Genomic DNA, 144,179 nt, shown 5'->3' on the forward strand with positions numbered 1-144,179 from the left:
AGGAAGAGAATTTAATTAACACTATTTTAGCTTTCAAAATTACTAAAATGGCCTGTAAAAAGCAGGAAAACAATACTTAAAAAAAGACAAATATTCTGAAATTAAAACTTTATTTTTCATTTGTATGACTTCAACTTTGTAACACCAAAATGGAAATGGCATGTGTATGTGTAAGTATGAGCCACTTACATCTACACTACCCACCCCAAAAGAACAGAGAAGTACAACGATGTTATAAAACAAGGTTTATTCTGCAATATTTTATCATAATGAATTGCATCTCTTTGGTAAAAATAAACTCTATAAACATTTTAATAATCAGAGATTAGATACAAAAACTAAATATCTGTTAGGTTGCTTTTAATATGAGCAAAGACTGGCAACTGAGAAGTGGTTCACTTGTGACTGGTCATCTACTGGCAGTTATAACTCAAACTCAGGGCAATTTTTATGCTACATTAGAAAAAAGGATAAGGAAACCAGTTTAATAACTCAAATTTCTTGAATCAGAAAGCATTACACTTTCATTTAAAAATAAATAATAGTTACAGTGAATTGGCAATTATACATTTTTATACACTATATGATGGCAACATCATACTTTAAGCACTTCGTTTAATAAGAAATGTACAACAATGGGGAAAACCGGCTTTGACAATGGCACTGGCAGTTCGATGCAACACAAAATGTGCTTTAAGAAAAAATGGCAGGTATAATGTTAAAATACTCTACTTTGTCTTTCAATAAATATTTTGAGTACATCATTAACACAGTGAAGTGAGCTTTGTTTAAATCAAAGCTTACACATTTCAAACTAACAACAACAACAAAAAACCTGTAAATTATATGTAAACCAGAAAGCCTTTAATTAAATGCTATGGTCTTCACAAATGGCTGTTAAGTTACTGTAGTAGTTAAGACAAAAGTCTTTACAGCTTTGTGAAGTATTCACATCTGTTGGTTAAATTGCTAGGAAAGGCCTCTTGGTCTATGAAGACACACACATTCCCTCAACACTTTCTCTACCTTTGAATTCGTGCTTACATATATTTAACTGACCACCTAGTATGAACCCTTTACATAATGCCTCAGAAAGTAGCAAAAGAAAAAATATGTATATTCTAAACCTTATTATATACAGGGGAATCTACGTTAAGACAAGTCATGCTGGCTCTAGGGAGAAAAGGAAAGGCTCAAAGGTGGAAAAAAACGAGGCAATCCACCAATAATTAGCTTTTCCATGAATACAAGTAATGTTTTCTTTCTCTGAATTTGAAAGGTAAAATATCAATTTAGTAATAATATTGCACAAATAAATTTCAAAAATCTATATTCATGAAACACTGATTCTATTTGGGATATGAAAGATGAAGATTAATTATGCTGACTCAAAACTTTCACTAGAGATCTGTTATAAACTGGAATTGGCTGTAACAATTTGTATTGATGTAAGGCAAATTATGTTATCTTAAATCACAGTCTTAAAATATGCTGGAACATATATAACCTCTCTGGGACTGCCAAACTGTTTCTATTACAGTATAATTTCTTGTTACTATATTATTAGAAAAACAATTTCCAGTCCATAGGACTTGAAATGACTTTCCTTAATTGGGTGGTTATTAGCCATGTTTTTATTTCAACACACCTGAGGAATGGGATCATAATACCTATGGAAGTAATAATGGGGGAATCATAATTAAAAGGGTACTTCCCCTTGAAAATAACTGCCTTGATATATCAGCAAATGGAAAGTGATGCACTGAATTCTGTATAAGAATTGTGTAAAATACCATGAGACTTCTTCCCACTGGCTTTCAGTATGAAAATGTTCAATCTTTGCTAGTGATGCATATAAACTTTCAAATCTGTGGGAAGAGTACCCAAAGAGGGAAAGAATATTAAGTTTAAAGAATTATTGTTATTTATATTAAATGAAAATAATTTGAAGATCCCTCTTAAAGAGGGAACAACTCTCCCCCTCCTTATCTTAGAACATTTTCCTCTGCTTATGAAGCGTAATTATCTAATGGACAGGAACCAGAGAGAACTCATCTGTGGTACAGAATTTCAGTAGAACAAAATACACTGGAACCAGATCACTGAAACACACTTTTACTAAGGTCTATCCAAAGGGCCACTGTGAACAGCTTTAAGATACTGTTATTAAAATGATTTTTATAATCTGTGTGCTGTTTATACTGTGGTATAAGCATTTTTTGGTGTATGTTACAGTCACTGTCTACAGCAAATGGTACTAACTTGGATTAGCCATTTTCTGTAGTAGAGTGACATGTATGAAGAAGGAAAAAAAAAACCCAAATACCTCATCCTGCATACTTAAGAACTATTTTTCATTATCAACAAATTTAAAAATTACTGTATTTCAAGTGGCTATCCAAGTTCAATTATAATTAACATGGAAACAGGAAAGGTAATATTAATGTCGTTATCCCTGGCTTAAAGTTTTGCCAATTGAAAAAGAAGTTTTCCATTATGCTTCTCATTCAACAGTTTTGCCCAAATAAAATTTACAAGTTAAAATAAAAGTATCTCTTAAAAAAAAATTCAAGAAAATGTTTTAGTCATAGAAACAGCTGAAGTAACCAACCCAAATCATGAGCCTATGTATCTATGTGTGTACGTATATATGAAATTATCAGAAAAATGAAAACAAGGTCATTGTTAAAAAACAGAATGTATCATGAGATAAGACTGAACTTTTGGAAAGTTGCTTCCACCACTGTAAAAATATATACATAATGAGTAAGTTTAGTTTTATTAGTATCCTGTGTTCTTTCTAAATAATAAAGTCAAACTATAAAAATGATATGAAAAAATGTCTCACAGAAGCGGAAGTGTTCAAATACTTAAAAGCCTTAGTCAGTGCACCTTTGGAACAGCAATATAAAATCTTTTAGCATGGAATAAATGGCACATATATTATACTGCCTCCCCCAAAGGGTGTACTGTATAAGATTTAATTGTATATGAATTCTGAAACTCATGAAGTTATTTTTGTCTCTATAGTTTTGTTAAATCCTTTTAAATTTAACTAGGAATACATACAGACTTAATTCATACAAACCTTGGACAGAAGTTTTTTCCTAAATGATCTATCTTTATTTAAAAGGACATAAGTAGTAACTATTCAAAATATTTCCATTAGATTACACTCCATTCCTACTACAAAATTCCCAGAATGCAGTCCATTTAACAACACATGAAAGATTCTCTTATTGCAAAAAGTGTGTCAAAATGGGTGTTAACCCCGTAACACACTTTATGGCTATATCCTCTCAATGGATTGTTTCTACTCAACAAAGACAGCTAATGGCTAAAATTCAAACAATGGTTGCAAAGCACTTTGGGAACAAACAAAAGGCCCCAATAAATGTTATGCAACATCTGGGAAGAAAAAAAAAAGATAATATTGTAATGGGAATCGGAGTGTTCTTAGATGAAATTTTACCACAAAACTGCCTTTTCTAAATTTGAGAACTCTTTGCTGTACTTTCTGCCTATGTAACCAAAAGGAGCTTTCTAGACATCTAGGATCTTTTCCAATTTATATTCAAGTTTGTCCATGCTTCAACAAAAAATAATTAAAAACAAAAATTAAGACAAAATAAAAAATCCAAATCTCATTCTACTGGGTTGCATGTGTCCAGAGAGAAGTATGTGAGAAAGACATCAGCAACATTTTTGGCTGGATCAGCAACTATAGCTAACTACAAATGACTGGAAAAGAAGATGAGAAAAAGTTACAGAGTTGCCAATTCTTACACTTTAACATATTAACAGAATAAAAGATATTTCCTACAAGTTTTAAGACACAGGCTGTGGATTTTCCTATAAAAAATTTCTAAATTTTAAAGACACTTATCACAAAAATTATGCTTTTAGGACTTGGCATTGTATCTATGGTTGGGTGTGGTCCTAAGAGCAATTATTTAATAAAGATTAAAACAAATGTTTCAAAATAAACAGGTAATTAGCACCCCTCCCCCACCCTAAACCAAAAGAAGTCCATTATGGCTTTGATATCCCTTGTAAAGAATTAAGTAGAAGAGTATTGCCACACTTGAAAATAATTTCACACTAATAAGTATTTCTATTTTTTCCGCTGCTTTTGATTTTGTGTCTTTGCAGTACTTATTAGGGAACCCAGACATGTACGGATTCCAGCAAGGTGGAGCAGAGATCCAGCTGCCTCTTTGAGCTCCTCATCAATTTCTTGACATAACTGTTTGCGCATCTTTTTGCCTGGCTGCCCTTTTTCAGAGGTATCTGGACAAGCCTGTGATGCATAGCCACTGTCTCCAAGAGGATCATCTTCATAATCAACATCTGTATCTTCTTCACTGTGAAATCCTTCACTGCCATCACTTCCCACATGGCTACTCTTCCGGATAAAATCGTACGCCTCATCCACAGAGGACAGAGAAGACACGCTAGACCTGGATGCACAGCGCTGTGCTGCCATGCTACTTGCACTGTAATTGTGGTCTTCTTTTGGGTCAATGCTCGTGGCCAACGAATCACTCTCCTGCAATCGCACGGTACTGGGATGATTAAATGCATTGCTGTAACTCCTCTTTTTTTGCATTGCTGTTTTAAGAGGAAGAGGCTTCTCACCTGTGGAAAAGAACACTTCCATCAATAGGTCAAATGCACTTGATTGCCAAGAATAGGCCATTTAAACGAGCAGTGTGTGTTTTAGGGTTAGTAAAGTTCTGTAGGTCTTGGTTCACATGTTTCTTTTTTTACTTAGACCATATATCATCCTTTGGTATTAACTTGAACATTTTAAAATCACTTAATGGTATGTCTTGACCTTTCCAGGAAAATTATAATTATTCTGAGCTGTTTGTAGAGAATGCCTCAATAAGAATGTACCACTGTTGAGCTAACCATTTTCTTATTGATATTTAGGTTTTCCCAATTTTTCACTATGAATAATATTGCAATGTGAATCTTTCTAGATGCCTCTTCTTACACATATGCAAATATTCTTCTAGAACAGCAGGAAACAGAATTATTAAGTAAAAGAATATATACATTTTAAATTGTAATCGGTATTTTTTTTTAACAGAAGTATAGTTGACATACAATCTTACATTAGTTTCAGGAGTACAATATAGGGATTTGACAATTCTAAACATTATGTAAGTAAAGTCACCATACAAAGTTTTACAATATTATTGACTCTATTCCCTATGCTTTACTTTTCATCCCCCTGTGATTTATAACTGGAATTTTGTAACCTCTTAATTGCCCTCACTTATTTCACTTGTCCCTCCACCTTCCTTGTCCGTGGCAAACACCAGTTTGTTCTCTCGTAAGTCTGTTTCTGTTCTTTCTTTCTTTCTTCTTCCTTTCTTTCTTTCCTTCTTTCTTGATTTTACTAATTTGACAGAGCACACACACACACACAAGTGTACAAACAGGAGTGGCAGGCTCCCCACTGTGCAAAGAGCATGACATGGAGCTCAATCCCAGGACTCTGGGATCATGCCCTGAGCCAAAGGCAGATGCTTAACTAACTGAACACCCAGGTGCCCGTTTTTTTTGTTTTTAGGATTTTTATTAATTTGAGAGGCAGAGAGAAGGAGTGAGGGGAGGGGTGGAGGGGGAGGGAGAGGGACAAGAACACTCCACATGAGCATGGAGCCTACTCGGGGCTCAATCTAGGACCCCAAGATCATGACATGAGCTGAAACAAAGAGTCAGGCGCTTAATGGACTGAGCCACCCAGGTATCTGCTTCTGTTTTTTGTTTGTTCATTTGTTTTGTTTTTTAGATTCCATATATGAGTGAAATCATATGCAGTTTGTCTTTCTCTGGCTTTCTTTCACTTGGCATAAAACTCTCTAGGTCCATTTATGTTGTCAAGAATGGCATTTCATTCTTTTTTTATGGTGGAATAATATTCCATTGTGTATATATATATCACATTTTATCCATTCATCTACTGATGATGGACAGAGGTTGTTTGCTTCCATACCTTTGCTATGCAAATAACGCTGCAATAAACACAGGGGTGCACGTATCCTTTCAAATTAAGTGTTTGTTTTTTCAGGTAAATACCCAGATGTGGAATTACAGGATGGTATGGTACTTCTATTTTCAGTTTTTTGAGGAATCTCCATACTGTTTTTCATAGTGGCTGCACCTATTTGCATTCCCAATAGCAGGTTCCCCTTTTCTCTACATTTTCATCAACACTTGTTAATTCTTATCTTTTTGATACTAGACATTCTAATTAGTAGGAGATTTCACTGTGGTTTGATTTGTATTTGTAGCTGGTATTTTCAAATTGTGCTTCAAAATGGTTGTACTAATTTACATCCTACATGTGTTCGACAATATCCAGTTCTCACAATTAAAACCTCATGTTATCATTTTAATTTTTCATAATCTCATGGACAAAAAAAGTAGTATCTCAATATTGTTTCATTTTGCATTGCCCTGTCTTCTAGAGAAGTTGCATATCTTTTCAAATGTGTGTTGTCCACTTTATTTCCTTCCCTGAGACCCACCTAATTCATATATTGGCTTTTCCGAACATTTTTCTTATTTCTTACTTGTAGAGTCCTTTTACATATACTCAATATTAACCCTTTGTTTATTATATACATAGTAAAAAAATGTTTTCTCAAGTGTTTTCCTTGTGTGACTTTTCTTACAAATACCTTTTGTTGTCAGAACTACAGAATTTTGATGTTTAAATTTACCTATGTTTTCTTTTATGGATTTTGCACTTAGTATCTAAAGGGTTTTCCAATTCCAAGGTTATAAATATACTTTCTTATATTTTCTTATTTATGACTTTCATTTTTACTTTTAAATTCTCAACTTTAATTTCTACACATGTTATTTATTTCTTTGTTTCCTGGTCCATGTAAAAATATCACAGTATTAACTTCCATCTCATAACTGCTCACATATATTAATGAACATACAGTAAAATGGAAACTAAGTAATTCAAATGAAAACACAATTTAGTTAGAAAAAACAATTCTGCCTACAACATTTAAATATTTTGTATTCTAAATTACATTTGAAAAAGCACTCACAAAAATGTATTTTAGGAAGAATGGCATGATTGCTTACATTCTAAAATTCCTTGTTCTATAGAAGTATTTAAAAGCATCATTGCAGTGGCAGCATCAATATCAGATTCTGAAAAAGGAAGAGAGTAACAATATTAACGTTCTTTATAAAAGAGAGGCTATTATAAGTATTTGTAAAGGTAACCAGTGTTAAGATTTGGTGTATATTCTTTTACTTAAATACACACACACGCACACACACGCACACACAAAACAAAATGAGACATATTATTCTGCAATCTGTTTTTGTTCACTTAAAATTACGAACAATTTATGGGGCGCTGGGTGGCTCAGTGCATTAAGCCTCTGCCTTCGGCTCAGGTCATGATCTCAGGGTCCTGGGATCGAGCCCCACATTGGGCTCTCTGCTCTGCAGGGAGACTGCTTCCCCCCACCCCCGCCCCTGCCCGTCTCTCTGCCTACTTGTGATCTCTCTCTCTGTCAAATAAATAAATAAAAATCTTTAATAAAAAAAATTATGAACAGTTTTGTGGATAGTATCGAATAAAGGAGAATTGAGAAGTACCAGATAATAAAATTTCTTATGATTTTCTTAGTAATATTTTTTTCTCTAGCCTACTTTAGTGTAAGAAAACAGTATGTTATTCATAAAACATACAAAATATGTGTCCACAACTGTGTATGGCATCACTAAGGCTTCCAGTCAACAGTAGACTATTAGTAGTTAAGTTTTTCGGGAATCAAGTTATACATGGATTTTGAACTCTATAGGGGAAGGAGACAGGGGTCAGCACTCCTAACCCCTGCATTGTTCAGGGGTCAACTATACTTGACTAAAAATGTACACTAAGGCATTATTACTTTTTAGAATTTTTACCTTTTAAGAAAAAGACTACTTGAGAGAGAATGAGACAGAAAAAAGAGAGGGAAGGAGGGTGAGAGCGCAAGCAGGTAGAGGGCCAGAGGGAGAGAATATCGAAGCAGACTCCCACTGGCAGGGCTCAATCCCACGGCCCATGAGATCAGGGCCAGGATTCGGCCAGGACCAGAGCTGAAACCAAAGGTCAGACATCCAACCAACTGAGCCACTGAGGTTCCCCTACCCTTTTTAGCATGTAAAAATATCGTTACCTGTGCATATCTGCAGTTATGAAGTACTGCATTAATTACATTCTAATTACAGGAGTTAGAAATATGTATATTTGGTCAGTCTAGATCATGTGAATTTACAAATGCTAAATAAATAATTACTGCTGGCACAAAAGTATGTCATGTTTTTAATCATAATTATCTATGAGCCCACAAGTACTACAGACTTCGTAAGAGGTCAAACATAATTATGGATATTCCATAAGGAAAATGAACTTTAAAAGGCTGGTAAAATCAGCAGGTTCTACTCCAGATAAAGTTATTATGCTCTCATATCACTTTTCTGCTAGAAGTTCCTCTCCATCTTGGTGATCTATTATTCTGAATAATTGTAATTAAATAAAAGTAATATGGTATAACCTAACATGAAGGAAAAGTTAGAAAATATTGAGAAATCTTAGATCACAAAGGATGTTTAAAATAAGATTCAGATTATGAAACCTCCCATTTCTATCTGAAAGCTAGAAAATTTTTATTACCCTAATGTTTTCCATTTTATTTGTAATACCTAATTATATAGTTATTTTAGACAGTAAAGCCATAAAAATATTGACTTTTCTTCTCCCCAACTTGACCATAAACTCTGTGAAGACAGAAAAAGTTACTGTTACTGACTTTACCAAATAGACTTAAGTAAATCAGAAGATGGTTGTTATGAAGAAGTACATAATACTAATACTCTTTCCCCTTCAATAAACTGTGACCTCATGAGACAAGAATCTCTATGAAAGAAACAGACATGGACAGGTCTTTAGAGGAGGTGGGACTTGAACCTCTCTATAGCCTACTTCTAGAACCTAGGCCTTCAATTTGTACTCTATCAATTATCAATCATTAATACTTGTATCCATGTATCCATGACTAGAGTAGGAAATTCTGCGGGATTTACAGAATATACTGGAAATTATGTATTCTGTTATTCACTCAATAAAATGAATACCCTGTTATGAGCTAGACATCATTCCAGGCTGTGGGAATACAGCAAAAAACAAAACAGGAAAACCCCTAACCTCTCAGAATACAAAGGAATAATTAAAACACCCTATGTTACAAGGTGACAAATACAAGGGAGAGAAACTAAGCAGAAAGGGGGATAGAGAGTGTTGGGAAGGGTGACTGCACTTTAAATACAGAGGTTAGAGAAGGCTTCAAGAAGCAAGTGTTGAGCACAGATTCAGGGAGATGAGAAAAAGAAGCCAGGTAGCTATCTGAAGGAAAAGTATTTCAAGGCAGGAAGAACGGTAAGTAAAAAAAATATGAATCACTGTTTCTCATGTCATGGCCAAGAAAAAGGTCTCTTTTAGAGATCTTTTCTTTTAGAATGAGACCTAACTATAATTCGATAGAGTTCAGTATTCCAACACGTCTTTGAAGAAGAAAAGGTGCAGACTCCAGCCCATATTGTAGCTCTGTGTGAACTGGAAAAAAGCAAGTCTGCCTCCAGGTGAATGCTTCCCTGTGTGAAGGCACGCAGCTTGAAGACTGGAGCGTGGGCTGAATTTCAGACCCCACTCATTGCCTCAGCCAAGTGGCCTTGCACAGGGGACATCTTACATGGCGTTCATTATGTAAAAGCCCTGACAGAGAGTTTCCTGTTCCAGGAAATAATTTGTCTTTTAATAAAAAAAAAAGAAAAGGACTACCTTGTTACCAATTTCAGTAAGGGAAAAAAAAGGAAGTGATGCTGAGGAAGAATCTAACTCTGAAACGCATTATAATGAGGAAACAATTTCAGAAAATTTATAATCTTACAAATGAAGTACCTATAAAATCTTAACAAAAACATTAGTGTATCTCTAGCTTAACTTCCTATAGAAACTTCCATTAGAATTCAAGGATTCATGTTTCTTAAAAACAACATCTAGGGGCACCCGGGTGGCTCAGTGGGTTAAAGCCTCTGCCTTCAGCTCAGGTCATGATCCCAAGGTCCTGGGATCGAGCCCCTCATTGGACTCTCTGCTCAGCAAACAGCCTGCTTCCTCCGCTCTTTCTGCCTGCACCTCTGCTTACTTGTGATCTCTGCCTGTCGAATAAATAAAATCTTAAAAAACAAAAAAACAACAAAAAAACCCCAGTATCTAAAACTAAAGAAAACTGGTGAGCCTTATCTGGACAACATAAAAAAGCTGCATGAACACCACTTCTCTTCTTAGTTTCCAAATATTTAATATGATAACACAATTAGATACTATTTTTGTAACAGTAGAAGGACAGGAAAAGTGTACCTTAAATGCATTTATTTCTTGTAATAGATTTATTATAATCAAATTAATTTGAACTCTCCCACATGAAATTAACTTTATGAAACCAAAAACTTCCCTGCAAAACGATTTTATCTATGTGTAATTTGTTTGGTTTTCAAGCATTTTAAGGATGCTTCCCATAATGACTTGCCAATTAACTCTAGAAAAATGTCTTAACTGCAAGAAAAATGACCCCAAACACTCAGTAATCAAGAATACCTGATTACCAATTATTTGTCCAAGGTACGATCTTGAACTTTTTAGAACAAAAAACCCAAAAACACTCTCTGTATAGGCTTTACAATTTTTATTTAGAGTACTCAATCTGTTTTGGTATTAAACTGAAGACTTAGTTGTTTATTGTCACGATTGAAAATACTTCATGCTATTTTTTCACGGATAATACTTTAAGCTACTTAAAATGTAGCTCTGTGTTTTTAAAGACATACTATTACCTAGAATATCCAGTTCATAAAGAATAAAAATTTGGTTCTTTTATAAAGTCTTTTATAAACATTTTCTCTGACACTATTTAGGTTAAACAAATAATTCACTTCTAGTTGAAAGTCAATTGTTACTAAGATTCATGAGAGCCATCTAAATAGTGATTAAAAAAGCCAACTTAGTTCAAAGTCGTATTATTTCTCTTTTTTCCTTCATAGTTCTGACTGGAGTTGAAAACATGCTACCGATTTAATATCTGATTCCAACAAATTTCTGTCACAAGTGTTAATTTGTATGTCCTGGTTTATAGTTTCTTAGTCTTGATGCTGGGAAATTACTAACAATAACTGAGAAAAAAATTCCAAGACACTAGGTTCACCTATGTGAAACTAAGGTTTATGACACAAACTGACAAGTCTCTGTTACCTGATTCTCAATCCATTTGCTTAAGGAATGGTATGAGAACCATAGAGGCAGAATTTAAATGGTTATAAGTTCAGTAATAACTATAAGGACTTCCTAGCTCTACCAAAGCTAACATATACATTTATAGAGCATCCAAACAGAGAAGCTGTCTCTTGTGATTCTTTAATAGAGGAGAGCAATTTTGATAAACTGCCAATACTGTAAGCTGCTTGGACCACTGGTTTAGTTTCCTTTCTATTAAGATAACAATTATGTTGGGGTGCCTGGGTGGCTCAAAGGGTTAAGTATCTGCCTTCAGCTCAGGTCATGGTCTCAGGGTCCTGGGATTGAGCCTGCATCGGGCTCTCTGCTCAGCCAGGAGCCTGCTTCCCCCTCTATCTGCCTGCCTCTCTGTTACTTGTCTTCTCTCTCTATCAAATAAATAAATAAAAATAAAAACAGGTTAAAATTATGCTAATTTAGAATCTTAAAATTTGAATCTAGATTTGCACTTAGCCCCTAACATCATCATTAACCATCTAAAGTTTATATATATAGGGGCGCCTGGGTGGCTCAGTGGGTTAAAGCCTCTGCCTTTGGCTCAGGTCCTGATCTCAGGGTCCAGGGATCGAGCCCCACATCGGGCTTTCTGCTCCGCAGGGAGCCAGCTTCCTCCTCTCTCTCTGTCTGCCTCTCTGCCTAGTTGTGATTTCTCTCTGTTAAATAAATAAAATATTTTTTAAAAGTTTATATAATAAAAATATGTATATTTATATAAATATATAATTATATATTTAATATAATTTATATTTTATTTAATATATACATTTTATTTATTTACTATAAATATATATTTAATAATATATTTTAATATAATTTATATTTTATATATTTATAATAAATATATATTTAATATATAAAATATATATTTAATATATAAAATATATAATATATACTATATGTACACAACATATAATACATTATATATAACATATATTACATGTATAATTATATATTTATATATGCAATATGTAAATTGTACATATTTATATATAAATATATATATTTATATTTGCAGTATACCATGACTTCAGTATAAATACTACAATTCAGTAAAGTTCCACTTTTATCATCTTTGTTAATAGATGTATCCTTGTGCCTAGCCCACAGGTATGCTCAGTAAATATTTCTTAAGCAGATGAATTTATTCTAAATCCACACCAAACCAAAATATTGACAAAAAAAGATTCTGTTTGGCTATCTCAGTAAGAGATCCCTGTGCCTCCTGCCCTCTGTTATAAACTACTGTAACATATACATTGGCACATAAAATTTGTCATTGTAAGGTGAGCAAGAGAGACAACTAGACTTTAAACAAACTGCTATACCTACTTTGGGTGATAGTAACTATTTCTGGAGTTTCTACATCTAAGTAAGTTCTCCTGTTGCTCTCATGTGTTTAAACGTAGCTTTATTATAAAGATTAGAAAAGACGAGTCTGAAGTGACAGAAATCTAATACTGGATACTAATACTGGAACTCAATGAAACCTAAGTGACCTTTATAAAATGCAAAACCGACAATGTTGCCTCCTTCTTTAATGTGCTTCAGTAGCTCCCCCAATGCTTCATACCTAGTAGGAGTACAGGTTCTCATATCAGAGTTTCTGCATTCCTTGTATGCCTTTTACTAGTGATGTGGTCGTGGGAAAGTTACTTAATCACTCCAATCTTCTCCAAACTTTATTTGTAAAAGTAGGTAACAATACCTCAAAGAATTATAAGGATTAAATGAGATAATGCATTCAAAGCACCATAGGAAGGAACTCAATGCTAACTAATGTTATAATTATATAGGAGTTCAACTCATAATGCTAAATAAATTCTCCTTGACTTGACTAATGCTCGCTTAAACTTCTTCATTTGGCTTGCACGTGCTAAATGATCACATCTACAGTCAGTGGGCCAACGCTGCTGAATCCTCTTCTATAATCCTAGGCTTCAACCATACTCACTGGCCTACAGCTCCTAGCAGATACCCTCCAACAAGGTCAAGTATTTCCCCAACTTCTGAGATCCAGCTCAAGCACCACTTTCTTTTCTAAGGGGCCTTTCCTGATCTACCTCTAAGCTTACTTTGCCAACTTACTTTTTTTTTTTTTTTAAGATTTTTATTTATTTATTTGACAGAGATCACAAGTAGGCAGAGAGGCAGGCAGAGAGAGAGGAAGGGAAGCAGGCTCCCCACTGAGCAGAGAGCCAGACTTGGGGCTCGATCCCAGGACTCTGGGATCATGACCTGAGCTGAAGGCAGAGGTTTTAACCCACTGAGTCACCCAGGTGCCCCGCCAACTTACTTCCTTTTCCCCCAAAGTACTCTGCACAACCTTGCCAACCTTTTTCAACTAAACTGTATGGTTTTTGAGAACAGGGCCTGAGTCACTTTTATCTCTGCATATCCCAAAGCACCCACACATTGTTCGGCACTATGTGGGAAGTCAACAATTACTTGTAGAATAAACAGTTCAATGTTTAGTCCATTTAGCATTGTTTTTTTTCCCAAACTTTTCTCTAGAAATAACATTGAGAGAAGAAAAAGCAAATTTCCTCTTAAGTCTATCAGTAGGCCCTAAAGCAACCTGATTTAAATATAAAATTTTCTTAAGTTTTTGTGTGGTTTTATACTTTCTGCTAAAACTCATGAGAACTGTATATTCTATTCCACAACAGGCCTGTTAAAATTTGTTTTAACCTGGAACTCCAAGCCCCAGTGTCCCCAAGCTTAAGACTCACCAGCATAGAGATGGAGGGAAGTAAGCTATTAGCAGCACTGGAGAGGTGACGCACCATATGTCTAAGTCATTAGATGAAGGAGAGGGTTATGCTCTAGTTATAAAAAACTGTGGCCAAAACTAGCAGGAGAGGGGTGCCTGGGTGACTCAGTCAGTTAAGCAGCTGCCTTTAGCTCAGATCTTGATCCTGATCCTGGAGTCCCAGGATCGAGCCCCGTTTCAGGGTCCCTACTTGGTGGGGAGTTTGCTTGTCCCTCTCCCTCTACCCCCAGCTCTCTCTCTCTCTCTCTCAAATAAATAAAATCTTTTTAAAACATTAAAAAAATAAAACTAGCAGGAGAGAAAATTGTAGAAGTGTCTGCTCACCAAAAGAAGCAGCAGAATCAGGACAGAATGGAGTAAGAGCAAGAAGAGATTCTAAATAAACTCAGAATTCACAGAGAAAATGTTCTCAAAATCTGAATATGAATGGAGCTTGAAAGACTAAAGGTCAGAACTCATTGAGATAATAAAAATTTGTAGTTTTTATGTAGAGAAAAATGCCTGAATGTAGAGAAACCACATCTACCCATGCAGGAAGGAGAAAATGGGTATTTGTATTATGTTAAGCCAGAACATAATCTGAACATACGCTCAATACACTTAACTTCTTTGCAGAATTCTCTTCGGCTTTTTCACACCCCTTCCCTCCCTCATTTTTACAGACCATCAATCATCACACTGCTTCCTAGGCTTGGCTTAGTGTAGTTCCAAAGAGCCAAAATGTATCTGAAAAGACCTCTGGTCTGAGGATTTCTGTTTTTAAAGGTCGCAGAAATGTTTCTAGGCCCAAAAGCAACAATGCTAGAAAACCTTATGTTACTACATCACTAACTTACAATATGAATTATGAGTAGGGGAGAAAACTACTAATTCAGAATTTTTATATACTTTAGAAAAGTCACCTACGAAATTCTGAAAGTTAACTTGCTCCCTCCTTAAAGTTCTTTACACTTAACCTATAAAAGAAATACTCTAAACTGTATTTTGATCCAAACTTCTGTAAAGGGTCAGTAAGTATTTTAGGTTTTGTCAGAGAAGAGGCAAAAACAAGGATACCATACAGAGATCTCTGTTGCAACTACTTAACTCTGAATTTTCACATCCCTTGAGATATTATTTTTATTATTTTTCAACTTTTTATAAAAACTCACAGACCACATAAAAACACGCGGCGGGCCAGATATGGCCCAAGGCATACTTTGCCAATCTCTATTCTAGTCTAAGACAGGCTTGAAAAGACAGCTCTATACTGACAGTATTACTAAGAAATATTTTCCTATTTTCAAGGAGAAATACACAAAAGGAAATTAAAAAACAGAATATACAACAGTATACACAGTATGAGCCTAGCATTTGGGAAAAAAATGTGTGTGTGTGTGTATGTGTGTGCATGTAGGCAGACACATCTACTCATGTATAAGGTGTAAGAAGAATCAAAGTAACTAAAACAAAATGTGGACGATAATAAAGAGTAAGCTTTAGTTTCTTTTGGGGGGGGTATTTAAATTCAAGTTAGTTAACATATAGTCTATCATTAATTTTGGGGTAGAATTTAGTGATTCATCACTTAACATTTAACACCCAGGCTCATCGCATCAAGTGCCCTCCTTAATATGATCAACTCCACTCCCCAACCGTCCACCTACCCTCAGTTTGTTCTCTAGATCTAAGAGTATCTTAAGGTTTGTCTCTCTGTTTTTATCCTTTTTATTTTTCCTTCCCTTCTCCTATGTTCATCAGTTTTGTTTCTTAAAATTTAGATTCTTTTTTTATAAATGTTTTTATTTTCCAAATCTTCTACAATGAACATGTAATACTTTTATAATTAGAAAAATATTAAATAAACCAAAAATCCCGAATTTTGACCTGAGCTGTTACAATTTAAAGTGAAGTTTTTTTACACATACCTTTGAGGGTTCGCACCTGGTTCTGCTTGAGTACAGAGTTTAAGAAGTGAGGTGATAAAGAGCCACTGAAAAATAAAGATAAGATAAATATGCTCATACAAATCTTTGTTTCACTTTTTATAGAACTTAGTCACAAATACAACCAATTTATACAATAAAAAACACAAACTATTTTTACCTTGTTTGCTTTGCTAATACTATTCAGTTTAGGAAGAGTCTGCCAAAGCAGAAAGAGCATTAGATCCAAGATTAAATCACAACTATCTGGACGTTCTTAGGCAAAATAATTAATTTCTTAGTTTCTTCATCTGTAAAATAGGAATAATTAAATCTCCCACATAGGGCTGCTGTGAGGAATAATAATAATGCATTTAAAATGCCTATAACAATAGACAATACATAATAGTTACTATTTGGTTTTGTATTGGATGTTTTTAAGTTTGATATGATATCATATAGGTGTTACCACAGAAATGAAAGCATTTATCAAAACAAATGTGTGAAGAGAATGTATGATAATGATGCAAAACAGATAAGTTCCTGATTTTATTAAGAAATATCAGTATCAGATTAAACTTGCTATAGCCATAAAGAGATCAGGACTTTAGGCTTTTTAAAAAAAACGATTTTAGTTTTAAGCAATTTCTACACCCAGCACGGGGCCTAAATCACAACCCTGAGATCAAGAGTCGGATGCTTTTCTGATGGAGCTAGCCAGGTGTCCCGTTTTGGCCTTTTTTTTTTTTTCTCCATTCCAAAAATTAAATCATTTTTGGGACACACTACTTCTGTTCTTTGAAATTTGTGAAAGCATAAAAAATCTGTTTTGCTAACTAAATTATAAGTCCATTTTGCATTAATAGTTTTACATATACTACATTTCATTCTTTTTCTCAACTTACCAATTATGACATGAAAGTGCTACACAAAGGTGTGTTAGATGGAACTACCATTTTGCCAAACAATGAAAAAGAGAAAATGTTTCCAGAAATATTAAGGTAACGTCTTAAAGTCAAAAATTATCTTTATGCTGTCATTTATCTGTTTTTAAACCACAAAATCATTTTTATTTAACATATGATAAAGCTAAAAGATATAATCCTGAAAATGCAACCTATCAAAGGCACAGTGAAGTGCACACTTGATGGTATACAAGAGTGTCAATTCCCTCATTTAATCTTTAAAAAAAAGTACAGCTAAATAAAACACATAAATGACAATAAGCAGAACTTATCACTAGTTTCTAAATTTTGTTTTTTTTTTTTAAACTAGGATATCTCACAAGCACCAACATTAACTCATAAAGAAGATACCAAGTTCCAAACAATGAAGATACAAACTCTGATAAGTTTTCTAGGTTTCATTTCATAAAGAAAAACCACTCAATCATTCTTGTGACAATAATACTTCCAATCCACCAGTAAACAAGCTTAAGATCTCACTGAGTAGATATATATTACTAATTTCAACTTAAGCCTAATTAATTCCTAATTGTTATTTCAGCTATAGCCACTCCACTTAAAGTTATTTAATAGTAACTTTATTATTAACTAAGTTATTTAATAATAGTTTAAGAAATTAAACACTGTATGGAAATATTGATAATTATTGCAGTTGAAGAGTTCGTTATAGTTTTCTCCCTCCTTTTGTGTATGTTTGAAATTCTCCATCTAGTATTCTATTAAAAAGCTTTTTAACCATTATAAGGCCACCTTCAAAAGTATCTCAACAAAATCTGGCATTTTCAAATGAATTTACATAAGAGGATTAAAAAAAAAAAGATTCTGAAGGCTTCTTTAGGAAATGGAAACAAAACCAGATTTGAGATATCATTTTCAGCTTTCACTTAAAATGGGAAAGCTGTAAGATCAACAGGAGTCACTGAGTATGAAAACAAGAGCTAAGGAAATACATTACAATATTTACCAGCAGAAACAAAACAAAAAAGTCAAAGTATTATTTTACTTGTCAGACATTTTAAAATTTGAGACTGTGAACATAATTTTCAAATATTAAATGTGCTGTGAAAGAAAACCAACTTAAAACAGAAAAAGGAGGACACCTGGGTGGCTCAGTGGCTTAAGCCTCTGCCTTCAGCTCAGGTCATGATCTCAGGGTCCTGGGATTGAGGCCCGCATTGGGCTCTCTACTCAGCAGGGAGCCTGCTTCCCTTCTCTGTCTCTGTCTCCCTACTTGTGACCTCTCTCTCTGTCAAATAAATAAATAAAATCTTAAAAAAAAAAGAAAAAGAAAAAGGAAAAAATATATACATAAAAATTTTATAATGACAAACTTAATCATCTTATTTTAAAAAGTTCAAATATACTTTCCCATTTCATTAGTCTGCATTAGTATTGTAGGCAATTAAAATAATTTAAACCTTTTGTACCTGAAATCATTATTGTAACTTTCTTTAGGGTTTACTTATAATATACTCAGGAGTGACTATATTTTCCAAAATTTATGTTCTCACCTATCAAATACCCTGTTTCCTAATAACACAAGTTAGACTATAAGTTAAAATGCCTTAGGCTAATTTCTTACTCATAAATTATTCTCAATGCAATAAATCCCTCCTCCCCCAAACCATACAACTTTGTTAGGTTTTTCCATGTCATACAATGAAATCTTGTAAGTCACCCCTGACACTTATATGGAAGATCCTGTACCTTTGTGGAGATGCAGGAGGGGTGTAAAATGTCAATGCTGAGGAAAAAGGTTGCTTCTTCAGTGCCTGCATAAGGTTGGGTTTATATTCTGGATCAACACACCATAAGGAACCTTTCCCATTAACCTAAAATAAAATACACAAGAATTATTAACCTGCAACTTTAAGACTTACACAATCAGTGCCTGAATGTTTTTACTAAATGTGTGCAGGGGGGAAAAAGAACCCTACAGTACCCTTTTGAGTACAATGCAAAGGTTGAATTAAGACTGCTGTAAGGGCGCCTGGGTGGCTCAGTGGGTTAAAGCCTCTGCCTTTGGCTCAGGTCATGATCTCAGGGTCCTGGGATCAAGCCCTGCTTGGGGCTCTCTGCTCAGCAGGGAGCCTGCTTCCCCCCACCTCTCTCTGCCTACTTGTGATCTCTGCCAAATAAATAAGTAAAAAAATCTTTAAAAAGGGGGGGGGGGTGTGCCTGGGTGGCTCAGTCAGTGAAGCAGCTGCCTTCAGCTCAGATCATGATCCCGGAGTCCTGGGATTCTGGGCTCGAGCCCCACATCAGGCTCTCTGTTCAGTGTACAGCCTGCTTCTCCCTCTCTCTCTGCCTGCTGCTCTGCCGACCCATGCTCTGTCAAATAAATAAATTAAAAAAAAAAAAAAAAAAAGACAGACTGCTGTAAATACATTGTATGTTCAAAGGCCCTGGAGGCAGCTACCTGGGTTCTTATCTCCAGCTCTGTCATTTACCTATTGTATGACATAAGCATACAATTATGTCATTGTATGCATTGCATTGTATACAATTAGCAAAGTTAATCAACCTCTATCTCTCCAGGCCATTACGCCTTCATCTGGAAATTAAGGATGATAAGACTACCTATATCTCATAAGGCTGTCATGTGGATTAAATTATGCCTAAAGCACTCTGCATGGTGCCTGGCACATAGGGCCACAGAACATTCCAACCACTTCATAGTCTATGAGAATGGTACAACCTCGAGATGTACAGTGAACAGCACGGAGAGCTGTACAATGTGGTCTTCCACATGGTAAGATGTAACGAATACAAGCCATTAGTGTTACTGTTGTAGAAAAACCAGAAAGAAAAGGAAAAATTAAGCTTTCTATGCAGAATCATTTCCCCCAAAGTGATAAGCAGTATGAGGTCAAGTGATACAGCAAAAAACAATTTTTTTAATGGCATTAACAGTACGGCTTAAGTTCTCATTTAAGGTAAGTTTAATTTTCAAAAGCAGATGATTTCAAGGGCTCCTGGATGGCTCAGTAAGTTAAACAACCAACTCTTGATTTCAGCTTGGGTGTGGGAACTCAGGGTTGTGGGGCTGAGTCCAGCATCCAGCTCTGCACTAGGTGCAAGTCTGCTAGAGAGAGTCTCTCCCTTTCCCCTCTGCCCCTCCCTGTGCTCACTCGCTCGTGCACTCTCTCTCTAAATGAATAAACTCTTAAAAAAAAAAAGGCAAATGGTTTTATGAAAAGCAGAGCAAATGTCTCAAAGGGGTAAATCAACAACTGAGGTATGGAAAAGACTCCTGTAAAAGATAAGAAAGAGGAAGGAAGAATCTTTGTGCAAGATGATTAAGTTACAACATTTGAGGGACTTTTAGATAATATGGCAATGAGCACACAAACCCAGATTCCACTGAAATAATCAACAGAATCTAAAAATTATGGAATTTTTATGATTATTAGAAACTAGAGAAACTGTTAACAAAAGTGCCTGCTTGGGGTGCCTGGGTGGCTCAGGTGGTTGAGCATCTGCCTTCGGCTCGGGTCCTGATCCTGTGGTCCTGGGATCCAGGCCCATGTCTGGCTCCCTGCCCAGTGGGGAGCCCGCTTCTCCCTCTCCTCCCAGCTACTGGTCTCTCTTGCTATCTCTGTCTCCCCCCCTCTCTCAACCAAATAAATAAAATCTTAAATTAAAAAAAAAAAAAGTGCCTGCTAAATTTCAAATGGAAGGGGCGTGAAAGAACGGCTTGTGTGATTCAAGGTTTCCTCACTGTGAAGAAACAGCAAGCGGACAAGATACATGGAAAACCTCACTAATATTATCTAACATGCAAGGAAGAAGGCCAGGCAATGAGCTACTAACTCCCTCAAATAGGTTTGAAAAATGCTGCACATTGTACTTCCCCTTCTTCTTAGAAGGTCACACTACATACCAGCAGGTTAAGGGATCTAAATAGTCTTGCTACCGTTGTACCTGTTTTATACGGTTTCCTAAAGTTATCTGATACAGAACCTCCTTCTCCCAGGTAGTATTTGAGGAAGCTAGTGTTCTGTGGAATACTTATGAGAAAAACTGATGTAATTAATCAATTCTGGTAGAACATACTTCCCCAATATTAATGGAAAAAGCTACAAACATTGATCAGGCCGTGAGGAAAAATAAATTCCCTCTTAAATTTCATAATTTTAAGACTCCAGCGCAAAAACAAAAACAAACAAAAAACCCAACCACAAAATTCTATGACCACTTGGAAATTTATAATTCTCTTAGATTAAAAAGATATCCAAACTACAATTATAGATTATCTGGTAAATAAAGGGTATAAACAGTTATATGAAAACTAAGAGAATGTGGCCAAAGGCTAATTTATATCCACTTTTATTCATTTTTTAAAAGACTTATTTATTTCTGAGAGAGAGAGGGTGCACACATGCGCACGAGGGGGAGAGGGAGAAAGAATCTCAAGCAAACTCTATGCTGGGTGTGGAGCTCTCCTGGTGGCTCCATCTTATGACCCTGAGACTTGGACCTCAGCTGAAACCAAGAGTCAAGACACTTACCAAATGAACCACAAAGGTGTCCCTATCCATTTTCATTCATTTTTAAAAAAATATTTTGTTTATTTTTTTGACAAACAGAGATCACAAGTAGGCAGAGAGGCAGGCAGAGAGAGGAGGAGAAGCAGGCTCCCCGCTGAGCAGAGAGCCCGAGGCGGGGCTTGATCCCAGGACCCTGAGACCATGACATGAGCCAGAAGGCAGAGGCTTAACCCACTGAGCCACTCAGGTGCCCCTTCCATTTTCATTCTTAAACAACCGAAATATCTGAAATAAGCTTTTATCATCTCTGGAGAAGGGAAGAGAGAAAATTAGGGGGGAGAGAAAATTACATAGTTTATATAATGTAAATATATTATATAAAAAATGATAAATTATTAAACTGGAAATCAGGTGGGGCACCTGGGTGGCTCAGTGGGTTAATGCCTCTGCCTCAGGTCAGGCCATGATCTCAGGGTCCTGGGATCGAGCCCCACATTGGTCTCTCTGCTCAGCAGGAAGCCTGTTTCCCCCTCTCTCTCTGCCTGCCTCTCTGCCTACTTGTGATGTCTCTGTGTCAAATAAATAAAATCTTAAAAAAAAAAATTTAAAAATAAACTGGAAATCAGGAAAAGAATGGAACTGATAAATCAAGAGAGTATTCTAAAAAAACCCATCAATATGCTACACACCTAGTTGAGGTAGTCAAAGGAAATGACTGAAAAACTTTAGGAGCTGTGATACCTGCTAACTCTTTCTTTCTTCAGGATAAACCTTTTCTACTTCCTTAGCTGAACATCCCTAACTGCATATCCTGAAAAGAAGCTGGACTATAGGTATAACCTAGCACATGTACCACATCCATACACAGCCTACATACAGAACTCCACAGCCATGCAAGAAAATCCAAACTCAATCTCTTCTCACTTCTCCAGAGCTAAACACTACTTGTACAGTGGTTAAGAGTGTGAACCTAAAAGCAATCTTTGCCTCCTTGGGAACCCTGTCTCTGTCACTTAAGAGCTCTGTAATCTCCAGAAAAATGTGTTTGTTTCCTATGTATTAGTATACTCAAAATAGAACTATATTAAAAATAGCACCTACTTCACTTTAAGAATTACTGTATTATAAGAGTTAATTCACATAAAGTGCTTAGAGCACTTACAGACAATAAACACTCAATAAACATTGGCTGCTGCTGTTGATACATGTTCATTTTCTTTGTAGTTTCAAAAACAGTTCCTGTTTCCTCCAGTCTAATAGCATGCAGATTTTTCTGTTTCTATTCCACCAGATATTGGCATTACATTTTAACAAATATTTCTGAAGATGTTTTTTTCTTTTTCTCTGCAAATACTAAAAACCAACTATACGGTATAACCTCCCTCCTCTCCCACCATGTGATGTATAAAACTTCCTCAGGACTCATAAGCTTAGTGAAATCCAAACTGTTTAATTTTTGTTTTATATTACACTTTTTCTACTTCAAAAATCCTTTCTTAAAATTTGAATTACACTTCACATTTCATTAAGAATTACTTGGACAACATGGGGCGCCTGGGTGGCTCAGTGGTTTAAGCTGCTGCCTTCGGCTCGGGTCATGATCTCGGAGTCCTGGGATCGAGTCCCGCATCGGGCTCTCTGCTCAGCGGTGAGCCTGCTTCCCTCTCACTCTCTCTGTCTGCCTCTCTGCCTGCTTGTGATCTCTCTCTGTCAAATAAATAAATAAAATCTTAAAAAAAAAAAAAAAAGAATTACTTGGACAACAATAAAATTTATGTGTGTTCTACTCCCTCGCTCCTTTTGTTCATATAAAATTCTATATGATATAAGCTATTATGATTGTTTAAGATTTAATGTGATGAATTTGAGTGCTTCCATTTCCCAAACTCTTTTTCAAGGCAATATTATTTTATTACTGAGGCTCTTTTATCTTCTGAACATCATGTCATAGTTATTAAAGCACAATGGCATAATATAAGAATATTTCCACTGGTATAAAAACAGGTCCTAATCATTGCTTATGTGATACTGGACAAATCATGTAATCTGTAAGAGTCAGTGTTTTTATTCATATTTTATTCATAAAATTAAAAAAAAAAACAGTCCACTTCACTGAGTTTTGATTAGATTCAAATAAGGTAATTCTGGACATCTGGGCTCAATCAGTTAAGTGCCTGCCTTTGGTTCAGGTCATAATCCCAGGATCCCAGGATCCCAGGATCCTAGGATCACCGGATAGAGCCAAGCCAAGCGTTAGGCTTCTTGCTCAGCAGGGAACCTGCTTCTTTTTCTCCTCCCTGCCACTCCCCCTGCTTGTGCACTCTCTCTGTCAAATAAATAAATAAAATCTTTAAACAAGAACAACAAAAATAAGGTAATTTATGTGTAAGTGATATAGAGCTGCAAAATAAATGGATACTTACCTATTTCTGGGGGTTATTCGGAAATTGGCATAAGGTTAGAGTTTATGTATATATATATATATTTAAGATTTTATTTATTTGACAGAGAGAGAGAGAGAGAGAGAGTGAACAAGAGATAGAACATGAGCACAGAGAGAGAGAAGCAGGCTCCTGGATGAACAGGCAGCCTGACATGGGGCTCAATCCCAGGACCCTGGGATCATGACCTGAGCCAAAGGCAGACACTTAACCGACTGAGCCACCCAGGTCTCCGCTGTCGGGTTTTTTTTGTTATTGTTTTTTGTTTTGTTTTGTTTTGTTTTTAAGATTTATTCAGAGAGAGCTCAAGTGAGTAAGTGGGGAGGGGGCAGAGGAGAGAGAATCCTGAAAATGACTTCCCACTGAGCGCCAAGGACCCTGAGCCAAAATCAAGAGTCGGCTGCTTAATGGACTGAGCCACCAATGTGCCCCAAGTTTATATGATTTAGTAACAGCATATTCCTACTCCTTTACCTCTAAGATGGAGCTTTGAAAAAATGAACAATAGGAACAAAATCAATTAATTCTGAGTAAGAGATAAAAGGAATAAAGAACAAGAAATAAACTAAATTTAGAAAGGAAAATAGCTCTTGTTTTAGAAAAGTATGCTATCAGCATAAGCTGTTTTTAACATCCTAGCAACCTAAATATATCAGAAAAGAAAAACCATAGCTGTCGTATTATGCTGTAATATAAAAAGAAACATACCATACTATTAGGTGAAACTTTTTTCTGGCTTCAGCAGCAAAATATCTTATGAACTCTATACTATGTAAGTATTTGAAATTTTCATTTGTTTTTTAAAGGAAGTTAAATTTTACAAATGTATTTTTGGATGAAATTACTTAAATTAGATGTTTTCTGTCAGTTGGCTTAGGAGATAAATTTATTTTTTAATGATAGGAAAATAAGACTTTAAAACATTACCAGCCACAACATCCTTTGCCCCAACCTACTTCAGTTTCATATAGAAAAGATACGCATGTATTATTTTTCATATATTGACTAAGACAATTATTTTAACAATTCTAGCCATGTTCTATCTTAGTATTCCTGACATGACACTCTAGAAACTGGTTCAAGAGTCTACTTTTTAAATTCTATTGTGAGAATTACAAATTGTTTTGATCATAGTAGAATTGCTGTTTCCTTGAAATAGTAAATTGGAAGAACCAGCACCGAAAACCTGCTGTTCAGGGCAGTTAAGTATCTTGAGTAAGGTCTCCAAATAACAGTCTGGTTATGTTACCATGGCAGCATTTCCTTTCACTTGGGTCTGTTAACAAACTATCAGTAACAAGAGATAAAATTATGTATTTGCTAACACTATGTTTTAGAGTCTTCAGCAAAGAGGAATTTTAAACTAACTCTCACTTAAAAACCTTGCCCCTTTATTAATGTGCTTAGATGACAGAACACAAATAATGAGAGTTTTAGACATTAGGTATTGTTTTAAACTAAATTTGCCTAAAACAAAATAAATCTGTGCAATGGAAACAGGAAATGTGCATTCTCTCATTTACTATTTTGCATTTTGGAATTACAAGGCTTCTGGACTTACTTCGTAGAGAACCTCTGAAGGTTTTTAAGAAACAAGGAATATACTATGAAATGAACTTTAAAAAGATCTTAAGGTTAGTTGGAAAGAACAGTTTGGGAGAAAAGGCAAACAATATTCACTATTCCTGAAATGTTTTTATGTATTTGCCCTGTATATTTTAACAGTTTCTCCCCAACTATCTTTTCTGTGGTTTTTAGAATGACTGAATTAAAAAGAATTAACTGATTAAAAAGGGCATTCATAAGTCCAGTTTATAGCTTAAAGCATGAACTTTTATAGTGGTTGGCATGACTTCTTTTCCTGGAATTCAGCTATTGAAGCGAGTCATCACAATGCAAATGTACAGACTAAAACTGTACTAACCCAGGCAAAATTTCTAATTTTGTGTTTCCCAGCTCAAGTCTCACAGTTATAGTGTCTTGGTTTGGCTTTATAAAAATTAAGAGAAGTAGATATAAGACCTGGATGTTTAAATATTTAAAACATGAAACCCAAAGCAAAACAAACAAAAAAGGACAATGTCTAACTTTTATAATTTTAAATACTGAGGTAGATAAATACCAAGCCAAGATTTTTAGATCTGTCTATTCAGAGTAATAACTATGGTATGGATGATAGGGGAGAAAATCTAATCAGCAGCTATCCAGCTGGCTGCATATCATTACCACTTTGTAGTTTGACCCAGACCTTGCCATCTTGCCATTTTTTTGAGATTATCATCTGTAGATAAGAGATATTCATCAAAAAAGTGCTGGCAAGGTTGCCAAATTCAATTCCAACATTTATTCAAAGTATAACTTACTTGCCTTCTGCAGATTACAAGAGAAGTACTGCTATTCTGAAACACTGATTCTAGAAGTATTTCATTAACTAAAAAAACAAAAACAAAAACAAAAAAACCCCACAACAAATCCACAAGCAACCCCAGTTCTACCTGAATGTATCATTTTCTGTCCAAACTTCAGACATTTAAGCAGAATGGCTATTGATTCTGCCAGTTTCTTTCCTCCTACCCTGACTTGTTGTAATTGATGACTAATTTTTATACCAATATATTATAATTTCTATATTTATCCTCATATTTTTTATTATCTCCTAAGATGATTTTTCTCTTTATCACACTCTCCTTGTACTCTGGACTGTATGCTTTCTTGTTTGCTAGCTCTCATTTCCTTAATTTCTTTCTTTCTCTGAACATTTAAAAATGCTCAGGTTAATTATGTAAATAATGCACACATTTAAAAATTAAGGATAAAAACAAATCAATTTTGATCACTACCACAAATTAAACTACATTGGACATATTATTCTGCAATTTTTATTACAAACAATACCACAGTGGATATATACTTCCTTGTATGCAAGTATGAATGTTACTCTAGGGGAGAAATCAGAATCTAATCTACTGGATCAAAAAATATGCACATTTCTAATTTTAATAATTGTAGCCAAGGTACCCTCAAAAATGGCTATACTAATTTACACTCTTATTACTGGTATGAAAATGTTGGTATCATTTCTTCCATTCTTATCTAAATTGATATTATCAAGCATTTAAAATTTTTTGCATTCTCATGGGGTACAACTATTTTTGTGGGTTCTTTTAATTTGTATGTCCCTGATTGCTAGTGAGGATGAACATCTCTGCATGCTTATTGGCCATTTGTATTTCCTCCTCTGTTAACTGCCTGTTCATATTCTTATCCATTTTTTAATTAATTTTCTTTCTCTTATTGAATTAGATGAATTCTTCACACACAGTGTGTACTGCTCATTGTAAACATCTCCTATCAACTTCACATTTAATGATGGAATGCTAATAGTTTGAAACTGGCCATGATGGAAGTATTTATACCGTGAAAATCTGTAAAAGTTAGATCCTCACCCCTACTCAATCCCTACCCCACATATACCAGCACACCATATTTTGAATCCTAATCTGTTGGCAGCTAGTTCTCTCAATCACTTCTTAAACAATCATTTTCAAGATTTCTTCAACATTTGATACTGTTGCTCATTCACACTTAAGCTTACCCTCCTACAACTGAATTTTTCAGTTGTTTAGTTCAGTTTCAGATTTTTCAACTGAAAAATCAGTGCTGATGACTTCCAAACTTAGAGCTTTAATCTAACATTACCACTATTCCTGTACCATATTTCTAAGTACCTAGTAGACAGTTCCAGTTCTAGGACCCAACATAAGCATAAACACAATAGGTCTAAAACTAGAAAATAAATAAGTGATATAATTCAAAATAAGATCTAATAATACATGTTAGAAAGAACATGTCCAACATTCCTAAAACTTTTAGTCATCTGAAAGGAAAGTTTGAGGCTGGGGTAATCTGCTTCCAAGATGGCTTATTCACATGACTGTTGGCAGAATGCCATATTTCCTTGACACATAAGCCTCTCCATAAGGCTGCTTAAATGTTCTTATGATATGGCATCTGGCTTCCCCTATAGCTAGTTACCCAAGAGCCCAAGATGGAAGCTATAGTGCTTTTTATGACCTAGCCTCAAAAGGCATGATGCATCATTTCCACAATATCCTTGTGGTTACACAGGTCAACCCTATTCATTACTGAAGGGAATTCTACAAGGGCAAGAATAGTGAAAGGTAGGGCTCATTTGGAGGCCTCTTGGAGGCTATGACAGAGATTGATCCTTTGACATTACTGAGACTTTTTTAATGGCCTAACACAGTTGGTCTTCGTAAATATTCCATGTGTAGCAGACAATGTTTTAGATAGCAATATGTTATGAAAGGTAACTAATACAACTTCCTTTAAGTTAGCTGTAAGATGATGATGGATGATGATATATCCTAATGTCTTGCTACTCATGGACTAATGGCACCAGGATCAATAGGGACCTGTTAGAAAAGAAAGCCTCATCTCCACTCTAGATTTCCTGAGTCGGAATCTGCATTTTAACAAGAGATATCAGTGTATATACTTAAACTTGAACAGCACTACCTTAGAACAATCCTTCAGTCATTTAAAAACATAATTACTTGCTCATAATTTTTATTCAAAACAAGAATAGGAGAGTTCTGCTACCACTTGGGGGTACAGAAAGCCATTAGAGAACATTGTTCCCAGCCTAACAAGAAAAAACAAAATAATCCATAAAATCATAATTTTTTATGAACTCATCTGAGAGCTAATGCCACAGACAATTGAAAGAACTAAATTCTAAAGTGTGACAGGCCCTTGTTAGGAGAGATGGAATACACAAACTGTTTTACCTTTGGGAGGGCACAGAAATAGTGGCTGTCATAAAATAAAGTTAAAAAACAAAAACAAAAACAAAACATGGGGCACGTGAGTGGCTGAATTGTTAAGTGTCTGCCTTCAGCTCAGGTCATGATCCCAGGGTCCTGGGATCAAGCCCCACACTGGGCTTCGGGCTCTCTGCTTGGCAGGAAGCCTGCTTCTCCTTCTCCCACTCCCCCTGCTTGTGTTCTCTCTCTTGCTGTCTTTCTCTCTTTCTCTGTCAAATAAAAAATAAATAAATTTTCAAAAAAAAAAAAAAGACTCAAATTTTAACAAATTCTTTTTTTTTTTTTTTTTAATTTTAACAAATTCTTAAAAACAGGGTGCCTGGGTGGCTCAGTCAGTTAAGTGTCTGTCTTCAGCTCAGGTCATGGTCCCAGGGTCCCAGGATCCACCCCTGAGCTGAGCAGGGAGCCCGCTTCTCCCTCTCCTTCCTGCTGGTGCTCTCTCTCACTATCTCTGCAATGATCTCTCTCTCAAGAATAAATAAGTAAAATGTTTAAACAACAACAAATTTTTAAAACCCAAGTGTGAGCTAACAAGATAATTTAGCATCCTTGCCATTCCCATATAATAAGGTCTGCATCTATTAGCCAGCATTTTTCTACAGGCCTCCATCCAGTGCTCCATAGGAAGACTTTAGACAAGACAGGAGACCTAACAGAGACACCCATGGAGATGGTGATTGATATGCAGAACATACTAAGGTTTAAGGCTGAACAAGGATATCAGGCAAACCTCATCCATATTCTGGGCTTTACATGACCATAAGATGAGATCAGGTGTCACTGTGGGACAGGAACACAACCTGCCTTACATACTGGACAAAGCTCCGCTATGAAGAAAAACCTGTCTGCCACTCAGAGAGAGGCAAAACACCCTCCTCACCCCAGTCCTAGATAAGGGATGGCTATTGCTGGAGAAAAATAAAACACTCGACTATCCTCACATTTTAGTGACACTAGGCAATGGCCATGTGTCATTAGGTAATGGGCAGGAAATCTGCTCATGCCCAGATGATACAAAGCAGAGATCTGCTGCCCTGAGAAAGGGAATGGTAACTTATTTGTACCAGGACCTCTCATTGATACTAGGCAGAGTTTATTTACCTTGAAAGGAATGAGCAGGAAACTGGCCTGAGCTCTGGAGCAGTACTGTCCAATAGGACTTTCTACAATGACAGAAATATCATGCATCTACTGTCTAATATGCCAACCACTAGCCACATGAAGATAACTGACTACTGATGATTATAGCCCTAGACTTCACTCTGAGTAGATGGGAGAGACTGTCTGCTCCAAGGGAAGATAAGGAAAGTCCTACTTTTGAGACACAGGCAAACAAAGTCTGCTTAATACTAAAACTACAGCAGAAGAATCAAGAAACTCATGCTTGAGAAACCCACCCCAAGGGCCTCATACCAAGTAACAGCAATTGCTATGGGAGGGGCAAGATCACAGAGCAAAATATGTAATTCCCTTCTTGCCCCCAAATGTATCACAAGCTGAAAGATCAAGGTAGAACAGAAATGCTAAGAAAAATCATCTGACACTCCAGGGCTCACATTAATCACAAAGTATTAGCAATCCATCTCTGTATGAATTTGTAGCCTGTGGTTCTCAGAAGGTAACTATGAAAACCACAAAAGCTAAACCCAGCCCAGTTATTACCTAAATTGACCTATACCTGTTTCATGCTAACAACGTGACAAAAGTAGAGGCATGTTTATTTCTGGACAGAAATATTATCTACCGAAATCTCTACCATTCTTTTACAATGTTTGACATTTAATCCAAAATTATGAAACACACAGAGAACAGGATAAAACAGTCAACAAAATCAGACCCAGAGATGGAGGAGATATTAAAATTATTATACAGAAACCATATTTATAATTAATATGTTTATGGATCTGGTGGGAAATTTTAGCAGAAAGATGAAGACTACTTTTAAAAAGGCAAATGAAGGGCAACCTCTTGAGTTCCCTCCCTCTTCAGGACCTTTGTATTATCACTCAATAAACCTTGCTTTGCTGCCAAACAAAAAAAAAGGCAAATGAAAATGCTACAAATGATAAATGTGCAGAAGTCCTTTATCAGGTTTATCAACAGAATGAACACATGAGAGGGAAGACTAAACCAAAAAAGATTGAAAGAAATGATCCAAACTGAAACAAAGAGACAAAAGACTAGAAACGAGGGCAGAGCAACTAAGAGGTGAGACAATAGCAAATGGTCTAACATATTTTTACTTGGAGTCCCAGAAGTAGGAAGTGAGCCACAGAAATATTTGAATAGCTAATGAGCAAAACTTTTCTAAATTAAATAAATGACAACAAATCACAGATCCAAGAACCTCCAAAAAAACCAAAGCAGGATAAAAATAAAGAAAAACACACCTAGGTGCACCACAGTCAAACTGCTGAAGTGATGACATAAAGAGAAAAGTCTTGGAAGTCAGACAGAAAAAGAAAAAGAAGAAACATTACAGAGGAACAAAGATAAGAATGGCAGCAGACTTCTTATCAGACACTGTATACGCCAGAATACAAGGCAGTACCATCTTTAAAATACTTAAAGAAAAAAAAAAGAAAATTTCTTAGCATCCACAAAAGGATTCTTATAAATTCATTGCTAGATTTCAACTATATGAAATATTACATATACTTATCCACGGAAAAGGAATTGACCCTGATAAACATCAGGATTAGTCAACTTTTTCTGTGTAAAGCCATATAATAAGTGGTATAATAGTATAATGATGATATTATTTGAAGACTGACTGTGATAAATTAAAGATAATTACTGAAAAGTATAGAGCAACCACCACCATCACCACAGCCCCCAAAAAGGGAATAGCTGATAAGCCAATAGTAGAGATAAGAGTGAATCATAAAAAAAATACTCAATCCTTCAAAAGACAGGAAAAGTGGGGGAAAAGAATAGAGCAAACAAAAAATAGCACAATGACAGATTTATAGCCAACCATCTCCATTACATTAATGTAAATGGTCTACATTCCAATTTTAAGGCTGAAACTGTCATACTGAATAAATAACATACTGAGAGTGGCAGAACACTATAGAAACTAAGCATAGAACATTAGAACATTAGAAAACTAATTTATGTCCTATAGTAGACTGAAACTGTTAGATTTATATCAATATTTAAGAAATTTTAAAACATCTCAATGAAAGCAAGTGATGAATATAATTAGGCTCAAACTGAAGTAATTATAAGTTGACAATTTTCTGTCTTCCTTTAGTTTCCCCATATTTTAAGGTCTCGAAGTTAATTCTCCCCCACCTCCCTAAATACAGCAATGTTCATAAACACTGACCTTGCCATGGCTTTTTTCCACTTTCTGAAAACATTTATTCAGGGACAGATTATGTCGAACAGAATTCTTCCAGCCTGTTGGTGCAGTAGCAAAATATGGGAAGCGATCCAAAATCCAGTTATAAATTTCTTTGACAGGCAAACATTTATTTGGAGAGTGTTCAATAGCCATGTAAATGAGAAGACTAAAGGAGTATGGGGGCTTTGCAGTTGCTGATTTTTTTTCTGGGTTCTGATAGCAAGATGGTCCTAAGGATGGCACATCATCTCCCTCTATGTCATACAATGGACTAACAATTGGAAGACCCTCACTTCCAAAGCTGAAGTTTGTTAGAAGATTAGTACTTTCATGAAGCCAGTTCAAGTTTGTGAGTTCATCATCTGCTGACTCACTGTCCACTACAGTGGCCTTTGGCCTGGCAGCATCAACAGCTTCAGGCAAGCTTCCCATTTTGTAAATCTGGCTTAATCCTGCAACCTTTTCAGCTCCTGGAGTTTCAGCTCTCTTTTCTGGAGTCATTCCAATTACTGGACCCATTTACTCTTACAGTTCTGCAATAAAGAAAACAATTGTCAATCAATATAATACTTAAGACTCTTAAGCTCATGGAAAACAAAAATATATATTTAAATATCACAAATCAGAAATTTTGCAATCATTTATCCCACATAATATCGAAGCACAATATTTGTACAACAAAGACATTAAAGGTTATAATCCAAGGAAGAAAACTTATTTCATATTATTTGAAATGGCTGTAAATAAAATACAGCATTGTAACGCCATATGTGAGTGATATTAATACAAGTAAATAATGTATTTTGAATACTTATTAAAGTCCCCAGCGTACAGTAACAGCCTAGTAATGGTTATTGTTATTAAAAATGAGCAGACTTTCTGGGACATCTGGGTGGCTCAGTGAGTTAAGCAGCTGCCTTCGCCTCAGGTCATGATCTCAGTGTCCTGGGATCGAGTCCCACATCCGGCTCCTTGCTCAGCAGGGAGCCTGCTTCTCCCTCTGCCTCTGCCTGCCGCTCGGTCTGCCTGTGCTTGTGCTTTCTCTCTCGTTCTAACAAATAAATAAATAAAATCTTAAAAAAAAAATTAGCAGACTTTCTTCGAATTATAAGACTAGATAATCCACGCATTTTAAGGATATATGACCTTACTCGATATAGAAAATAACCAAATTTAAATTTAATACATTGAAATTCAAATAAATATTTATTTAATAAATTTAAATTCACTATTAAGCCAAATTTAAAATATTGCTTAAACAATAATTCCAAACAAACCCTTTTCTCAAATCGAAATATATACTACAGAGATAAATAACTTCTAATATTTTTATAGGTTTCTTACTAAATTCATTATCAGCAAAATTATTATTTACTATAAATTTATTACATTCAATATTTTAACTGAATTCTATATCATCTCATCAAGTATTGACAATGAAAGGCTGGCATTCTCTAAGTAAAATTTGAATTATCACCATAATTTTCCATGAGAAGGGAAAAAAAGCTATTTCTAAACTATCCTTTTTTATTTCTATTTTCTTAAATTGTCTTTTGTTTTGCCTTTGAAACATACTTCAAGGCAAAAACCTATCATGGGAAAATAAGTGACCAAAGAGAAAAGTGATATAAGTGATATAAGATTAATGTACTATTAAATTCATTTTTAGTGGTTCATAAAAGTACCTCATTTATGAATTCAGTGGAAAACTTTCTATCTTCCATTATCCTATTCAATCTACTTATGCTTATATAACTGAAATAAGAGAAATACCCCCACAGTTTTATTTCACTTAGAACAAATCTGGCAGGTTACTCCAAGAACTTTGAAACCAGTCAATTTTATATGTATAACAGTTGATCTGGATTCTGGTAGCTATAATAGATGTAGTCTCAAAGCTCTTACTATCAACAGCATCAGCTAATATTTTGGGGGCCAGGCATTGTGCTAGACATTACAAACTGTATCTCAATTAACCATCAATTAAATCCTACAAAGTAGGCACTATTATTAACCCAATTTTATAAATGAGGAAAATGACTCAGAGGTTAAGCATTCTGTTTTAGCTTACCTGGTTAGTAATGGGAAACAACAGAATTTAAACCTGGGCAGACTGACTTCAGAACCACAACTACTATATTATCCTGGTAAGAATGCAAACTCATCGTTGTTGAATACCAATGACCCAGTCCCATCTATTTTAAATCTTACTACTGTTCTCTCCACATCCAGTTCCTATTTTTCTTACTTAGACCTGTACTTATAACTTGACATACCAAGATACTTTAAGAAGGAAAAGATCAAACTGTAAAAATTTGGTTTGTATTTCAGGTATGAAAGCCACATCACATATTCATAAACATGCACACATGTGCCTGCATATGTGCAAGTAATATATGTCAGAGATGACATTCTGTCCTATGTAGCTGACCAAATTATTCACTTTACCACCAAAGTCTCTCTACCCATAGAGAATTTCAAAAAAATGTGTCAATGAGAATTCACTGGTTGAAGACTATCTTGCTTCCTTTCTAAAAAAAACCCAAACACACATAGCAGTCAGTGTTCAAAGACGGGAATGACTAATTTCCAATGTTCTACTTTTGCCTTTCACCTATACTTCAATCACAGACAGAAATCAGAGAGTACCAAATACAGTAGCTAACACTTACTGAGATTTTACTATATTATAGATACTATGCTATGGGCTTTAAAATCTCTACTTACTCTGTACTGCTGCTTTGTTCTGTGTATGGTCCTTTATTCACAGCCATGGATTCCATAATGTTTAAGTATTTTACTTTTGTATTCCTAATGAATCTTAATAGGTTGGGCGCATGAGTAGGCATCCAAGTTATAATCATTTCAAACTAAAATGAACTTAAAATCGACATATATGTTTACTCTGTACCAAGTGCCGTGTCACCTGCCTTTAAGAATTACTTTATTTTAGAAGAAAATCCTTAATGCTAGAAAAATCCTAACTGATAACAATCAGAAAATTGAAATTCCCTGTTATTAATAAGGAAATTGTAGCAAAAAAAGCCATTTGCCTAAAGTTATAAAACTAATAAACAGTAGAGCCAAAATTATAAATCGGACTGAGTTCAACATGCAAGTTCTTTGTCCATTAGAGTACACTCAATCTCTTAAGTAACTGATATTTTTAGCAATACTAATTCAGACAGACATTGTTGAGAGATATGAGAATAACATATATTCCCCTCAGAAACTAATTCGGATGGCTGCAAATATATATTATTTCTCTGAATTACAAGTTTAGAAAAAAATCCATTACTTTAAGATGTAAAGCAGTATTATGGCAGCATACATGCCAAAGATTACACAAAGTGTACAGCCAAGCAAAGTTAAAAAAAAAATCAAGTACTGACACTGAAAGGGTGACATTCTCTTAGGAAGGTTTGAACACTGTGACTATATTTTCAAGGAGAGAAAAGGAGCTGTTTCTTTCTTTCTTTTTTTTTTTTTTAAGATTTTATTTATTTAGTTGACAGATAGAGATCACAAGCAGGCAGAGAGGCAGGCAGAGAGAGAGAGGAGGAAGCAGGCTCCCCGCTGAGCAGAGAGCCCGATGCGGGGCTCGATCCCAGGACCCTGGGGCCATGACCTGAGCCGAAGGGAGAGGCCTTAACCCACTGAGCCATCCAGGTGCCCCAAAAGAGCTGTTTCTAAACTATCCTTTTAGTATACTTTAGGACATCGTCCACTTAGAACACTAAGTCCACCACAATAAACAGGCAAATCATCTTTTCTCACAAATGAAGTAAGTATATAAAAAGCAAACATATATTAGAAAATGCCCAACTTCACTGATAATCAAAGACACTCAAAGCAAAACACAAATGTGATATTAAATATGACAATGTATTTGGCACAATGCCTAGTATGCAGGAAGCACAAATATTAGTAATAAAAATAATATCTACTTTTGCCCAAATTAACAATGGTTTAAAAAAAACATTATATTTAATAAACAATTTTGGGCAAGGAGCTAGTGCCATTTTGGAATACTAACTGGTAATATGCACCAAGAATCATTAAAAATGTCATATTCTTTGACTCAGTAATTCACAGATCAATGGAACAGAATTGAAAACCCAGAAATAAACCCACACACATATGGTCAATTAAGGTACAAGGAAAGAGACAAGAATATAAAATGGGGAAAAGAAAGCCTCTTTGATAAATGGTGTTGGGAAAACTGGACAGCTACATTCCTAAGAATGAAACTGGACCACTTAAACCATATACAAAAATAAACTAAAAATAAAGACCTGGGGCTTGGGTGGCTCGGTTGTTAAGCGTCTGCCTTTGGCTCAGGTCATGATCCCAGGGTCCTGGGATTGAGCCCCACATCGGGGCTCCCTGATCACCAGGAAGCCTGCTTCTCCCTCTCCCATTCCTCTTGCTTGTGTTCCCTCTCTCACTGTCAAATAAATAAATAAAATCTTTAAAAAGAATAATAATACATTAAAAAATAGATAAAAGATCTAAATATAAGACCCAAAACCAGGAGCACCTGGGTGGCTCAGTGGGTTAAAGCTTCTGCCTTTGGCTCAGGTGGTGATCTCAAGGTCCTGGAATCAAGAACCGCATCTGGCTCCCTGCTCGGCAGGGAGCCTGCTTTCCCTCTGCCCCCGCCTGCCTCTCTGCCTACTTGTGATCTTTGTCTGTCAAATAAATAAATAAAAGTCTTAAAAAAAAAAAATAAGAAAAAGAAAGAAAAGACCTGAAACCAGAAAACTCCTAAAAGAAAACAGTCACTAACCATCACTGTTTAGTCACTTAGACATCAACTATAGCAATATTTTTCTGGATCTGACTTCTCAGGCAAGGGAAACAAAAGCAAAAATAAACAATAGGGCTATATCAAACTAGAAAGTTTTTGCAGAGCAAAGGAAACCATAAACGAGATAAAAGGTTTTCTCCACTGAACGGGAGAAAAGTTTTGCAAATGATATATATGTTAAGGGATTAAATATCCAAAATATATAAAGAACTCATAGAACACCACTAAACCCTCCCTAAATAATCCAATTAAAAATGGGCAGAGGACCTAAACAGACATTTTCCCAAAGACACACCGGATGGGACAACGGACATATGAAAAGATGCCCGATATCACTAACCATGTGGGAAATGCAAAATCAGAACCAGAATGAGATGCCACCTTATACCAGGCAGAATGGCTACTATGAGAGATATAAGAAATAACAAGTATTGGTGAGGCCACGGAGAAAAGGGAACTCCCATGAACTACTAGTGAGATAGAAATTGGTACAGCCACTGTGGAAAACAGTATGGAGGTCCCTTGAAAAATTAAAAATAGGTACCATAGGATCTTCTCATTCCACTTATGAGTATTTATCCAAAGAAAACAAAAACACTAATTCAGAAAGATAGGAGCACCCTATGTTTACAGCAGCCAAGGTACAGATGCAACTTAAGTGTCCATTGTTAAGTGAATGAATAAATAAGATATGGTATATATAAGCAATGGAATATTAGTCATAAAAAGGAATGAAATCTTGTCAATTGTGACAACATGGATGGACCTAGAGAATATTATGCTAAGTGAAATAAGTCAGACAGAAAGACAAAACCCATATGATTTCACTTACATATGGAATCTAAAAAACAAAACCAAACCAATAATATCAATAAAGAAACAGACTCATAAGGGCACCTGGGTGGCTCAGTCGTTAAGTGTCTGCCTTCAGCTTGGGTCATGATCCCAGGGTGCTGGGATGGAGCCCCACATCAGGCTCCCTGCTCAGCGGGAAGCCTGCTCCTCCCTCTTCCACTCCTTCTACTTGTATTCCTGCTCTCGCTATCTCTCTCTGTCAAATAAATAAATAAAATCTTAAAAAAAAAAAAAAAGAAACAGACTAATATGAAAAATAGGTGGTTACTAAAAGGAAGAGTATGGAGGGTTGGGTGAAATGGGTGAAAGGGATTAAGAAACACAAACTTCCAGTTGTAAAATAAGTAAGTCACAGGGATGAGAAGTATAGGACAGGGAGTATAGTCAATAATATTTTTTTTTTTTTTTTTTTTTTTTTAATTTGACAGAGAGAGATCGCAAGTAGACAGAGAGGCAGGCAGAGAGAGAGAGGGAAGCAGGCTCGCCGCCGAGCAGAGAGCCCGATGCGGGACTCGATCCCAGGACCCTGAGATCATGACCTGAGCCGAAGGCAGCGGCTTAACCCACTGAGCCACCCAGGCGCCCCTAGTCAATAATATTGTAATGTACTGGGGTGCCTGGGTGGTTTAGGCAGTTAAGTGTCTGTTGATTTCAGCTCAGGTCACGATCTTGGGAGGAGGTCCGCACTCAGTGGGGAGTCCACTTGAGGATATTCTCCCTCTTCCTCTGTCCCTCCCCATCTAAAATAAACATATAAATCTTCAAAAGAATAACAGTAATATTGTAATGTACTTATTGTGAAGAGGATTTTGTAACGTATACAGCAACTGAATTACTATGCTGTACACCCAAAACTAGTTTAATATGCTATGTCACTATACTTCAAATTAAAAAAGTCATATTCTTTGACCCAATAATTCCATTTATGAATCACTTCATGAAATAATCCTACACAAGAAAAATAGATTGTTTCTGTCTCCCTCGTCTTTTATATACACACACGCACACTCATCCAAGAATTATTAAAGACAGTAGAAAAGTATAAACATCTTATACATTTTATTACAGAGAAACAGCTAATTAAACTGAAGTACATCTATTCAATCTAATATTTAGTCATTAAAAATAACTTTCTTGAAGGCTGTGAAGTAAACAAAAAAGCTTATTATAAATTGGTGAAAAAGTAAAATTATATAAAACACTAAAAGTGGTTTATATTAACTTGATAATTTTTTCTTTGCTCTCTTTATTTTTCTTTAATGTGTTTTTTATTTTTAAAGTAAAAAATTAAAATACATTCAAGGGGAAATCATAAAAAGATCAAGGACTTATCAAATATCTTAAGTCAAAAACAGAAGCCACCTCAGAAACACACACACACAAACAAAAGGAAAAAAACCCGAACAAAAGTCACTTGTTAAATTCAGTAGTCTATTCTGCTATGAAGCTTTTCTGTAACACAAATTAGCTCACTGGTAAATAGGGGAAAGATCTTAGTACAATGTGAAAATCACATTGGTTTGTAAGTGATTTTTACCAGCTTATGTTTTTGCAATACTAAGTAATAACAGCTGAACCCAAAATAGGCTAACGTAGTGGAAAGCAGCAAGCTGCTGAAAATACAGTATTGTACACAATTCTCATTCAACCCATGTTCTTCCTCTTGGCACAGCTTGGCCACATGCATTTTCTTGGAAGTGTTAATGAGCTCTTCTCTCCACAAATTTTTATGCATTTTATCCTGCCCTCCATAACCTTGCAGCTTCAACCCTTCCTTGCATACTTTTCACCAGGCTATTTTCACCTTTTTTTTTTTAAAATTCCTAAATTATATTTCTTTATTTGTAATAAATTTAATATATCTTTTAAAATATTTTAATATTCTTAAAATTTATTTTTGTTATTGTTCTGGTTACAAAGCTTCATACTTTTAGGTGAGTTGACCTATCAGCTAGCACAATATTTTAATGTTTTAGAAATATATAATATGTAATATTATACAAGAAAGACCTGTATATTTCACACCAAAAATTTTTTTAAAAAGCTTTTACTTTTGTTTGGAAAATTCTAGTTTTATACCAAAACAAAATCTAGTTTTATAAGAAACTGCTTCTTAAAATGAACTGAAACCACTCAGTAACAGGTCATTAATAATGTACATGGAAGTTTGCACAAAGCAGAACAAAGTAAAGAAATAAAAGGAAATCTGAGCTAGTGATGTAACATTTCCTTTTATTAATCTTTTAAGAACAATACTCAACAAACCACACATAATTGTTACACATAGTAAATGTCACTCAAAATAAGCATTAGGGTTAAGAGACTATGATGTGGGTTTGAAAACGGTACTCTAATTTCTTAGGAGCATAACTAGCATAACCCAAGTAATGAATACATCCACTAATAAACCAATTCCTAAAACCAAGATAATGCTACAAAAAAAGTAGGTAAATGTACAAGACAATTTTGCAAAGTACACATTGGTGTTAAGACTCCCAAGTCGTCTACATTTCAGGAAAAAACTGAATTTCTTTAGACAAGAATAACTTAAAAGTGGAGAGTTCAAACAAGCCCAGTATAATCACTCTGCAACCCCTGCCTAGAGCTTCACTGTGTAAGGCCATAGCAGTATCTTGAGAAGAGGGCTCAGGATTAAAATGTAACATTTTTTCACTTCTGTGCAGCCCATGCATCTCTCAAAGATATTTAACAGAGATCTGCATATTTCCATACTATGTTCAATATTACAATGATAGTCTACTCTAGGACAAGAGAAATAAAATTCCATATTGGAATTCTTGGATCATTTCCCAGAAGGTTAGAGAGGAGCACTTTTGCTTAGGTCAGTATTAACAATGGTCTGAGAGGAAATGCTTGACAGAGCTCAGAGAAGGGAAACTAAGGAATAGAATTTTCAATATTACCCAGGTATCAGAGGTATTGTAAGAGCTATTACTGATAGCTCTTTTGCCCAAAATAACTAAGAAACCTAAACACAAAATGTTGGTTATTGACACACAGAGTTTTTTTATTTACTTATCCATATTTTTAATTGACTGTATCAAAGATTAGGCAAACAAAAACATTTTTTCTTTATAATTCTATCATGTTAGGACCCCTAACCAATATTTTAGCTCCCCCCCCCTTTTTTTTGAAGTTTGTTTATTTATTTGACAGAGAGAGTCACAGCAAGAGAGGGAACACAAGCAGGGGGAGTCAGAGAGGGAGAAGCAGGCTTCCCGCAGAGCAAGGAGCCTGATATAGGGGCTCAATCCCAGAACCCTGGGATCATGACCTGAGCTGAAGGCAGACACTTAAACTGAGCCACCCAGGTGCCCCACCCCTCTTTGTTTTTTAAACATCATATAAAATTGAATTGTACTGAAGCTTAGTTTTCCCCCCACCAAATTCATTAACATTATTGCAGCAATAATTCACTTTTAAAGATGACAACTATTCTTTCTACTTTATGAATATACCAAAATTTATTATACTCTTGTGGACAATTATTTATTTATGTTTGAGGCTATTATAAGTAGCACTGTTATGGATATCCTTGTTCCTATCTCTTGGAATACAACTGCCAAGAACTTTAGTGGGGTACACAACTAAAAGCAGGATATATTGGGTAGAATTATTGGGTCACAGAGCATTCTTCTCTTCCACTTTAACTGGTCATGACAAATTGCTACCAGGAATATACGTGTATTCTGTTTACTCCATGTACTCATCAAAAACATTTTTTTGCCAACCTGATGACTATGAAATTTCATCTCCTTGTGTTTTACTTGGCATTTCCCAGATTAGTAATGGGGTTGAACATGCAGGTATTCCCTGCCTTTTGAAGTTGTTATACTACTTTGCTTCTACAAAAGACCTACATTAGTACCTGTTGAAGATGATTTTCACTTTCAGGAAAAGGCACAAAGTGAAAATGGGTTTTAGGGTCTGTTCTGAAGCATGTGTGAACCCTGAGCAGGGAGAGTGGCACTGCCAAACTCCTTCCCCAGAGGGTCTATACTCAGACCCTCAGCATCAAGCTGCCATAGCTTTGAATGGTACCTGTGGAATTCTGGGCTTTATCTTACTTATTTTGTGTATCCCTTGGTAAGATGTGTCCTAAGGTACCAGAAAAGCCTATGGGAGGTTCCTTTTTTTGGCTTTGGGAATGTTCATATGAATTTCCATATAAATTAATGGTAATTTCTTCTTCACTTTACACCACTTGGGCTTCCTAAGGTTTTGTAGGAAGTTCTACTTTTGGATAGCAGGAGAAACCTGTACATAGGAATTATCTTCTGGGACACCTGGGTGGCGTCAGTTGGTTAAGTACCTGCCTTCAGGTCAGGTCATGATCCCAGAGTCGAGGGATGGAGTCCCATATCCGGCTCCTTGCTCAGCGGAGAGCCTGCTTCTCCCTCTGACTATTGCTCTCCCTGCCTGTGCTCTCTGGCTCTCTGACAACCAACCAACCAACCAACCAACCAACCAACAAATAAACAAATTAATAAATAACTAATCATTATTTTTAAAAAAAATCTATTAATTGTCTATTTAAATCACTTATATTGTTTGTATACTAATCCTTACATGTGATGCAAATATCTTTCCCTAGTAGGTGGTTTGTCTTTTTAGTCTATTAGTTGTCTATGAATGAAAAAGTTAACTTTAATATGTTGGAATTTATTAACCCTTTGCTTTATAGTTACTGTAGTTTATTTCTCATTTAAGAATTCCTTCCCAGGGTGCCTGGGTGGCTCAACTGGTTAAGCATCCAACTTGATTTCAGCTCAGGTCATGATCTCAGGGTCCTGGGATCGAGTCCTGTGTCGGCCTCCTCAACAGCTGGTAGTCTGCTTGGAGATTCTCTCTCTCCCTGTCCCTCTGTCTCTCTGCCAGGTCCTGCTCTCTGTCTCTATGTCTAAAATAAAATAAATCTTAAAAAACTTGTATCCTTTCTGTTGTGGGAACCAATCTTGAGCATTGGCATCCTTGAACATTCTTGCTATATACGCCAAGAATGTAAAGCCTTCACTTGGGCCTTTTTTTCAGGGTTTTGTTTGCTGCAAGCAAACTTGGATGACCTAACATCCCCTCCTAAAGAGCAGGTCAAGCTCTGTTAACATTTTTTCTTTCATTCATGAGTTATTTAGAAGAATGCTTCTTAATTGCCATGTGATTTTTTTTTCTAACTGATTTATAATTTAAATGGTCCATAGGATACTAATCCTTTGAAATGTATTAAAACTTGTTTGGTCCTAGTGTGTAGTTGATTTTCATGATTCAGCTGATGTTTCCAGTGATTGGATGAAATAGATGTCCACTGAATTAAGCTTGTTAACTACATTGTTTAAATTTTCTATATTTGTACTAATTTGGGGGGGTCTGTTTTCTTTATTAAATACTGAGGAAGATATATTACAATCTCCTACTATGCTGGTGAAATTAATCAGATTTTCCTGGTAGTTCTGTTAATTTTTGCTTTTTTTTGTGGTTACAGTTATTAGTTGCATACAAATTTAAAGCTTCTAGTATTCCTGGCAAAAATGAAGCATTTACCATTTTGTATCAATTCTTTTTCGGTACTAATTCTACTAGTTTTAACATCTATTTCAAATGATATGCCAGATTTCTTTCCACTAATATTTGCCTTATATATTTTTTCCATCATTTTACTTTCAACATTTTTTCCTCTTGTTTCCTTCCAGTCTCTGCTTTAAATGCCATTTTAAATGTAAAGTATAGATATGTTTATTTCTAACACTTTATTTGATATTCTACTCCATATTTCTTTCTTTTTTTTTGGCCTTCTTTAGAATTCTTTCTCTCCTGCTTTCATTTTTTATCATTTGTTAGTTTGAAAGTTATATATTTATTTCTATTACTAAAGTGTTACCTTAAAATTTTTATCACGCATTCTTATAAAAATCTAAAGTTATCTTTAATCTGAGTAATAAAATGATCTTTTGAGGGGCATCTGGGTGGCTCAGTGGGTTAAAGCCTCTGCCTTCGGCTCAGGTCATGATCCCAGGGTCCTGGGATCGAGCCACGCACTGGGCCCTCTGCTTAGCAGGGAGCCTGCTTCCTCCTCTCTCTCTCTCTCTGCCTGCTTCTCTGCCTACTTGTGATCTCTCTCTGTCAAATAAACAAATAAAATCTTAAAAAAAAAAAGACCTTTTGAATACTAGCTCCAATCACCTCCTCCTGGTTTATAAAATAATGGGTATTTAGTAAACAACTATAATAACTGGTAATTTAGTTCTAGTTTTTACTATTCATGGTTAATAATATTACTTATAGTTAATTTTTATTAATTTACCCATATACTTACCACTCTGATTATTCCTTCTTGAATCTCATACTAGCTATGACCATTTTCTTTCTACATAAAACATGGACTGCTTTTGAACTTCCAGATTTTATTTACTTGAGCATATCTTTATTTTATCCTTTGTTTAGAAAAGACATTTCTGCTAGCTGTAGAATTCTAGGTTGAACTAGAATAGGTCATAGTTGTTCAATTTCTTTCTACTGAGTATATAATTTCATGGTCGTCTACTTCCATTATTGTTACTGAGACCTGATATTCCTCTAAAGGTGTTCTGTTTTTCTCTTACAATTTCCCTTTATTAGCCTCTTTTATACTTTCCATTTTGTTCTTTGTGTTGCATTCTGGATTTCTTCAGAATCTTTCACATACAATGAAAACTATCTTTCATTGTATCGGTTTTTCTTCAGTGGGGTCTATTTACTTTTATCTATCTTTTGAATTTTAATTTTAATTACTATATATTTTTATTTCTAGAACCTGATTCTTTATGAAATATCTGCTCCTTTCCTTATTTTAAGTTGTCACTGAACATAGTAAATGTATAATTTTTATATTTTACATCTAATAATTCCAAGATGTGAACTATTGGCAAGTCTGATTCTGCTGATTCTCTTATATTATGCCTTGTTTCCCTAGACAGTTTGTAAATTTTTATTACAAATTCCTCATTTTCTTTCTTTCTTTTTTTTTTTTAATTTATTTCAGAAAGGGAGCACGCAAGGATAAGCAGGGAGAGGAGCAGAGGGAGAATAGGGAGCCTGACTCTGGGATCATGACCTGAGCCGAAGGCAGAAGCTTAACCAACTGAGCCACCCAAGCACCCCTAAGCTACTCATTTTCATTAGAACTTTACTAAAAGCAACTCTTTGATGGTGACCATTTGTGTTGCTTCTGTCAAGTTCCCAGGAGTAGTAACAATGAAGAATCATTTTAAATTCTTAGTGTGAATTCAAGTAAACCTGTGTGAGAGGCTAGTTTGTGGTTAAAAAAATTTTCAGCAGTGATTTTATTCTTCCTGTTAGCAGCAATATTCTTATAACTTTCTTTGTCTTCTCTAAGGACATGAAGAAAAAGAGTATCCAGATTACACATCTAGAAGTTATAGCCCTTTGGGGCTCCACAGTAATGGGGAAGGCTATTTCCTGCGAGGTGTTTTACCTTGGCTGGGTCTGGGCTTTGCTTCCTGTTCCTGAGGCCCACAAGGCTAAGAAAACAGAAACTCACTTGATTTGGTAAATACTCTCAAGGCAAGAGCCAGCTTCAGTACTCAGCTTACTGCACTGGGTTCTCTCTGGTTTCCAATTAGTGTTCGGTCTAAATAGTCTTTACTTTTGTGCCAGAGCACTGATGCATTTTATTGAATATTTTAGGTTGTTTTCAGCAGAAAGGCCATTTAGTTTGTCATGCTGCTGGAAACAGATATTTATATTAGTTCCTGATGGCACTATCACTAACCTAAATTATCCTGTATCTTAAAGCACTGTTTAAGTTTCTCCTGCTTCAACACACTTGAGTAATTTGACTCACTCCTCTATCAGTAAGAGTTGCTCACTGTGATAGTGATTCCCAACTGGAAGTAGGTACAGGACACTTCCCTGGAGGTGGAAGGTACTTATCAAAAATTGTGCACATTTTTCTACAAAGAAAATTTTTTTTTGTTTCCATTTAAAAAAAATTTTTTTTTTAATTTATTTGACAGAGAGAGAGAGATCACAGGTGGGCAGAGAGAGAGGAGGAAGCAGGCTCCCCGCCGGGTAGAGAGCCCGATGTGGGGCTCGATCCCAGGACCCTGGGATCATGACCTGAGCTGAAGGCAGAGGCTCAATCCACTGAGCCACCCAGGTTAAAATTTTATTACATCAAAAGAAAAAAAAACCCTCCACAAAACAAACGCTAACCCTAGGCCAACTCAAAGACAGAAGATTATTATCCAGGTATAACTAATGTCCTCCCCACCCAAACAACCTTACATTAAAAAATTCAAAAGAAATAGAAATGCCAGCTTCAAAAATATTTATCCAAAAAAGTAAGGCATTCACTTTACGAAACAAACGAACAAACAAATAAATCCTAACAACTGAAGGAGGGATGGAGGTTGGAGGAATGAGAAGAGGGAACAGGAGGGTGGTCCCCTGACCTTCCAGGGGCCAGGCCCAGCCCACTCTGACGGGACTGGAAATCAAACCAAACCTGACATCTCACCAGTTGGGGTTGGGGGGAGGCAGTCAGGCAGGCCAGGTAGGAAGCTGGGAAAGCCAAGCAAGCCAGGAGGACTCCCAGCATATTCTAGTCTAAGCAGGTGGTAGCGGGAGGTAGGAAAGGGGGTCCTCCTACTTTGGGATGAAAGGATCCTAGTCCTTAGCACATCAAGTGTGGCAGGGAGGCTGCAAGGCCCAGGGTAAACATGGTGGTCTTCCCTTGGAGCGCAGGGAAAGGCAGCCTCTGCCCACAGGACAGCCAGAAGTGCACAAACCAGAATGTGTCTCCAAAATGGGTACTTTCTGCCACTGCTCTTTCATTCTGTTTGGGAGGCTGTCCCAAGACAGGGCAGTGGTGGGACCAGAAGGGGAGGTGTCTGAGTTGGGGGAGGAGGAAGGAACTGGCCTTCAGAAGACACTCTCTCCCCACACAGTCTCTGAGGTTATGGGATGGGCACACTTCTGGGGGGTGGGTGGGAAAGCTCCCTCCATTCCAGGAAGGCTTTTCATACCAGGTCTGTCCTGAGGGTTAGAAATCAGGAAGTATTTTTAGGTCCAGTTCTTGGATAGGAGGTGATTTAAGGCTGATTTGGCTGGGGTTTCCGGCCTGAAGGTCTTGGGGAGCCTTCATACTGGTTGGTCCCGGAGCCAAGCCAGAGAAGAGGGAAAGGGCACAATGGGGGCTGCCAGCAGTGCTGGTTTCATGGAGGTGTGTGGAGGGCACAGCTGCAGGGATCACGGAGTGAATGTTCCTTCTCACTGGAGTGGGGAGGGAGGAGCTAAGCAGCTTTGCCATTAGGAGAGAAATGTCCTCTACATCGAAAATAAGACTTTCTGGCTTCAGGAAGCTTTGGCACCGAGTGGGGGTCAGGATGCAGGAGACAGGGCAGGGCTGGGTTTCTGCAATTTGAGCCTTTCCCTTCTCACCCCCTTTAAAAAAATCATATTCATTAAAGACATAAAGACATTTTAGCCCCTTAACTATGATTCAGGCTTGTCATTATAAACAGACTTGTAAGGTGTATTTATATGGACTCCTCAGGCATACAGGACTATTTCCCACTTTATAAGTGTTTCTCAAGTGAGGATGTCCCATAGATATACTCTGGGTGCCAAGAGTTTTGCAAACTTTCATTCTGTGCTTTTATTTCAGTAACAGCATAAAAATGTATTTTACTATTTTCAAAGAGAATAATGAAAGACTTATTAAAAACTTCAGGAACTAAAGTCAATGATCCTTAAAATGGGACTTAAAATTTTTTTTCTTTAAAAGGGATCCATGTATCATGATCTTACCGTCCTGGGATGGAGCCCAATGCTGGGCTCTTTACTCGGCAGTGAGTCTGCCTTGCCCTCTCCAACTGTGATCTCTCTCTCTCAAATAAATAAATCTTTAAAAATAAATAGATATAAGAGAGCCAAGTATCATTCAAGTTGAGAATTACTGCTCCACGCTAAAAGGCTTCACCTTGCTATGCTTGAGTTACTGGATTAATCTTCTTAGTTCATTATATACTAGTTTTCATTTGTACTGCACTCACTGTACCTGATTACACAGATGTGTCATCCCTTATCTAAAATCCTTGAGGGCAGATATATTTGAGAATTCAGAATGTTTTAGAGTTTAGAAAGGAACTACAATGCAAATATGATATGTTGTACAATATGTTGGTGAGGTTTGAGGCAGTACTCCCTAATAAACGTGTTAATATTTCTGTAGCAAAATATAGTTTCACACTAAGAAGAGAGTAAACAAAGACCATTAATAGTCTTACATCAGTTCAGATCACGTTTTGCTACTAAATATGCTAAGAAAAAACTTTGGTTTTCAGAACATTTTGGATTTCTAAATCATTAACATGGTATTATATTACCATTATCTGCTATAACTAGAAAGCCAAAAAATTTTTATTAAATTTCATATACGGAGGATCTGGGTGGCTCAGTCGTTAAGCATCTGCCTTCAGCTCAGGTCATGATCCCAGGGTCCTTGGATAGAGCTCCGCATCAGGCTCCCTGCTCAGTGGGAAGCCTGCTTCTCCCTCTCCCACTCCCCCTGTTTGTGTCTCCTCTCTTGCTGTGTCTCTCTCTGTCAAATAAATAAAATCTTAAAAAAAAAAAAAAAGAATTTCACATAAGATCACAGTAAGATCAGTAAGTATAAAGAACTCACCTTTATACTTAGTTCTAAGTATTTTTACTTAGTATAATATTTGGTATAATACTAAGTATTTATACTTATATTCTAAGTTCTTTAAACTTATTGATCTTACTGTGATCTTATATGAAAGTATATGAAGTACAGTATTGTACTGATATATAGTAAATACTGGTATTGATATATAGTATAGTACTGATCTATACTTAGGGTGCATTAGCATAAACTTTGTAATTTCTTCCCCAACTATGTATGAGTCCCTTTTTGTCCATTTGTGGTTTGATAGTTGAGGGTACAGAATAAGTAACTTCCTGATCAACAGGAAATATATATTATGAATTCTAAAAATGTCACAAGTACCTAAATGTATACATAAATTTAAAATACATCCCAAAGCTAATGTATTAGCTATACTGTATTATGATTATAGTATCTATACATCTTGCAATGTGAAGAAAAGGTAGAGAAAGAGAAGTATAACATATATATGACTCAGAATAACCTGTCTTGGCCCCTATTCAAAGAAGCTTCCAAAAAAAACAAAAACCACACAACAACCCACAAAGAAAACATGCCGAACCCTTTTACTCCTACTACATTCATGGCTCTATTGCCGTAATTGTATACTATTTCACCATAGAATCTAACAACTATGTGTGTATGTATGTATGCACACTGTGAAATGAAAGGCTTCGTCCTTGAGAAAGGAATTAATACATGTAATACTAGGAGATACTTAACAGAAACTTGAGAGGACAGTGTATCTGAAGTTAAAATTGTGAAGGATAAGCAATTTCATATTACAAAAAATAGTAAAATCTAAATCACTATTCTTGATATTATAATCACATCTGGTGGCAGTAAAGCAGAGAGTTAAGATCATGAGCTGTGAAGAGATATTGCCTGGGTTCAAATCCCAGCTCTGCCACTCAACAGATTATAAAACCTAATTTAGAATTTTAACAGTACTGACTTTCAAAAGACTTTAATACAAATTAACATGAGAATATAAAGCACTTAGAAAAGTGGTAGAGAGTAATGGTATAATGAATACTAGCTAGAGATATGGTAATTATTGTTAGTTGTTAATTTTTTAAATCATTTTTAGTTTCCTTCTTAAGGTAGATTTATAAATGGTATATCTTCCAAATACAAAAATTAGGGTACAAAATAAGTAATAATACTTCATGTTCTGAAGTCTGGAAATTTAAAAAAATCCTAACATTAAGGATGGGTCTCTTTTATGACTAATGACTGGCAAGGCAGCCACCTGAAACTAGGACTTCTCAGAAGAATGCTGCAATAAAAATTTCATCATTTTCTTTATGATGCGACTTTCACTTCCTTATTCTATTTGTTTCCATGCACTCTATATATCAGTATTTTACCAATCACGCTACGTGACAGAACTCTTCAAATCTTTCTAGTTTAAATAACTAAAACAGGGCACCTAGGTGGCTCAGTTGGTTGGGTGACTGCCTTCGGCTCAGGTCATGATCCCGGAGTCCTGGAATCGAGTCCCGCATCGGGCTCCCTGCTCCCATGGGGAGTCTGCTCCCTCTGACCTTCTCCTCTCTCATGCTCTCTCTCACTGTCTCTCTCTCAATAAATGAAATCTTTAAAATAAATAAAGAAATCAAACCATATAAACTTTTAGAACTTTTAAAATTTTGTTATTAAAGGCCTCCAAAAACTCTTTTAGGTTCCTTTATTCACAGCTCTGCCTGATGTTAACATTCTCATACACACACACAGACACAACGTAATTCATAAAAGAATAAAGAAAATACATTACCTCTCAAGTAAAAAAAAAAAAAATGTTGAGATGTTGAGTTTTCACTAGTAATGACATTCTCAATAACAAAAAGAAAAAATATAGTGGCAAATATAAAGCCATAACCAAACAGAACAGGAATATACATATCTACATATTATAGTACATTCATTTATAGCCAACTAATTCAGAATCTACTATCCTGTTACAGAATTCCTATCAAGTTAGAATATTCAAGATAATAATCTCTTCTTTGAAGGTATTACTTATAGTTTTGTGATTTGAGCATAATATCTATAGTACTTTAAAAATATGGGTTCAGGGCGCCTGGGTGGCTCAGTGGGTTAAGCCTCTACCTTCGGCTCAGGTCATGGTTTCAGGGTCTGGGATCGAGCCCCACATCGGGCTCTCTGCTCAAAGGGAAGCCTGCTTCTCCCTCTCTCTCTGCCTACTTGTGATCTCTCTCTCTCTCTGTTAAATAAATAAAAATTTTTTTAAAAATATGGGTTCATAAAAAAATGCATTAATGAATATAAAATTTACTTAAAACCCCCCAAATTAGCTCAGTCCAGCAAGTCTCATGTATATGAGGCTTTTTTTAGTGTATATTTTAGTAATATAGATCCATAGCAAATAAGGAATAATTGCAATTAACTCAGTTCTATTAATGATGTGTTTAATATTTCTAATATTTGTGCACAAAAATGTGTGCAAATAATTGCAATTAACTCAGTTCTATTAATGATGTGTTTAATATTTCTAAGAAATGTTTTTCAATATAACTGAATCTCCTGATGTTACATTTTTCAATTTTAATTAAGTTTTTACTTTACCCATATTACACCTCTTCAAGCCCTAACTCTAAGATACTATTTGTGAAATAATTTTTTAATTGTTAAAAATTTATTTTTAATTCATTACCTAGGAATTCTCATTAAGAAATTTTTTAAAAAGCACCAAAAAATACTCAGATCAAAACAAAATATGACAATCAATTCTTGATATCCCAAAGCAAATTTATTTCAATTTTTTCCTTGCATTCCCTTGCCAGCTAATCACTGAATATTTCTTTTCATACCATACTTCCTAGATTAATGCAACAGCATATAAGATTATGATAAGCTCAACATAAACTATTTTAGCAGTTTACAAATACTAATTATTTTCTAAATCTAGAGAGTTCCTTCTTTAAAAAAAAAAAAAAAAAAAGGAATACCCTAAAAGGGTAAAAAGGAAAATCAATTTTGCTGTTAAAAGCTTTTACTACACTGGAGTGAAAAGGAACTATGCCATCTGCTATGTTTTACTAGAACTGGGAAGAAGATGAAACCAACACGTGACCAATTGAACAGAAAAACCCTGAAGAAGACTGCTGTCAGTCCTATGGTTAAAGCAAGGGATGATTAACCTTGAACAATATGGCAGCATCTAACCTACAGGTAAAGTTATTTCTCATCATTTCACTCTTCTAGTCTAGCTTTCTACTTAATATCAGTCTCATTATAAATACTTTCAACATGTAAATTCATGAAGCATGTGGCAAATGAGTATTATTTTTTGGTTATATTTAACTAAATGCATTTACAATTTCTATCTTTTTACATGGCCTTAAGACGTTTGGAAACTTTATTTTAATTGACTTTCCTTCTTCCTTCCTACCAATAACTTAATGTCATGAGTAAATCAAACAATCCTGTAAATATAAAAGAGCAACCAAAGGGTAGGCCCCATCTTAGATTTATGGCTTACTCATTCAATCACTTTAAAGTAACCAATATAAAAACTATTTGACTTGGGCTAAGACAAACCTAGCAAAGGGAAATAGTCTTTCACTTAGTTCAGATCACTAAACAATGTTTGACATAGAAAAAAACAAATCTACATGGCATAATACAGAATTCCAAAATATCTGTGATTTTAATAGCACAGCCTGGCAATTATCTCAATTCTTTACCATAATTTAAAGCTTTCTCTGAAGATAAATATATAAAAGAAATTTCCACTCAATTTTCCTCTCATTCCCTCACCTCCATTCTCCTTGGGAGTGAACTATTTTCATTGATTAATTACATTAAAATACCTTTTCTCAACCCTGGAAGCCACAGCACTATATTTCCAGGATTTATTCAACAGTATAAGAAACTTATCATAAGGTCAATATAAAATTATTTTAGCAGTTTACAGATACTAATTATTTTTTTAAATCCTAAGAGTTCTTCATTTTTAAAAAAGGAAAACAATTTTATTCTATTAATTTACCACACTGAGAGAAAAACAAAGTGTAACATTCATTGAGCACATACTATTTGCAAGGCACTGTGTAACAAACCCAACACATACTGGAACTTTTATGATATTACATTAACTCAAAATATCTGATAATGCTGGTAACCCTCAGGTAAGAAAAAATTTAGACACGTAAAAGGAAGGAACTCAATCTTTCCTACTGAATAACCATAAAACCTTCATTTTGATTAAGATTCTCTATTATAAATACTGTCCATCCCATAAAATCCAATACTGAGATTAGAGGGTAGAGTCAAATACCAAATGTACTGCAAAAAGACGTGTGTTTGATTATAATGCTACATGATGTAGCAGGACAACTGAAGCATTATGGTCTCTTAGGGATAAAACTGCCTCTTGGTCATAGATTTAGGTGACCCAGCATGTGACCCATTGTCTCTACACAAAAAATGTGTGCAGCTGCATTTTCCAGTCAAGAAAGGGTGGGGAAGTTGGGGGGGGGGGAGGGCAGAATACAAAAGATTTATCTCATAGGGAAACTGTTTTTCAAATAGGGGTAAAAAAAGAAATAAAACTGAGTGAAGGAAAAGACCTTTCTCCAACTCATGCTGAAAGCATCAAACACTAAAATCTGGGGGAAAATTCTGTTGTAACCTTCCACTGAATCCATTTTTCTCCACCCCTAACTTGCCCAGGTACTTCGTGTAAACCATGATTTAAATGCCATTTCTATCTAAATAGTTTTGTGCTACCTTTACACAGTAATATAGACTTCCCCTACACATTGTTGCAGCATTTGTCTTTTTAAAAAAAGTCTCAGTTTTTCATCAGTTTCTTGGGGAAGTTAAAATGAAGCAAAAGCTTTATAAGTAGAAAAAAATGAAACACATTTGCTTTTAACCAGTCAACAAACCTGGTATTTTCTGTATAAAGACCAAATACTTTTTCTCAAAATGAATGTTAGCAAATAATCCCACCCTTCACACACAGAAATACATATTTAAAAGAATAGTACCACAAAAGATCTAAATGCAGTGAAAACTGTTTTCTCTGATAAGGAAAATTACTAGTTCTAATAAATGTTTAAAAAAAGTTGATGACAAAATAACTTGAAAACTTCTATTACCATCTAAAACATAGCATTAATTTACTTTATCTGTTATTAAATATGATAGGGGAAAAAAGCACTATTAGCTCTTAGAGTAAATCTAGCTTAGAAAAACCATCTTTTCTCAACCTTTGGGGCTGCAATCAATGTTATGTACAAAGGAAGATATGTTAAAGGGTGGAAAACACTGACAACACAGAAATAAAAAGATAAAAATAATTGCTAATGGAAGAAACTATCCATGCCATCTAGTATTAGAAGTAATATCACCATGCCACAAACCATATAGTGACCAGTTAACCAACCAGCCCTTTGGTTTTTTGACAGTCCTATGCCAACCACACTGGAAAAGTATTGCTGAAAGGAACAAAGTTACAGAAACCTGAAAGTCAACAGATCTAATGTCCTAAACTATACAGGTAAATTTGTTTGGCATTTGGATACAAATAGTAAGTATTCCGTGTCATCAAAATTTACTTATATAGAAATTATTTTTAATCTTTTGAAATAAGCCATAATCAGTCAGCCATGCAGTAAATCTCCTACAGCCAATTAAATTTTTCCACTGAAAATAAGCATCTTTTAAAAGAACATTCAAGATCGGAAATTACATTTAATAAAGGCAGAAAATGGTATCTTACCTTACTAATAGCCTTCTATATTAACTTTGGAAACCAAAAGTAAAACTTAGGACTCTATACCAGTTGATATAATATATATCACAAACACAAAATATGAATAATTAAAAGTATGATTAAAAGTAAGTACATTTTAAATAAGACTCAACTAACCCTCTCTGAGTAATTACTGAAGTAAAATACATGTATGCTAAAAATTATTAAAGATACTTATGTTATTAAATAGACTATCTCCAGGGCATTGTAGAAAGTAAAATTTAACCTAATAACCAAGTTTCTAAATAAACGTACTCAGAATATACCCTAATTCCTAAACAGCCTAATCAACTGTAGCTACATGTAGCTAGGAGGTCTAGTTGTCACTATCAGTAGATAGGATCAGCCACCAAATGGATGTTAGTTCCATTTGATAATACAGAGAATATTGACAGCAAAATGGCTGCTTTTCTTCTTGGAGGTAGATATTGCTCATCTAGATCCCTATAATAGTAGTCTACATGAATGGTACCCATTATAATTGCTGCACAAACATATACAGTGGCTCTGACAATAGCTTTTTAATTAGTCTCCCTGCATCTATGTCTGATCGTCCCTTAATTTGTTCTCTTCAATATAATCTCATAAAATGCAAATCTGACAAGGTCCCTTTCTTTCTTAATCCAGCAAGGGGACCTTGAGGTCCAAATGTATAGTCCTTTACATGGTACATGAGACCTGGCATGACTTAGCCCCTAACTTGTCTGGCCACATCTTTTGCCACTCTTTCCCTGATTCTCCCCACTTTAGATGTCTGAATAGGCCATGCTTTCTCCTCCTCCAGGGCCTTTACAAATCTTACATCTTTTGCCTGACACACTCTTGATTTCACCTTGCCCTTGATGCTATTTATCACTCACATCGCAGTTGTAAAATCTTAAACAAAATCTTCTCTACACCCCAGAATAGACAGGGCCCTAAGTTCTGTCCTTCCATAATATCCTATACTTTTTTTTTTTTTTTAAGATTTTATTTATTTATTTGACAGAGAGAGATCACAAGCAGGCAGAGAGGCAGGGAGAGAGGGAGGGGGAAGCAGGCTCCCTGTTGAGCAGAGATCCCGATGTGGGGCTCGATCCCAGGACCCTGGGATCATGACAGGAGCCGAAGGCAGTGGCTTAACCCACTAAGCCACCCAGGTGCCCAATATCCTATACTTTTTAATAACATTTAGCATACCTGAGACCTATCTTTCCTAACTGACTGAAAGCTGCACAATGGCAGAGCTGGTTTTCTGTTTTGTTTACAGCTCAAATAATTTTTGTCTGTCAGATCTTGGTTCTAGCTCTGCTACCACATAATGTGGACATCTATAAAATGAGATGGTTAGATTTCCATCCTATACTAATCTAAATGCCATCAAAAACTGAAATTAAAATATTACCAGCTTTGCTATAGATACATACATGGTAAAACCTATATATCTTACCCATATGTATATTTCTTATGTGTGTGTATAAATCATGTACACATGGATTTATGTAAATGAGAGCTAGTAGTTTCTAATATTAAAAAAAAAATCACTAAGTGCTTACTGATACCAGGAATTGTTTTTAGTGACTTACCAGTATTAACTCTTTTAATTTTCACAACAACTCTGCCAGGCAGTTGCTGTTATTAGTGTCCATTTGATATATGGAAACAGATACAGAAAGATTAAATGGTATGCTCATTATCACAAACTCTAAAGCTGCACAAACGAGATACAAGCTGAGGGAGTATGGCTCTAGAGCCCACACTCCTCACCACTACACTAGCTGCTACCCTTAGACTGCTCCACAAGTACAAAAGGCTGAAAAAAAAGTACATGCGAACATAAATATATCTGACTCAAAATCTATAGCGTCAAGCTAATGCTCCTCTACTTGAAGTTAGTCCAAACCTGACTAATTTTGTCCAAAAACTTCTTGTGCATTTCTCTATTTATATTCTTGTTCCTGCTTTTCTAACATCTGGATTGTCTACCTTCCCTACCACCATTCAGCCAAAACCCTAAGGACAACTCCTCCATTCAATTACCACCTGAACATCTTTTAGAAATGTTTCTCTCTCCTATTATGTTCCAATTGATTTATATGTCCCCCCCCTTTTTTTTACTGTGGTTATTTGTGTCAATAGCTCAAAGCAAACAACAGAAATGAAACCACTTTATAAACACTAAGGTTCTATACCTTAAAAAAAGACTTACTCCAGAATGAAAAACAAAAACAAAAAGCCTAGAAAACAATGGACATAACAACCCTAAGCAGAGTACTTAAGCAAGGACTATTTGGAAAATAGTATCAGAAAACTTTTTAAGCATTAACTATTTTAATTCCATTTGAAAATCTGCTATTTGGAAGTAGTAACTAAAGGAAGACTACAGTAAAACCATTTGTATAAAGCACTATAATGGAAAAAGTTTACAAAAACAAAGAGAAGGGGTGCCTGGGTGGCTCAGTGGGTTAAGGCCTCTGCCTTTGGCTCAGGTCATGATCTCAGGGTCCTGGGATTGAGCCCCTCATTGGGATCTCTGCTCAGCAAGGAGCCTGCTTCCCCCTCTCTCTCTGCGGGCCTCTCTGCCTACTCGTGATCTCTGTCTGTCAGGCAAATAAAATAAAATCTTTTAAAAACAAAACAAAACAAAAAACAAAGAGAAAATGAGTTTATTAAAGGTAAAGACACACCATTAGTAAACCTCTTTTATAAATAAAAAATTGACCCTCCCCACTCCTTGGGGAAAGCTGGTTCCTACACTACTCTTGAATCTGTGTCTAGAAGGGTATATATCATACTACAATTATTTACTTACATGCAGCATTTGCTATTTGTAAATAAGTATCTTTAAAAAAAAAAAAGATTTTATTTATTTATTTGATAGAGAGAGAGATCACAAGGCAGAGAGAGAGGGGGAAGCAGGCTCCCCGCTGAGCAGAGAGCCCCAAGCAGGGCTTGATCCCAGGACCCTGAGATCATGACCTGAGCCGAAGGCAGAGGCTTAACCCACTGAGCCACCCAGGCGCCCCTGTAAATAAGTATCTTTACCTTGAACAAATATTTAAATCTTTGTTTTTCTAAACATCAGAAAACTACCCCATTAAGTCTTCCGATTATTTCATATTTCTGAATTTAATTATTATCTTATATAAAGTAAAATCAACAAGTTCTCAAAACTAACCAATTCTTTCTCCATAATTTAAGAATAGCCCTAGGTGCAAATAATGTAGGTTAGCTTTTTAAATATCAGAAAGAGCTAAAGCATTAAATGTCAAAGCGCTAACACTTGTGTATTTGCAACTGAAAGATAATTCCACGACCCTTTCAAAATTTCCCAAAGGATTTTTAATAGATTTTTAAATGCTTGCTCAACTAAGAAGAAATAATCAGGGCCAAATAACAGGATCAGAGTGCTATGACATATAAAATCAATGGACGACATTAAGTGGCAATAATTTTAGAAGAAATTAATTTTTTTGCCAAGATTTTAGGTGGGGAAAGAGATATAACCACTCCCCAAATTAAAATGATCAGGAAGAGGATTATGGGGAATGGCAGCTGTGGTGGCAGCAAATTTTTGATTCCCTGTGAATCTTTACATAAAACAGAGCAATTAGAGAGCAAACCCAAAACCCATGGGTAACTTTTACAACAAAACTATTTGACAGTCTCACCACAAACCCCGTAATACAAAGGACTGAAACAAACCACAAACAGCCAACCTTTTTTCCCCTCACTCCTCCCCCAACCTGTTTTCTATTGGTGTCTAAGTGAGAGAAAGCAGGGGGGAAACAATGAGATGTATGAAGAATTTGAGAACAGAAGTACAAAACAGCCAAAAGGTATTCAGTGGAAAGAGTGAGAGACAATTTGTGAGAAGCTAAAATCACTCCTGTAGTAAGTGCAAGCAGTTCACAATAAGGCATACAGGCCTGGAGCAGTCTGGTCCCCTTAGGTCACTTGAATCTGGCACCTGGGGCTGTCTTCCAGCATAGAGCCTACACTTAAGAGAAGTGCTGGGAATGAAAATAAAATTGAGCAGGTTATGGACAAACAAGATACAGGAAAGAGAAGGTCCAAATAGAAGTGTCAGAGTAGAACAGAGCCAGGAAATTTCAGAAAGCCATCCACCGTTTATTTAATGGTACACAAAAACAACAAAAGAGAAATCTGTGAAGTCAGAAGAGCTATCTGAACTAAGTCTCCTCCTACAAGTTCAAGAAAACTATTTCCATATAAAAAACAAGTCCAAGTGTTGGGGCTGAATATCATACAAAGTTACAATTAAAAAAAGAAACAGGAAGAGAGTCAAACTCAGAAGCAAGAGAGGGGGGGAAATGGGAGTTGTTCAATAGGTATAAAGTTTCCATTATGCCAGACAAGTAAATTCTAGAGATCTGCTGAACAATACAGTGCCTACAGTTAAGAATATTATACTGTAACTTAAACATTTTTTAACAGGGTAGGTCTCATGTTAAATGTACTCAACACACACACACACACACACACACACACACAGAGTAATAAATTTTTTTTAAAGGGGGGTAGGATACAATAACATCCTACAGATAATTAAAGCATGCCAGAAAGGGATGCTCATAGGAGAGATAAAAATGAGCTTCTATTTCAAAATGAACTTAAAAAAATTATACAAGACCTGAAAGACAAACATTTATCAAAATAAAAACTCAGAAATAAATTGACAAGAGTTCAGGAAAGAATCTGGATTTATAAAAAGGAAAAAATCATTTCAGAAATGAGGACTTAAAAAGTAAAAGAAAAAATAAACATACAAGATAAAGCCTTAAGAAAAACGGAAGGTGAAAAGAAAAGAGTCAAAAAGAAATGAAGAGGAGGGAAGTGTGCAAGCTTAATTCTAGTGTCTGGGGATATATTATAAAACAAAAAAGAAAACTAAGTGACTTTCAAAAAAAAGTCAGGAACAGCAGTTATTTCTTGAGGGAAGGGAGTTATGTTTGGGAAAGAGGCAGATATGGAAGGGCTTCTAAGGTAGCTGGCAAAATTCTATCCCTTAACCTGGAAGATGGTTGGATGGGTGTTGGTCTTATGATAATTCACCAAGCTACACATTTGTTTTCTACATCTACATTTTATTTTACAGTAAAAAGGGTAAAAAAGGAATTTAGCAAAATAAAAAACTACTAGTTTTAAATTAATTTAAAACTACTAGGTATCAAAGGAAAACAGGTGCAAGAAACTTTTGGAATAATCTTCAAACCAACTTCATAAAATGACGTGGCAAACCAAGAGACAAATTTTCTCACAATGTTTTGTCCTTATGTTTGGCAAACAGGATGGTGAATTTAAAGTCTACTATCTCAATACAGAGTACCTACCTGTTCTGTTTCTCACATGTAACACATACTTTAAAAAGTATCTGAAAGTGACTAATTCTTAGAATTAACTGCATACATAAAAAATACATAAAAGGTTGTTTTTAAGAGATACTCTAAAACTGCCTGGAGAACTCATCTTTGCAACAAATATGGTGGTCTTCCAAATAAATAAAATTAAATTCAACAAACATTTATCCAGGATATATTATGAATGAGGTATTTACACTTCATTTGAAGAAATAAATAACACCTATAACAGAAAGCTATATATAGTGTGTGTTTTAAGAAAAGGTACAAAGTACTGCAGGTACAGAAGAAAGAAAGGGCTTTTCACCTGCCCTACTGCATTAATATTCTAACCAGACCCTTCTCATATTCCTCCAATCTATCCTTTCCAGGAATGGCAGAATGATCTTTCAAACACCAAAATCCCCTTTTAAAAACTCTTCACAATGTACAGTACACAGGCAATTTAAATGCCTTACAAGGACAAGGTAGGCAACAAATGAATGAAGCTGGTCCGGTGTAAGACAACAGAGAATGATGGAAACTGTCAAAAAGAAGGCAATTCTTTATTATAAGGGTTAGCCAATTACCACCATGTAGGAACAGGAAACCATTGTTGCTACAATGTTCAATTTTTCCAGAGATGACAGAATTCTAGTCACTGCATGCGAAATGTACCAATATTTAAATGTTGGCAAATAATGCAAAATTTGAAAAAAAAAATAACAAAAATAACCCAAACAAAAAACAGCTGTAGGCAAAAGTTGTGAACTCTGCCTTCAGAAATGAGTCTGACATTAATATCCCAATAGCTGGCCCAAGTGTCCTCAAAACTGCAAAAATGACTGTCTTTCTAATTCAAAGGAAAAGTGAACAATTACAAAGTTTCTCTTAAAACGTTAGAACCTGGGGCACCTGGGTGGCTCAGTGGGTTAAAGCCTCTGCCTTCGCCTCGGGTCATGATCCCAGGTTCCTAGGATCGAGCCCCATATTGGGCTCTCTGCCCAGCAGAGAGCCTACTTCCTTTCCTCTCTCTCTGTCTGCCTCTCTGCCTACTTGTGATCTCTCTGTCAAATAAAGAAATAAAATCTTAAAAAAAAAAAAAAACAAAAAAAAACCCAAACACGTTAACCTGCTACCACTGGTCAGCTAGCAATGGCTAACAGATGACAAAACACAAGGAAAAGTAAAAGAGAACATTTATTTGATAGCCACCACAAAACTGCTTAACCAGTTTTTGGTTGTAATTGTTTTTATCAACAGTTATATTCATGGGCATCATTTTATACCGCATACATGTTATATGGTCAAATTTTCTTTTCTTTTCAAGATTTTATTTATTTATTTCAGAGAAAGAGCAAGAGAAAGCATGATCTGGGGGAGGAGCAGGAGAGAGAGAAGTGGACACATCACTGAGTAGGGAGCCTAATATGAGATTCGATTCCAGGTTCCTGGGATCACGACCTCAGCCAAAGGCAGATGTTTATCGAACTCAGTCACTCAGGCACCCCTGGTCAAATTGTCTTTTGCTATAAGTTTCCTGGATTACATGATACAATCAAATATATACATGTATTTGTTCTTTAACGAAAGAACAACATGAGACTCTAGAAAATCATGGAGCTAGGAAAATCTAAAATTTTTGGTACAGTAGCCTAAAAGCTCCTGGAAAAATCTGGTTCCTGTATGCCAGTATTTCACACCACTTCAGTTCCTGAATATACTACGCTCTTTTATTCCTTCAGGCTTTTAGATGTATTTAAGGCTCTCTACCCCATTTGTTACAACTGCTTAAAGTCATCTTCCAGCCCTCCTTGAATTATTTGCTTTTCCACCATGCTTCCTTAGTATCCTATACAGCACCCTATTATGGAACTTATTTGTTGTTTATGACATTCCTAGAGATCCATGATATACATATATAACTGATACAAAATGAAACTATACTTTTACACTTACCATATACAATACATTGAAATTTTCTATTTGATTTTTTTTTTAAGAAATGCTGATTACAGTTTACTACATTGGTTCTATCATCCACTTAAGAAATACTGCACTAGACTACAAATCCTTGCAGACAGAACTCAATATATTCATTTTTATGCTCTCGTACAGACCATTTAGTAAGCAAATGTTTAAATAAATTAATAAATATAGCAGCATCCTGTACCAGAAAAGTCAAAGAGCAAGGCTTTGAGATCAAACAGACCCATCAGCCAATAAGCTTATACAATCTGAGAAGTGACTTAACCTCCTTGAGTCCCAAGGAGTTAACACCAGTTACTTAACTCATTATAACAATAAAGTAGTAGCATTCCTAGATGAGGCATTCTATAAAATAGGCATCAAATGGGTGAAAATGCCCTGGAAATTAGTATTAGTTTCCTCTCCCCATGCTGTTTTTTTCCCTGCTCCTTCATGGAGACAGATCAAGATGTGTCTCATCCTGGCAAATAACCCTTTTTTAAAGACTTCATGTGGGGCGCCTGGGTGGCTCAGTGGATTAAGCCTCTGCCTTCGGCTCAGGTCATGGTCTCGGGGTCCTGGGATCGAGCCCCGCGTGGAGCTCCGCATCGGACTCCTTGCTCAGAGGGGAGCCTGCTTCCCCCCTCTCTCTCTGCCTACCTCTCTGCAAATTTTAAAAATCTTAAAAAAAAAAAAGAAAAAGACCAAGTCACAGTACACAGAATATGCATTTTTTCAAAGATTTATTTATTTAAGACGAAGAGAGAGAGAGAAGGGAGAGGGAGGCAGAGGGAGAGAATCTTCAAGTTGATGCCCCATGGAGCATGGAGCCCATGTGGCTAGATCTCAGGACTCCTGAGATCATGACCTAAGTCAAAATCATAAGCCCGAAGCTCAACAACTGAGCCACTCAGGTACCCCAGAATATGCATTTTTAAAGTTAGACAGACTTGAATTCAAATACCCAGCAGTGCATTTATATAACTTTTCATTATCTTTTTCTTTATCAATAAGAAAAAAATATTTCCTGTAGGGTTGTTATAGGGAATTTATAAACTCTATATACTATATACTATGTATATAGTATAATTCCATAAGACTACAGTAGCTGCTCAATAAAAGGAATTGATTGCTGCTATGATTATTAATAAATGTTGTTCAATAACTATATAAGAGGTAGCATTCAAACTGAACTTTTGAGGATGGAGGAGCTGGACAAAGGTAGGGGGCAAACAAAAGGAATAGAAAAATATTTATAAGAAATCACTTCTTTTTCTGTATTTCCTCTTTTAAGATAAACCACAAGGATATGAGTTTATCAATTTTCTCAATTCACTACCTCCAAGGTTACATATAAAACTCAAAAGTACTATATTAGCTCTGTGTCAAAATTCTAACTGAAATAATAAATTATGCTCAGTGGGCTGTACAATATAGTGTGAAAGGTATAATGCATTAAAAACATTTTAGAAAGAACTTCAGTAAGAATTCAAAGTAAAAAAAAATTAACTGAAATTCTCATTCAACATGCCTTTAATCAAATTTTATTGTCCAATAAAACCAGCACTGTTTTATTGATAATATTCTCAATAACACATTATTATAACACTACATTTATAACTGACAGTGAAATCAACACCTATGTAAGTGAGGGGATAAATTCTATGTTTTTTATCAGGCAGACTCCAGAAAAGCAGAAATGACATCTCCTGCTCACCACTATATTCTTAGGACTGAAATGCAGTAGATGCTCAAAAAATATGTATCCAAGTTTAAATGTTTATTTATGGAAAAGAAAATTAGGTTGAGGGGGGGAAATATATGAATCAAAATTAGGTTAAGGCCTTGAGGATGGGATATGCTTAGCAACTTGCTTCTAAAACAGTAAAATATGGAAGGTGGGGGTGAAATGTGGCAAAGACCTCAAAGAGTGATCAAGATTATCATCAATTTTATCATATTGTTAGTACGTACTCTTGGAGTAATGTGATGAGAATGGCACTTCACCTCTGTTGTTTTCCTCCCTAAAACCCATGACCCCAGTCTAATCACGAGGAAAACACTGGACAAATCTCAATTGAGGGACATTCTCTAATATTTCTGACTAGTACTCCCCAAAACTGTCAGTCATAAAAACAAGAAAAGTCTGAGAATTTGGAATTCTGGAACAGAATAAGCATACTAGGAAAAACCTAGTGAAATCTGAATAAAGTATATAGTTTAGTTATTAGAAACGCACCAATTTTGTTTCCTGAGTTATGACAAATGTACCATAGTAATATAAGAAGTTAACAACAAAAATGAAATGGAAACTGAGTAAGGTATGCTCATGTGTACTGTCCTGCAACTTTTCTGTAAATGTAAAACTAATCTAAAAAAGTTTATTTAAATAAAAACAGAGTAAGGAAAATAAGGAATGAATCAAAATCCCTTGGAAGTAAATGATGATAAACATTCTTTTAGTCCCTTTATGTTTGGTGGTCTGCTATAGTGGAAATAAAGTTATTAATAAAACACACTGTAGGCATCTATAAGTCTATAGTATTAATTACAAAGTTACATATGGCCAAAGCAAATGCCCTCTGAATTTTAGTTTCCCAAAGTATCATTCTTGGTTTCATTTCACTCTGTGACAAAAATTTTTTTCCCCCCGCCCCTGCGACAAAAATTCTTAACATCAGCTGTCATTCTGTATTGAATGGACTATCCCACATCTCTAATCTTTAGTCACTTTAAGGTCATTTCCCCCTTGCTATCTCCCACTCACCTTACACTCAACTAACTAAACTCCTCATCTTCTTGATAATGCTCCTCTTCCAAACCTCCCTCTCAAAGTTATGCCTCTCCATCCCCACAGTTTATAATCAGTAGTACACACTGCTATCAAATGAATCTTCCTCAAATAAGGATTTTCTCATAAACCCAGGCTCAAACACTTTCTTTTAACTAAACCATATTTAAATTCAGAAGTGATACTTTCAAGGCCATCCATAATTGCTTATGCTTTTTTGTACCTTCACTTGTAAAGATCCTTCCATCCATCTCTCTATGTCATACCATAAGCCTTTCCTTTATTCAGAAAATAATTCAATACTCACTAAGCATATCACATATATACAAGAAAACAAGATTCTTCTGGGTGGTCAAAGACTTTATAATCTCCTTGGGGGTGATAAAACCTAAAAAGATGACTAACAAAGAACACAGGAATTTTTCTCATTCAAAGCTGTAACTTCAGTTCCTACAACAGTGCCTGCCACATGTAAGGGCTCAAAAAGTATTCATTGAGTGAAAACAAGGCAGTATAGAATGCTACAGCCAAAAAGAATTATATGCAATTTGAGAAGGTAAAGAATTTTCAGTTGGAGAAGTGAAAGCAGGGTCTGTATTTCTGTGATTCTAAGGCTCTAAGGGCAGCCAAGACTCAAGATCAAGTATTTCTTGCGTGGTTAAGAGGATGTGTGCAGGTACATTTCCAACAGAAAAATGTTACACCAGCAAAGGTAAGAAGACGTAAAATTCTTTTACAACACTGAAGTAGTAATTAAAGAACAGTTCCTAAAGGTTACTGGAAAATAAAATAGGCAAAGACAGGGACCGAAGTTGGGAAAGTCCTTATAAGAAATCGGGTATTCATGCTTGACATAAAGGGTGATACAATTCATGCTTGACATAAGAGTGGAATAACATAGAAAGCAAGAGCCTTATTTCTTGAAGAAGCCTCCCCAGTCAAAACCTTTTAGGTTCCTTCTCCTTGTAAGCCTTACAGTACTTGCCTGCATTATAAAACTTAACTCCTAACTATATCCTCTCACAATATAAATTCTTATTTTCATTGGTGTTAGTCTGGTCTCTTCAACTGAAGAACAGGGATCATATCATAGACCTCTGTTTTTTCCCTAAGAAGTCAGAAAAGCCTTGGGCCCCTGAAGCTTTATTTCAGGAGGACTTTTTGCATTTGTGCAAAACCCAGTTACCAAAATGACAACAATCTAAAAGCAGCACACAACCTACGTACTATGAGTAGCTAAGCTACCATAAGAACAAGAGTTAAGTCCTGTTTGGATAGCACTTTTTAAAGTTTCATTCGATAGTTGAAGCCCATAACTAATAATGTGTCAGACAGCCTATGTTTTCAGTGCTTCCTGCTTTATATAAGTATTTCATCACCTCATTTACTTTTCTTTCTCAACTAAGCATTCCGCTCAGTGGTCAACACATATACTAATTTCTCAATCACATTATCTTTTCTGCACTGAAGCCTCTCTAACCTTTTTATTTATTAACTTCATTGATTGAGAACCATTGTTATGGCATAATTAAATTCTAATAAAAAGGTGCTGCTGTAACTTCTGTACATAATTCTTTTACACATTCTAAATGTTTCCTGTGGCTTAGCACCCTTCAAGTAAAACTGATTCAAATAAAAACATGTTACAGAAATAATTCAAATCCACCAAAGCTTTTACAAAATGAAACATGATGCGTTAGTGTCCAGGGATTACACCTAAATTCTAAAATTCGCCACCTCTCCAAAAGTTTGGATTTTTTTCATCTTCAATCCTTTGACCCTCTATTTTAAAATTAAATGTCATTCCTTAAAATAAAATCTGTTCATGTTAACATTCATATTAACTATTAAAACTTTCCCCCCAAAAGCTTAAAGTGCGCACACACAAATCAAATGGGTATTTATTTCATCCCTAAACAAGTATTTTCACTAATAATATATTTTTTCAGGTCAGAATTTTTATGTAAGAAGAAAAAATAAGACTTTTATAAAACTCAAAAAGAAATATTCCACAACATGATTATGTCTATTGCATTAGAACTTCTCACTAACGCTTTTGAAATACAAACGACTTTTTCCCCAGAGTTGGGGAACTCCATAATGTTCTACTCTATTGCCCCACCACCTCTTAATGGTACCTAATATTGCTGAGATTTTAGCAGCATAGGAAGGCAAAAACCCCACGTCAATATATACCCTTAGAAGGACTTCAAAGTAACAGGTAAGTCTTACAATTCGGATGGAACAGAGATAGACATGAACAGTTCAGTTTTTTCCACTTCCTCATCTCAGAAAACACCAAAATAAATGTGGATTTGAGGCTACAGCACGATTGCAACGCCCCGGGTACCAGTGAAGCCTCACACCTAGTGGCGCTAGGGCACTCTATTACACTCAGCCGGCCACGTGGCTGTCACAATCAGAAGGAAGACAGGAGAAACAGCACAAACTAACCTGGAAACAAATAACCTTCCTCCTCCCTCCACCGCGGAGTTGGGGTAGAAGAAAGACCATGCCGTTTCTTTGCATGATAAGACTTTTTTTTTTCCCCTGTAAGGTGAAAACGAAGTACAGGGGCTGCTTTAAAGAGACTTTAAATCAAAAATCAGGTCCAAGAAGATCCCGAGTGTGCACCCCACTGAATTCGCTAAGCTCACTCCCGCGAGCTAAGATGGGAACAGAGACATTTTGCAAAGGGGTAGAAGAGGTGGAGTTGAGTAACAGTGGAGGATGGAGGGTTATGCACTGGGGCCCGCTTTCTCCTGACTCCCACCGTCCTCCCGGGTTTCAGACTCGCTGCTGCTGCTGCTGCTGCGGTGGGGCGAACCCAGCACGCGGAGGGCCTCGCCTACAACCTCTCACCCTCCCAGACACAAGACAGAAGGGCAGAAGTAACCACGGGCCCAAAAGAGTTGGCGAACAGGAAGTGTCCATATTGCAGCGCAGAAAAACCCTAACTCGCACCCGACTAAGACAGCCACCCGGCGAGGCCCCCAGGGCGCCCGCTGGAGGAGGGGCCAGAGGGTGCCGGGGTCGGCCACCCCCACATCCGGGACCCGCCCCTGTACCCCCAAAGCCCGGCAGCTCCGGGGCTTAAGTTCACTCCAGGCAGCAGCGGGCGCCTCCCCGGGCACTACTCCGCCCAGCCCAGCCAGGCCGCCTGGGGCCGGACCAGGACTTCACGCCCGGCACGTCTCGCTCCACTTGGAGGCGGGGGAGGGGGTGCTGCACACACTCCCGAGGGGCTTGAGACACTTCCTCTAACAGCAGATTCGCCCTGAGTGGAGCCCTAAGCGTCCTCAGGGCCACCCCGAGCCTTGCCAGAGAGCCGGCTCCCCTCGCCGCGGATTCCGCCGCGCGGCACCCGCTCCGGGGCAGTCATTACCTCTCACGAAAAACTCCTAACTCCTCACGGGGCCGCGCTCCCCTTAGTTCGACACCCCCGGGAGCCCACGCAGGACCCAAGCCAAGCGCAGGGGAGACCCCCATGCCGGCGCCAATTCCTTACAGGACAAAAATGTCCGGGCGCGTCACGGGACAGCCGCCTCCGCGCCCCACGCCAGCTGCCGACCGCACGCGCTGCCTCCGCGCCCGGGAACTGCGCGGCGGGCCGGGGCTGGGAGCGCGGCCGCCCGGCGGCGCCCGCCCAGGAGGGCGCCACTCCGCACGGGACTCACCGTCTGCTCGGCCGCCGCAGCGGGGAGGCGAGGGACGGGCAGGGGAAGACACAATATGGCAGAGCAGCGCAGCTGCTCCCGACGGCTTCCAGCAGCCGCCTCCGGGAAGACGCGGCAAAGAGCAGGCAGCGGCAGCTGCGGTGGCGGCCGCGGCAGCACCACATCCCCCTCCCGCTCGCTTCCTCCCCCTCCCTGCACCCTCCCCCGATGCCATGGCAACGCGGCGCCAAGGAGATTAGCCCCGCCCGTCCCTCTGGTCCCCGCCTCTTGCGACCCCTCCGGAGGGGGCTCGCCCCGCCCCTCGGTGTCCCCTCCCACCTCCTACCTAAGGGCCGGCCGGGGACCTCGCCCGCGGCTCTGAACTGCTGGTGGGAAGGAAGGGTGATGCAGTGTCCGGAAGGGCGGGGTTCGCGCGGAAGGCAGGGAGGAGACGTTGTGGGCCAGTGCCGCTTTCGGGCTGAGGAGGGGCTGGGAAGGCGGGAAAAATGGAAAGGCCTTGCCTGTCCGGAAGGACCTATAGGAGGGCGATGGGGCGCGGCACGGCCCCTGAGTGGCCGAATTGGTGCGGAGGCGGGGCTAGGGTGGCCTCCCCTGTCGGTCGGCCCCGGGAGCCTGGTGCTGGGACTTCGCTGAACACCTCCAAAAGCCGTAGCTTCTGGGGACTTCCCCAAGAGCTTTCCGCCATTGGCCAGGCTTTGAAAGCGCTGTAGGAACGGTAAAAGATTAATATGAACTAAAAGTAGTTATTACACTCGCTTGACTGAAATTTTAAGTGAAAACTGAGCTCAGCGTGTTTGTGGTGGAAAAAAAAAAAGGACTTTGGAATCAGATCCAAAATTTAGTAAGCATTGCATTTATTAAGCCCTCACCACGTGCTAGGGACTGAGCTAAATTTTTGACATGCGTTGTAATAACCATAATGCTAAGATAGCGTTGCCAGATAAAACACAGGAGTGTCCCATTATATCAGAATTTCAGATAAATACAGAATCATATTTTTTAACAAGAGAATGTTCCATTTGGGGATACACTTCTGGTGGTTTGTTTTTTGCTAAATCTGCAAACCCTATCCTAACTCTTACAAATTCCCACTTTAGGCTTAGAAAAGTAACCTGACAAATATAAGGTAAGTGGCAGAACTAAGGCTCCATCTTACTAAGATTATGATTCTGATTACTAGATTTCTGAATATCTGTATCCACATCTTCAAAAACTAGAGTAGTCATACCTATCTCACAAATGTGCTGAATGGATTAAAAGAAAAGGTAAAGAGACCTGCATAGTGACTGATGCATGGGAGGTTCACATTCTTCCTGAGCAATGAATGTTAACTGAATATTCACTATGTGCCAGGCTGTGAGTATAAAGTGAGCTGATTATGAAACAAGCTTCCTACTGTCAAGCTGTGGGGATGACAGAGACACAGGAGAATTACGGGCATCAGAATGTATAAAATCAAAAATGGAAGTGTTCAGTCCTCATTCCACAGAGGAGAATGCTGTGTCTGTATGATTTGTCCAAAATCACCTGCCAGTTCCATCTGGTTCTCATTACACTGTCCTGAAAGGCCTCATAACTGTATTTAAAGTAAGAGGCCACAAGGTAAATATGCAGTCAGCTTCAGTTAAAGCAAGAGTTGCTTCATTTTTTTCCCTTTAGAGCAATCACTGTTGCCTCCTCATGTGGACAAACTGAAGGAAGTTCCCGGAGGGAGAAGGTAGTAGAAAGGGAGCAGAGGAATGAAGGGAAGATTGAGAGGAGGTAGCTTCTGGTGAGCCACGGCCTTCTCATACCTTAGTCCTTTATTTTATCTCTGCTGCCCATGGTGATCCCTAATATAATATAGGTCTTCATCTCCTTACAGATTATTGTAATAGCATCTTATTTGATATATTGAACTTTAGTTTCTATTTTTCCTTCTAATCAATTATTTATTTATTTATTTATTTGACAGACAGAGATCACAAGTAGGCAGAGAGGCAGGCAGGAAGAGAGGAAGGGAAGCAGGCTCCCTGCCAAGCAGAGAGCCCAAAACGGGGCTCCATCCTGGACCCTGGGATCATGACCTGAGCTGAAAGCAGAGGCTTTAACCCACTGAGCCACCCAGGTGCCCCAATAATCAATTTTAAACTTAGGTGACCAAACAGTCCTCCTCAACTCTAGAAGAATCACAGAATTGGAGATCTGGAATTAATATATACTTTAAAGATATGTCATCTAGGAGCCCAGTTTATCATGCATGCAAAAACAAATCCAGAACAGTTAAGTAACTTGTTCAAGGTCAAATAATGAATGTACTGCATTGGCATCCACTAAGATCTCTCTGCTGGTCCTCTCTACTAATTCAGTAGAGAGGCTGGGAACATTTAAATAATCTCTGTGGGTAAAGCTCAGGTCCCTTAGGAAATCTGTCACACTTTAAGTTTAGAGTCCAGGGACACTTGTATACTTAAAGGCTATTTTAGAGGACTTTGGACACCTATCAAGGAAAAGCTCTGGTTAAAACTAATGATGATTCAGAGTGAGTAGCTTTTCCTAGGAGTTTACCAGAGTAAAAAGGCTATGAAGCCATAGTTTAACTCTTTTGGAAAAAGAGGATCCTGGCATTTAAGATATCTTGCAAAGTTTGTATTCTTTGTTCTCCAAAATACTTTAAAGGAACATATTCAGTAATAAATCTCCCTGGAAGACAAATGCATTAGAAAATATATTGTTTGAAATGCCCTCATATTTAGGCTGAAATATGATATAAACTCGAATATATGTGTTAACATTTTAAATGTATTTATCGTTGTATTACATATATTTAACAAAGACCCTTTAATCATGACTTGGTGATTCTAAAAATAACCAGTTTACCAATAACAATTGTAGGCTTCAAGCCCCTTGAAATCAATGACCATATCTTTTTCATTCTTACAGTCTAATTTCTTGGAACAGTTTTTGGGACAGAGGTGATATATAATATATTATGTGTATAATATATATAACAATGATATTTGTTGATAAAAGTAGTAATTTTTCTCAAATTACAAGCTGCCAGGACAAGGATACAATAGTCCTAAGTACTGGTCTGCCACTTGGCTAAAAAGATGGAATTGTTAATGAAGGTCTATTTTTTTTTCCTTTGAGGATTTCTTTCAATGTACTTCCTAAGTGCAACTACTTGTATTTGATAGTACCTACATTTCTCTTTTTTAAAATCTTATTTATTTATAAAGATTTAGTTTATTTATTTGAGAGAGAGTGAGCAAGAGAGAGCACAAGCCAGGGGGAGAGACAAAGGGAGAGGGAGAAGCAGACTCCCTGCTGAGCAGGGAGCCTGACTCAGAGCTCGACCCCAGGACTTTGGGATCATAAACCTGAGCTGAAGGCAGACACTTAACCAACTGAACCACCCAGGTACCCCAGAACCTACATTTCTATAGACCCTGTTATTGGCAGTAATTTGGATCAAATTACTTAGGACTTAGTGTCTCACTAGTGTCTTACTGAGGACACTTACTAGGACTAGTGTCTTAATAAGGACACTGGAAAAGCTTAGCAAAATATAAAAAATATCAGCTTGAATGTGTTAGATAGAAATTATTGTCCATGACCTGAGGGTTGATGGAGGCCCAGTGAATCCACTTATATATTCCACAGAAGGTTGCTGAGAGTATGAACTGGAATGGGGGATAGTGATTAATTAGAGTTCAAGATATGCAAAGGGGGAAGGAGGATGACTGGGTTGAAGCCCCCTTGCTTTGGATAAGGAATCCAAGTGGTTATATCCTAGAAATAAAGGGGAGACAACTCCATTTCAAATCATCTCACCCCTGAGATTGGATTAGAATAATTTCTTTAAGCTAATGCCCTGAAGCCCTTGGCAGAAGCAAACTGGAAGTTTCTCTGGAGTAAAGTAATAACATTTTGGCCTCAAATCCTTTGTACCATTTTATAAAAACTATGTCTAGTAAACAATGAAAAATAATCAGTCACACAAAGAAACAAACAAAAAAACACAACAGAAACAACAATAAAAATTGAACAAAAGGGATTTAGATAGTGAAATTATCAGACACAGATTTTAAAATAACAATGCTTTCTATGTATAAGTAAATAAAACATAAGAATAAAAATTTAGACAGATAACTAGAAACCTGAAAAAAAGAATCAGATGAAAATTTTAGAACCAAAAAATTCACTAGCTGAAGATAAGAACTCAGTGCTGGGTATAACAGCATATTAGACACAGATAAAGATAGAATTTGTGAACTAGAAGATAGTTGAGAAGAAACTATGCAGAATGAGGCATAAGAAAAAGGATGGAAAATACACAACACAGGGAAAGCACATAGAAGATATAGTTATAAAGCTTAATATGCATGTAGTTGGAATTCTGGAAGGAAAGGAAAAATAGTATTGGGCAGAAATAATATTTGAATTAATGAATCACCAGCAGGATACAGTTGGCATGTAGATACATCATGGAAAAAAATGCTAAAATCCAAAGATGAGAAAAATCTGAAGAAGAACTAGGGAAAATAAGCTTATCTTTAAAGAAACAATAGATTTAGAATGGACTTTTTAATAGAATAGTCTGAAGCCGGAAAATGATGGCACAAAAACTTTACAAAACTGAAAGCAAATGTAAAAAGATCAACAATTTTAGCATGAGATGTTAACATATTCTGCTACTGATAAAGTAGACAGACAAAATATTCAGTGAGAACATAGGTTTGAACAATTAGCAAAGTCGATTATAAAGACATATTGACTACTTTTCTATAGTCCTTTACATATGAATATAAATTTATCAGTTTATATTATTTCTGTTTTGGCTCATGAAGCTGGAAGGGGCAGCTGAGGATCTGGAGCCTTCAGGGTGGTTAGAACCTATCTTTAAGTTACAGATTTATTTACCACTGGGTAGCTTTACCTCTGTGTTAAGTTCTTACTATGTACCAGGCCCTGCACACAGCACAGGGATAAAAGTTGTAGTTATAACTACAGAGAAGCAAATCGGAAAATATAATGTGGCATTATGAGTGCAATGATAAAGCTTTACATAAAGAGCAGTGGGAACCAAGTCCTAATTCAGCCATAGGAGATAATGTCTGAGCAAAGTTTGCAGAAAGAAAAGAATATGGAGGAGAAGTGGCAATGTGGGGGTGGGGAGTGGAACTACACCTAGCAAAGCCTCAGCTATGTGAGAGCATAACTGTTCAAGTCAGAGAACTGTCAGTTATTTAGAATGTCTGGAGTGTAAAAGGTTGCTCGAGTTAGGGGTTATCTGGTTGCAAGAAACAGAAATTTGCGCCAGCTGGCTAAAGTAAAGGAGGAATGAATATAAAAATAGGCAGGGATTTTGTGAGACAAAACTGGAAAGCAAAGCCAACATTACAAGAACCCTCCTTCCCCCTTTCTCTCTCTCAAGTTCCAGTCTCTAATCTGAGCTTTTCTTTGTGTGTCTGCTTCATTTCCTCTGCAGATGGGCTCCTCTGCTAACTTGTGTGCTTGCATGCTACTATGGCAGTCCCAAATAGCGGCCCCTGCTCTCCACTTCTGGCCTCCACCCAGTTTGCCCAACTTTCCTGCTAAGCAATCCACATTTATTACTTAACTCCATTTCCCAGTGCCAGTTCCAAATTCCCAGGAGCTGTACAACCTGACTAGTCCAGTTTCAACATGCATGTAGATCAGGGGTCAGCAAACTTATGGCCTTGAGGGGTGGGAGGGGAGTTGGCAAATCTGGCCTGCCTTCTGCTTTTGTAAATAAAGTTTTAATGAAACACAGCCACACACATTTATTTACGTGTTGTCTTTGGCTGTTTTGACGTCACAAGAAAGAGTTGAGTAGTTGCAACAGAGAACCTATGGACCACAAAGCTGAAAATATTTACTATCTAGACCTTTGCAGAAGAAAATTGTTGACCCCTGGGTTGGATAGTTGGATGTGGAGACATAAGGCTGTATAGAGGCTCAGGGGAAGACAGTGCTGGGAATCAAAGCTTTGAGAAGTGGATAAACCCTTACCCCACTTTGCATAAAAAGGATAATGTGGGGAAAAGGCAGCTGAGGAAGTATTTTGAGAAAGGAAATATTTGAAGACTCTAACACAGGAAAGAAAATAATCAGTCTCAAGTATGTGCTAAATTTTTCACACAAAGGGTGGAAGAGTGCAAGACAGTTACTCCTTAATCTGGAGAAGTTCATTAAGTTGCTAAATTTAGAAGAAAGTGTCACCATAACTACCTTTAAATAACTCACTTGTGGCAAATTTCGCAGACACCCCATAGTTAGCTCTTGCTGAGAGGAACTGGCTGAGGCACAACGTTCATGGTATGTAGAAAGATTTTTAAATGTATGTCTGAAAGGTTCAGTATCTACTTTTCAAAAGAGGAAGAAAAGAGAGGCAGGGCACCTGGGTGGCTCAGTGGGTTAAGCCTCTGCCTTCGGCTCAGGTCATGATCCCAGAGTCCTGGGATCAAGCCCTGCATCGGGCTCTCTGCTCAGCAGGGAGCCTGCTTCCTCCTCTCTCTCTCTCTGCCTGCCTCTCTCCCTACTTGTGATCTGTCTGACAAATAAATAAATAAAATCTTTTAAATAAATAAATAAATGCCTCTACTCCTTGCATTTATTAAAAAAAAGAAAAGAAAAGAAAAGAGAGGCATTGAGAGAATGAGACAGACAGTTGGAAAGACAAAGGAAGACAAAGACTTGGGGAGTAAGAGGAGACGAAATCTAGAATTTACAATTTTGGTAACCTAAGCTAAGATTGTTCTGAGGAAAATTCCAAGGAAAGACTTTTCAGTTGAGTAGAAAAACAATTAGAGTTTTTGAAGCTCTAGAGATCATTCTAGTGCTTGTTATATTCAAAGTGTAATCCGAGCACGCTCAGCAGCTTTGGCATCACCAGGAGTTTATTAGAAATGCAGAATCCCAGGCCTTAACCCAGACTCACTAAATAAGAATCGGCATTTTTACAACTCCCCATGGGTGATTCATATACACATTAAAGTATAAGGAGCACTTAATTAGAATGGCAGTTTTCATATTATTCAAAGTAGACTACAGGGTTTTGTTTTCTTTGAAACCTTACATGGAATCCAACTCTATAAAACAGATCAGAGTGGACCTGCTATGGTTGAAAATGGACTGATACTGAAAGGCTGGGAAAGCCCAGGCATTTTCATCCAGTGTTCCTACAGGAACACAATCTGAAAACCACTGATCTGGGGCACCTGGGTGGCTCAGTGAGTTAAAGCCTCTGCCTTCGGCTTGAGTCATGATCCCAGTGTCCTGGGATGAGTCCCGCATTGGGTTCTCCGCTCACCAGGGAGCCTGCTTACCACCCCCCACCCCCCACCCCCGTCTCTCTGCCTACTTGTGATCTCTGTCTGTCAAATAAATAAATAAAATCTTTAAAAAAAGAAAAGAAAAGGAAAACCACTGATCTAATGGATCTAGAGGAACTACTATCAGAATCTTTAGGGCCAAGTTCTGTCAAATTCTCAGGCACTCACACTCTCTCTCTCTTTTTAAATATTTATTTATATTTTTGAGAGAGAGAGAGAGAGATTATTCGGGCTTGGGGGAGAGGGGCAGAATGAGGGGTGGGGGGGCCAGAAGGTAAAAGAGAATCTTGAGAATCTCAGGCAGACTCCTCACTGAGTACAGAGTTCTTGCCAGGTTCCATCCCATGACTCTGAGATCATAGCCTGAGCTGGAGCCAAGAGTCAGAAGCTTAAGCCTACTGAACCACCCAGCTGCCCCTCCCAGGCTCTCTTACTTCTTACCTCACTGAGAACTTCTACAATGAATACCTCATAGTGATAGGGTATGTACCTTGAGAGAGTTGAATTTTTTTTTTAAGATTTTACTTATTTATTAGAGAAAGAGAACACAAGCAGAGGAAGAAGCAGGCTCCCCACTGAGCAAGGAGCCCCATTGCAGGACTCATCCCAGGACCCTGGGATCATGACCTAAGCCAAAGGAAGACACCCAAGCAACTGAGCCACCCAAGAGTCCCAAGAGTTGAAATTTTTAAAGAACTAGAAATCACCAGTCTAGCTTCCTCTCTCAAAGATGGGGAAACAAGGCTTAGAATGTGACCAATGAAACTCAATTAAAACACAGGCACATTTAAAACTATACTAATCAATCACAGAAGAGGCTGCTGTAGATTTAATATTGCCCCCCCCATGTGGTCTTGAGAGGGGAGATGGAATGGGATGAGTGCCTTCATGAGAGAGGTCCCACAGAACTCCCGTGCCCCTTCCATCATGGGAGGTTAAAGTGAGAAGATGACCGGCCATGAACTAGGAATTGGGTTCTTACCAGACACCAAATGGTGGGACTTCCCAGGCTCTAGAATTGTGAGAAGTAGATGTATGTTGTTTATAAGCCACCCAGTCTTTGGTATTATGTTATAGGAGCCCAAATAGACTAAGACAGAGGGAAACCTAAAGCTTCAATGATTCTTAGGGACAAAAAGGGCTGAAATTCTATATCCCTTCCCTGGCCCCCTCCCTCCTTAGCAGTCAAGTAGAGAGACAATTTGTATAGTTCTTAAAAGCTATAGGCTTAGACTCAGGTTAGAATCCTGGCTCTGCTACTTACTAGCCTGGGCAAAATATTTCAACATTTTCTGAACCTCTTTGGGTCTGAAATGAAGATAGCAATTCCAGCCTCAGAGGGGTGCTATGAGGCCAATGTATGTGAAGCAGTGGAGCACATGACCTGCTGAAGAATAAGTGCTCAGTAAATGCCCGTCGCCCTTGTTACTTTTAAATGAACAACTAGAAAGTCAACCTACTGCAATGTTAGGAATTACCCAAAAGGATTGCGTAAGAGACGCTAGAGAGGTCGGTTTCCTTTTCTACTGCTAGAAGAATAAAACAAATTATGTCTATAGCAATTGGCTATCTAGTAAATAGAGTTTCTTCAAAATGAAATAGACAGTTGTGAAACTGACTTTTGACCAATGAGGTAATTGTTTAGGGAAGGCAGTATTAAAGAGATTCCAAATTATATTGTAGCAAATACAAATTTTTGTTCCCCAGTAGTGTTGCATTTAGAGTTAGGCATTTTTGGTAACTATGGCCAATTGCTTCACTCCGTCTCTTTGATTGTGCAAGCCCCAAACCTTGAAGTCACCTTTGGCTCCTCTCTTTCTCTTTAAAATATCTAGAATCTCACCCCATCTCCCTACCTCTATCTTCACCATCCTGCTCAAAGCCACAGTCCTCTCTCAGCTGAATGACTTTAATACTTCCTAATTCTCAGCTTCTCCTCTTGTGCCTAAGTAAGTATTTCCTTACCATAGCAGCCGGAGTGATCCTCTTAAAATCTGTGAGTTCACATAACGCCTCATCTCATAACTACTCCGTGGCTTCCTCATTTCATTCAGAATAATGCCAAAGCCCTTATTATAGCCCACCACGTTTTACATGCTCTAACCCTACCACCGCCACCATTGGCCTCCCTGCTCTTTCTTGATGGTGTCAGGCACACCCAGCCCTTTGACCTTTGCTTTCTGCCTGGAATGTTCTTCTTCCTGATACTTGCTTAGCTAACTCTCTCACTTCCTTTAAGTCTGCACTTAAATTTTACTTTCACAATGAGGCTTGCCTTGGCCTCCTTTGTTAATACTGCAAATTATCCCCAACCAAGTCCCAAGACTCCTAATCCCCTTTCCCTATTGTACCTTTTCTTTCCCATAGTAATCATCATCTTCCCACACACTGGATAGTTTATTTATTATGTTTTCGTTAAGTCTGGCTCCCTGACTAAAATGTAAGCTTCCCAGGGACAAGCCTTTCTTCTGTCCTCTGATACAGTCTAATTATCTTGAACACTGCTTGGCATACAGTGGACAATTAAAAAAATATTTGTTGAATTAACTTATTAGTTTTGTGGTTAGTTTGTGTGTGTTTGTTGCACTGTCTTATTCAGACAAAGATTAAACAAATGGATAATAATTTAACAAAGCCAATTGTTACATCGTGGGGATTTTCTATTTTCTTTTGACTTCTGTGTGTTTTCACTTTCTTCTTCATTCCATGTTGAAACCCCCAAATGTCCTGAATATGACTCTAATTTAAGCTGATGTGCACATTTTCTCACCTAAGAATTAGTGCTGCCCGTGTTGCCCTTCCCACTCCCCTTCTAGAACTCAGCCATACCCAATCCGTTCATAGAGTACAACTTCTTTGTCTAAATAGCCATTATTTCTGGGACTGCCTGGTCTTACATATTGGCTAAGAGGCAGTCATTTTCAAGCCAATAGTTCAGGTTAGGACTAACGCAGTAAAGAAGAGAGAGAATAGTAGGGGTGCACAGAGGAAAATTTGAAAGTTGGATCATCTAGGGGAAAATGATGAATCTTTGTTACTCCCCTCATGGGACAAGAGAAGGAGGACAAATTGGAGGAGGGCATTAATAAAGTTGTGTGCTATTCACTGTGGTTTGTGAAATCCTCCCCTGGCTCCCTTACAAAATCTTCAGCAGAATCTGCATCACCTATAAATATTTGATGGATGGATTTTCTTTTGAGGGGATCTGAATATGTTCTGGTTCCTACTTCAAGGTTGACATCGGGTGAAAGTGGAGGCTTTCCATGGCAGGGCTATGCAAGACACATTTTAGGTGTGGAGACTGCAGTCTTCTGGGGCTGCCTGTCTGCCATGGGTTAGCGTGATGGGCCATGCGAAGGAAGGCTGTCTTCCTGGCCCTCCCAGGGCACAGCATGTAGGTCCCGCAGCTGTAGAGAGTTGAAACTGGCAGCTAGGGGATGGTGATTGTACACAGTATGAGATGGGGCCCTGAGGTGCCAATGAGTAGCTGCCCTCATTTTGAAAGTATCCGTGTGCAAGACATTAAGTAACATATTAAAAAACAGCAAGATGAGTTGAGATAGAGGAGGAGAAGAAAGAAAAACATTTTATATTTTAGTACCTTTAGCATTGCAGCACATTGGCACTTTTCCTGCTTTTTTGAACAAGGTGCCATATTTTTGCATTTCACTGGGCTGTACAAATAATGTGGTCGGTCCGGTCTGTAGGCATTCTACTTCTTTTTCCTTTCCAAGTCACAAACTATATGTGTCTTCCATTAGTGAAAATAAGCCAATTTTTACAACATATAGTATTATTAATCTTCAATTACCTTTGGTGGGTTTAGCAAAGGGGAAGCAATTTTTTCCTATACCCATAAGAATCATTCTATCATTAAATTCACTTTATTATATGATTTAAAATGAATAAGCAGGGAAGAAAATTTAGTACTTGTCAGTAAAATTCCATTTTAAATTGCAGTAATTTCTTTTCTGAATGTCCTTGATATCCAGCAATCATGATATAAAATGTTGCTTATGTATAGATATTATATTACATAGGAGAATTTATTTTCAGTTTTGTGGCAGTCAAGTCTTCTAAGAATAAAATAAGCATTAAAAATAATTGAAACTTTGGGGCGCCTGGGTGGCTCAGTGGATTAAGCCGCTGCCTTCGGCTCAGGTCATGATCTCAGGGTCCTGGGATCGAGTCCCACATCGGGCTCTCTGCTCCGCAAGGAGCCTGCTTCCTCCTCTCTCTCTGCCTGCCTCTCTGCCTACTTGTGATCTCTCTGTCAAATGAATAAATAAAAAATCTTAAAAAAAAAAAAAAATAATTGAAACTTTGAAATATGCATTTCTTACTGATATGATTGCTGTCTCTTCTCATGTCAGGGAAGTGGTACTGCTTGGTAGAAAGAACCAGAATTCTGAATTAGAAGAAGAAAATGGGCAAATTATTTAATCTTTTTAGCTCCCAATTTTATCTTTGTTAATAAATAAAGACCTGTATTGAACCTCACTCATTGTTGCTCTGCACTGGGCTTTTGCTCTAAGTAGCAAATCTCTCAGTTTTCTTCCAACCCTGGAGTTTAATGATACTTGAGTCATGCTTTATTTTATTTGTTTTTTAAGATTTTATTTATTTGACAGAGATCACAAGTAGGCAGAGATGCAGGCAGAGAGAGAGGGGGAAGCAGGCTCCCCACTGAGCAGAGAGCCCGATGTGGGGTTCGATCCCAGGACCCTGAGATCATGACCTGAGCCGAAAGCAGAGACTTAACCCACTGAGCCACTCAGGTGCCCCTGAGTCATGCTTTAAACACATACACACATACTCTATTTTTTTCTAACGAATACTACTACTATTGAACTATTTTTAATAACTATGAGTCTTAAGTATAGACAAAAGGTTGATATCCAGGATCTATAAAGAACTCCTCAAACTCAACACACACAAATCAGATAATCATATAAAAAAATGGGCAGAAGATATGAACAGACACTTCTCCAATGAAGACATACAAATGGCTATCAGACACATAAAAAAATGTTCATCATCACTAGCCATCAGGGAGATTCAAATTAAAATCACATTGAGATACCACCTCACACCAGTTAGAATGGCCAGAATTAGCAAGACAGGAAACAACATGTGTTGGAGAGAATGTGGAGAAAGGGGAACCCTCTTACACTGTTGGTGGGAATGCAAGTTGGTACAGCCACTTTGGAGAACAGTGTGGAGATTCCTCAAGAAATTAAAAATAGAGCTTCCCTATGACCCTGCAATTGCACTACTGGGTATTTACCCCAAAGATACAGATGTAGTGAAAAGAAGGGCCATCTGTACCCCAATGTTTATAGCAGCAATGGCCACGGTCACCAAACTGTGGAAAGAACCAAGGTGCCCTTCAACGGATGAATGGATAAGGAAGATGTGGTCCATATACACAATGGAGTATTATGCCTCCATCAGAAAAGATGAATACCTAACTTTTGTAGCAACATGGACGGGACTGGAAGAGAGTATGCTGAGTGAAATAAGTCAAGCAGAGAGAGTCAATTATCATATGGTTTCACTTATTTGTGGAGCATAACAAATAACATGGAGGACATGGGGAGATGGAGAGGAGAAGGGAGTTGAGGGAAATTGGAAGGAGAGATGAACCATGAGAGACTATAGACTCTGAAAAACAACCTGAGGGTCTAGAAGAGGTGGGGGGTGGAGGTTGGGGGAACAAGGTGGTGGGTATTAGTGAGGACACGTGTTTCATGGAGCACTGGGTGTGGTGCAAAAACAATGAACACTGTTATGCTGAAAAGAAATTTTAAAAAAAAGGTTAAAAAAATAAATAAAATGCTTCCAGGGTAAAAACAAAAAAACAAAAAAACTATGGGTCTTAAAACATGTTTGCATGAATATAATAGAAACCTATTGAATTTGATGAAGTAAAAATTCTTTTTTCCTTTTTTAAAAGATTTTATTCATTTGAGAGAGAGAGCATGGGGTTGCAGAGTGAGAAGGAGAAGCAGACTCCCCTTTGAGCAGGGAGCTCAATATGATGCTTGATCCCAGGACTCCAGGATCATGACTTGAGCCAAAAGCAGATGCTTAACCAATTGATCCACCTAGGCACCACTAATATGTTATTTTAAAAGTAGTTACATTATAAAAATACTTTCATAGTCCACAAAGGAACAGAGAATGATTAAGTCACAGGAAAGATGGGAATCAATACATTTCAGGACTCTCCGTATCAAGATTTTAGAGATCATTGCTCTAGTGCTCCATCATGAACATGCCTCAGCTACCAAAGTATGGAGATAGAAAACCTAATTTGCTGAAATGGCTTGTTTCTCCTTGGTCAGATGTCTACCTTTGATCCAATCAGCTGTGGCTCAGGAGAATGCAAATGGGATAGAAACAGGGCAGCCAGACTATTCAGCCAGGATTTGTTCAAAGGTCACATACTGTTCAGGTAATAGCTGGATACAGTACATAGGTCAGCTAATGATGGTGTCACCTTGAACAAGTCTGAGCTACCACTGGACTGATTTTCTCATAAGCAGATACTGCATTTCACATTCTTTTGGAAAATATCTTCAGATCTTTAAGAAAAAAAATGCCAACTTTAATTCAGTTAATCTGGCAAGTAAAATTTCTCCTTTTATTTACTTCAGTGTCTGTGTTCCCACTTGACGGAGAAATGTATTGAACCTCACTCGTTGCTGCTCTACACTGGGCTTCTGCTCTGGCCAGGTCCATAGAATCCCTTCCCAAACCAATTAAGAAGCTCAAATGCTGCACATTCAATAACAAACATGATAGAACAAATGTGTTCTTCTTGTATTTACCACATTATTTTAAACATAAGTTGTGTATCAAAGATGCGGGTCATTGATTCCATCCATCCTCCCCTCCAAAAGATTCTGACTTGCCTCCATCACAAAGGAGCCCCTCTGGCCTATTTGTACTATGTGACCTCACTCCTCCCCCGGACTCAGGCAAGTAAGCCATGTGTAGACAGTTGGCTGGCACAAGAGGATGCACCCCATTGCACAGCTAAATCAATCAAGTTTTCCTTTTTGAACATTTGAAAGAGGAGACGGAAACCTAGGGAGTGGGTAGCTACATCACTTTTATAGGGGAGCTGGAGAGAGTGACTGCCCTTTTCTTACCCTTGCCTTTTCGTTGAATTCTGTAAAATTATTACTTCTTATAATATAGATCAAGAGTATAATAATCACATGGGCTAATTTGAGTAGGTTACTTGGGTGGCTCAGTCAGTTAAGCATCTGCCTTTGGCTCAGGTCATGATCCCAGGATCCTGGATTGAGCCCCACATCAGGCTCCCTGCTCAGCAGGAAGCTTGCTTCTCCCTCTCCCACTCCCCCTGCTTGTGTTCCCTCTCTAGCTGTGTCTGTCTCTGTTAAAGAAATAAATAAATCTTTAAAAATAAGCAAATAAAATAAATAATATCTTTAAAAAATAGATAAAATCTTAAAAAAAAAAAAGGAATGCAGTTACCACTGTGCAGGCATACTAGATTAAAAATGTTTTTTCTAAGAGATATATTCTTTGGAGAGCAAGGAAGCCGAAAAAGAAAATATGACCTTAATTCTCCCAGGACACAAAACTACCCTTTGCCCCATACACATATCCAGTATAAAATTAAGCAAATAACCACTGCTGTCCCCAAATAGTTTTTTAAAATCCTGAACTATTAATAGTCTGGCTATCAAGAAGTAGTTAGTGCTCTGTATAGTTTGGAGCCTAATGATTTTTTAAACTAAGTCAATTTCCTTCTCTAGCATACAGTGTCCTGATTTAAAATATTACTGTAGGGATAGTTGGTAGATTGCACAATTTTATTTGACAAGATAAGAAAGTGCCTTAAGGACAGAAATAGTTAAAAAATCAAAGTGGTAAATGGAACTATAGGAATAGTACAAGCCAAGAGAGCTTGATGCCATGAGAAAAGTCCTTTGAGACATGTATGTGAATGTTCATAGCAATATGACATAAAAGCCTAAACCCAGAAACAGTCCAACTGTCCATCAACTAGTAAACGAAGAAATAAAATATGATATATTAGTTATGTATTACTATGTCCAAATCACCCCCCCCCCAAGATGTAATGACTAAAAAAGTGTTTATCACTGTTCCTGTGGGTTTGGAATCTGGACCTTGCTTAGTTGGGTAACTCTAGTCTCTTTCAAGATTGCAGTCAGGTGCTATTCCGGGTTGCATCTCATCTGAAGCCCATGCTCACTCATGTGGTGTTCATAGGCCTCAGGTTCTCGTTAGTTTTGACCAGAAACATCAGTTCCTTTGCCATGAGGGATCTCTCCATAAGGCTGCTTACAACATGGTTGCTCAGAGCAAGGGATTCATGAGAGAGAGAGAGAGCCCTAAGAGGAAAGCTATAGTCTCTTTATAACCTAATCTTAGGAATGACATCCCACCAAATTCTGTTCATTAGGAGCAAGTTGCTAGGTCCAGCCCACTCTCAATGGGAAGGAACCACACAAGGGCATGAATACCAGAAGGCAGGAGTCATCTAAGACCATCTTAGAATTTGCCCACTTCTATGTAAAATCCATACAACAGTACTATTAGGCAAAAAAACAGGAACAAGCTACCAAGATATGCTGCAAATGTGTGAACCACAAAAACATGAGGCTAAATGAAAGAAGTCAGACTTAAAAGATCGAATACAGTGCTGTATAATTCTATTACTTGACATTCTGAAAAGGCCGAACAATCAAAACAGAAAGAAAACCAGTTGTTACTTAGGGCTGGGGGTTTGAGTGGGGAAAGCAGAATTTGGGGGGAACGATGGACATGTTCTGAACTGGATTATAGTGATAGCTGCACATCTCTGTGTATTTACCAGAAATCATTAAACTGTACACTTAGAAGAAAAATGGCATGGGATACAAAACAACTGGCCAGTTCTTTTCAAAAACTCTCAGTTTCGTGAAAGGCAGAAGAATTATGTCAGAATAAAAGAAATGAAAAGATATGACACCAACTGCAATTCATGATCCTGGATTGGTCCTGATTGTTGGGGGGAGGGGATGGTGGGATGCCATATGGATATTACTGAAAAATTGGAGAAGTTACATATGGACTGTTGATTAGATAATACTATTGTACAAGGTTAAATTTGCCAAATAATTGTCCTGTAGGTATGTAGGAGAATGCCCTTGTTCTTCATAAATACGTGTTCTTTCGTGGTAAAGTTCCATGTTTTCTGCAACTACCTCTTGACTAGTTCGGGAAAAAAAATTATATGTGTACATATATGTGTACAGAGAATGTGGAGGAGAGATAGAATAAATGCATTTCATTGTTAACAGCTGGTGAATCTGGTTGAGGGGTATATAGGAATTCTGTGTATTATTCTTGCAACTCTTTTGTAAGTTTAAGAAAATTTCAAAATAAAAAGTTTAAAAAAGTAAAACAAATCTTTGAATGAATTCTCCCTCTTAGCTTCCAGCTAGGATCAAGCACAGCTATCAGCACAAAGAGAAAAACCAACCACAGAAAAAAGGAAACAAGTACTTTTGACTACAGCTTGTCAGGTACTGTTTTTCTTTGTTTGAACTAATTGCTATGACACCCTTACAGCACTAGTTCTTGACTTACATTATACAGCCCATTACAGCAACATAGGGAGTTTTAAAATTCCCTATACCCTTGCAACAGCCATACAGACACATTTAGAAGCTCTGGGAGTAGGACCCAGTCAGCAGTGTTTGTAAAGTTCTCCAGCTGATTCCGCTGTGCAGCCAAGGTTGGGACCACCGCCTTGGACCTAAAGCTTTATTATGTCTTTTCTAATTGTCAAAGTTGAGGCCCAGGGAGATTCGATAACTTGCCCATGGTGATACAGCTTGTGAAAGTGCAGGGGTTAGAGCTGGACATGGACGCACAGAAAACGGAGTGTGGGGGGAGTGTCTATGTGACCCCATTTTCAGGCTCTCTCCACCACACTTCCTGGACATCTGGAGTCTTCCCTGGGCTTTCCCCAGCCTGCCCTGCAGGCAAGGAGCCGAGCTGGATGCTGCAAAATATGATCAGACTCGCTTTGGATTTTAAGGAAAATGAACATGAATATATAAAAGATAATGAATATTTGTAGAAAAACTCTGTAGAAGCACATAGCTGTTTTGTGACCGGGTGAAATCTAGTGATGGAAGTAGGTTCAATCAAGAAAGTCTTCTTTGATAAGTTTTCAGAAAAGAGAAATTGACATCTCTAAACATTCTTTCTCATGAAAACCTTTATCTCCTTTCAACGTTTTTTTACTCGAGTATTTTCCTCCTTGGCTTCTCCTGAAATTTCCTTCGGCTAGACAAAACAGACCCAATTTTTTAAAATTGTAAAACAAGGAATTTTGAAAAGATTTCCCTCCAAATTTAGAATAATTAAATATGTTTCCTTGAAGCCATGTTTCCCATTAACTTGCAAATCATTAGAAAGAATTATGTCTTATTTTAGTTTAGTCCTATTAATTTTTCATATTGCTGAACAGATAACATTCATGTTATAAACCTTAATTGTTGCTGCTCCTAGGTTTTCCAAACATGAAGAAATAAGCCTCTTCAAGTGCTATTTAAGCTGAAGAAGGAGAAATTTGATCAGCAGTTTATCACCTAGCTCATTAACATACTAATATGACTATAATTTGCATTTGACTAGGGGGTTGTGCTTTTACCCTATAATCTTGTTGGTGGAATATCACAGTTTTGGGTTGATTTTTAAGACAAATTGTATATCTACACTGGGGAAATAAAGTGGTGTTAATATAAGAAGCTTGGAAGTGAATTAATTGCTTTGAAACAATCCCATGTTGGTTTAGCCCCTTAGGTGGTGTTATTTGCACAGCTCTCGCAAATGCTAATGATCAATTCACATTGGCATTTAAACAAAATCAACCCTAAGACATTTCTCACACTTCCTAATGAATGATTCCTTTTTTCTTAGTCTCAGAGTTACCTAGGTCCTGCGGTGATCTAGAGTAGCTCCATTTTGATAAGAGAAAATATGATGGGGAGACTTTCTAATAGCTTTTTCAGATAACTAGCTCCTAGTTAAGAGTGACCCAGCTTAAAAAAAAAAAAAAAAAAAAAAAGAAGGAATGACCCAGCTCTTTCCTAGCCATGGATGCAAAACTCTTACCTTGCTGTGGATACCTATGGGAAGGAAAATAATATGGGCCTGTACTGATGGCAATCTTGCTGGTAATTGAGATTTTTATTATTAAAAAATGTAATTAAATATTTTGTTTATTTTTTAAATTTATTTATTTGACAGACATCATAAGTAGGCAGAGAGGCAGGCAGAGACAGAGAGAAGAGGAAGCAGGCTCCCTGCTGAGCAGAGAGCCTGATGTGGAGCTTCATCCCAGGACCCTGGGATCAGAGAAATCACCAGTAGGCAGAGAGGCAGGCAGAGAGAGTGAGGGGGGAAGCAGGCTCCCCGCTGAGCAGAGAGCCTGATGCGGGGTTCATCCCAGGACCCTGAGATCATGACCTGAGCCGAAGGTTGAGGCTTAACCCACTGAGCCACCCAGGTGCCCTTGTCGCTTCCTCTCTGCCCCTCCCTGCCACATGCTCCCTCTTTCTCTCCAATCAATCAATGAATCAATCAATAAAATCTTTTTAAAAATTAAAAACCAGAGTATATTACAGAGACATGCTATATTGCAAAGACCTAGAACAGTAACTGGCATATATTAAAATCTCAGTAAATATTTACTGAATGAATGGATGGATGGATGGATAGATGAATAAATGAGACCTTAGCAATACAAACCAGCATTGGTACAGGCAGGCTAGCACCTGAGGCAGATAATCCCATATGGTACAAGGTACAGTGACCATATTCCTGTTTCTAAAGAGTAGAACAACTCGGGTATAATCGCGTTCATTTTGGCAGGTGGGGTTGGGCAGAGGCAGAAATGTTATTAACCTGATCACTATTCTCCACCCTCAGTTAATGTATTCCTTCCTTCTCTGTCCCACCTATATGTGTTGCTAAGATTCCATCATCCGTAGCACCTAAGCCTGCCCATCACCATCTATAGGACAAGCAGAAATATCTATCTATCATTCATCTATCTATCTATCTATCGCACCCATGACATAATAGCTGCCCTAAGTAACCTGGGTTGTGTCTAGACATGGAATAGGTAAAAGCTAGTAATATGCACCATCTATAGGACAAGCAGAAGTATCTATCTATCATTCATCCATCTATCTATATCTATCTATCTATCTATTGCACCCATGATCTAAATAGCTGTCCTAAGTAAACTGGGTTGTGTCTAGACGTGGAATAGGTAAAAGCTAGTAAAATTAGTTCAGGTTGCTATAACAAGCACCATAGACCAGATGGCTTATAAACAAAAGAAATTATTTCTCACAGTTCTGGAGACAGGAACTCCAGGATCAGGGTTTCAGTATGGTTAGGTTCTGGGGAGAGCCCAGGGAGAGCCCACTTCTGCAGACTGCTGGGCTGCAGACTGCTGACTTCTCGTTGTGTCTTCACATCACAAAAAGAGGGTGAAAGATCTCTCTGTAGTCCCTCTTATAGGAGCACTAAACCCATTCATAAGCGCTCTACCCTCACGATCTAATTATCTCCCAAGGGCGCCACCTCCTAATACCATCACACTTAGGGGGTAAGATTTCAACGTATGAATTTTGGGGGGGACACAAACATTCAGTTCATCCCAAGTATCAAACCCTAGAAACACCATCTCAAACAATTCCGAAAGCTAGGGCTGAGGCACCATATGCCAATTACATAGATTCAGTAATACATTCGTTTGCTTTATGTGAATCCATATTTGTATTTATACCAAAGTTCTTATACACCCAAGCAGAATTATATACCATTTGGTAATATTCTGCTTATTAAACTGGCTAACAAGGTAATCCTTTGGGCCTAGGTGATTTGAGGAAGATACAACAAGAATTTGCGCAGAAAATAGCAGTAATCTTCTAAATACAGCCAAGTCAATTGTATCCGTTGTGCACTAACAGAAAGACTCCTGGGCTGTAGTAGATAGCCCACTATGTAATCATCCTGGCTGAATAGCCTCAGATACTTTGTTTTGAAGGGAGTGCAGAAATCCTGCAGGCTTAATTGCCAATAAATCAGCATGACCTCCACTCCCTGGCAGTCCTTTTTTACAATGATCTTTTCAACCAGAAAATGAAGAGATGGATTTTACAGTGTGCGCGTACTGCCTAGGGTGAGATAACAGAATTACACTTGCCGTGTTCTCCATTACAGCCCATGCTAGATAATGAAGGACTCTATTAATGACATGTTCTGTTTGCTTTTAGGTTATTTTCGTCTTGTATTATAGTTATTTCTTTTTGTTATTATGGAGAGCTGTCTTTCCTTTCTAAAAAAAAAAAAAAAAAACCTTCTATCATTTGTTAATTCAATATTTTATCATCACCAGAGATTTTAGTCCCTAGTTAATTCACAAGAATTTTCATTAAAATATTCTGGCTTACTCAAAAAGCTATTCACAAACTGATTGAATTGGATGTTACTCTTAGCTGATTTTCAGATTTGTCTTAAAAAGTAGCTCCTTTGAATTAATATTTCTTTCATGGCTATAACTAATACAGAAATTTTAACACCCATCCATACATAGATGTAACATAGCTTGCTGTTTGTACTTCTGAACTGTTTGAATGTTCAAGTTTAATTTGAGTAAGCAATATTTTGTGGTATGTGTCTATATATATTTAGATTTTACTGTATGAACCCTAAGAAAATCACAGAATTTAAAACTGCTAAATAATGGGTTCCATGTCCTGCTTAATTCTGAAGTACCACTGCTATCTGTTCTGAATTTAGGGTGATGCTTCTTTTACCTGAAAACAGGGAACTGGTCCAGATGATTTCTTGGAGCTCTGTCTAACTTTAAGATCTCTGATGCAACCTGCCTGGTCAGGAGGCCATCTTCCTGTGTGTGGGCTGGGTGCTGGACAATACTGTCGTGCTGACAATAAAAAAAAAAAAAATGTTTTAGGATTGGGAAGATTCTGAGATGATGGCAGCCAGGACATAGTATTTTAATCTCTCCAAATCCCTGTATAACAAAACACAGAGCCACTAGATAGCAAGACCAATAACATTTACAGTGAAATTAGGTGAGAGTATCCTCCGAAAACCCACAATACAAGCAAATGAAAATGAGCCACAAAAATCCGCAAGTCCTACCACTTGTGTGGTAAAAAGCAGAGGAAAGCAATAGAGCCTCTAAGTGAACTTGAAAACAGAGCACAAAAAATGGCCAACAGCTATCTACTGGAAAGTGTAGAAGACCGATTTGAGAATAGCAGCTGAAATTGGGAGGTAGTTCAAATGACAGCTGAATGCAAGAGGTCTCCAGTAAGGATGGAAGGCACTAAAACAGTTTGGTTCCAGTGAACTCATGCAGCTGGCGAGTCTGTTCGCTTCCAGTATAGATCCTGACCTAGACTCCTGAGAGCAGAATCAAATTTATCAAGATAAAAATAATAGAAACAAAGGAAAGAGAAGAGCCATAGCCAGGAAATCTCAGAAAGTAAAGAGTTATTTTTTAAACACTTTATGGAAATAAAAGAGGGGGCTCTGTGAAGTTAGCCAAGCTACCCTGAACCATGCCACCTTCTAAACATTCAGAAAACCTTTTTTCACATAAAAATGGGCAACATATCACTTACTATATGAAAAGAAAGAGAATAAAGAGCACAATGGCATCAGACAGTGAGAGCACATCAGAAACGTGTTCATGGCATATGTCAAGATTATAACCTTTAATTTCAAAATAATCTAGAAGGTACTAAGAAAAATAATCTAAAAGATATCAAGAGATAAAAAGAAAAACCATAAATCAGATCTTTTTATAAATTCAGAAATGGGATGCTAGAACTCAGAGAATTAAAAATAAAAGAAAAATCACTTCAGAAATAGAGTCTTAAATAAAAAGAACACTAGAGAACATAAAAACAGTATCTTTTCTTTTTTTTTCTTAAGTAAGCTCTATGCCCATTGTAGGCATTGAACTCATGATCCTGAGGTCAAGAGTCACATGCTCTACCAACTGAGCCAGCCAGGTGCCCTGACAAATGGTATGTTAAGCAAGAGCTGAAAAGAATAAGAATTTTCAGAATGAAAAAGAAGTTAACAAAGATAGACACAATTCAAGAGAAAGTGACAAATTTAAGGCAAAGAATATCTAACATATAGATAATAGGAAGTCCTCAAGAAAGAGAAATCAAGTTGAAGGAACAAAACAAACACTAAAAAAACATTAATTCAAGAAAACTTTCCTAAAACAAAAAGAAAAAATAAATTTTAATTACACATGGAATGAGTACACCATGTATCTGATAATCTTCACTCAGAACAACCAACATCAAGACATAATTTAGTAAAATTATTGGGTTTTATTTATTTTTACTTTTTTTTTAAGATTTCACATATTTATTTGAGAGAGAGAGAAGCAGTGGGGGGAGGGGCAGAGGGAGAGGGGGGAAGAGAATCCCAATCAGACTCCCTGCTGAGTGTGGAGCCTGACACAGAGCTCAATCTCATGACCCCAAAGTGATCACCTGAGCCAAAACCAAAAGTCAGACGATTAACTGAGCCACCCAGGCACCCCAAATTATTGGACTTTAAAGAATAAGGGATATAGAGTCTTTAGACATCTAGGCAAAAGGAATGTGTGATTGATATGACAAACACAATTATATTATCATCAGTCTTGTCAACACTTTAATGCCAGACATAAATGGGGTAACATATTTAATCACTCAAAGAAATCAAATGTGAACCAAGGGTATATTTAGCAAAACTGACCATCAGGTGTCAAAAGCACAAACAAATGTTTATCAACATGCAGGAATTTAGGGAATAGTATCCTCATTTTTCTCTCTGAGGAACCTACTAGAGATTAGGCTTTAGAGAACCAAAATAACTAGAGAGACATTGACATAAGACCTGCTCATGAGCATTAAACAAATAATTACGTGTGGGACTCAGACTACATAAGGGCTAAAAGGGAGAGTATGGTATGTAATGGCTCTCTGACAATGGAGTTACCGTACAACCATTAGAACTGAGAGAAGAGAAAAAACAAACTGAGAGGAGAACGGGAGAGGAATACATGAAAAACTTCTATCTTTCCTCAGTAATTGTATTTTTCTGTGCCTATGATGTATATAACATGGGATCATATCAATGGCAATTCCGGGATATTCAAATTGTCTATCACCCTCTGCCCTTGAAGACCCAGATTTTCCTGTGTGGAAGACTAAATGCAGGCAGGCTTAAACACAAAACCTGTAGTCCTGAATTTGACATGGAAATATCAAGATTAACTCAGAGGTATTTTATGTTTAAAATGCATATTTCAGGGCACCTGGGTGGCTCAGTGGGTTAAGCCTCTGCCTTTGGCTCAGGTCATGATCTCTGGGTCCTGGGATTGAGTCCCGCATCAGGCTCTCTGCTCAGCAGGGAGCCTGTTTCCCTCCCTCTCTCTGCCTGCCTCTCTGCCTACTTGTGATCTCTCTCTCTCTGTCAAATAAAAACAAAAACAAAAACCTTTAAAATGCGTATTTCCCTGTATCTGTCTGTTGTTTAATATGAAAACTTTTTTACAAGGAGGGTTTCTTTTTTTTTTTTCTTTTTCTAAAGATTTTATTTATTTGAGAGAGAGAGAGTGAGAGAGAGCACAAGTGGCAGGGAGGGGCAGAACGAGACTCCCCACTGATCAGGGAGCCAGATTCAGGGCTTGATCCCAGGACCCTGGGATCATGACCTGAGCTGAACACAGATGCTTAACCGACTGAGGCGTGCCCCAAGGAGGTTTTCATTTTAAACTTTCTTATCTCTGTCCACTGAAGAACCCTAGAAACAATAACCAATCCTGTGGCCATGAGCATCCTTAGCAGCCAGCTTGTGGTCTTGAAATACCATGATACCATTTCTCTCTAAAAGAAATCTGAGGGGCACCTGGGTGGCTCAGTTAAACGACTGCCTTTAACTCAGGTCATGATCCCAGGGGATCCCAGGCTCCCTGGGGAGTCTGCTTCTGCCTGTGCTCTTTAGCTCTCTCTGTCAAATAAATAAAATCTTAAAAAAGAAATAAAAGAAATCTGAACTTCTTGAGGAAATGGCTGATTTCAGGTTTGGGGCAGTGTATTGGTTTGCTAGAGCTTCTGTAGCAAAATAGCATAAATAGAAGAAATTTATTGTCTCACAGTTCTGCAGGCTAGAAATCCAAAATCAAGGCATTGACAGGGTTGGCTCCTTCTGAGGGTCATGATGGAAGGCTCTATTTCATGCCTTTTTTCTTAGCTTATAATTCCATCCTTGCCTTATGCTTCTTCACAGTGTCTTCTTTCTATATGTATTTTTGTAGTCCCTTTTTTTTTTTATAAGGACATCAGTTAGATTAGGGACCACTGTAACTACCTCAGTTTAGTTAATTACCTCTGCAAAGACCCTATCTCCAAATAAGGTCACATTTTGAGATACTGGGGGTTAAGACTTCAACATATGCATTGGGACTATAATTCAACCAATAACAGGTAGTAAATATATAAAATGAACTTTAAACACCTTTTTATACTAAATAGTGAGGAAATTTATTAAGATTATCAGGATCAGGCACCTGGATGGTTCATTCAGTTAAGCGTCTGCCTTCAGCTCAGGTCATGAGTCCAGGGTCCTGAGATTGAACCCCGAGTTGGGCTCCCCGCTCAGTGAGGAGTCTGCTTCTGCCTCTCTCTCTTTGCCCCTCCCCCCCCACTCAGGTGCTCGCTCTCTCTCTCTCTCTCGCAAATAAATAAATTAAATCTTTTTAAAAAATTAATTAATTAAATCTTAAAAAAAAAAAAATCAGGGTCATGTCCAAACGCCAAGGAGCCAACCTAAAGAGGTTTCCACTGGCCAAAGAAAAGGTGGGAAAATTACAATTTGAGCTTCAAAGCTGATTTTATATATATATATATATATATATATATATATATGTAATTTATATTTCATATATTAATTATTATGCATATTATTGCATATTAATATGTTTTATATTTTTATATGTAACAAATTGGCTTCCTTTTGAGGATGACAGAACTGAATATAAAAGAATTAACTAGTTATTTATTTCCTATATGAACAATGCCATTGTGTTACTAAATAGTAAACAAGGGAAAGCATCTTTTTATAGAAGTATTCCAACTAATAATTGAAAAAGAAATGATGGGGGTGCCAGGCTGGGTCAGTTGGTAGAGCATGCGACTTGCTCTCAGAATCATGAGGTTAAGCCCCACACTGGGTGTGGAGCCTTCTTTCAAAAAAAAAAAAAAGAGAGAAAGAAAGAAAAAAAAAGGGTGCCTGGATGGCTGTCAGTTAAGGGTCCAACTCTTGTTTTTTGTTCAGGTTGTGATCTTGGGTTGATGGGATTGAGCTCCCCATTGGGCTCCATACTTAGCTCAGAGTCTGGAAGAGATTCTCTCCCTCTCCTTCTCCCTCCCCTTCTGCTCCTACTATCTCTCTCTTTCTCTCTCTCTCTCTCAAAATAAATAAATAAGTAATTTTTTTAAAGAAAAGAAATGATAGAATTAGAGTAGCACCATTTTCCAATCTTAGCAAATTAATGGATAGGCACTGAGCATTAGCAATCCGCTGACATCGCAAAAAGGGAGGTAACCCAACATGTGGCTCCAGCGAAAGAAAACCATCTTTCCATCAGGTTACGCTAACCAAATGACACAGACTGGGTGGCTTAAAACAGCAAAAATGTATTGCTCATTGGTATGAGGGCTCGAGGTCTGAGATCAGGGTGCCAGCATAGTCAGGTGAGGGCCCTCGTCTGGGTCGCAGACTTATCATTGTATCTTCATATGGTGGAAGGGTCGGGGGAGTTCTGTGGGATCTCTTTTATAAGAACATGAATCCCATTCATGAGGGCTTCTCTCTCATGACCTCATAATCTCCCAGAGGCCTCACCTATTAACACCATCACCTTTGGGGGTTAGGATTTCAAAACATGAATTTAGAGGGGACACAAACATTCAGTAACCCAAGCATACCTCTGGGTCCAGCTGCCAATGTGCAGGAAATGAAGAGGACGAAGAAACTTGTTGAACTGCCCTATGGGTGCATAGTCAACAACATTTGGAGTATAATTAAATAAATAAAACTAAATAAAATAAAAATAAGGTTTTATATCCAGCCCCCACCCCCCAAAATTAGAGTGTAGGAGCGTATATGGATTAAGTGGTCTGGGTTCTTCAACAGATAAGATGTGAAGAAAAGAATTGGAGGAGAAACCTATGCATTAAGAGACTTGCAGTAGATCACTAAACAGTATCCCTGGGTTGCACACTTGGATATCTTATTATACGTGGGTAATATAAACATAAAGCAAGGATTGCTTTAATCTTCAGAGTAGCAGTTACTTTTGTCAACATAGGAGTTATCACTGGAATGGGTATATGGAGGGGCTTCTGGGTAGGGGCTGGGGTTGGCAGAGTAATACTTCCTGGCCTGGGTAGTGTTTATAAAGATGTTTGCCTTATAATTACTCATTAAGCTATATGTTTTGTGTGTTTTTCTGTACCTGTTTTGTTCCTCAGTAAAAAAGTTTGCCTTTGTGTTTTTGTTTTGGTTTAGTTTAAGAGCTGAGCAAAACAAAGAGCTTTAGAGGAGCTCCATGCCATGTGCGGCTTTCATTCCAGGATACTTGTCAGTGTCTTCCAGAAGCGCTACTGTGACCCCCCATTTCCCATTAAATTCAGCAAAGCCTGTTCCTGGGCTAATAGGCAAACTCATTTCTGTCTACAACCTGGCTTACAGGCTAGGTAGGAAGAAAAGCAAGTGAGAGATCAGCAAAGTAGAAAAGAAAAACGTTTTGTCATCCAAGCATATTCCTGCAAAAAAATATATATATATACATATATATATATTTATATATATATTAGGCAAAACTGGGAAAGCCCAGGTATAGAAATGGCAGCATTTAGTATAGTAGTATCATAACAGTTCTCTGAGAAACTACAGAATTCCTCACTGTCTGTTGAGGTTTATAGCTTCACTTCTTTCAAATTAGACAAAGTGGCTTCTATCCATTTGATCCATTGATCTTTTTTAAAGCTGCAGAGTCTACCTGGAGATCAGTTTGCACCCCAAATCAATCTTTAAGTTGTCAGCAAGATCCCTCTGAAAGCGAACTTTCCTGAAGTACTCATTAAAACAAAGAACGGGAGTCCACTGTGTGAGCAATAACACGTTCCCTGCAATGAGCGAAGAGAGGGCTGTGAGCTCGGGATCAGACAACCTGCAAGTGTTTATTGAGCATGGATTCCCCAAATATATGGTCACCACACCTATTTTATAAAATCATTCTTTCCCTTTCTTCTTCCAGTGTTAATGAAAACACTGCTGCCCTTGTAGGTAGATCTGACAGATGGACTTAACTTTTTCTTAAATTTTTAAATTTTTAGAACGGGTCGAGGAGGTTCCAAGGATATGCCCAGAACCCCCAAGGTGCCTTTTAGAAAAGAAGGTTAAGCAGGCAGTTATTTAAGGCCCAGCTCAGCATCATCTCTCTGTTCTTCAAGCCCCTTGAAAGCTTTTTAAGCTTTTTAAGCTATGAACTGCATAACCTAGTCTTTATTATTGCCAGTATTGTACGTTGCTCTTCAACTGCTTTATGCTTATTAACTTTGTGTCCTTATATGGCTACAAAGCTTCCTGAAGGCAGCAGTGATGTTTTAGGCTTTCTTGCACTCTTCATTGCATATAAAAAACACTCAGTACTAGGGTGCCTGGGTGGCTCAGGTGGTTAAGTGTCTGCCTTGAGCTAGGGTCACGATCCCAGGTTCCTGGGATTGAGCCCTGTGTTAGATTCCCTTGCCCCTCCCCCTGCTTTTGCTTTCTCTCTCTCTCTCTCTCTCTCTCTCTCTCTCAAATAAGTAAATAAAAATCTTTAAAGAAGGAGTTAAAAAAAAACAACACTCAGTATTCACTGATTTCATTGACTGATCCTTTAATACTTCCATGTATTCAGTCAACAGTATTTACCGAAGACCGACTATATACTGCAGTTATATAGCTATGAGCAAGCATGTGCTCTTGTGAAACTTCCATTTTAATAGTTGGAATAAGGGCAAAACCCCAGGATTCATCTTATCCCCCCAAACTATGTACTCTAAAATGACTAACTTTCCCACAGTAGCAGGCGCTAAACCACCCTTCGTCCAAAAAGAATTCCCAGCCCATTCTGCTGCTTAGTAGCGGGCAAATTAAGAGAAAAAAACAAAACAGGTTCAGCAGGTATTAATTCTTTCTGATCGCTCTCCCTTTCAGGGAGGTACATTCTTCAAAAAGTCAAGGAGAACCTTTCAAAATCCTGGGGTGGAAGGGGATTCACACAGTTTCCCTTTGACTACTGTACTTCTCCCCAGTACTTCCCCCAGACACGTACTGATGGTTATATATCTGTACGTTTGTATATATGCATCTCTCTCTCTTCTGGGGAGATTGTTATTTTTAAATCAGTAGTCACCTTAGTGCCCTTCGCCCTCTAGAGAGATTTATCAAAGGCAGGCGGGTGCCAAAGCTGTAAACCTCTGCCTTTGTGATTCTCTTTTTGATGTTGGAGCTCTCTCACCACCTGCTCTTTTGGTCTAAGCAAGTCCCAAGCTTCCACAAGCCTGGGAATTTGGCCACTTCTTAACCACAGTTTTTTATTTCATCAATTGTATCAAAGTGGCAAATTTTATAGTCCTGGAACCACACTGATTTCTCAAAGTAAGTGTTTCCCTGATTTCATTTGTTTTGACAAAATAATCTTTGATAAGAAAATTAAATACATCTCCGCCAAACTGCCCCAGATTTATTATACATATAGTATAAAAATGACAAAACTCTGTTCTTTTTTTTTTCAAAGATTTATTTATCTATTTATTTGACAGACACACACAGAGAGAGAGATATCACAAGTAGGCAGAGAGGCAGGCAGAGGGAGAGAGAGAAGAAGACTCCCCCGCTGAGCAGAGAGCCTGATGCGGGGCTTGATCTCAGGACCCTGAGGCTTAACCCACTGAGCCACCCAGGCACCCGATAAAACTCTGTTCTTAAAAAAATTATAGTGCAAATTGATACAATTGGTCCTGTTGGGCTCCCTACTCAGCAAGGAGCCTGCCTCTCCCTCTGCTGCTCCCCCTGCCTGTGCTGTCTCACTCTCGATCTCTCTCAAATAAATAAATAAAATATTTTTAAAAAATCACCCAGGGGGGCGCCTGGGTGGCTCAGTGGGTTAAAGCCTCTGCCTTCAGCTCAGGTCATGATCTCAGGATCCTGGGATCGAGCCCCGCATCGGGCTCTCTGCTCAGTGGGGAGCCTGCTTCCCTTCCTCTCTCTCTGCTTGCTTCTCTGCCTACTTGTGATCTCTGTCTGTCAAATGAATAAATAAAATCTTTAAAAAAAAAAAATCACCCAGGGTCACTAACAGGCCAAAAACATGCAGTAAGTACAATAATACTTGTTGAATGAATGAATTAAATTCACTTATTTTATCCACCACTCCCAGGTCCCTCATATCTGAAGAATGGATTATCTGTGAAGATAAGGAATATCTATGCTACTAACATAAATAATAGGATTATAACAAATCATGCATCATTGAAAAATAATATTGCTATGGTCAAAATTTAGTGCTTTAAGCAAAGGCTTGTAAATAATTGTTCACCCATTTTTTTGGTACATCATTTGAGTAATCCAATTATAGACAGATGGGAAGATAAAAGTTTCCCAGAAAGGAATAAGGAGTCTTTTTCTAGTGGAAATGCACAAACATTCTAAGTACTTCCAAAGTTTGTTCTAGGTGATCCATTCTTAATACCCAAAGAATTGCTGTCAGAGGTAGTATGCTGTGAGGTGGGGCTGAGTGTCTTTGAGGTACTGTGAATTCACAGGTTTTCATGTGGGGTGATTGTTTTTATTTGTCCAAGTAGAAAGGGCACGTGGGAAGCAGATGGCTGTTAATCTGGCACAGAATGGCTCCAGATGATTGTACTGTTCCCAAGTTGAGCTCTGAGGAAGCTCAAACTAAGTTGGCTGTGGATAGACAAGTGGTGAAACTTGTGGGGAATTGTGAAAAGTATTTCCTACGTGTCCTCTGACCTGAACTTTATGCTGTAGGATCCCCTTGTCTAGATTTGTTTACCTCACAGGAGACTTTCGAAATGATACAGTCCTTCAGGATTAAAGGATTCTAGTCAAATAAAGTTCATGTCTCTTTTCCATACCAGAAATGACAGAGAAAATATTGAAATTCCTTAGGTTTCCTCTTTATCCATACAAGTGGAAAAACAGTAACGCAGTGGCCCTGTAGAGCCTTTATGTTAAGGTAAACAGCTGGCCTTACCAAAGCAGTTTCTCTAAGAATGGATCATTGGGGTGGGGGGCTGGGGACTAGGGCATAAGGTAGACAACCAGTTGAGTATTTCTACCCCTTGAAGAACTGATAGCTTACAATCCTCAAAGGAAGCATAGGACAATTAATTCTGAGCTAATATGTTGCTACTAACCTATGAATTCAAGCTAGAATTTTCTCATATAACATATATGAAACAGCCAGCTTGCCTATTTCCACAATCCACAGAGCTATAGTATTCTTTCTAACTTGTCTAATAAGTGAGTGGAGCTCAAAGTTTGAGGACAGGAAGAATTTGAAACCTGACCAAGTCTTCAGATGGGATACATACTACTTATTGACTCCTGAGATAATTGGAGATCAGTAAAAAACCAATGTGAGTCAAAAGTGACTAAGTTAAGAAATAAGTCCATATGTCTATGTAAACAATAGATCTCTATGTTCCCGTTCTTCTTGACCTATGTGGAGTCACATCTTCATTCATTTATTTAACAAATATTTACAAAGTTCCTACTATGTGACAGGCTCTGATAGGCACTGGGAACATGATAGTGATTGAAACAGATAAAAATTATGCAGCTTACACCCCAGTGTATTTTTTTACATACTGCTTTAATCATTTAAAGGCCAGTCAAAGGGAATGTCTCTTCTCTGACCTATTCCTCCTGCTATCATGGAAGGGAGCCCTGGCTGCAGCAGCTAGAGGCTTAATCCCTAGAAGCTATTAGGAGTGGAAGGAAGTTCCTTAGGATTTCCTTCCCTGCCCCCCTGACTCTAAGTCTTCATTCACTATGCTATGCCCTAAGCCTCCCAGTTTCTAAAATCTGGGGTAAGCACCCACAAGCCTGTGCTTCTGCAGGATAGTGGTAACTAGCATTGGTTGACTACTTACCATGAGCTAGACTCACACTAAGTAGTTTACACACATTATCAAGCTCAAACCTCCCAACCTGATGAGAAAGGCACTGTTACTACCACACAGTAAGCTCTGAGTGGACATTTCTTGGGGGCAGGAAAACAGCACAGAGTTTTGGTTCTGGGGTCTAGGTTCAAGAGAAAGAAAGCATTTTTATATTGGTTATGTATTACTGTATATACTCTTCAAGGTTACCCCAAATTTAGCAGCTGAAAACAACAAACTGTTACTATCTCATAGTTTCTGAAGGTCAGGAACTTGGGAGCAGCTTAGCTGTATGGCTCTGGCTCAGGGTCTCATAAGGTTGTCTAGTGTCAGCGAGGGATGCAGTCATCTGAAGGCTTGACCAGACTATTGGTTCTGCTTCCAAGATGGCTGACACATGCAGCTCTTGACACAAGCCTCAGTTCCTCACTGGCTGTTAGCAGAAGACCTCAGTTCCTTGCATCATCTATCTCCTCACATGCTGCCTCAAGCCGTGGTAGCTGGCATCCTCCAGAAAGACTAATCCAAGAGAGAGCATGGCAGGGCCACAATGTCTTTTTGTAAGCTAACCTCAGAAGTAAGATTCTGTCACTTCTGCCATGTTCTATCCATCACATAGACCAACTCTGATATAATGTGGGAGAGAACACCACCAGGGCATGCCTTCCTGGAGGTGTGGATTATTGGAAGACCATCTCACGTTCCATTTGAGGATTATTAAAACCAATTGGGGATTATTATATCAGTTGTTATTTTAGTAGAAATTAGGTTGGTACCACTGTCAGACTGGCATGCTGAGGTTTTTGATTTTCATTTTATAGATGTTAGGAACTTAGACATTTGCTCAAGGTAATACTACTATTTGTAGGAGAGAAGGATTCTGATGCCAGATGGCAGAGGTCAGTCTCCCAACCAGAACTCTATAAGGCTCTACCCTCCAAAGGCAGACCATACTCTCATAGTGCCTTCTAGTCACCAGTCCAAAGCCAAGGAATAAGGGGAGGGGGAGCCAAGGCCAGAAATGGGGCATATCCTGAGTCCTACTCAAGATTCCCATGAGGATGTATATGGTAGAGCATCCTAGAAAACAGGAAGGTAAATATATGGTTAGATCAGAAGAACACTCAGGATCAGAGATAGAGTGAGACAGTTAAAGAAAGAGATCTCCTGCTTCCAATGGGGTGATTCAGGTCTTCATTTCCTAATATGAGTGAAAGTGACATAAGAAATCTGGTATTGGTACAAAGTACTGCAAGGATGATTTTCCTTAATGCCAAATAATTAACCCAATAAAAGGAGAAGATACAGACATTTGCCTTGGCAAGGTAAAAGAAACACAAATTACAGTCATTAATGTGAACCATTTGCCATTTGTGTCTGGCTAATATAATCACATCCAGGAATAAATGCAAGGAAATCATGGATTCTGAAGTACAGGTAGGAGACTCTGAAAAGTTCTTTTACTGGATATTTCTCTTGGGACTGGCTCTGCCCTACATTCTCCTTCCAAAAATTAAATAGAAAGTACCTATTCTTCTTGAAAAATGAACTTTGCCCTAGAGATCCCATGGATAATGACCCAGAAGGGTACAGTCATACAAGAAATCTGTTAGAGGGGTGCCTGGGTAGCTCAGTTGGTTAAGTGCCTGCCCTCGGCTCGGGTCACGATCTCTGGGTCCTGGGATTGAGTCCTGAATCAGGCTCCTTGCTCAGTGGGGAGTCTGCTTCTCCCCCTTCAGCTCCCCCTGCTCATTCCCTCTATCTCTGTCAAATAAATCAACAGGGAGTCTGTTCCTCCTTCTGCCTTTCATCCCACTTGTGCGCTCTCTCTCTCTCTCAAACAAATAAATGATCTTTTAAAAAGTAAATTCTGGGGGCACCTGGGTGGCTCAGTAGGTTAAAGCCTCTGCCTTCGGCTCAGGTCATGATCCCAGGGTCCTGGGATCAAGCCCCGCATCGGGCTCTCTGCTCAGCAGGGAGCCTGCTTCCTCCTCTCTCTCTCTGCCTGCCTCTCTGCCTACTTGTAATTTCTGTCTTTCAAATAAATAAATAAAATCTTAAAAAAATAAAATAAAATAAAAAAATAAAAAGTAAATTCTGTTAGACATGATGCCAAATTAAGAAGCTTATTTGTGTCTTCCTCCTCTGCAAAACCTTCCTCGATGTTGCTGTGGTGGTCCAGATACTGCCTCTACCTCTTTTGCCCAAATGGGAGTTTGGATTAAGTGTGCAGAAGGAAAAGTTAGTCATTTGAAACCATGGAGGACTAGGGGAGGACAGACACTGTGGGGGAGGAAGGTTGTACTGCCCCAGGGGTTGTTGTGGAACTCTTCCCAGTTATCCTCAGTGACCTGACTCCTTACCTTCTTTCCTCCTTTCTTCAGATCTAAAAAATTCAGCTTTTTTCTTTTTCTTTCTGACCTGTTAATACCTACTATACTTGTTGGTTCTCATTTTCCTCCAAGAGTGGTTGTGGAGTAGTATGTATCCCTTCCTTGCTGGGCACCAAAATAAGTACATAGGCCCTTTCAATCCTAAGGACTTTTTAAGGCGGGCATCATGGGGAAACAGAGGGTCTAAAAAAAGAACAACATGAAGTTATGAAGTCTCCAAAAAACTTACACAGCATTTAACTTTATCCTTATCTGGTACCCAGAAGTGTAGATGGCTCCTTTTCTGCCTCTGAGGGTGGAGCTCTCATCAGAGCTCCTCCTTTCTGCACCTCTTCCCTCCCTTATCTTGTTCCCACAGACCCCTTCCTCCTTCCCTGGTGGCCTCACTTTCGAGATGTGTACAGTTTGCGTGTAGACACAAAGATACTCAAACACTCCCATATCCAAAGAATCATTTACTGTCAGAGTCCCTCTAAGACCTCTCTCGGTGCCTCTCTCATGCTACCTCAGACCTTTTATGCTCTTAGCAGAGCATAAAAAACTGCAGTTGAGGAGAAGGGGACATCGTGAGTGGCGAAACTACAGATTTGGGGAAGACACCAAAGATAACATCATACTTACTTTGCCATTTTGCTGAGGGCCCTTCATAACTGATCTGAGTGCTTCTGGCCATGATCTCTAGGTGAAGCATTTCATAGACTGCTCTAGATGGTGTTCTCTGAAACTGTGAATGTGAGTCTGGACACTGCTGATACTGAAGTGTGAATCAGGGGAACCCAGTCTGGCATAACTAGGAAGCTACTATGGGACAGACCAGTACCCGCCATGATGTGGTAATATCACACACAAGGATAAAACTTGATAGCCTTGGTTTGCTAAATGGGCATAAAAAAAAAAATAGTCATTTTGGGGGGTGCCTGGATAGCTCAGTCAGTTAAATGTCTGCCTTGGGCTCAAGTCCTGATCCTGGGGTCCTGGGATCAAGCCCCATGTTCAGCTGCCTGCTCAGCTGGGAATCTGCTTCTCCCTCTCTCTCTGCCCCTCCCCTCCCTCTGTCTCAAATAAATAAATAAATAAAATCTTTAAAAAAAAATACTAGTCATTTTTTTATAGTGGAAGGGTGAGTACATCCAAAGTCAGCTTGTAAAAATGTCTCCAGTTCTTGGTGTGCTTAAAGCATTCAACAAAAAGAGGTTCAACAAAGGATAGAAACTGGAAGCTGAATATTGATATTATCTCAAAGGACTCAGAAATAGTTCGGTAACTCAGGTATAGCTTATTAATAGTTCAGGCTTTAGGGATATGAAATACACTTTATGGGACACATCTCTTGAAGGTCACTCGTACAGCTTCATTTCTCATTTATATTTAAACAACATGGTCCTAGTGCTGAGTGCCTCTCGGCATCATCAGTGATAACTGACCCTGGTCTCCTTAGTACCCTTGATTTCTTGCCCCTCTCCATAGGGGCAGTTATATTCTACACCCAGTCCCAGGAAAGGAAACAAATGCAGGTTCGGGGACCAAAAGTATTCGTGATAATAGATAAACTACTTGGAAGCATTTTACAGAAGTAATTATGTATCCTTAAAACTATTTAATTTGGGGCATATTTTTATGAGATAAGGTTTCTGTATGGTATGTATGCTTAAGTTAAAAATTGATCTTAAACTTGAAAAATAAAAAAAACTCTACATTGGCGAAGGCAGCTGATGACATGATGGTTTGGAGAAGTTAAAAAAAAGAAAAACAGGTCAAAAAAGAAAACACAGGGGTGCCTGTTTGGCTTATTTGGTAGAGCGTGCAACTCTTGATCTTGGGGTTGTGTGTTCAAGCCCCATTTTGGGTGTAGAGACTACTTAAAAATAAGATCTTAAAAAGAAAAGAAAAAAAAAGACAAGAAAACCCACTGGACAATTTTGAGAAACTCCAGATGGATTTGAACTTGTTGATGGAAGCAGGGAGCAATATGACAGATTAGGTCTGACTCGAGTATCCATAATTTTCAAAAGGAACTTAGGAGTTCTCAGATAAGCTAAATTGCTGAAAGAAGGAAAGACCTCTAGAATTTATGATTCTCTGCGCATGAGTTTTGAAAAACGATTTACAAGTGTGGAACAGCCCTATGGGTAAAATGGGGGCAATGAACTTGTTGCCCTGAGCAAGATAGCTGGACTTCTGTTCTTATCCAGCTGCATGGAAATGGTTATGCTTCCCTGAAAACTCCGTGTTGTGGATCCCGCCCCCTGCATCCCCATCCCACTGTTATCATCGACCCTGTTGGTTTCTCATAGCTTTGTATGAGCATTGTATCCTTCTGTGGTAGATAACACAGTTTATAATTAATTTATTTGTTTGAAAATTTGATTGTCTCACTTCATCATACTACAAATTTCAAAAACAGGGACTATGACTGTTTCATTTAGAATTGTGTCTCCAATGCCTACCAAGTACAAGGTATCTAGTAGTCATCAGTAAATATCTTTGAACAAATGAGCCTTGGCATATGTTTTATTTTTTGTTTTTGTTTTTTTTTTCTTTTGTCTGCTTTGAATGTCTTTCTAGTTCCTTTTTGGCTGATGATCTGATATTTATGTTTTCCAAAACCTAGCTACTCCAAACTACTCCAAAATACTGCTTCTTTAGAAGTAATTATGGCCTCATTTCTCTGTACAACTTCTAGGCATCTGGATTGCTATATTCACCATACTGTCCTGCAATTGTTTGTTTACATGGCTCTCTAAACTGTGAGCTCCTTAAGTCCAGTGACTGTGTCTTCTTCTTTTTATTCCCAGTATCCAGTGGCATTAGTCGACGTTCATAGATATTTGGGAATTGAAGTAATAAGTGAAGCTTATGTCTTCTGACCACCTCAACAAAGGAGACGTCCTTTTAAGGACAGTAGCGAGCTGTATGTCCACAGCCCAGTGAAGGTGCAGGACACTAATAATGCTCCCAGGTAACATAGGTGTTGTTTCCCCTTACTTTAGAAACTTGCTGCTTTTCTCCTTCACTCTTGTGGCCCAAATGGAGTTTCCCAGGCCACTGTCTATGATACAAGTCAAGAGAGTCCATACAGCTCTCTCCGGCAGGGAGGAGGGAAGGGTGCCTGAGTGGCTCAGTCAGTTAAGCATCTGACTCTTGATTTCTGCTCAGGTCATGATCTCAGGGTCCTGGGATCCAGCCCCCTGTCGGCCCCCCACTCAATGTGGAGTCTGCTTGGGATTCTCTCTCTCCCTCTCCCTTGCCCAGCCCCCCTCCACTCTCACACTCTCTATCTTTCTCTAAAATGAATTTTAAAAATCCTTAAAGAAAAAAAAAAGATCTCTGTAGGTTTTCTTCCTCCAATAGCTGAGTAATAGATAGCAGTTCTTTCCTCCCTGTTAGTATTAATGTCAAGGTATGAGCACAACTTATTCCCCACTACTTGGAGAATATAGCCATCTCTAGAGCATCCTGAGAGGATCAGGTGTCTACATCTAGTAAGATCCAGCCATCCCTGCCCTCTCAGGGGTTTGGTTTTATAAGCAAGTACATTCCCTTTTGGATTAAACCTGTGAAGTTATACGACTTACTAGCAGGCAGAGTTCAGCTCTCTACCACTGTTGGTCTTCTTTCCCCATTCTTCTCCCAGCCACTATTCTAAAAACTTCTTGAACAAATAATAAAGAATATCTGCGAGGTAATAGAATATATATATATATGAATATATGTATAGAATATGTATATATAGAATATTATATATATTCTAATATGTATATATAGAATATATAGAGTAGAATAGAATATATGTATATATAGAATATATATATATATATGTCACTGCCCTAGTTCCCAGCACAGAGTTCCCCAAACCCTTGTAATTTAAAGCTAAGTGATAAGAGTAGTAAGAGCACCCTTTGTTCTAATATTTGGTCTTTGACCCCCATTCTTGACAAAGAATTCCTAAATCCCTTGGAATTTCCTTGGTGACAGCAGTTAACTCTTGGTGGGCTCCTGGATCTGGGCTGGCCACCAAAAATACCAAGCAATGATTAGAAGCTTGGAATCTTTAGCCGCACCTCCCATTCTCCAGAGAAGGGAGAGGGCCTGGAAAGAAGTTAATAATTGATCATGCCTACGGGATGAAGCCTCTGTAAAAATCCCAAAAGTATGGGATTCTGAAAGCTTCCAGGTCAGTGAACACATTCATGTATGGAGAGGGTGACACTCTTGCTCTGAGGATCCTCCTAGACCTTGCTGTATGTATCTTGTCATCCAGCTGTTCATCTGTATCTTTTATTATATCTTTTAGTAATCAGGTAAACCTAAATAAGTGTTTTCCTGAGTTCTGTGAGCTGCTCTAGCAAATAATTGAATCCAGTAGGAAGAGGCCATGGGATTCTCCAATTTGTAACCAAGTCAGAGAGAAGTTGTGAGCAACCTCAGGACCCACTTGTGTTTGGCATCTGAAGGGGGGACAGTCTTGTGGGACTGATCCCTCCACTTGTGGGATTAGAGGCTATCTCCAGGTAGATAGTGTCAGAACGCAGTTAAACTGTAGGTCACTCAGCTGATGTCACACAGTTGCTTGGTGAGGGAAAACACACCCTGCACATCTGGCATCAGAAATGCTCTGAGTATAGGGGGCGCCTGGCTGGCTCAGTTTGTGGAGTGTGTGACTCTTGATCTCAAGGTCGTGGGTTTGAGCCCCACATTGGGTGAGGAGATTACTTAAAAATAAAATCGTAAAAAAAAAAGTGTTTTGAGTGTGGTAGTGGTGCGAAAGTAAAGAAGAAACACAGGAAGAAAGACTGGGTTGTTTTTTTAAAAAACAACATCCATTGGAAGCCTTCTGGTTTTCAGATGACCAGATAAAGATGGTTCTGCCTCCCTCCTCCCTCCCTTTTCTCTCAAGAGTTGCCTTTAAACAATAAGGAAAAAAAAAGAAACACAGAGTTTATCTTTAATAAAACTAAGAGACAGTTGTGACTCTGAACCAAAGAGGAAGATGGTCAAAGTCAAGTCCCGGTGCCAGACCATCTTGATCAGAAGGAGCTGATTCGTTTGACCCAACGGCAGTAAGGCTCAGGAATGGTGGCACCATGTTCCTGGAAGACAGAGGTGAGGCAAGGGAGTGGAATGGGGACTCTTTAAGAGTATGTAAAGAGGGGCGCCTGGGTGGCTCAGCTGGTTAAGCGGCTGCCTTCGGCTCAGGTCATGATCCCAGCGTCCTGGGATCGAGTCCCACACCGTGCTCGGCGGGGAGGCTGCTTCCCTTCATCTCTGTCTGCCTGCCTCTCTGCCTACTTGTGATCTCTGTCTGTCAAATAAATAAATAAAATCTTAAAAAAAAAAAAAAAAGAGTATGTAAGGAATAGCTAGACCTGTAGGTTCCCATGCATCCTACAAGGTGCTAACTTTCCCCACCCTCAGAGATGAGAGTCGAGTCTCTGCAGAAGTCAAACTAGAAAGTTTCAGGAAATCAGGTACAGAGGAGAGCTGGCAGTGAGGTGTAAGAGTCTGAAAAGAGGGAAATAAGGGCTTCAGTGCCAACTTCTCATGGGACTTCCCCTCCTCCCATGGGAGGGACTCAGCACAGACCGACCTGTACTAAAATTTAGGGACATCAAATGAAAAAGTTGGCTAGCCACCTCCTTGCATTCCATTTCACTAGAATATAAACCCATCCTCAAATAAACAGCTGCCAAACAGCTTTTAAGTATCTCATTTTAAGTTATAAATGGGTAGACAAAGATCAGTGGAGATCTGAGGAAAACCTCCAATATGGAAGTTAGAAACTAGAACACTAACAACGGCAACAACTCAGAGGGGAAAAAAACCTTTCAGAGAGACAAAAATCATTCCACAGGATTGGGAAAAATGACTAACACCAAATTTCTCAACAACACAGCTAGAAGCTAAGGGAGTAATGCTATTAAAAATCTGAGTAAAAGTTATGGGGTGCCTGGCTGGTTCAGTAGCCTTGATCTTGAGGTTGTGAGTTAAAGCCCCATGTTGGGTTTAGAGATTACTTAGAAAAAAAAATCTTAATTTAAAAAAAAAGAAAAATTTATTTTCAGCCTGGAGTTTTACACCCATGCACCCAAACAAACCACTGACTATGTGTAAGGTTAGGATATACACATTTTCATACATGCAAAATCTCAAAAAGATATTCTTTTCCCATATCCTTTCTCAAGAAATCACTAGATTATATGTTCCACCAAATGAAGCAATAAGCCAAGGAAGAGCACAGCGGATGCAGGGAAGAGGGGATCCAAGACTGGAGTAAGAAGTCGCCATGTACGGTAAGTGGGATGGAGGGCTCCAGGAAGGATGCTGTTGGGAGGAACAAAACAGAACTACTAGATTATCTAACAGGTTCGGTCATATGAGAATTTTTAGTGAGAAGCATTTTCTAGAACTGTCGGTGGGTATGGAAACACAACTTGTTCAATGAAATGAAATCTAAGGAAAGGACAAAATAAAGGCAGTTATCAACTTCAGGACAATCTAAAAGACACCAAGCAAGAAAGTGCAATCACTGTTCTTGACTCATTGGCAAACAGTACTTACAGTCCTATTAATTAACACTAAATATGGATTCAGCCAAAAAATATGATACAACTATGTTGGGGGGTAAGGGAAGGGGCAGAGGAAGAGGGCTAATTGCCTCGCCTGCAATGAAAGAAAACCAGTAGATACTATCTAACTTGATAACTAGAGGATCACATGCTGAGAAACTTGGAGGCAAATAGAAACAACTATAAAAGCTGGAAATGATTGTGTCTGTAAAAGAGCGCGTGGTGAGGGTGGAACGGAGCTGTGTGAAAATACTGTTGGTTTTTTGTTATAGGCTTTGGGGCACTACGTGACCTTTTAAATTATGTACATATATTGCTTTGATAAGTAAAAATTAGTTTAAAAATGTCAAGGGGCACCAAATTATTACACAGTTCAGTTGCCCGCGTGTGGCATTACGGCTCTGCTTTTATGCTTGAAGGATTGAAGATGTGATCAGAGAGCGGGTCAGAGGATGGGTCATGAAGGGCCTCGTATGCCAACCCAAAGAGCTTGAATTTTATTGTACAGGGAATGGAGAGGCTTCAGGGATCTTAAACAATGGAATAATAGGATCAGACACGCTCTCAGCATTAGCTTCCCAGACCAGGTTGGCCTGGGAAGGACTATAATGCCACTTTTTCCCTTGCCAACATTTTATTATGAACAATTTCAAATGTTTTAGTTACTAGCTTTAAATTTCTATTTATTTATTTTACTATTTTTATTATACATTATTAAATAATTATAAATTATTTAAATTTACTATGAAAATTTTTCAGAAAAATTGGCTTATGCCACAAACATCCGTATGACTACCTAGATTCTATGATTAACATTTTACCATATTTGCCTTCTCATATAATGTCCCATCTATCTATTCCTCTGTCCACCCATCAATCCAGCTGATATTTTTGATACATTGAGAGACATCGATATATTTCATCTCTTAACACTTCGGCATGTATATCATTTATGAGAGTTCTTTTTACAGAAGGGGAAAGTATAGATTGGAATCAGACAGACCTGTTTCAATCTCAGATAATAATTTTGCTTTTAGATTATTCAATGTAACAGCATGTTTGGGGGTCTTCATTTTAAAGAAAGAGTAGAATTCTTAAGTGTTTATTCCTTGACTGTCACTAGCACAAAATTGTATCTACATTGGTATAACCTACTTTTTAAAATGTTCTTCAGTAATGTAAACATCTATTTTTCTAGTTAAATAATTACCCCCATGGCAATTACCAATTTCCAATACTAGTTCTAGACTATTTGCCTTGTATGTCAACCTCAGAGATCCAAGAATCTTCATCATTTTCTCTGCCAAAGAGGAGGAGGGCAGTCCTCTCAGTGGGAGCTACCACCACTGTCCAACATACTGTCAGAGAGAATCTGCCTCAGTTTCCTGTGAAATAAGCCTTCGATCTTGGAAGATGATAGTGTTTACTCAGAACAGGAAAGGAGCTCTTAGATACCTTTGGGAACACTAATTGCAAGGAATTAATAATTTATCTTTAACAGTTTTCAACAAATACTCATTGAGGGAAATCTTATCAAAATATTACAAACTCTTGAGTCTGGTTAATTCTGTCTACCACATGTTTAATAAATGGATTCAGCTTTAATAACTTCAGGAAATGGAAGCTTATCTATTCAGCCACTATCTCTTGATTCTAGAATGCAGAGATGCAGGGATCTTGTCGTCAAGGTATACTCTGTCTAGTGGGGAATAGTACAGGAAAAAAAAAAAAAAAAACCCAAACAGTAGAGAGTGATAAATAGCATAACAGATGCTTCACATGTAATAGGGTCAAGGCACATAAGTGGGACCAGCTTTTGTGGAGAGGAGCTTGCTGTCAGGGATCAAGGGAGCCTTTTGGAGAATGGCATACTTGTGTTGTAAAGGAAAGGCCTTGAAAAACCTCACCTGATATAACTTGAATTTTCAAATTGTTTTATATAATGGAAATGTCGTCTTGTAACTTTTTATTCAACATCTACTGGGGACTGCTCTGTGCCAGGTCCTGGCCATGGTTCTGAGAATATAGCCGTGAACTGGGGAGATCTATGCTCACAGTCTAGAGATGAGACAGACACTGAGGAAGTTAAGTGTAATTGGGAAGAACATTATGATTGACAAAGAGAAGGGTCTGTAGCAGAGGGGACCAGCCCTATCCCAGGGTGGAGGCATGAGCACACAGCTGAGCACTTAGATGTTTGCCAAAGTCAGTGCGACTTTGAAAGTGCAGTCATCCTCACAGTTATTCTGCATCCTCTACAGGGCCTACACAAGGGACCAGGGATGTAGTTAGCAGCTCAGAAGCCACAGCCTGTATGGGTCTTTATGCTCAGGAAGGCACTTCTGGATCTTCAGCATTCTGAAAATAATCTGTAGTTTCATGGAGTGCCGGAGAGTGTTCTGATCACATTCCTCCAAAGAGTTTTTACTGAGTGTTTATTAAAGTCTTGCCTGGTTAAGAAGGACATGAGACTGTAAGTCCTGAAATCACTTAATTTCACATTGCAGAAGTCCTGTGCTTGAAACTCTAACTCTAGCCAGCAATCTTACAAATGCCCATCATTGGTCACTGTAGGACAGATATTCACTGTGATTTTTATGGAAGGTGGGTAAGAGGTGCCAGTACCAGCTGTCAAGGATGTATATTATAGAAGCTCTTCCACTTACTAATTCCCACTCTATGAAATAAGACAGATATAACCAAAGCTCATGCCAGAACAAAAGCCAGTTAACTCTGCACACCAAAAGACGGCATCAGTAGGAGTGAATGTACTATGAGCCTTTCCTGTTACATTTGTATACTTAATAAGTGCTTGCAAAACTCATTGAAGACAAAGTCAGCTTTCCCAAATCCCAGCAACAAAGATGTCGCATCAGAGCTGGGAGGGATCTTAATGGTCCTCTAGTCTAGATTTTGCCAACCAGTATATTTTAAAACTTTATCTGGTAACGGTAACCGAGACATTAACCAAGATGAACCTCTTAGACTCTTGTCAATGTCTCTGATTTTCCTGGAAACCCCACAAGGAGCATAGCTGTGTTGATAGCCCCACGGCCATATTCCCACTTTACTTCTCTTCACATTCATTCGGTGGTTCCAGTGTCGCCCCCACCCCAAACCTGCTCTTCCTGCAAGCTTTCCATCCCAGTCAGTGGCAGCTGGATGCTTCTAGGAGCTCAGGCCAACAGTTTGGGTGTCATTTATAACTGTTTTACTTTCTTCCACACTTGCTCTCCAGTCTCTCCAACAATCTTGTTGATTCCATCTTCAACATATATCTAGAATATGACTTCACTTGCTGCTCTCCCAATCCAAGCCATCCTCAATTTCTCCTGAATTGTTGTGGTAGTCCCCTACTTGGAGACAGCATTTCTACCTTTGCCCCTTCCAGTCTTCTCAACAGAGCAGACAAAATGATTACTTTAAAACCTCCGGTCATCTCATTCCTCTAATCAAAGTCCTCTAGTGGCTTCCATCTCGCATAGTATACATGCCAATGGCCTTACTATGGCCTCAGATGACCTGCATGATGGGAGCTCTTCCTCTTCCTCCTCTTGCTCCCACCACATTGTCCTCCTAATGCATGTGGCACTTTCCCACCTCAAGAACTTGTCACTTGCTCTTTCCTTGGCCTCCACGTCTTCCTGCAGGGATCCTTTCCTCTCTGTCTTCAGTCCTCTGCCCACAGGCTTCTGCGTCATTGAAGCTTTCCCTAGCACCATATTAGTGACATCCTTTCCCTCATCCCAAACCTTTCTTTTTCCCCAACTCTGTTGTACTCCAGAGCATTTACCACAATCCAATAGACTGTGCTTTGCTTGTCTATGTATTTATTGATTATCTCTACCTAAACTTCATGACAGAGAGACTTTATCTTTTTCACTTCCATATTTCTAGCACATAGCCTTCACCTAGTATTTAATAAGCATTTGTTGGATACATAATACATAAATTGTAACTTTATTGCTATAGATATTATTACTAATATTGTTATGATAATTCAGATTTTTCCTTTGTTAGCAGGCTAACTTCTGGTCACCCTTCAAGACTCTACTTACGGGGCACCTGGTTGGCTCAGTGGGTTAAGCCCCTGCCTTCAGCTCAGGTCATGATCTCAGGATCCTGGAATCGAGCCCTTCATGGGGCTCTCTGCTCAGCAGGGAGCCTGCCTTCCCCCTCTCTCTCTGCCTGCCTCTCTGTCTACTTGTGATCTCTCTCTCTGTCAAATAAATAAATAAAATCCTAAAAAAAAAAAAAATAAAAGACTCTACTTAGGAATTCCAAATTCCAAAAAGTTTTCTCTTTGTCTTCAAGATGGTATTAGAAGTCTCTTCTCTGAGCTCCCATAGCAACCTGAGCATGTCTCCATCAGAGCCCTCGTCACGTGACAATGTCTGTTTACCTAGGGAACTTCCCTACTACTGGCCTGGGAGTGGGATGTAGTATCTTTAATCAGAGCTTCCTAGGACTTCACACAGTGTTTGACACAGGTTAAGGCTATAGCTGTTTGAAGGAAGGAAGGAGAAAGGGATCAATAAAAAAAGCAAAGAAGGGGGACGCCTGGGTGGCTCAGTGGGTTAAGCCACTGCCTTCAGCTCAGGTCATGATCCCAGGGTCCTGGAATCGAGTCCCGCATTGGACTCCTTGTTTGGCAGGGAGCCTGCTTCTCTCTCTGCCTCTGCCTGCCACTCTTCCTGCTTGTGCTCTCTCTCTCACTCACTTTCTTTCTCTGACAAATAAAAAAATAAATAAAAATCTTTAATTAAAAAAAAGGAAGGAATAAAAGGAAGAATGGATGGAAAATAGACTGTAATTTTCATTTCCAGTAAAAAAAGAAAAAACTCTGGGGCATGTGGGTGGCTGTCAGTGAAGCATCTGCCTTGGGTTCAGGTCATGACCTTGGGGTCCTGGGATCAAGCCCACTTTGGGCTCCCTGCTCAGCAGGGAGTCTACTTCTCCCTCTCCTGCCCCTGCTCTTGCTGGTTTGTGCTCTCTCTCTCGCTCAAAAATAAATAAATAAAATCTTAAGAAAAAATAGAACCTGTTACAAATTCAGTTAACACACTTGAGGGATAATGCAGACCTCCTTTTTGAAAAGATTGTGCTGAAGTCCATGGAACAAAAGCCGCACCATCTTAACAGTTCAGTGACATCAGTACATTCACAATTATTTTGTTTTTAGGATATTTACATTTTTGTGCGACCATTACCTCCATCCATCTTCAGAATGCTTTCCTCCTATACACCTGAATCTCTGCACCTGTTGGATGCTAACTCCCCATTTCCCCTGCTCCCAACCCTTGGCAACCACCATCCGACTTTCTACTCTAGGTACCTCTTCTAAGTGGAATCACTTAGAAGAGTATGTCCTCAGAAGGTCCACATTGCAGCATCTGTCGAACTGAATTCCTTTTTTTTTATATATATATTTTTTATTTATTTGACAGAAATCACACTAGGCAGAGAGGCAGGCAGAGAGAGAGGAGGAAGCAGGCTCCCCGCTAAGCAGAGAGCCCGACGTGGGGCTCGATCCCTGGACCCTGGGATCATGACCTGAGCCGAAGGCAGAGGCTTCAACCCACTGAGCCACCCAGGCGCCCCAGAACTGAAATCCTCTTTAAGGTGGAATAAAGTTCTGTTGGATGTACGTGCCACATTTGTTTACCCACTCATCTGTCCGTGGGCACTTGTGCCGTTTCCACCTGTTGGCTATTGTGAATAACGTTGCTAAGAGCATGGGTGTACAGAAGTTCTTGCTTTCACTTCTTTTGCGTATATACCCAGAAGTGGAATTGCTGAACCATGTGGTAATTCTATTTTTAAACTTGGGGGAACTGCCATCCGTTTTCAATAGCAGCTGTACCTGTTTACATTCCCACAACGGGCATAGGACTTATAATTTCTCCGTATCTTCACTAACATTTTTTTTTTAAAGATTTATTTATTTATTTATTTATTTTTTAAGATTTTATTTATTTATTTGACAGAGAGAGATCACAAGTAGACAGAGAGGCAGGCAGAGAGAGAGAGAGGGAAGCAGGCTCCCTGCTGAGCAGAGAGCCTGATGCGGGACTCGATCCCAGGACCCTGAGATCATGACCTGAGCCGAAGGCAGCGGCTTAACCCACTGAGCCACCCAGGCGCCCCTAAAGATTTATTTTTTTGACAGATAGAGATTACAAGTAGGCAGAGAGGCAGGCAGAGAGAGAGGAGGAAGCAGGCTCCCTGCTGAGCAGAGAGCCCGATGCGGGGCTTGATCCCAGGACCCTGGGATCATGACCTGAGCCGAATGCAGAGGCTTTAACCCGCTGAGCCACCCAGGCGCCCCTTCACTAACATTTTTTACTTTACTTTCTTTCTCTTCTCTTTTCTTCCTGTCTTTCTGCCTTTTTTTTTTTTTAAGATTTATTTATTTGACAGATAGAGATTACAAGTAGGCAAGTAGGCAGAAAGGCAGGCAGAGAGAGAGGAGGAAGCAGGCTCCCAGCCAAGCAGAGAGCCCGATGCGGGGCTTGATCCCAGGATCCTGGGATCATGACCTGAGCCGAAGGCAGAGGCCCCAACCCGCTGAGCCACCCAGGCGCCCCTCTGCCTTTTTTTTTTTAAGATTTTTTTTTATTATTATTTGACAGACAGAGATCACAAGTAGGCAGAGAGGCAGGCAGAGAGAGAGGAGGAAGCAGGCTCCCTGCCGAGCAGAGAGCCCGATGTGGGACTCCATCCCAGAACCCTGAGACCGTGACCCCAGCCGAAGGCAGAGGCTTTAACCCACTGAGCCACCCAGGCGCCCCTCTTTCTGCCTTTTTAATAGAAACCTGTGGTACTGCAGAGTTCTTTTTTTTTTTTTTTTAATTTTTATTTCTTTGACAGAGAGAAATCACAACTAGGCAGAGAGGCAGGCAGAGAGAGAGGAGGAAGCAGGCTCCCTGCCAAGCAGAGAGCCCCATGCGGGGCTCGATCCCAGGATCCTGGGACCATGACCTGAGCTGAAGGCAGAGGCTTTAACCCACTGAGCCACCCAGGCGCCCCGGTACTGCAGAGTTCTTAACATCTAAGTACATATGCAAATATGTAGTGGGTCTTTAGCCTGCAAGGCAGCTGGTGGTACTAAGGTGAACTTAGGTGGAATTTGTTCAGCTGCATAGACTTATTCCTCTCTCCCATCTGTTTACTCCTAGCTGAGCCCCACCAGCCCTTCTGAGTTGCTTCATGGTACAATTTCTCATGATTCGGGGCACCTGGGTGGCTCAGCAGTATTCAATATATACTTCGACCCTTCCTCTCTTTTCTTCACAAAAGGCAATCGAGGAAGAACTATACATGGTTTACCTGCAGGAAAGAGATAGCATAAAGGTAATAAAAGGGCTGAGTAAGTTATAAAGTAAGAGAGTGAGGGCAGATTCTATAGAGCCCTTGTGTGCCAGCAGTAAAGCTGAGTGAAGGAACATCTGGAAAGCCCCTTCCCCCAGCCACATCTCGTATCACCCCATCATCATCACCCCTGGAGTCCAGCTCTGTTCTTAGGAAGTTTAGGAAGTTTGGAACATCAAGCACCATTTCTCTCTGCCCCCAACCCTTGGGGCAATTCTAAATATTACAGACAATTCTAAAATATTTCCAAAAACCTATGTTCAGGGAGCTATGATCCAAACATTTAAATTTTACAATTTTTTAAAAGGATTTTATTTATCTATTTGACAGAGATCACAAGCAGGCAGAGAGGTAGGCAGAGAGAGAGGAAGGGAACCAGACTCCCTGCCTAGCAGAGAGCCTGATGCGGACCTGATCCCAGGACCCTGGGATCATGACCTGAGCCGAAGGCTGAGGCCTTAACCCACTGAGCCACACAGGCACCCCTTAATTTCACAATTTTTAAAAAGATTTTATATATTTGACAGAGGGAGAGAGTGAGAGAGAGCACAAGCAGGGGAGCGGCAAGCAGGGGAGAGGGAGAAGCAGGCTTCCTGCCGAGCTGGGAGACTGATGCTAAGCGTGACTTGATCCCGGGAATCTGGGATCATGACCAGAGCCTAAGGCAGATGCTTAACTGACTGAGCCACCCCAGATCCCAAATTTCATAATTAACTGTTACTCTGGGCAAGTCAGTAAACCTCACTATACCTGTTTTCTCAGCTATGAAATGAAATTATTGGACAAGAAGTCTTTAAGGATGTTATCAGCTTGAAATAATTTTGGTTCTAAAACTTCCAATGACTCAAAAACAATTCCTTTTATTTTAGAAATGTTTCACATGTATCAAGGTAATTCTGTCTTATTCCCGTCTCAATGACAACCTCATTTATGTTGAGTAACTCTGAAAACTCAGAATCAGATGCTTGTTGCTCTTTATTCTCTGCCAGAATATTATAAATGTGTGTGTCTACATTTGCAGAGAGCTGTGACTTCTCAGTCATTTGCCATCTTATCTGCCACCAGTTCCAAATGTTTCTTTTCTAAAAGCACACAACAAAAATGTCACTGGATTAGATGTGATTATGAAATGCTACCTAGAAGCAAACATGATATCCAGTGTGTGCTCGGTAGCACTCAGAAGCTGTAATTGCTCATGTATCACTCCCTTTTACTCACTCACTGTCCAATATGCTTTTCAAACAATGTAAAAAGAGACAAAATTCAGAAATGTCATAATTTCCCACAGTATCACCATGACTGAAAGGGATTGAGCCTGTTATTGTTATGGGCCAGATGTTTTCATAGGTTTCCCAGCCTGTTGAGAGCCATTTCAGGATGGTGAGTCAAGGAATGAAATCTGGAATTGCCCCTTTGTTTCTGACACACCTTTCAGTTGATGTCATCAGGCATTTCTTAGAGTGAGCCACTGCCCACCTGTTAGTCATGTTCATTTTCATCAGTTTTTTAAGATAAAAGTAGTTCATTGGAAATAACTCTTATTTTTTAAACTTTTTTTTAAAGATTTTATTTATGTATTTGACAGAGAGAGAAATCACAAGTAGGCAGAGAAGCAGACAGAGAGAGAAGAGGAAGCAGGCTCGATCCCAGGACCCTGAAATCATGACCTGAGCCAAAGGCAGAGGCTTTAACCCACTGAGCCACCCAGGCACTCCATAACTCTTATTTTGAACTGTCAATTCACTCATTCTGTATTCTGGATGAACTTAAAAAAAAAGAAAAAAAGAAGAAGCCTAAGGGGCACCTGGCTTAGTCATTTAAGCATCTGACCTTTGGTTTTGACTCAGGTCTTCATCTTACAGGTTGTGAGATTGAGCCCCGCCTTGGGTCAGGGTGGGGGGGTTATTTATGTGCTCAGTGGAGAGTCTGATTGAAAGATTCTCTCTCTCTCTCCCTCCCCTTACTCGCTCTCTGGGGCTCGCTCTCTCAAATAAATAAATCTTACCCAAAAAACCCCCAAAAAACAAAAAAACATGCTATCACTGAGTTGTTGTGTATGCTCTGATTTATCCATAGTTGTTACCACATGCAAAAGAGAATCTCATAGATAATTCTTTGTTTTTAAACCCCTTTAACACTTACTTTGGCAGCATACATATACAGAATAGATACAAATCAAGTAACTTACTTTAATGATTCTAAAATAGGGTTTGCAGTTTCTCTGTGTTAAAAGTCCATGCTATCAATTACATCATTTGAATTTCCTTTGCAGGAAATAAATCACCTATTTTAAGCAGAAGAGCATTTAATTCAGAGAGTTAGGGAATTGTTAGCGAGGCTGATAGGAGTGGGATAAGCTGGGTTCTTTCTTTTTTTCTTTTTTCTTTTTTTTTAAGATTTTATTTTTTTTTGTTAGAGAAAGAGAAAGTGCACAAGCAGGAGGAGGGGCAGAAGGAGAAGCAGGCTCCCCACTGAGCAAGGAGCCAGATGTGGGACTTGACCCAAGGACCCTAGGATCATGATACGAGCCAAAGGCAGATGCTCAACCGACTGAGCCACCCAGGCGTCCCAAGCTGGGTTCTTTCTAGTGACCCCCAGAACATCACCACCGAACTGTCCTGCCAGAGGAGTGCCAGTGGGGTGTGGAAACTTGCTCTGGAAGGTTTAAGAATGCACCAGTTGTGGTGCCTGGGTGGTTCTGCGGTTGGGTGGCTGACTCTTGATTTCTCAGGACGTGATCTTGATGCTCAGGACGTGATCTCAGGGTCCTGCGATCAAGTCCGTGTTGGGCTCACTGCTCAGTAGGGAATCTGCTTCAAGATTCTCTCTCTCCCTCTGCCCCTCCCCCTGCCCTCTTTCTCTCTCTCAAAATAAATAAATAAATCTTAAACAAAACAAAACAAAACAAAAAAACGCCCCACTGACTGTGATCCAGGCAGGGGTCAGAAGCTGCCCCTGCAACTGCTTTTTGACATTTATGAAGCCAGTCTCTGGACACCAGGATGCTGTTGTAGAAAAGCCCAGTAATTCCATGACCATGACTGTCAGCAGCAACACCTAAGAACTCAGGAAGATGGTACTGACCCCTTCTGCTTTCTAAATCTTGCGTAATGCGCTGATTTGGTATGATCTGTTTCACACCCAGAGCCAGCTGCAAGGGAGTGTGAGAAGTGTGAGATTTTTTTTTTTTTAAACACAGATAATCATTAATTGTTATTGTCATAAGTATTACAAAGGCAAAACTGCAGAATATAATCACAACACATAACAGGGTGGTCTGACTTCCTTTGCAAGGGTCAGAGACATTTTTTCCCCCTGTATTTTTGTAACAAATTACACCATCTCTTCCACACATCGTCTTTTTCATTTAATAGGATATCGGGACTATTACTGTGTGTCAACACATAATGAGCTTTTACATTCTTCTTTGTTTTATGACTGCAAAGCATTCTACAGTATAAATGTATATAATTCGTCTTACCATTTCCCTCTCCGTGGACGTTTGGGCAGTATCCAGTCCTTTGCTATCACAAATAATGCTGCAGTGAATGGCCTTGTATTTATGTGATTTCCCAAGTGTACAAGAGTTTCCATAGGATGAATTCCTGAAAGTAGAACTTCTCAGTCAGTGGGCATATGGTTTGTAATTTTGTTGTTCTTGTTGTTATTTGTGATTTTTTTAAAAGAAAAAATATTTTCTTTTATCCATTAGTTCATTTTTTGAATAGCTAACACACACACACAGGGTAAAAAGATAAATAAAAAGGAACAAAAAGGTAGATAGTGGAAAGCAGATTTCCTTCATGATTCATCCAGAAATGTTCTATGTATATATAAACACATAGACACTTATATCCATATACATCTACACCAACATATGAACATATAAATTAATATGCAGAATTTCTCTTCTTAGGGCTGATTTCCCCCCCCCCCCACATGTGTCTATGGGGGTCAGGGGAGTTTTGCTAAGATATAGAGATCCCAGGCTTCAGTGTGGCATTGGGCTAGAAACAAGCCTTCTAACTGTCTCATCATTTCCTCTTTAGTGTCCATGCATGGGCTTTCCCTGTGCCCATGTGGTCATTCTGCAGGCAAGGACGGCTATGGATGTGAGCTCTCCACAGTCCGTGGCCTCCTGAGATCCCTAACAAGATCTTCTGTGCTTTGTGCAGAGTAATAGTTCTGGAGTCTGTCTTCTCCATAATCGGACAGAGTCCCTCTACGCCTCTCGTGGTTAAAACTTCTTTTTTGTGTGGCCCATATATTTTTTCTTGCTTTCCTCACTTCATGTGATGGAGCGTGTTTTGCAACAGTTTTCTAGAAAAGGGTCCATGGAGGGTAAATTTTTTGAGATCTTGGGTGTCTGAAAATGTTTTTATTCTCCCTTCCCACTTGATTGATATAGTGACTGGATATAGAATTCTGCATAAGGAATAGTCTTTCTTCCGTTTTGAAGGCTTTGTTCCATTGACTTCTGGTTTTAAATGCTTGCTGTTGAGAAATCTGAAGTTATTCCTTGTGATGGAAGGATTTCTGCTTTGTTCCCAGTGAAATTTAAAGATGATTGTCTTTGCAGGAGTCTCATTTTCATCCATTCTCTTAGGCATCCAGTAGGCTCTTTCTTTCTGGAAACCCTGAGTATCCTCTTGAATTATTCATTGCTGCTTTCTTCTGCTCTGTTATTTAGATTTTGGATCTCCTCTTTGGGTTCCACTTATCATTTCTCTCCTATTTTCCTTCTTGTGGCTTTTGCTTTGTTTTCTGGGAAATTTCCCCAACTTCATCTTCCAAAATTTCTTTTGCATTTTTTTAATTGCTGTTGTATCATGTTTTCAATTTTAAAGAGCTCTTTTGTTTTTGTTCTTTGAATTTTTTCATACCATTCATTATGCACACTTCTCATTTCCCTAAGGATATTGATAACAGTACTTTTAAAGTATGTTTTATTTTTGCTAAGAGGGATCTTTCTTCTAAGTTGCTTTTTTTCTATTTCTTTGCTTTGGTATTTATCTTCCATGTTAGAGTCTTTCCTTAGATATATGGTAATTTGTTGTCTATTCATAATTTTAAGTTAAGGATTAAGGGGTACCTGGCTGGTTCATTGATAGAACATGCAACTCTTGATCTTAGGGTTGTGAGTTCAAGCCCCATGTTTGATGTAGAGTTTACTTTAAAAAAATTTTTTTTAATGGGGCATCTGGGTGGTTCAGTCAGTTAAGTGCCTTCCTTTGGCTCAGGTCATGTTCCTGGAGTCCCTGGATTGAGCTCACATTGGGATCCCTGCTCAGTGGGGAATCTTCTTCTCACTGTGCCTTTCCCCCTGCTTGTGTTTTCTTTCTCGCTCTCAAATGAATAAACAAAACCTTAAAAATGATTTTTTAAAATAAATTTTAAAATAAATAAAATAAAATGAAGGACTAATTTCCCGGGGTATTGGAATTGTCCCATATGGCGTTAGGGGTGTGACTTAGATGAATATGTGCATTTCAATACTGTATATAAATTATACCCTCAAAAATACCTATTAGGAAAAAACCCTGAAAACAATAGAAGCTCTGAGCAAGTGGGTGGGAATTACCAAGCTATACTCTACCTTTGGGACATGTGGGTGGACCATTTGCTGGTACGGGACCCAGTGCTCAGTGGCGCCTAGCTTTGCTGTCCTGATACTCTTTTACCTCTCTAGGGTGTAAACCCCTAGGATTTGCTAGTGTAAGGAGGGCAGTTACCCAGCAGTGTGGAATGGGAAAGGAGTTCTAAGGATCTAACTGCTTCTTAACCGTATTTCAGCAGGATGTCCCCTCACTTCAACTGTAGTTTTGCTAATGCAATGAGTTCTTGAACCTTTTTTTTTTTTAAAGATTTTATTTATTAATTTTGACAGAGAGAGATCACAAGTAGGCAGAGAGGCAGGCAGAGAGAGTGAGAGGGAAGCAGGCTCCCTTCAGTGCAGAGAGCCCGACGTGGGACTCGATCCCAGAGACCCTGAGATCATGACCTGAGCCGAAGGCAGCGGCTTAAACCACTGAGCCACCCAGGCGCCCGAGTTCTTGAACCTTTTGAAAATCCTGCAGTGTAAACTGGTTTTTTCCTGTGCTTCCTCACTGCCACTCTCTAGTTTCCAAAATATTACTATTGTTCTTTCCTCTTGCTTTTCCAGCTCCAGAAGGCTTATGTCTTTAATAAATAAATAAATAAATAAATCCTTTATTGTACTTTTTTGGTCAGGATTCAAGAGGAAGCAAAGTTAGATGTGTGTATTAAATCAACTCTCTTAACTCAGGAATCAGGAAATCAGAAATGTACCTTTTAACTTTCCCGCTTCTGCCATACAGGAAAGCCCACTCTAAGGAGTTTGGAGTAGATGCTAAAAGCAACTCCCTGAAGCTCCCCTTTGACTTCTCAACAGCCACACATACTCTTCTACTCTGACTTTAATTTCTAAACAATAATAGCAATCCAAACATGCTTTCACTGAACAGAATGGAAAGATTCTTTGTGCAAAGGAAAACACACTCAGTATCTCTTTGAAGGAAGATGAAAAAGTCCCCTTCCTTGGACCTCTCTCTGGGTAATGTTCATTCATCCAGTTCTAGAGCCGTCTCTCCTGGATATCCTTTAACCTAAAAGCTAAATTATAAAATTAACCACTAACCATATGCCTTATAGGACATAGTACGGGAGAGGGGTACTGGTTATTATCTCTAATTATGTGTGTATTAGGAGGAAAATATGGGTGCCCGCCATAGTCCTACTTTCCGCATCTAGTCATGAGGCCACAGTTGGTATTTATCATTTCTTTCCTTTGTACTAGCAGTTCATCTGTTTGGAGTTCATTTTGTCTGTTAGATCTATTAGTGGCAGGGCTCGACATTTCAGACTGCCAACAAAAAATTTTTAAATGGATCCTCCCTTATCCTTTATTATTTTCAAAATGCAAATCTCCAGCCTCTGGCTTTGTAGGGATAGTGTTGATATTGTTGATTCCTGTGAAGAGAGAAAAGCAAATGCGTCATGTGTTGTACTTTTCTGTGTAGATGAGAACCTCAGGTGAAAATCACAGCTTGACAGCTGAGCACTTCTAGAAAGTTAGGCAACAATGGGTTCACTTGCCAATGGAAGAAAGATGGACATGCCTTGGATTAAAGGCTGGAAAGTGCTAAGGTTGCCACTGTTTGTCATCCAAATTGTGAAGCTTGACCTTGTGTTCAGGAAAATCACCAACCTCAAGCCAGAGATAACAGAATTAAGGTAGTCCTCAAGAAGCAGTTTGGCGGGGTGCCTGGGTGGCTCACTGGGTTGAAGCCTCTGCCTTCGGCTCAGGTCATGATCCCAGGGTCCTGGGATTGACACCCCCCCCCCCCCCACCGCTCCACTCGGCAGGGAGCCTGCTTCCTCCTCTCTCTCTCTGCCTACTTGTGATCTCTGTCTGTCAAATAAATAAAATCTTTAAAAAAAAGAAGCAGTTTGGGAAAGGTAATAAAATTTGTTTTGGTGTCCTCCTTCCTCCCTCATCAGGCTCAGCTTTCCCTGGCCTGTATTGCATTTGTAACCAATCACTGAAACATTAACTGTTTATAATATGTCTTCTGATAAAAGATTGGTATAACCCCCTCGAAGAGATATTTGTATTTCAATAGAGTATTCATCAAAATGGACATTTCAAAATTAGAAAGCGTAGAACTTTACTGATAAACTAGTAGATGATGGGATTAATCTATACCACACCCACTTTGATTTTCTTTCTTTCTTTCTTTTTCAGAAATAGAACCTGGGAAGGTGGGAGGGGCACAGGGAGAGAAAGATTTCTGTTGTTGTTGTTAACGTGTTCATGTGTTAATGTGTTCTCATTTTAGAGAGAGAAAGAGAAGGGACAGATGGAGAGAGAGAATCATAAGTAGACTTTGTGCTCAGTGCAGAGCCCACCTCTGGGCTCAATCTCGTGGCTCAGAGATCACAATCTGAGCTGAAACCTACCAAGAGTCAGATGCCCAACCAACTGCGCCACCCAGGGGTCCCAGGGAGAGAGAATCTGAAGTGGCCCCATGCCCAGTGTGGAGCCCCATGTGGGGCTCCACCTCACAACCCTGAGACCATGACCTGAGCCAAAATCCAGAGTCGGAGATTTAACCAACTGAGCCCATACCTATTTGATTTTGACAGAAGTTTCCACTAGCTTATAAAACCATTCCACTGCCTCGATCTGTAATATAGATTATAATTGGTGATGGGGAAAAGTTATTTCCACATCTCCTGACATCTGGACCACATTCACTCTATTGTCATTGAGCTGAAAGGTGGCTTTATTAATTTAGAGTTCTATTATTACTAAACCCAAAATATGTGGACAGTGGTTAACTTGGACGTTTAAGACATAGCACTCTCATCTGTCCATGATGAGGGATAGCTAGAAGAAAGGCAGGCAGGGACAAGGGGCCTCTCCACTCCAAGAGGAAACCACCCTGACAAGGATTTTACATCACGGTAAAGGAGCCCTCCACCCTTTTCCACACGACAGATAGGTGAAAAAACCTGATTGGATGACAGGTGCAGGGGGTAATCAGATTAAAATAGCATTCCCACAAGCCCATAAAACCCCCTAGACTTAAAAACTCCCTCTGGGCTCCTCTCGCTCTTTGGGAACTTTGTATTATCACTTTGCTGTGGTTCAGTAAACCTTGCTTTGCTGCCCATCACTCTGTGTGGTCTATCCTTTCATTCTTTGAAATGGTGTGACCAAGAATCACGAGCACTTAGATGGGAAGAAGTCCTGTAACATCAACACAGTTTATCTCTCAGACCATCCAACCATCTTCCAAATTCATATCTGGTAACTTGGATAATTGGCCTAGGAACAAATGGTAATGTTCCCTGGTCCCTTTTATCTAGCAAATTAAGAACCCTTTTTGTTGCCCTTTTCACATTGGGAAACTCTTCAGCAAGGTCGAGTTGAGAAACCAGTGCATTTTAGTGGATTTTAGGTATTATCAGGGGAGTAGGAATTACTGTCACTTTCAAGGTCCTTCCAGCTGGACTAAGAATGAAATTGACATGAGGCAGATCAATAGGAGAAAATAAAATTTGGTAGTATATGTACAGGGAATCCACACAGATATGGATATTCCAAAGATACTCGAGCAAAATAAAACATATATGTCATCCTGAACTGGGGAAACCGAGTAGGGATCTAGGACTTCAGAAGAAAGGAATGCAATTTATAGGGAGGTGAAAAAGAGTAAATATTTGGTCAACCAATGTTTGCTGAACCATCCAGAGACAACAGGACAGGAGAGGAGTTGGATCAAATAGCTTTGCTAGGTTCCTCCCTGTCTACCACACCTACTTCATATCATAATGTAGTTATTTATGGTGATAACTCTCTGCCTGGAGCAAGTCCTCTATCTCAATTCTTTCAGGCATTTGATGGGGAGATAAAGAGCTTTAACTAAACCTGCTAGGTTTTTATTGCTTTTTAACTGAAAGTAGTCTTCATGCCAAAGGGGCCCACCTTGGGGCAGCTTGCCTTCGCGTCTATAAGTACAAAGTAGGCTGCATTAACACCGGGAGTTTTCCAAGGAAAAATAGGCAAATACTGAATAATGTTCCAGGGCCCTGAAAAAGGAATGGTATGGTATTGGATGACTTTACATTTGCTTTAGGGGAAAAAGATGGGCAAAACCTTTGGTGCTCCTTGGGAGAACGTACAGACCTTGGCCAAATCAAAGTATGCCTCAGAGACAGAGCAGGGACTGGGCTCCGGTCCCCTCAATCCCGACCCTAAAATCCAGCATTCTTGGGCTGCCTCCATAAAGAAAATAAGCTCTAACTCGGTGTCTCTTGAGTAGCATACCTTGTAGGAAAGCAGAGGGAGTGTGCTTACTGAAAGAAAGATGCTTACTACAAAGATGGTGAAGACTGGACCAAGCTAGTCTGTGCCAAGATGGGCCCTGGTGCTGACCTTTCACCAACTCCAAAAAGTACAACCAGGGGTGGAAATTTAACATGCTAATTAGACACACAACACATGAAGAAGCATGAACTTTCAATGTGTGTGTGCTAGTAAACCCCTGCCTCTACATGCTTAAACGGAGCTCCCACCCAAGTGTCTTTTAAAAACCCTCCCTGATCTCCGCTTGGGGAGTCAGCCTGAGAATTCTTTTGTCTGTACTGACTTCCTTGTGCTGAGCAAAAGCCCTAGTAAAGTTTTGCCTGGAACTGCCTGTGGGCTTCTCGTCAATTTCTTTTGCTCGGAGCGCTCAAGGGCCCAGTTGGGTAACACCTTCAGCCCTTAGATTTGTATCCATTAATCCGGAATTTGTGCTCTTTGGACTTTTCCTTTATGCTATCTATGAGCATAAGATTTATTAAACAATTGACTACAAGGAGGAGTTTTCAGAAGGAAATAAGGAAAAGTATTTTAGAGAATGAACTCTTTTCACAGAAACAATTGATATGCTAATCGAAATGAATGCCACTTAGCTGTTAATTGTAACAGTCCTGCAAGGTCCTTCCCTTGAAATGTTTTATTAGCTTTAAATGTAAGTTATTCTAAGTGCTCACAATTAATTGTGTTAGATCTCTATGGCTATGTTTATAATTCCTACCTACCCTCCCGGCCTCCCAACAAGCAGTTCAAAAAGTGGGATTTTACCAGCTAAAATTCTAAGGAATGAGACCCTGTGCCACAGAGCCCACATTGAAGAAACCCTTGATCCTTACTCAGGAAGAAAGGGGCTGGTGGCAGCAGTAAAAAGCTTTCAGTAGGAAGGAAGCAAATGACTTGGGTAAAGTATTTAGATGGTCTGTCAAATAACAAACCAGAGGAAATTGTGGGGTGGGTCAGGAAAAAGGTTAGCTGAAAAGACCTTCAAAGTAGATGTAAACAACCTAATAGGAGTGAGTGTGCATGTGGGTTTGGGTTCCTGGGAGTTGGATGTCCGTTGAATGTGAGAAAATAGACTGTTTAAGAATTTTAGAAAACTAGGGAGATCCGTGCTTTTGAAAGCTTCTGGCCATTTTGTAGTCTTTAAACCTTGAGAAGGTTGTTCATAGAAGGCAGAAATCTGGAGCAGGTTTACTCTGAAACTGGCCATTAGACACAATAACATGAGTCCAGCTGCAGAATGGGAGGGGAACCCTGCTTTATTGTATGGAGAGTCTACCAGTAAATACTGTCTCTTATAGTGATCTAAAAGAGTATTGCACTGCATTTTTTTTTTTTTCTTTTTCAAAAAGCATTTGCTTTGTTCACCTTGAAAGTTACCTGTTGGCACCTTTAAAGAGAGATTTTGTGAAGAGGTGAAGTCAAAAGGCTGAGGGCCCGGGGCCAGCCTGGGGGGCACTAGGAGTCTTTCTCAGCCGGGCAGGCAGAAGCTCAGAAGCTCGGGCTGATGAATTTTAAAAATTTAGGATTAAGTTTACAAAACACATATAAATTTTTTTTTAATGTAGGTAGCTCAATCTACAGAAATAAAGTTTTTAAATTAAAAAAAAAAAGAGGTGAAGTCAAAACAAAACCCATTGTAATTGCTAGAGGTAGGTGCATGCTTTGCTCATAGCAAATGTGCACGTTGGCATTCAGTACCAGGCCCATTGCCAAGGAGGTGGAGCAGAGGAGAGACTGAGGGAAACCAGGGCACTTGCTTGTTAAAATGTTTACTCAAGAAATTAATTTAATAAATAAATCAGGGAAAGGAGAGACAGAAAATGATTCCTTCGGTTTTTCTTGGAGTCACCACTCATTTCTGTTGTGGAAACAACTACTGATAATACTAGAAATTAACTTAATTATGTTCGTTGCATTTAAAAAATAGTTTAAATGTGTGATTTTCCACTTGGGATGCTTTATTTTGTCCCTGACATGTTATTGTTACCAGTCTGCTTGCTTGTTGACGAATGTCTCTCCCTTTGCTCTACTGGAAGCTCCTCAGGGGGTCAGTTTTCATCCTCACAACCCTCAAGATGCTTTGCTTTTTTTTCCATTCCCTGTGAATCAGTCGCAGATATCTTTGGATAGTGCTCTGATGTTGCCGGTCCTGGAGGCATTGTTTTAGTATTAGAAATTACTGGAAGGTAGCCAATGTCCCAACTAGCAAAAATTAGCCAGCATTTGGAATGGCCTCTCAACATTATTCTTGATACTCTTGAACTCTTGAACCACTTACAGGGAATTATAGTGAAAATGCAAAGGTAACCACGTTTTCAGGAGAGTGTGTCATGGTGCAGATGAAAAGAAGGCCTTCTTTGTTTATTACGCCACCACTATCGCTCGTGACATCTGCTAACAGATGCCAGAAACCTGGAAATCGGCAACCCCATGACTTTGGAAAGCATTCTATTAACACCACTACCTCTAGAACATGAAGGAAATAATTGCATTTCAAAAACAGCCCATGGATAAATACAGTCATGTACTCTTTTCACTGCTCGAATCATTTTCAACTTGGAAATAGGGATAATGAATGCTGGTAGGAGAGTTACACCCAGTGTTCTGAAACGGTGTAAATCAGATCAGGCACAAATCTGAAGGGTTTGAATGGCTTTCAGAACCTCCAGCTGATGATTCTGGAGGAAGCCAGGGCCATCTGGAATCCCAAAGACAACTTTATCAGGTAAATAGAATGGGTAGAGGAGTTAATTATAGCAGTAAATATTGCTCAGAGCACCGACTCGTAGGTGTCATGCTGGATGGAACTTCAAATCTCTCACCCGTGCCCAGCAAACACGGCTGTGCGGTTCTTTCATTAAGAATGATCGTAATTTGGTTTTCTCCCTATGTGGCTAGAGTGACTGTTTAAACTACAATATTTGGGGGAGAGCTGATAAAGTCAGAAAGCCCTTTCAGTATTTCCTTTTTAATTTCCCTTGGCTGCGACGAAGCTCCTTGCTCCCCACTACCCCCACCTAATTATTTTGGTAAGAGCTTCACACTGGCTTCAAGTTTCTTCCTGTCAGCCTTGCTGTTCCTTTGATGCATCATGAGTCATCTGAGAGCATTTTTCTCCTGTCACTCCCCCAACAGCAAACTATAGACACATTGCCTGTTGTATGGGTTTTCAAAGTCTGTCCCTGAACCGGCAGTATCGATGACACATGGAACTCTTAGAAATGCAAATTCTTTGTCTTCATCTTAGACTTACCAGACAAGAAACTATGAAGTTGATGAAGAGGGGCCCCAGCATTCTGTGGTTTAACAATCCCTTTAGGTGATTCTGATTCACGCCAAGGGTTGAGAACCAGTGGCCTTTTGGATGAAGTGGCATCTCTTTTTCTATCCTTCTCTTCCAGTTATCTATTGTAGCGTATCCATTCAGTTCTTCTGCTATTTAAGCGCCTATTCTGCATTGGGGATCTACATTGGCTTTCTGACTAACATGAAACCTAACTTGTCAAACTTAGTATTGCACAGTGGAGGAGATCAGAACAGGTTTCCCTGAAATGTGCCATTTTGGCAGATGGAGTTTTGAGCTAACGGCAATCAAGACACTGCAGGCTCAAGAGAAATTTTGTCCCTTCCTCCAGAAGAATCTAAATTAGGTGTCTTTTCCAGAATCAGAGTTATTACCAGAACTAAATTTTATCTGATTGACCCATCTGTATGGCAGGATAAACATCTAATTACTAAACATTGGCTGTTTTTATTGCCCTGTGAATAGCCCTCCTCCCCTTTGAAGCCCCAGGCCCCTATCCTATTCCTTGGGTCATTATGGCATGTGTACCCCATTTTACCATTCTGTTTTTGAACTCTCAGGTAAGTAGGGTTCCCATAGGTATGAAATTAAGTTAGTTTTTCTCCTGTTAATCTTTTCATGTCAGTTTTATTCTTAGACCAGCTAGAAGAATCTTTGAAAGCTAGAGAAAAAATTTTCCTCCCCAACAACTAGGTTTTTTATTTATTGGCAATATCAAGGAATAAGACGTTTCATGTATATGAAAGAAATCCCATATGACGAAGACAGTATTCTTTTATATACCAAAATATCAAATGTTAAAAAACTGGTAAAGACTTTTGCAAGAAGTGTTCCTGTATTAATTATCTTTTTGCTGGGTAACAAATTATTCCCCACATTAGAGGCTTAAAACAACAAATATTTATTATCTTATAGTTTCTGTAAATCAGGAATCTGGGTGCAGCTTAGCTGAGTTCCTTGGTCTCAGGGTCTCTTACAAGGTCCCACTCAAGGTGTCAGCAGGGCTGTTGACTTCCATGTTCACTCACAGGTTATTGACAGGATTCAGTTCCTTGTGGGTTGTTGACCTGAGGGCCTCAGTTCCTCACTGGATGTTGGCCAGAGGCCTCCCTCCGTTCCTTGCTCCTTGCCACAAGCAGCTCACAACATAGTAACAGGCTTCCCTCAGAGCAAGCAACAAGGGAGAACAAGAGTGAGCAAGTAAGACAGAAGCCACAGACTTTCTGTAACCTGATCTTGGATGTGACATCCCATCATCTTTGCTGTATTCCATTAGTTAGTAGCAAGTCGAGAGGTCCACCCAGCTCATTCTTAAAATACTTTGATTCATCCCTAAGTGCCTATACCAAATCCTATACTCTAACTTTTGTTTTGTTTTGTTTTTTACTAGAAAACATGATTTTGAATTCTCTGCCTTGTTTTTTAAAACTCCAAAAGGGACTGTATTGTAGCAGGTCTGTGGATTAGCATTTGAGAAACACCAATCTAGAGCTATGGTCCTTGAAACTTCAGTGTCTAAAAGAATTACCTGAGGAACCTGTTAACAAGGTATATTCCCAGCCTTCAAACCCAAGAAAGTCTAGTTCAGAAGGACAGGGGCTTAAAGTGATGGCTTCTTGAGCACCACTTCACATCTTCACATCCTCCTCCAGCCACTGCCATGGAGACCAGTTCTGTGGCTTCCACAGTTTCCTGCAGGTGTGACCTTATGGCTCATCATTTACCCACAACATTTTTTTAAATTGGCTGACAGTTTGTTTGTTTATTTGTTTTAAAGATTTTATTTATTTGACAGAGAGAGTTCACAAGTAGGCAGAGAGGTAGGCAGAGAGAGAGGGGGAAGCAGGCTCCCCGCCAAGCAGAGAGCCCAATGTGGGGCTCAATCCCAGGACTTTGAGATCATGACCTGAGCCAACGGCAAAGACTTAACCCACTAAAGCCACCCAGGGACCCCAACCCACAACATTTTACTTGATGTATTCTCGTGTATTCATCATAGCTGGTTTTTTATTTGGATAATGAATTTTTATAAACATTTTTCACAGATTTCATACATATATTTGGATTGTCAGAATTCAGATGGTAAGGGACACCCACAATTGTGGAACCCTCCAATAATCCCAGAGACTTCTGCATCTTTGTATACCTGTAGATTATGTTTTCTTACTCTTCTCTTCAAACATGACCCCTTAGCTATTAATTTCATCATTGGTTTTCTTTGTTTATAAGTCTTCCTAAATCTTGTGTGGAAAGAAGAAAATAGAAAATCACTTCAGATATATGGAGTGCTTGCATATTTATTCAAACCAAGCACTGGAGTTGATATTACTGATGAAAACTTCAGTAAATAATAAAAGTAGAACTTAACCAAACAGATTCCTGAGAGGTAGAGTTTGAAGAAGGGAATTGGAGATCATTTGTATGCCAAATAGTATTTGCTATATAAGGAGATTTGTTCAAAATTTTCCTTTAGTAATGATTTTCCCTGGTAAATGTTTGTTTCACAGATTCACAGTTGAGAATCATATTTCTTAATGAGGTTTGGTATATCCCTCTAATAGAGACACCTACTTTTCTACCCACTATTCCTCCAAACTCTGCTCTTATTAACATAATCCTGACTTTGTCTAGGGTAGCTGTGTGCCCAGCTGAAAAATTCACGGGTAGTCCAGTCCCTGCCAATGAGTTGTAAGTGAGAATTGCTAGGTGAAGCTTCTGGGAAAATTTAAAAGGAGGCAAAGTAAACTGGCAGTTGCATTTTACCCTTTGACCTTTATCCTGTTTTTGCCTGCAGCATGGTACAGTGTTGTGGGAGGAGTTTCCATCCACCATCTTGTAACCATGAAACAACCAGTATGAGGAAGAAAGCCTATGGTGGAGATGACTAAGCAGCCTGATCTGAAAGCACTGTGGTGCCAAACTGGCTTTAGAGCACCTGGATTTGGACTTCCTGATCCGTGAGAAAGATAAGCCCCTTATTTTTTAAGCCACTACTATTTGATAGTTCTGACTGTTACATGTGGCCAAACCTATTTCCTAAGATAATCCCCTAAAACCTTTTATTTGACATTTTCTAAAGATTGTCTTACAGAATTTCTACAGTGAATGTACTTCTTTCTATTTTTAAGAAGTACAAATTTATCTTCAGATATATCTTGTATTAAATTAATTCAGTAAGAAAAGAAAATAATTTATTACAAGAATGACCTCATATTTTATCATTTTTAAGTGGAAGCAAACCTTAGAGGTCACCTAGTTATTGAATATTTTATCATTACCTGAAAAAATTTTATTGTTTATGAGCTTATTTGCTTGTTTATTACATGTCTCTCTTATTGATTAGAGCACCACAAAGGGACATTGTTGTGTTCTTCACTATATCATCAAAAAACATAAAACAATGCCTGCCACACACTATGTATATGATAAATGTTTGATCAGTGAATACATGTAGTTATCTAAATTCATTTAATGAGAAAGTGGAAACCATTGTTTGTCCAGCGCCCCAAATCTGTTCAACAATTTGTGACCTATAAAAATAGTTATTTCATATGGTTCAACCTAAAAGGGGCAGAATGGAGATAAGAATTGAAGTCTACTTTTCTTTGCAAAATAATGACTACTGGTTGTGATACAGATTGCAAAATTATTCCTTATTAAACATAGTTTGTCATACATTATAGCTTGTACTCCTGTATTTAAAATATGGCCCACTTATTAGAAGTATCATTATACTCAACTTGCCAGGAAAACAGAGGAAAGGAAATTAAAATTACTCAAGGAAGATTTAAGTACTTAATATGTGTCATTACACTTCATTCTCACAGAAGTCCCATTTCACAGATGACAAAACTGAGCATCAGTTAAGCTAAGTGGGCTTGCCTGGAGTTTCACGGCTACTAAGTGATGAAATGGATCTGAGGTTGGGCCTGTGCCCTTCCCAGCAGACCAAATACTATTTTACTGATTATAATCTATAAAGCACTTGATAAATGTAAAGTATTAAATTACCTCCATCTTCCATTTAATTGACTTCATCAACCTCAGAAGCATAGTGATATTTATATCTAATAAAGAACATTTCTATTACCTTTAAAATGGATCCACATTTTTAACTGTAGACAGCGTGCTTTTGGTTAGACAGCGTGCTTTTGGTTAGACAAAAAAACACAAAACACCATAAAGCAGGACATTTCCCTTTTTTTTTCTCCAATTCTTGTTCATGCAGTTTCTTGACCACGTAAAATTTTTACAATCTGTACACTTGGGTTAGTTATCTAGTGGTTTAGAAAAAAAAGAGAAATGTGAATTCAGAAAAACAGCTGCTCCTAAATGGAATGATATCAGACAGTCTCAAAATAAGCTTAGTCCAAGATTGCTTATTCTCCTATGAATTGGTTGGTACTTCTTGAAACTTCCTCACTTTGCAATGATTATATTAAATCACCTGTCTATTTCTGTAAGATTAGGCTATCAGTGGTTTTAAACCTATTTGTAGAAATCATGCCTCTTCTTCAAATGGAATCTTATGTGGAACATTAGTATGTAAATCAGGTAAGAAAAAAAACCAGGGAGACCTGAAATGGGAGTCCAGAGGCACATCAGCTGGGATCCAGTTTGGGCCTGGAGAGGAGGCTGCCAAGCCCTGTTCAGACTCCTCACATCAGACCATCTCTAAGGTCCTTTGCAAGTTGAAAATTCTATGAACCAATAGCTCTGTTGGGTATCTGTTGGTTATCTTATTGCCATGAAAACCAGTTGTATTCAACAAGGGGAAAATAACAGTAACTGTCTTTCTCTGGGAACATCTGGTCTGGAAATTAGAGCATTTTAGTTCTAATCCCAACTCTGCCACTATTTAGGTCTGTTACCTTGGATGCTGTCTGCCCATCTATGAAATGAGGATAAAACATTCCCTGCCTACTTTATTTTTAAGTACATTTTCTGGTGGGGTTAAAAATTCCCTTTGACAAAATAAAATTAGAACAATTATAAAGTTTTGGCTTCAGGAAGATATATGACAAAAGCCGTGGATGTTCACTTTTCATTTCAAAGTCACAAATGTAACTACCTCTGTTAATACTTATAATAAAATTAAAAACTTGAAATAGAAGTTCTGTTAGTGCCTGGGTATAGGGGCAGGTATTCATTTTCATTTTTGCATAGTTATAAAATTGTTTCCAGGAGAAAGTGGAACAATTCCTTTGTTTAAAAAACAAACAAACAAACAAACAAACAAACCTGGTTTTTACAGGGTTGATAAGTTTTATCAAATTAATACGTGATGCTTATTAAAATACATAAAAAATAAATTCTACCATTTGAACCTATCATAAATGACATTTGTTGAAGATATTTTTTGTTGTTGATGAAGATCTTTTTTTTTTTTTTAAAGATTTATTTATTTGACAGATAGAGATCACAAGTAGGCAGAGAGGCAGCCAGAGAGAGAGGAGGAAGCAGGCTCCCAGCTAAGCAGAGAGCCCGATGCGGGGCTCGATCCCAGCACCCCGGGATCATGACCTGAGCTGAAGGCAGAGGCTTTAACCCGCTGAGCCACCCAGGCACCCCTGATGAAGATCTTTTAAGACATTCAATATGCAACTGAGATATAGACAAAAAGAATAGTAGGTAGGTAGATAAATATAAGCTGAGTGAGGAGATCAGTAGACAAAAATAGAAATTGTACTCTACATGCTATTTTATTTTATTTTTTTTTAATGATTTTATTTATTTATTTGAGAGAGAAAGAGAGAGCATGAGAGGAGAGAGGTCAGTGGGAGTAGCAGACTCCCGAGCAGGGAGCCCAATGTGGGACTCGATCCCAGGACTCCCGGATCATGACCTGAGCCGAAGGCAGTCGCTTAATCACCCAGGTGCCCCTATGCTATTTTAAAACAAAAAATAACTTTATACTTTCATTTAGTGAAGGTAAAGGAAATTGAAGTGAAACTGTACAAATTGCTGAACTTTAAATAAATGTTTCTTCACTATGAAAGTTATTAGTTCCTAATTTTGTTTACGATTTATTTATTTATTTGTGTGAGAGAGAGAGACAAAAAGAGCGAGAGATCATGGGAGCAGGAGGGGTGGAATTGTGGGGAGAGCCAGAGGGAGAGGAAGAAAGAGACCCAAGCAGACTCCCCATTGAGCACAGAGCTATGCAGGGCTTGATCTCATGACCCTGAGATCATGACCTGAACCAAAATCAAGAGTCAGACGCTTAAGCAACTGAGTCACCCAGGCGCCCCCCTCTAATTCTTTCCAAAAATTTATGAAAAACTCTAGAATGTCAGAATCGTTACATAAAAGGTTTTTTAGACTGTATCTATGCGCCCCAGGTGATGCAAGAGAGAAAATCAGTGTGTTCACTCTTCCACCATACTTTTGATTTTTGTGTTATCATTTACTTTCTGTCTGGTAGTCATCGCTCCCACGGTTATTTAATCTTAGTTTTATATTTAAGTAAATTAAAATTTCATCATTAATTCTTTTACAATGGCTTCCATATTCCCTATTCGTTTATTATTTTGATTTAATTTTTGTTGGCTGAGATTCATCATAATTTTATTCCCAAGGTTGAGAAGTCCTGTCCCTTTTCTTTATCTCTAAAGGACAGCTGCCTGGCATAATCATTTAGCATTACGTTTGGCTAACTCTAAAGAATCTTTCCCCCAACACACATACACATGAGAGATTTTAACACAGAAGTTAATTGCTTTTTCACATAATAGAAGTCCAGAGCAGGCATGATGTCTACATGAATTCATCACTCTTCTATCATTTCTGAAAAACTGGTCCTTGTCCTCATGGTCCAAAAAGACTACTTGAGTGTCAGCCATCATATCCATATTTCAGGCTGTAAGGTGAAGGAACGAATCAAGAAGGATGGAGCCCCCCACCCTTAAGGAGACTTCTTTGAAGTGGCACACAGCGTTTCTACTTATATTTCATTAGAGAAACATCAACTACATGGCTGTGGGATGTGTAGTCTTTTAGCTGATTGTAATTGGCTCAGAATTTGGGTTCTCCGTGTTAAGAAGGAATAAAGTAAATGTAGAGAAATAACCAGCAGCTTTTACCTGCCACACCTGGAAGTGGAATTTGGGGTCACACTTTCATGTTCTCATAACTGTGTAGTCATACACCACCATCTTCAAGAATTTGAATATCACTGCAGAGATTTTTGAATTCAACCAAATTCTTTCTTCCTTTTAAGTAACCCGCCTTTTCTATTTGGATTCTCATATAATTAGTTCTTTGTACTTGAACATTTGTCTCTGCAGGTGTATCTTGGGTTCATCTTTCTATAACATTTTTTTTTGCAATTATTGATGTATCTTTTTGATTTGCAGATTAAATCTTTATTTAGGAAACATGTCTTTCATTATATCTTTAAATATCATTTCTATCACATCTCTATTTTCCAAGAGTTGAATCTTCTTCTATATGATTTTTATATTTTTGTTCTTTTATTCTTTCTCTCTACCTTTTCCTCATGTGTTAACATGCTTTAATCATACTTTATCCCTAGATTTCATTGTTTCTAATGTAGCATTCACTTGAGATATGTTTTTATTTTCTTTTTACTTCTTTCTCTACCAATCTGCTTTTATCTTCTGGTTTATTTTTTAAACCCTAGTAATATTCTTTGAGATATATTTTTAGAGCAGTTATGTTTAATACATTTTGTTCTTATGATAATTTATGTATTTGTTTATTTGATTAGTTATTTTTTATGGGTTTTTTTTTTAAAGATGTATTTAGTTGAGAGAGAGAGACAGCATGAGTTGGGGGAGGAAGGGCAGAGGGAGAGGGAGAGAAGCCTGATGTGGAGTTCTATCTCACAAACCTGAGACCATGACCTGAGCTGAAATCAAGAGTCAGTTACTTAAACAACTAAGCCACACAGGTGCCCTTAAGTAGTTATTTTTAAATATAATAAACCCCTGAAAATCCAACATGAAAACTAGCTCCTTGACAATAATCTGTATCTAACTATATGTTTTCCTCATTGCATCCCAATGCCTTCTGCATCCAAATTAAGCATCATCTTGAATCCTGTGTTTATCATTCCTTTGATTTCTTTTTATATTGTGTTACTGTATCAATATATATTACTTAAAACCATTGATAAAACAAAAAGCAACCTACTGCATGGGAGGAAATGTTTGCAAATGATATCACTGATAAGAGGTAATATACAGAACATATAAAGAATTCACACAGATCAACATAAAAAGAACCGCATAATCCTATTAAAAATGGGCAGTGGAACTGAACAGACATTTCACCAAAAAGACACACAGACGGCCAACATGAAACGATGCTCAGCATCACTAATCATCGGGGAACTGCAAATCCAAACCACAGTGAGACATAATCTCACACCTGTCAGAATGGCTAGTATCAAAAAGGCAAGAAATAACCTGCGTTGGCAAGGTTGCAGAGAAAAGAGAACCCTTGTGCACCGCCAGTGGGAATGCAAACAGGTGCAGCTACTGCAAAACTAGTATGGGTTTCCTAGAAAAAGTAAAAATAGAACTACTGTACAATCCAGCAGTTACACTTCTGGGTAATTCCACTTCTGGGTATTTATATAAAGAAAACAAAAACACTAATTTGAAAAGACATATGATCCTGCATGTTCAATGTAGCATTATTTATAATAGTCAACATGTAGAAGCAACCTAAGTGTTTATCCATAGATGAATGGGTAAAGAAGATGTGGTACACACACACACACACACACACACACACAATGGAATATTACTCAGCCATAAGGAAGAACAAAATCTTGCCATTTGCAACAACATGAATGGACCTAGAGGGTATTAGGCTAAATGAAGTAAGTTGGGCAGAGAAAGACAAATACTCTGTGATTTCATTTACATTGTGTGATCTAAAAAACAAAACGAATGGGCAAACAAAACAAAACAAAACAGACTCTTAGATACAGAGAACAATCTGGTGGTTGCCAGAGGGGAGGATGGGTGGGATAGGGAAAGGGGATTAAAAGGGGCAAACTTGGGGTGCCTGGGTGGCTCAGTTGTTAAGTGTCTGCCTTAGGCTCAGGTCATGATCAGGATCCTGGGATTGAGCCCCACATCGTGCTGCCTGTTCAGCAGGAGACCTGCTTCTCCCTCTCCCACTCCCCCTGTTTGTGTTCCCTCTCTTGCTGTGTCTCTTTCTGTCAAATAAATAAATAAAAGCTTAATAAAAAGGGGGGCAAACTTCCCATCATAAAGTAAGACATGCAGATGCAATGTACAGCACTGGGAATATAGTTAATAATATTATAACAACTTTGTGTGGTGACAGATGGTAGCTAGACTTACCTTGGTGATCACTTTGTAATGTATATAAACATTGAATCACTATGTTGTACACCTGAAACAATCATATTGTCTGTCGACTAGACTTCAGTTAAAAAACAAAAACAAAAACAAAACATACACCAAACGTGTTCCTTGTGAGGATTATATATGTGATTATATGTATTATATATACACACATATAATTACATTTATTCTTTATGTTGATTGTTTTCTACTTGATTAATACAATACCACCCTGGATATAATACTTTTAAATTTATATTATATTGCTATTTTTTTATCTATATCATAGTGTGTTCATCTGTTTTGGCTACCATCTAATAGTTCATGGCATGAATATATCACAATTTATTTATCTACTTTCCTGTTCATAGGCATTTTAATTATTTCTAGGTTATTGTTTTATGAAGACTATTTCTTTTTTTAAAAGCATTTTTTTAAAAGATTTTATTTATTTATTTGACAGAGAGACATCACTGGTAGGCAGAGAGGCAGGCAGAGGGGGAGGGGGAAGCAGGCTCCCAGCCGAGCAGAGAGCCCGATGCGGGGCTTGATCCTAGAACCCTAGGATCATGACCTGAGCCGAAGGCAGAGGCTTAACCCACTGAGCGACCCAGGCACCCCTACGAAGAATATTTCAATAAACATTCTCCCACATGTATTTTGTCATATAGGTCCAAGAGTTTCTTGGATTTAATGCCTAGGAGTGAAATTGTTGAGTTATGGAGTTTGTCCAAAATAGAATTCGTTATGTTAATCCTCTAAAGCAGCCTCCTCTTTACCTCCCTATTTCTGTGTAGTAACATCCCAATCACCAGCAACTTTGGCTCCCCAGTCCTCCTTTGTTCCCTGTATCTAAATGATTGCCAAACCTAGAAAGCTCTTGCCTTCCCATGATATTTCTCATCTCTCCTGTTCAAGCCTCATTAATTCTCCCCTTAATTCCCTATTCCTCATAGTCAGTCTGTTCCAATCACATCGTTTCCCTGTTCCCATCCTCCAGTGGCTCCCTATTGTCTATGAGATTAAGTGGACACATAATCCAACAAAGTCTTCCACAATAAGACTCCAGTCTACCTTTCCAGCCTTAATGTTTCTCTTTTGGTAGCAGAGAATGTTTGAGTTGCAAGGGACCTTAGAGATGATCTGATCTGACCCACTGACCTACAGATGAGGAAACAGAGGCCCAGAGAGAAAAAAGGATTTTACCATGGTCACACATGTGATCTATCTGAACAATCTTATGGCTATTGCAGGCACTTCAGGATGAAGACAAAGAGGTTTGTGATCTTCCATCTCAAGTTAAGGACAGTGGAGTGAAATAGTTGTAGATAGGGGAAAAGCATGATTTACCATGTCAAGAAAAACATTGAGGCTCTTGTGCTGGTGGAAAAGAACCATAAAGAAAGGACCCTGGTGTTACTATCTTGAACACCAAATGGTTGCACTATATTAAGATATAATTATTGTTTGGGAATGAAAGGGTGAAGCTGTGCTCTTGAAGGTAGTCCAGCAGTGTGTCTACACTCTATCCCCAGGTGAAGATAGCAAAAAATTTTAGGCGTAAGTACTTGGGCTGTTGTTTCCTATTCCTCAAACGTCTAAAACTCAAGAGTGACTTTATACAGCCCATCACTCACTCATTGATTATATGTCCTATATCCTCTCTTTGCTCAGGGTAATAATAGTACCTACCTCATAAAGTAATATGAGAACTGAATGAGATAATCTAGTTAAAGCAGTTAGCAAATAGAAAACACTCGGCAAATGCTACTGATTATTATTTCACAAGCAAGACTGACAGATACGGAGCAGGGTTGGTAGGGAGAAGAAAAAAGAGAAGAGACTTCAAGTCCAACCCTACTACTCAAACCTCCCATCTAGGGCCCCTGCATGTCTTTGAAAGACATGCTCGTCAGGCACCGTTACTAACACCTAGCAACCACTGCCTTGTGGAATAGGACTGGTCTTGAGCACCTTGGGATTGAGCTGATGTTAGAATGATCAAAATTTAGACTATATGTAAATATATATGCATAATGTGCTATATATGTCTTTTAAATACTTATCTATACACATGTATGTCTTTTAAATTTTTTTGTTTCTGTGTTCCTTGTGGTCTCCCTTAGTAATTAATAAAGTCTGTCCATTTTGTGCTAAGGTGACCCAGGAGAAGATTTTTTTTTTTTTTTGTTTATTCATGTTGAGTCAGAGTATTTAAGAGGCAGCAGCAGGCTAATGGAAGAGAACTCCTTTCACCTTGAAAATAAAGGTGAGAGTGATGGAGAGAGCCATCTTACTACTCTTCCGAGCTTTGCTATCTCTCCTGGAGAATACCCTGCTAGGGCTAAAACCTGCAATTCCAGACAAGTTCTAACCAAAAGAAAAGGTTGGCCTTTTGGAACTGGAATGATTCATGATAAAAAAGCAAGTTAGGGAAGGTTATGGAGGAAGATGAAAGCAAGGCTTGTCATCTTTTAACTGTCAGTCAGTTAAAATTAGTAAATATTTATTGTGAGTCCGCTGTGTGCTAATCTAATGGTAGATATGATCCTTGCCCTCAAAGTCAAACATCCAAAGTGAAAAGGTCAATATGTACATGAGTGGAATGGAAAAACAAGTTAAAAAAACAACAAGGTCTGTCATAATACAACATACCAAATGAGGGGAACAGAGAGTAAGCAGGTTCTGTGAATGTAACATGGAGAGCTAGCTCACTGAGCTAAGTGCACTTCCAGTATGAAGAGGGAAGGACTAGCCCTAGGTATTTTTTAAAATGTAAACATTGGATAGTGGAAAGGAAGAAGAAATGGCCAGAGTGGACATAAAGTATCAGGAGAACGTAAGGTGTTTAATAGAGGCAGTGAGAGGATCTTTCTGGCATGGATCACGAATTCCTTTAGGGTACTAGCCTGGATGGAGGACTTTGAATGCCAGGGTGAGGAACTCAGCTTCACCCTTCAGAACTATGAGATACTCTAAAATGTTTGAGGCAGTTAGTGAAATAATGAGTAACTTTTGAGGATGGCTGGACATTAGGAAGGCAGGTTAAGACACTTCAATAGAAAACCCTCAACATTTCAACAGTACATGAGTCTTGGGGAGACTTCTAAATGTGTCATATGTGGGATGTCTGGGTGGCTCAGTCAGTTAAGCCACTGCCTTTGGCTCAGGTCATGATCCCAGTATCCTGGGATTGAGTCCTGCATCAGGCCCTCCGCTCAGGGGGAGCCTGTTTCTCTCTCTGCCTCTGCCTGCTTGCGTGCTTGTGCGCTCTCTCTCGCTGACAAATAAATAAATAAATAAATCTTTAAATGTGTCAAATGTTTAGGAAAGTCAGAATTTTTTTTTTTTTAAAATGGTAACTGCTGACTTGCTCCACAGAGAAAGGAGAGAAAAGAGCAAATGGAATTTTATTTCACGCAGAAGACAGTTATTTTGCTAGCACTTCCTTGCACTCCTGACATTTTGGACTCAACTGTGGCAGAGGCCACTTCCTTGGGAAAAGTGGCACACCGTTCTCAGTTCACAGACTGAACGTAGGAAGACAGACAACCTTCCAGGTTGGAGAAAACTAAAGTCCTCAAAGGGCTTCATGAGGTCCCTTCCTCTTCTAAAGTAAGTTTCTACTTCATTAAAAACAAAATCCCACTTGTCTAAAATCCTCTCTTTATACTAATATAACCAGGAAATTTCATATATAAAGAACTGTTTCCTCTTTTTAGCTGGAAGTTTCTGTCGGCCCAACTTGTGTCAAGATTTTTTATTTTTATTTTTTTGTTTTGTTTTTTTTTTTGTTTGTTTTTTTTTTTAAGATTTTATTTATTTATTTGACAGCGAGAGAGAGATCACAAGTAGGCAGAGGGAGAGAGAGAGGGAAGCAGGCTCCCTGCTGAGCAGAGATCCCGATATGGGACTCGATCCCAGGACTCCGAGATCATGACCTGAGCCGAAGGCAGCGGCTTAACCCACTGAGCCACCCAGGCGCCCCTGTTTTGTTTTGTTTTTGAAATTGAACGCTTCATAGACAGTGGTCTCAGCTGATAAGGACACAGGCTGTACACTCTCAGACATCAAAGTGTTTCCAAGATTGCTAACAGTGATGGCATATTCTGGGGATGTTCTTTACACCAAACAGACCTAAAGGAGCCAAATGTCTGCTCTTGGTTATCAGAGTCAGGTAGTGGATGGATGTAATCCAGGTTCCTGGACTAGGGATACTGAATTGAAAGCAAGGTGACTCCATTGGACAAGATTGAGGTGGAGGTCACTGAAATGAGGGGCATAGAGAGGAGTTAGGAGCAGTACTTAGGTCTACTGGGACCTTAGTCCAGGGATCTGTCCACCAAGCTGCATATACACCTATTATGAGGTTTAGAGCCTTCTGCCACTCTCTTGTCCCCTCCATAGCCACCTGTGATTACTTACCCAAGCGAGAAGCTTTGGGCTCATTCCCATACCAAACCTGCCTTGGCAAAGAGGGGTGGGGGACAGATGTTGCTTCAGAATCAAACTTATGTCACAAGACTCTTGATTGTTTGACCTGGCATATCGTTGTTCGGTTCTAACCTCTGCCAGCTGTTATCCATTAACCTATTTCTATTTTTCTGACGTCTGATAACTAAGGTCCTATACTTGCAGCAGCTTAAGACCAGCCAAACCTTTGCTCCATTGCTATCCATCACCCTGAATTAAACCTGCACCAGTATGATTATTTACTTTTCATGTGGTCGCAGGTAGTTATGTTAACAGACCAAGTCCTTCCAGGCAGAGCTCCCATCTAACTTGTGACATGACTTTCAACCAGCAACCAGATTATGATGCCCCATGGGGCTTGATTCCCTTTGGGGTAATAGTGCAGGCCTGGAGAGCTGGGATGTGGGAATCAGATCCAACCATTGGAGGGGAAGTGTCAGTGGAGAACAGATGCAGCTGTAGATGCTAGGAGCAAGTTCAGTCTAGAAAGTGTGTCCTGAGAGATTGGAGGTACTTCGTGATTGGTGGGAAGAGGAGGCATTCAGAAATTTAGAGAGGGAAGCAGGCAGCTCTGGAGAGTCTGGAGCTGGTGAGCAGAGGCCCAGCCGCATGACTCAGCTCAGGGGTGTGTGTTGGTGATGGCGGAGGTAGCTTTAAAAGAGAAGGCAGAGCTTCGGTTCTGGAAGAACACATGGTCTGAACTTGTTCCCAACTGTTTCCCAACCAAAGGCTCAATTATTGGCTCCCTTTCAAAAACGTCTTCAGTCCCTCACCTTCGGGGACATCTTCCTTCTCTCAGCAGGTTCCTCTATCATCTCCGTCCTCTGCTGTCAACCCACATCTTGGGCTCTGGTTTTGCTCCCTGCTCGCTCCTTGAACTGACCATTGAGTTTTTCTCTCATTCCCAATGCCCAAATCAAGTGCAAGGAAGGAAATGTTGCCAGAACTGTGCATGTTTAGGTCAATCATGGTTCCAGATACCCTGACCCAGTTCAGTGGCTGAGGCCCCTAACACAGCAGAAAGAAGAGGTTGGACAAAATGGAACTACATAGTTTACTGAGTCAGAGGTGGAGTTATAGGGGTA

The 144,179-nt window shown here is 38.5% G+C and overlaps 1 protein-coding gene across 7 annotated transcripts; it reads right to left on the reverse strand.

Annotated features, from left to right (window-relative positions):
* Nucleotides 1-232: 232 nt before the first annotated feature.
* On the reverse strand, nt 233-77,466 carry FOXN2 (forkhead box N2). Of its 7 annotated transcripts, XM_045979551.1 has the most exons (7): nt 67,785-67,966; nt 66,854-66,949; nt 32,129-32,679; nt 18,727-18,851; nt 16,058-16,122; nt 7,117-7,185; nt 233-4,638 (listed from the first exon to the last, which is right to left on the reverse strand). In XM_045979551.1, exons 3-7 carry the CDS (start codon nt 32,663-32,665, stop codon nt 4,115-4,117), a joined length of 1,320 nt encoding a protein of 439 aa, XP_045835507.1. In that variant the 5' UTR covers nt 32,666-32,679; nt 66,854-66,949; nt 67,785-67,966; the 3' UTR covers nt 233-4,114. The 7 variants fall into 7 exon arrangements, with proteins under 7 accessions (XP_045835507.1, XP_045835510.1, XP_045835508.1 ...); XM_045979554.1 differs by lacking the exons at nt 66,854-66,949; nt 67,785-67,966 and adding an exon at nt 77,382-77,466; XM_045979552.1 differs by lacking the exons at nt 66,854-66,949; nt 67,785-67,966 and adding an exon at nt 68,402-68,532.
* Between the last annotated feature and the right edge of the window lie 66,713 nt (nt 77,467-144,179).

This window comes from Meles meles, chromosome 15 (genome assembly GCF_922984935.1).
Source record: "Meles meles chromosome 15, mMelMel3.1 paternal haplotype, whole genome shotgun sequence".
Classification (NCBI taxonomy): Eukaryota; Metazoa; Chordata; class Mammalia; order Carnivora; family Mustelidae; genus Meles; species Meles meles.

Coding starts and splice junctions, on each gene's coding strand:
- FOXN2 (XM_045979554.1), bottom strand. CDS start 32,665: ATGGGTCCAGTAATTGGAATGACTCCAGAAAAGAGAGCTGAAACTCCA. Junction 16,123..18,726: donor CCTCCTGCATCTCCACAAAG/GTACAGGATCTT, acceptor TTTATTTTTCAG/TGGCTCTTTATCACCTCACT. Junction 4,639..7,116: donor AGAACAAGGAATTTTAGAAT/GTAAGCAATCAT, acceptor TCTTTTCCACAG/GTGAGAAGCCTCTTCCTCTT.